The sequence below is a fragment of the Miscanthus floridulus genome, chromosome 17 (genome assembly GCF_019320115.1).
Source record: "Miscanthus floridulus cultivar M001 chromosome 17, ASM1932011v1, whole genome shotgun sequence".
Classification (NCBI taxonomy): Eukaryota; Viridiplantae; Streptophyta; class Magnoliopsida; order Poales; family Poaceae; genus Miscanthus; species Miscanthus floridulus.
In genome coordinates, this window is record NC_089596.1 from 24268544 (window position 1) to 24412722 (window position 144179).

Consider the following 144179-nt stretch of genomic DNA (forward strand, 5'->3'; position numbering starts at 1 on the left):
TTGTGAACTTAGATAGAGGGGTATAGTCTTGGCTAGACCGATAGTTTTAATTTCATATTTGTTTTAGTTAGCCAACATGATTAATTTTAGAAAGGACTATTCACCTCCTCAAGTCTGCCATCTCGACCCTACACTTGACCAGCCTTAGGCTAGTTGCTGAACACCCTTAAGCCTTGGTGGCTTATGTAGGTATGCTAGGATGCCCTCTAACTCACTTGTGCTTGCAAGAGTGTGATCCGATTACGAGTGAGTGTGATTCTAGTGCGTTGCATCATGAGGTTGCACCGCACAATCTACTCGCGTGCTTCAACGGAGTCACCTTCTTGCTTATGTAGCATAGAAGTAGCTCCCTTGCATGGCTAATTTTGTTTTAGTAACCTTGTTAGTCACATTGCTTAGTTTGTGTAGCTAGGTGATTTACAACAACAACAACAACAAAGCCTTTAAGTCTCAAACAAGTTGGGGTAGGCTAGAGTTGAAACCTGGTAGAAGCAATCAAGGTTCAGGCATATGAATAGCTATTTTCTAAGCACTCCTATTTAAGGCTAAGTCTTTGGGTATATTCTATCCTTTCAAGTATCCTTTTATTGACTCTACCTAAGTCAACTTCGGTCTTCCTCTGCCTCTCTTCATGTTACTATCCTGGCTTAGGATTCGACTACGCACCAATGCCTCTAGAGGTCTCTGTTGTACATGTCCAAACCATCTCAACTGGTGTTGGACAAGCTTTTATTTAATTGGTGCTACCCCTAATCTATCATGTATATCATCATTCTAAACTCGATACCTTCTTGTATGACCGCAAATCCAACGCAACATACGCATTTCCATGACACTTATCTGTTGAACATGTCATCTTTTCATAGGCCAATATTTTGCACCATACAACATAGGAGGTCTAATCGCCGTCCTATAAAACTTGCCTTTTAGCTTCTATGGTACCCTTATGTCACATAGGACACCAGATACTTGGCACCACTTCATCCACCATGCTTTGATTCTATGGCTAACATCTTCATCAATATCCCTAGTCTCTCTATAGCATTGATCCTAAATATCGAAAGGTATCCTTCCTAGGCACTACTTGACCTTCCAAACTAATATCTTCCTTCCTCCCGAGTAGTAGTGCCGAAGTCACAAATCATATACTCAGTTTTAGTTCTACTGAGTCTAAAACCTTTGGACTCCAAAGTCTCCCGCCATAACTCTAGTTTCTGATTCCACTCCTGTGCGGCTTTCATCAACTAGCACTACATCGTCCATGAAAAGCATACACCAAGGGATGTCCCCTTGTATGTCCCTTGTGACCTCATCCATCACTAAGGCAAACAGATAAGGGCTCAAAGCTGACCCTTGATGTAGTCCTATCCTAATCGAGAAGTCATCCGTATCTCCATCACTTGTTCGAACACTAGTCACAACATTGTTGTACATGTCCTTAATGAGCCTGACTGTACTTTATTGGGACTTTATGTTTGTCCAAAGCCCACCACATAGCATTCCTTGGTATTTTATCATAAGTCTTCTCTAAGTCAATAAAAACCATGTGTAGGTCCTTCTTCTCCCTATACTGCTCCATAACTTGTCTTATTAAGAAAATGGCTTCCATGGTTGACCTTCTGAGCATGAAACCAAATTAGTTCATAGAGACCCACGTTATTGCTCTCAAACGATGCTCGATAACTCTCTCCCATAGCTTCATAGTATGGCCCATCAACTTATTTTCCCGGTAATTAGTACAACTTTGAATATCCCCTTTATTTTTGTAGATCGGTACCAAAATACTTCTCCTCCACTCGTCAGGCATCTTGTTCGATCGAAAAATATGGTTGAATAGCTTGGTTAGCCATACTATAGCTATGTCCTCGAGGCATCTCCACACCTCGATTGGGATACCATCCGGTCCCATCACCTTACCTCCTTTCATCCTTTTCAACGCCTCTCTGACCTCATATTCTTGGATTCTCCGCACAAAGCACCTATTGGTGTCATTAAAAGAGTCATCCAACTGAAAGGTTATGTTTGTATTCTCACCATTGAACAATTTGTCAAAATACTCTTGCCATCGATGTTGGATCTCATCCTCCTTCACCAAGAGATGCTCCCTTTTATCCTTAATGCACTTAACTTGGTTGGAGTCCCTTGTCTTTCTCTCACAAACCCTAGCCATCCTATAAATGTCCTTCTCTCCTTCCTTTGCACTCAAATGTTGGTAAAGATCCTCGTACGCTCTACCCTTTGCCACACTTATAGCTCACTTTGCAGTCTTCTTTGCCACCTTGTACTTCTCTATGTTGTCCACACTCCTGTCATGGTACAAGTGTCTATAGCATTCTTTCTTATCCTTAATATCCCTTTGGACTTCCTCATTCAACCACCAAGTATCTTTAGCTTTGCCTCCACTTCCTTTGGTTACTCCACACACCTCTAAGGCCACCTTCCGAATGCTGGTTGCCATCTTCTCCCACATGTTGTTTATGTCCTCTTCTTCCTTCCAAGAGCCCTCTTTGATAACTCTTTCCCTAAATACATCTGACGTCTCCCCTTTCAGTTTCTACCACTTTGTTCTTTCAATCTTAGCTTGTTTATCCCTATGGGCACGCACCTGAAAACAAAAGTCTAACACCAAAAGCTTATGTTGAGAAATAACACACTCCCCTGGTATTACCTTGCAACCCAAGCATGCTTGTTTGTCCTTTCTTCTTGAGAGGACAAAGTCAATCTAGCTAGAGTGTTGTTCGCTACTGAAGGTCACTAGATGAGATTCTCTCTTTCTAAAGAAAGCGTTGGCTATCATTAGGTCAAAAGCTACCGTGAAGTTTAGAACTTTCTTCCCCTCCTGATTCCTACTACCATACCCAAAACCTCCATGAACTGCCTTGAAACCTACGCTTGTAGTACCTACATGCCCATTAAGATCTTCTCCTATAAAAAGCTTATCACTACTAGGTACAACTCTAATTAGTCTATCTAAGTCTTCCTAGAACTGTCTCTTAGCACTCTCATCGAGGCCTACTTGGGGGGCATACGCACTAATTACGTTCAAGACCATATCACCAACGATAAGCTTGACTAAGATAATCCTATCTCCTTGCCTTCTCACTTACACCACACCATTCTTAAGGCTCTTATCAATCAAAACTCCTACTCCATTTTTATTCGCGACTGTCCCTACGTACCAAAGCTTGAAACCTGTATTGTCCACCTCCTTCGCCTTCTGACCCTTCCATTTAGTCTCTTGAACACATAATATATTTACACGCCTCCTAGTCACGGTATCAACTAATTCTCTTAACTTACCTGTAAGCGACCCTACATTCCAACTACCTAAATAGATCCTAGTTGGTTCGACTAGCTTCCTTACCCTTCGCACCCGTCGACTCAGATGTGAAGACCCTTGCTCATTTTTCACTACACCCGGGCACCGATGTAGCGCGCCACTAAGGAAGCGACAACTTGATCCTTACTCACTTGACACCATACCCAGATCGCGACACGGCGTGTCACCAAGGGGGTGTCGACCTGGCCCTTGCCCATTTAACACCATACCTGGGTTCCGATATGGCGTGTCGCTAAGAGGGTTACGCCCCAATAGTTTTCTTTTGGGTTTCATCTCCATTAGAATGGCTAGATTTAATGTTGGCTCGCCACGCCTATCACAACCCTCCTCCTTTACCAGGGCTTGGGACTTGCTATGTTGATTTACGCTCGCTAATTTGGCTTGTGTAGCATTGTTATTGAGCATTGTTAGTGAGCTTAGGAGCTTTGTGCTTTTACTTACTAGATTGTGTAGGAGCTCCTCTGGTTGGCAAAGTACTAGTGCATAGGTTTGTGTGACCTTGCTCTACCGGTTGGCAAAGTACTAGTGCATAAGTTTGTGTGACCTTGCTCTAGAATTAATTAGGTGAGCACTAGCTAGCCCGACATCTTTGTTGCCTTATTAGGATCTTTATAAGGTGCTTGTGAACTTAGATAGAGGGGTGTAGTCTTGGCTAGACCGATAGCTTTAATTCCACATTTATTTCGGTTAGGCGGTGCAATTAAGTTTTAGAAAAGACTATTCACCCTCCCTCTAGTTCGCTATCTCGACCCTACACGCTCCTCTAGCCATATTAGGACCTTTCAGCAGGGCGAGGTGGGTAGAGCAGGAGCAGTGGGACGGGCAGCAGAGCAATGGCAGGTGTAGCGAGGCGGGCGCGCGGAGCAGTGATAGGAGCAGCGCGGAGCAGGAGCAGGTCGCCGCCACGCTGGAGAAGGCCACGGCGAGCGGACCCTGCGATGAAGGCTCCCGCGGCGGTCGCATGCGTGCGGCACGATGGAGGACCTCGTGGTGGTCACATGCGTGCTGTGGTGGGGAAGGATCGCATGCATGCGGCGATGGGGAAAGGAAATGTCACTGGTCTTTTTTCTTTTTGGAGAAACCGTGCTGAAGGTGGAGCATAGCAGGTTTATTGGCCCCGATCGCTGCACAGGCCTAGGACCAAAACGTCTTGGACGGATGTCCTCACTAGAGCATTATCGATAATAAACTGAAAGTTTACACAACAGTTTAGAGTAACCCCAACAGCTTGGCCATTCTTATTTTGGAGGCTATTTTAGAATTTTATAGCAAAAGGTAGGCTCTACAGTTGTGCTATCTAACTTTGTAAAATGTAAAGTTGGCTATCCCTTAATTTTTAGTGGTCATATAAAGCCAACCAAGGGCGCTCACTATCTTGACTTTATAAAATAGTAAGGCTGTTGTAGATCTCTTCTTTTTTAGGAGTTTTCTATTTTATAAAATAGCTAAACAATGAAATTTGACTACTAATTTTAGCCAAGCTACCGGGGGTTGCTCGGCTAATGCTAAAATCAGTCAAGAATGATGAGCAGCTTCAACTTTGTAAGTGACTAGGAGGGGGAGGAAAATAATAATAGTAATACAAGAATAGACTACATAATAAAATAAAGAAATGTAAAAGGAAAAAATTACGTTCATGCTTCAACATGGTGGGATATGCTTCAATCAAGATCTTTAAAAAAATAAAAAAAATTAAGATTATACATTTCTGAAATATAATTGGGGTAGTGTCCCGAAACCCAACATAGAAGAACACATTACATGATAGTAACTCCAAAACTACACTTCTCAAGCACTAGAATTCATCACCAATACATATTTCCATCGATTATCAAGTTCAACACGCTCTTAGTGTTTTGGACCACTACTAGTTTGCATTCTTAGAATTGTTGATTTGTGCAAGTATGTGTCATGCCGTTTTGATTACCATAATATTTTAGCATGGTTGTTTGGTTGTTTTGTCGACAAACTATATCAATTATAATCCTATCAATAACAAATTATATTAAGTATTGCTGTTTTGGTGTCAAATTATATCAGTTACGGTTGTTTCAGTACATATGTGAAAGGAGACACTTTGCATTGCTGAAAAATAAAAGAGCCCACACGTTGTTAGTGAACAAACATGCTCCCTCCATCTAAAAATAGAAGACGTTTTAGGTTTGGACACGGGATTAAAGAGATGTAAAAAGATGTTGTATTCAGAAAACAAGATGGAGAGAGATAGAGATATATTGAAAAAATGTATTGGGAGAAGAAAAATGTGCATTGGGAAGTGAAAGTGTAACACCTCGGGTGTTTAAATACTAAAAACTGGACATATCATCATATGCATTGCAAGGCATTGGTCATATTGCAAACTTTGATATGCATTCACTAAAACAAGTTTATATTTATGATATAAGTATTGCTTGGTATTGTTTGAATCAAGTTTGAAACCTTTGTATTGATTTGAAATTCCGAAAACCCTGATTTTTCAATATTTAAACCCTACCCTGAAAATCCATTTCAAAATCAAAGCACATTTTGGGGTTGAGCCTTAAAGCAAAAGTGTAGAGCTTGACAGGGTAGACAAAGTTTATTTTTGGAGTTTTTCAAGTTGTTTAGAAAAATTGGGGGTAATTCAAAAAGGCGTAATTCGTTAAATTTTCCCTATTCGAATTCAAAAGTTCATTTCAAAATATAGACCGAATTTGGGGGTAGTTATAAAAGCAAAGTTGGAGAACTTTTGATTTTGAACAACTTTTGTTTTTGGAGATTTTTGAGTTGTTATGAAAATTTGAGAGTAATTTGTGAATTTTGGTGAATGGCAATTTTGTAATTTATGTGAATAGTGTTCACCATCTAAGCTACATGGCCGGCGACCTTCTTCGGCGTTCCAGGCGCGTCGTGGCCATCCTTGGCATCGCGCTGGCGTAGAAACGGCTCCGTCGTGGCTTCCTTGAGCTTCTGAGCCGCGCTATAAGTACCGAAACGCCGTCGTCGTCGTTTTTCTTCTTCCTCTATTTTCACCGCCGCCGTCATTGTCATCGCTCCGGCGAGCTCGCATCGTCTCCCCAGCGCCGTTGCCGTCTCGGTAAAGGCTGTTCCAGTTCCGTCTTTCTCTTGCGCATCCACCCAGCCAACTATGGTCGACTGATTTCGTCGAGAATCCGCTGTCCACGTCCTTCTTCCTCGCGGTCGGCAACTTCACCGCCGCGGGCGTGTCGTCGTGGCCAGAGCCCTCCGGTGAGCCATTGCCCGTGATCAGTGTACCTACGGCTTCGTCTCGATGCTGTAGTACTTAATCTGTTGTTGTTTACTCGTTTTGATCACTGTAGTCGCTGGTTCTCCATCACCGACGACCTTTGCTCCGTCGTGATCACCGTGGTCATCGTCACGCCTCTCCGTTGCTCCTCCGGCCTTGTGCTCTACTCAGTCGTGTTTGGGTGAACGAAGGTGAACACGTGGTAGTTAATCAAGTTGTTGAGGAGGTTAATCCATCTGTTAAGGTCGGATCGAATACTTGTGAAACGTCACAGGAACCGGACTTTTCCGTCAACGAAGGCAAGCCCCGGATGCATACAACCCTACATTGTGTTTTACAAATTAATTTCGCTTTTGCTTTCCGTTACTGCATTAAGTGATTAGGAGTTAAGTAAGAGCCTAATTGGTGCATTACCACCCTTGTTATTACATATTTACCATATTACCAGTTTTAAATTCGTATATGCCTAGTTTTGCTTAGCTATGCTTAGAACGATAAAAGTCAGGTGATTACCTACCACCTGCAAGTTTTAAATGGAACCTTGTTTACTTATGTTATCATGTGATATGGGAATGTGGAGTAATAAATCTAGACCGGGCGGACTCGGTGTGTGTGAGCCACAAGACATGGAGGTCTTGTGAGCGGGTTCTTTCCATCTGTGTTGATTAAGGTCCGTACCGTTGTTGAATTGCATGAGGTGAGACTTTGTAGTACTAACCACATACCCCGGTAAACCTTTACTCGGCTATTCTATTATGAGAATGGCTACTCGCGCACTGGGAGTGGAGAGATGGCGGGAATAGCGTGTACCCACGTGGCAATGGGCTGGATTGGTGGAGTACTGTATTCTCGGGTGGCGCGGACCCGTTCTTGTTTAGAGGATCCGAGGGTAGGTTGATATATGTGAGTCAGGGACCTGCATATGTCGTGTGGTCTGGAATCCCCAGCTGGGTCTTAATCGATTCGAATCGTCGTTACTCCTCAGTTATGGAGACTCAACTCACTGTTCATCATCGTAGTATTAATAACTGGAACTTGAGGCTGGTTGAGAAAGTGTTGGATATGAAGTTCCATGATCTCCATACGGATCATGTCAGCTTTGTATATGATTTTATGAAGTTATAAATGTCAAATTAAAGAATTTTTATTAAAAAGCTTTTACGCAAAATAACTTTGATTATTGCTAAAGCCATACCTTGAATCTCTGAGCCTGCATTCCTGAGTTTATCAGTTAATATTTCGGTTAAGTCTTGTTGAGTACTTTTGTACTCTGGGTTCGTTGACCCTTGTTGCAGGTGAGCCTCATGAGTAGATTTGTTTTGGATCGTGCTGCATGACGATTGTCCCTTGTGATGACGATGAGAAGTAAATGTGTGGCCCTTGGACAGGGCAGTTTCATTGTATGTTTTGTATTATATTATAATGCTACCCCACTATTTTGTTTTGTAATAATCATCGAACTTAGTTGTGAGGTTTGAAACTACTGTTTTGTAAATTATGTATTGTAAGACTTTCGCTGTATTTACTCTGATGTAGATATTTGAATAAATGTTGTAATACTGCAATGACTCTGTAACGTGATCCTGCTCGGAAATCGTGGATGATTCGGGGTTCCCCGAGGACACCCGACAGTCTTCTTAAGTTACCGGAAACATATGCACAGAAGTCAAAAGTCGTCGGACAGTGACAGGTGCATGTGGGCCCTATAATTTAGGAGGTTCTGCCACAGAAAGTGTCAAGTATTTTGGGACAAAGTTTGAATTCTATAACGTGTTCTATTTCAGACCGAGGGAGTAAAGAGAGACATTATGTAAATTACATCAATGGAAAACATTTATTTATGAAAAAAATGAAACAACCAATATTTAATTGGGCCTCAATTAGACATTCATGTAGATGTGGTTCCTTTATGAGATTAGATATTTTAGTAGTTGCTTGGAAAATTTAGGAGATCAGATATTTTGGTATCTGCCTAGTCCAAAATAATGTTTAGATATAACTAGCAATGTTTGAACGAGGAAGCAGCTCATGGAGTTAACCCAAAGATGGCAGAAGTACTAGAAAGAAATGCTAGACTTCGTGATCGTTCTCCTCATAAGCAACTTCAATTAGACTTTGATTGAACATGTTTGGCACAAGTTTGGAAATTCCTACTATATGTAGTAATATACAAGTATTCATTTGTTTTTACTAAGCTCATTATTTAACTATTTTCATTGTAGATGATGTCTTTGAAGTTCTATGTATAGTCTATGGAGGTATTGTGCGTCTAAAGTACAAGCCTGACGAGAGATGGACTGATGATAGCTATTCTACCTAATTTTACATTTACTATGCATTCTCATTACCCAGCGAGAGAGAGATTCGATGATGGACACCTATCTAGTTTAATATTTATATATTATATGCTTATGAGTATGGATTATTTTGTTACCAGATATGGTACCTATTACTTATGAACTACTATTAATTTTTTTAATACGCAGGAGAGCTACGTATCTTTATATTTAGAGAGAAAAAAGGGCCCCATATACATTACCAACTCATGTCAGGACCATACATGAGAAGGTTGGAAAAACTTTACAACATGGTTACTCGAAAAACACTTTTTACGACCAAACAACAAAGCAAAGACTCATCCAAAAGCTTCCACCCTATCCGGTCCAAGAGCATGAAGTTTCTTAGCTCCGGCTAGGTACCAAAGCTTATACTCATCTCTAAACTATCGCAAAAGTTCACTAACAGAAGGGGAGTCTCCATAAAAAACACAAGCATTAAGGTGCTTCGCTTCCCAAACCCACGGAATATATTAGTCCACGTACCAATCAGCAAAACAAAGATCAATATGTGTAGGAGCTTCGCTTCCCAAACCCAAAGGTGACAAAATACTGAACCAAACTTTCATGCAAACACACAACCAGTAAGCAAATGTTGAATCGTCTCCTCCAATCACACGAAGAACACCTCTCCGGCTGTGAAAATCCTCGGCGTTGATATCAAATATGGTACCTATTACGTATGAATTGCTATTATTGATATATAGTTCGTTGTCAACGTGTTTGCATGAGATGTATTGTATGTGTGAGTTAAATGGACTAGATGTATATGTGCAGGCTACTTTGTTGCTACCACAGTCGATCCATCTTTTTTTTTGGTGTATTTAAGTTGTTCTCTATATAGAACTTGCTATAGAAACTGTGAGTCGTGAATGATAGTTTGTAAAGAACATTAATTGTGACATCTCTCTCTTGGAAAACTATCCATAGAAACCATGAGTTGAAGACGATGACATATAAATAAATAACCCAAAATTGTTTAAACAATGATGAGTATGAAACCAAGTAAAATTTCGGTAGTAAATAAGCGATCTTTCAATCCTTCCGGGCCTGTTTGGAATGGAGAAATGTAAAACAAATAAGAGGAGAAAAACATAGAAAAAAAAGAAAAGGAATGTAGGTAGAAAACAAATGATTGAAAAACACAGAAATTTTATAGGAACGAGTGTCTGGAACATACGAATAGAATAATATGTTTATTCCTCTATTCTAGTGAATAAGGGCTTGCTTCTCTCTGTAAAAAAAATTTCAAATGTTTGAAGTGGATGTTTTATTTCCTCCATTTTATTAAGGAAAGCAAGCCATTTAAGGCATGTTTGGAACGCGGGAAATTTTTCACGTTCCTGTGTTTTTCCTGTGAAATTGAACTGATTTCTATGAAATTCTTATGCGATTCCGATGAAATTCCTGCGTTTCAAACATGCCAGTAGGAAACAAAAACTTCATCATTCCTCTATTCCAAACACCATATAAGCAAAATATATGAATTCAATTCTTTTAAAACTCCTCCATTCCAAATAAGCCCTTAATTTTTTTTAAAGAGAAATTGCGTTCCTAAAGACCGGGAAGCCCACCGGATCTGGACAGCAAGGCAGAGAGCCCTTCTGGTCTGGAAATTGGGACCTGCTGACCTGCACTGCACCTATCAAAGCCGGGCAGCTCGCGCAGCCTTGGCAGTGGGAGCGGGCCCACACTCCTGTTCCCACACGGCGGCGGCCGCGCCCGCCATTTGCTCCGCTCCGACGTACTCCTCCCCCCACTCCTGAGCTGTCGCTGACAGCAACTCCCATTGACTCCCGACACCCACAGCCGCACTTACCCGCGTGCCCCCGACACTCCGGCCCCACCATATTAACCCTCTCCCACCGCCACCCGGGCCCCGCCGCGCTTCCCCACCTTACCCGCCTGTCCCCGCGGCCGTCGTCTCCCCCGTCCTATTCCCGAATTCCGAATTCCACTGCGCTGCGCTTCTGCTCCCCCCTTTTCTCTCTCCTTGCTCGCTCCCTCGGATCCCACGCGGCTGCGGCGGTGGCGGCGTCCGAGGCTTAGGGTTTAGCGCGGGGGAGGAAGGATCTTAGGGTTTTGGGAAGAGGAGGAGGAGCGGATGGGGACGGCGGGGAAGGGCGCGTGGGTGGTGCCAGCGCCGGCGTACAGGGAGGTGGACGGGTGGGAAGGCGCGGGGGAGGACGCGCCGGGCTTCAGGTGCGGCCACTCCCTCACCGCCGTCGCGCCCTCCAAGTGCCACGGCCCACGGCTCATCCTCTTCGGCGGCGCCACCGCCATCGAGGCTGGCGCGTCCTCGGGCCTCCCCGGCATTAGTTCGGTCCTCCCGTTCCTCGCTCGCGTCAGCTAAGCTTTAAGAGTCTCGCCCTTCCGGGGTTTTGCTCCTTGCGTGATCTAATGGCAGCGTCCTTTGGCTGTAACTGAAGGGCTCGCGGGGGTGACGAACTCGGTGCACTCATACGATGTGGAGAAGCGCAGGTGGACTAGGTACGCGTCGCTGCTGTCTTTTAGATTTTGTTCTTCTTGCTTCCTGGAATGCGGGCATTTAGCTCAATTTCGAGTCCTGCTGTTGCTTCGGAGCTCATTGGGGGTCAATTCTGTAGGTTCTTTAACTGTGCGATAATACTTTGTTTAGTGTGGTGAACTCTGTATGTAACTTTTAATCCTGATCGAAATTGCATAGAATTGTATGCTTTCCATCCATAATTCAGTGCTAGCTATCGCGCTTGCGTATTTGGAATGTGTCTCCGTGGTAGTGCGGGTGAGCCGGTGACTGCCAACTTTGCATAACATTGTTCTTTGTGAAATGGATTCATTAAATGCTTGGGGTTAAATTCTACGTTTCTGCAGGTTACATCCTGCTGGAGAGCCTCCATCTCCGAGGGCCGCGCACACTGCAGCTGCAGTGGGCACCATGGTTGTTTTCCAGGTACTAGGGCCCTGGGATCTTCAAATTCCATTTTCGCGCCAACTTGTTCAGTTGCAATTTACACAATGTCGATGTAGGGTGGGATTGGACCAGCAGGCCACTCCACAGACGATCTCTATGTCCTTGACCTCACAAACGACAAGTTTAAATGGCACAGGTTAGATTGACTCAAGATGCACCGTTTCTTTTTCCTATGTGCTTTCCTTTTTATCTTGTTTGTCATATTGCGATCTGACGTGTCCTCTCCCTGGCACTTGATGCAGGGTCGTTGTTCAAGGGGCAGGGCCTGGTCCTCGCTATGGTCACTGCATGGATTTGGTATTCCAGCGGTATCTTGTCACTGTTTCAGGAAATGACGGTTAGCTCCTACATGCACAGCTCCTCCTAAATGTATTTCTGCAATAATTACTATGACGTCACACTTATTTTTAGAAGGCCATTTCATTTGACCAGTAACACTCTTTTAACTTCTTTTTTTTCATAACGTGTGTCCTTGGATTCCACTAACAAGATAAGTAGATAACGGAACTGCAACATTGTCTGTTTTTTCATCAAAAATACTTTAATAAATCCAGGGCTTGTTTGCTTGGTGCCTGCCAGGCAGTTGGGAAGCCAGGCAAAGATCTAGACCCCAGGCCAATGAAATCCAACGCCTGGGATCTCTTGCCTGGGAGTCCTCTAAGCAAACAGCCCCCCAGTGTTTTAAACTGAGTCATCTAATCTGCACCAAGGAATGCTCTTTTACAACATTTCTGTGCAGTATGTGAGTACACAAATAATTTTTCCAATGTAACAGCAGTTTTGAAGTTTGAACAGAATAGCTTTAAAGAAGATACAGTTGGCATTATAAATTTCACAAGTACTTGAAGAGGTTCTACACACAAAAAAAAAAATCAAGTAATGTTTATTTAGAAGATAAGACAGTTTCTTCAAAAATAGATATGTCCTGTTTCAGTATTCTGGTTCTCAGTAGTAAACTACGGTGTACTTGTTAGTTTGTTACTCGTAACTCATGATTACAATTCAGCCAAGTGGTGTGATCTATTTTGTTTCTTTTAAGGGCTTGTGGTCAGTAGTTCTTTACTTAAGTTCCTGGGCTTATCCCCCATCTTTTGTTACAGGAAAGCGGGTATTGTCAGATGCTTGGGCTTTGGACACAGCTCAGAAACCATATAAGTGGCAGAAACTTAACCCTGAAGGTGATAAACCTTCAGCAAGAATGTAAGTTGTCCAATGACCTTCATGACCTCTATATTCTTTGTTCAGTATACTGACTTATTTTATATTCTTATCATACAATAATTGTCCTCCTTTTCTCCCTTCTTTCTAGTGTATCCTACAACACTATTAGTTGATCAACAAAATTGAGTTCCTACTAGAGGGTAGTTATTTCAGATTTTTGGCTTTAGTTTCTGCAAACTTCTCTACCTTCAAGTCCTACTACTTTGTTTGGATTTTGTTGAATCTTTGTTGGACTTCTAGCTGTATAGATGAACTCCATCTCCAAGAAATAGAGGAGGACCATCAATTTAATAGGTGGATTAGTTTAATATACTTTATTCGCTCTAAAAGAATTGTAAGGAAAGTCACATATTCTCTGAATGCATGCTGGGGAACATTTGCTCAATGCAATATTATTGCTATATGCTGTAAATGCAACATAAAGCTGGCGATTAAGGTCTATTAGGCATTGTGTCTGCATTGAATTTCAAATTCCTGTATAAGTATGCAATGTTTCTTTTAGCTGTTTTTAATTTAAATCACTACAGGTATGCTACTGCCAGTGCACGCTCTGATGGCATGCTTTTACTATGTGGTGGAAGGGATGCTTCTGGCACGGTAGACTCCTCTGCTTTTGTCACTGCTTGATAGATTTAAAAGACTGCCTATTTTGTTTGTTATCGTGTTGGCTGTCAATATTTAGCTCTGCTCTGCTAACCTAGAATCTTACATGTTATATATGGTAATAATGAAGATCACCAATCAAGGCCTATGTAATACTTTCTTATAATCCAAAGAGTCACCCCTTCATTAGTTTCGCTGCATATTTTCAGCTTACCTTATATGCCAAATCTTCTGTTGTAATGATCTATCTTCGCATTGACATTGCAAAGAATTGAAATTAGAGAAATACCATTGCAAGGCAGTTATATTGCTAACTGACTTTGCAGTTCCTATCTTTTTATGGAAAATAACATGTGGTTAAAGCCATGTTTTTACCCTTCTCGTGGAATTGGACCTGCAATGAGCCAATGAGTTTCATAGTACATGGTAGTGTAGCATGCATTTATCATGTGGGATACCTGCAGTGGATTCCATGCTAGGATCTGGAGGGATTTATCTTGTTAATCAATTTAGCTACTTCCTTCAAAATTCTGTTCAGTTTTTCATATTTCCCATTCTATCTGTTGAAATTTATTTGACGATAATTGCAATGCATTTGCAGCCACTTTCTGACGCCTATGGACTATTAATGCATACAAATGGCCAGTGGGAATGGACTCTAGCCCCAGGGGTATCTCCATCTCCAAGATATCAGCATGCAGCCGTAAGTCACCTATACCATATGTAAGCTGAATTACTCAATATGGTGCAATCACAACCAGCTGATTTGCATAACTGCTCCAAATTGAACCTTTTGACCTTAACAGTGTATTTATTTAGTTTTGAAAGTGATTCCTTCCTTATTGCTCTAGTTTGTTCACTTAAGTGTTAATGTTAATTTGCTTTGCCCTCTCCTGATGTTCTTGAACTCTAGGTTTTTGTTGGTGCTCGGTTGCATGTTACTGGAGGTGTCCTTAGAGGAGGTAGAGCTATTGAAGGAGAGGGCGCAATAGCAGGTAAGCTTATCCTTTTGCTCCTCCTACCTTCAGAAACATCTATTTGTCTCTTAAGCCTGACAAAACCACACATTGTGAAGTCCTGGACACTGCTGCTGGAGTTTGGTTGGATAGAAATGGCATTGTGCACCTCTCGTACTTTGAAGTCATCCAATGAGCATGATGCTGCTTCGGATCTACTTCGGCGCTGTCGTCATGCTGCTGCCTCAGTTGGTTCTCAGATTTACATTTATGGCGGACTCAGGGGAGGTAAATGATGATGGATATCATTTTTGGTGCTTCTCTGCCCTGTTTTGTTTTGGTTCATCTGAAAACCAAAACCCTTCTAATTAGGCATTATGGCAGTTTTTGAGGTTGTAGACTTGTAGTTTCCTTTTGTTATTAATAGATAGCACTACAATACCAATGGTTTGTTATTCACTTATTCTGATGTAGTGGCTTGTCACTTCAATGTGTTTAGTGTAGGCAGCCCATACATATTCGGATAACTAGACTCATAACGTGGTAGATTCTCACAGCATGCAGCATTATTGTAGCAAATTACTGAGTTTCTGATGTTAGGTAATGGTAGGACCACCAATGTTTAGCAAGCCACTTAACACTTATATTTTTCAGCAAATGTTTGAACAGATGGGCAACTGACCTGCTCATTATTTCAGTTAGTTTATGTTTTTTTATTCATTACTGAAATCTAGGCCACCCCTAGTGCAATTTTCGGTGTGATGATTAAGTTGCCATCAATTTGTGCCACAGAAATCTGACATTCTTTTCCAACAGATATCCTCCTCGATGATTTCCTGGTTGCTGAGAATGCACCTTTCCAATCAGAAATCACTTCATCTATGTACAATGTTGATAGAGTCCCTAGGGGGGAATCTCAAAATAAAAACAATAGTTTTCATTCAGATTCACCTGTCCATCAATCTACAAACAGGCAAGAGACAGCTTCTGGTTTCAGGTTCCTAGCTTGTCATCTTTGGTGCTAATAGAGTTTTTATGCTTTTGACTTCATGAAAGCTAAATGAGTTCACATCGTTTCCAGTGCGGACAAGAAGTCAATTGACATGTTGATAGAGGCCTCAACTGCGGAAGCTGAAGCTGTCAGCGCTGTATGGCGAGCTGCTAAGGAAGCATCTGCAGCATCTTCGGAAGACAGTCTTTCGGAGGGAATAGGATCTGAGTCCCCACTGAGTGAAACTTCACCAATGCCTGAAGATTTCGATGATGGGGGATCCCTAGAACCAGATGTGAAACTACATTCTAGAGCAGTATGTATTCTCATGCAAATTCATTCGATTTCCTTTTTAAAATTGGATACTGACAAAATCATCATTACAAAATAATTGGAATCAAGAAGAGTCTTTTCCTTAGCATTTGAAGGCAACTATCCAATGGTTGTGAAGCATAGAGCTGGGACTGGTTGGCTAACTGTTTTAGTACAAATTTTCTTCAATTAGAATAACCAATTACCTAAGTAGAAACCTATTCAATCTAATATAATAATGTGGCCTCTGCAATTAACTAGGCTTTAGCAATATCCTGAATGAGATTTCATGGCTGATTGTGTTATCCAAAGGTTTCTGGTATGATTTTCTTGCAAATGAAGCTGTTTTCTTCATCCAAGCTCTATGCTTTCTCAATTTTTGGTCAATGCAAATTATTGATCCTGAACTCCTGATCTTTGATTTTGAAGGTTGTGGTTGCTAAAGAAGCAGTAGGAGATTTAGGATGCTTGGTCAGACAACTCTCACTGGATCAATTTGAGAATGAAAGCAGACGGATGCATCCTTCAAACAATGACCAATCTTATCCAGGCAGGAGAACATTAAATAGACAACGATCACCACAAGGTTTGCATAAGAAGGTATGTCCAAAATTTACTTTCTCTTGATTTTGTGGCAGGAATTCTCTGTTCTTACTCTTTTCTTGCAGGTTATTTCGTTCTTACTTAAGCCAAGGAATTGGAGAGCTCCTGCTGATAGAACCTTTTTTCTGGATTCTTACGAAGTTGGCGAGCTGTGCTATGCTGCCGAGCAGATTTTTATGCAAGAACCAACTGTTTTACAATTAAAAGCACCAATTAAAGTATTTGGTGATCTTCATGGGCAGTTTGGGGACTTAATGCGCCTTTTTGATGAGTATGGTTTTCCGTCAACAGCAGGTGACATAACGTAAGTAGCCCCTGAACTTCATACCTCTTTTGAATGTACATTTGAAACTACTGAACCGAAAGTTTTGGAATGTGTGTTTTTTCTGTACACTATCTTTGTTTTTGTATTGTTTTGTGGTCATGTTCTGCCATGCACTCTAAACTTACCCTTTCTGTTAATTTAACACACTTGCTTTTTTAGGTATATTGATTATCTCTTCTTGGGAGACTATGTTGACCGAGGTCAGCACAGCTTGGAGACAATAACTTTGCTTCTTGCTCTTAAAGTGAGTACCAATACCTAAAATGCCTTTGTCGCTGCAACCATTTGTATAAAATTTACTTCTGATCTTTGAGAAACATTACAGATTGAGTACCCTGAAAATGTACACTTGATCAGAGGAAATCATGAAGCTGCTGACATCAATGCTCTTTTTGGCTTCCGTCTTGAATGCATTGAGAGAATGGTAGGCATGCAGTTCTGCATATATTTATTTGAATTGAAATATTGCATGCATTAGTTGAATGAACCCTTCAATGTAGGGTGAAAGTGATGGGATATGGGCTTGGACAAGATTCAATCAACTGTTCAATTATCTCCCACTTGCTGCCATGATAGAAAAGAAAATAATCTGCATGCATGGTGGCATAGGAAGGTCAATAAACACCGTGGAGCAAATTGAGAAACTTGAAAGGCCTATCACAATGGATGTTGGTTCCATTATCCTCATGGATCTCCTATGGTACTTGGTTGCCATTTCATCATCTTCACATTCATCTGTAGCATGATTGTAAATACTTTTTTCTTACATAAATACAGGTCTGATCCTACAGAAAATGATAGTGTGGAGGGTTTGAGACCTAATGCACGAGGGCCCGGCTTAGTGACATTTGGGGTACGTATGACCGTATGATGGTTCTGTTGCTATAGACTTCTTGATAGTTGTGTTTTCTTTTATTTTATCATGAGTTAGTCACTTCAGATTGAATATTGTGTTCTTTTTTAGAGAATCAATCTTGTCTATCTTGTTGTTGATCCTGCTGATTAAACTTGTTTCTTATTAAATTTTCAGCCTGATCGAGTAACAGAATTCTGTAAACGAAACAAATTGCAATTGATCATAAGAGCCCATGAGTGTGTTATGGATGGGTTTGAGCGTTTCGCTCATGGACAATTGATCACTTTATTTTCAGCAACAAATTACTGTGGTATGTATCTTGCACCTTCTAGCTCATTTTTAAACTATGTTTCCTTTTTGTTGTTTTCTCTTATACCTTTCCTGCACCAGGTACTGCGAACAACGCAGGGGCCATACTTGTTGTTGGCAGGGGCTTAGTTATCGTGCCAAAGTTAATTCATCCACTTCCACCACCTGTTAATTCACCTGAGTCCTCCCCTGAACGTGGGGATGCCACATGGATGCAGGTCAGAATTAATCTTTTTCTCCTTTTACTTATTTCTTCGTGGGGGGCTGAGGGAAAAATGAGGATTGATCAAGAATTGTAAGTTGTTGGAAACTACTGAATGCATATTAGTTAAAAATATATATTTCTGTGCCTATTTGATCACTGAATGCCTTGCCATGAGTTATTCTTCTGTCTTCTATTGTGGGATTAAAAATAGGCTAACTTACAATGGTCTTGGAATTCTAATTATCTGTAGGAGCTTAATATTCAGCGGCCACCTACTCCAACCAGAGGGCGGCCACAGGCTGCCGGTGATAGGAATTCTCTTGCTTACATATGATACTTGACTTGACAGAGCCACCTCAGACTTCTGGTTATGTTTGTTTGTAATCAGAAATTTCTTTACCAGTTTCAAGGTACATATGGTATAGCCAAGAAGAACAACCAACAGGATATCATGGATACACTTGTGATCAGTTCCCTGGTAATCCATTGTGATGCATCGGTTTTAACTGTAGTTGTGTGCTACCGTGACTTCAGCTCCTCACTGGGAAGCTGCATAACAGCATTTCAGATCTCAAGCAACATTATATGCTTCCCAGCCTGATTTGGCGCTCTACTCCATTGTTTGTTGGGAAAGTTGCGATACCGATGGACAATAATCAAGTCTGATGTAGTTGTAATAGCTAATCTGTAATTTTAGTGTACATGGATAGATTGTTCTTTCTTCAGAGTAAGAAGGTTTGCAAATGTTTGCATACCGTGTTGCAGCGTGGGACGCTGTTTAAACAGGACAGCCATACAAGTTACCAGATCTGAGTTAGACTGGGCAGAGAGATCTGAGCCATTTCATTTGCTCTCTGCGGAGCATGAATGTAATGGGTTGTGTTGTGAAATATTGAATTTGTTATAGGTGTTTGTGCAATAAATTAAGTTTTGCTTAATTCAGTGAATGCTTTGATTTTTAGTGACCCAAGTTGCAAATGAATATATTTTGGGAGATAAATTGTCGAAAAGAGCAAAAGCTACTCCCTCTAGTCGCAAATAAGTTTTTTGTTTTGGGTTATCATAGTAAACCATTTGAAATTTTGGTTATAAATTACCCTTTATATGTTTATTAGTTTAGAAATTTCAAAGTGATACAAGTAGATTTTGTCTCCAAATAGGGTTTAGTAAAAGTATACCTAGTTATGTTTCAGAAATATTGCTTTACATAACTAAGAATACTAGTCGAAGTCATTTTGGAGATTTGATTGCAGAACATCAGTGTCTATAAATGAAAGTCCGGCTAAACACAACTTTATATAGAAATTAAAACTATAATCTGTCACTTATATGATACCTACCTTTCAGGTACTTATAAGGAAGAAGCAAAAGAAACATGGTATTTATATGTAGAAAAAAAATATTAGCCATATCTTTTTTTTTTTTTGAGAAAACAGGAGGAGCAAGAAGCTCCTACTGAGATTAAATTAAAATAGAAAGAGTACAGGTATACAAATTACAAAAACGGTAAAAGAGGGAGGAGGTGAAGGTGAAGGTGAAGATGAGGGTGAGAAAGGGACTTAAGATACAAAGAAAGAGAGGAAGAAAATCATGAAAAGAAGACAGAAAAAATATGCAGGTGTTCTTAAATTGAGAAACAAAAAATAAAGCATAGGAAGAAAGGGTCCAAAACATTTTTTTTGAACGAACAATGCCTGATGTGTGTTTATATTGATATAGACCATAGCCAGACAACTGAAAATAAACTATAGAAAAACAACAATGAACCTCGTGCTGCAACAACTCACAAAGAAGACCAACACCACCTAGCTCTAAATGTGATTGACAGCCACTAAGCCACGAAGAAGCCACAAACGCTCCTGCCTATCCAACAATGCCCAATCGCATACCGTTAAGAGCATGAACTCCTGGGCGTCTGTATAATCGTATAAATCGGTGCAAAGGAAGCCACATTCTTTTATTTGTTGTGCAAGCAATGTCATATGCATCACACTCTTATATACTTGTTGTCAGACGCCTGTTTAGACACCCCACAAATTTCAAAATATAGGAAAGTTTTTCACCTTAATGTATGGAAATATAATGACTTGGTCAAGTTTTTTTTTAATTCAATTCAAATGCATATATTAAAGGGGAGATTCTTCTATATGTTGGGGTTCAAAAGCTTTAATTATATTTATCTTATGTGATTTTAAATTGAGTTGTCATCAATCATAAAAATAAGAGAGATTGTAAGTGCATTTAGCCCACCTATGCCGGTTTTGGTGTATTAATGACAAAGCAATTTATGAACTAATCAATTTGATGAGATTCAAATGTAGCTGAAAGCATCTAGGCCCCTAGTTAGGTTTCGGTGATTAATGGCGACACAAGATTACCGTGACTAACGTGTGTTTTGCGGAGACATCTAAGTTAGGTCATGGTAATGACGATTGTTTGGGTAATTATGGTTTTCATGCCCCTATCGATGGAAATCGTTTTGGTTTTCAAAGGATTGACGACAAGGTTAAGGACGGACTAGTTCTAAGTGTCGATAGGCGTTGGAGAGGCACTTAGAGTAGTTTAGGACTTTATTTTTCCTTTGGCCGTACTATTAAGGGGGTATGAACTAGTAGCTTGACCTAGGTGAGTGTAATATGTTAGGTGTGGTGCACACTTGTCAAACTTAGCACTAGGTAGCTCAGGGATAGCCCAAAGATCGATTGGAGCAAGCTTCGTTCACAAAGCTTTTCGACTTGGAAGTGAATGGAGAGTAAATTCACTTACCGGATGCTGGAAGTGCAGGGACTGGACTGTGGATGCCGAGTCCGGTCAGTTCATAGGGCGCACAAGCAAGGCTTTCACCAAACCGGACGTTGGGGCAAGGCAGAGACTGGAAGCGTAGGTGTCGAGATTTGTGTAGCAGCGGGGCTTCGGTCTTGTCTTGACCGGACGCAGCGTAGGAACTTGACCGAACGCCCGCGTACCTAGAGTCCGGTCAACAACAGAATGCATCCAGAGAAGGTTTTTGGGGACCTGACTCGGTAGGTCAGGGTGGACCAGACTCCGCAGTGAGTCCGGTCACTCTAAGGGTCGACTATTTGAGCTGGCAGAGTTGCAGCCATAGTGTACTGACCGAACGCGTTAGGTCACATCGACCGGCTGAAGGGTTGAGATGGTGGACTAGAGGGGGGGGTGAATAGTCCTTTCTAAAATTAATCGCGTTGGCTAACCGAAATAAGTGCGGAATTAAAACTATCGGTCTAGCCAAGACTACACCCCTAACCTATATTCTCTAGCACCTTCCAAAGATACTAATTAAGCAACCAAGGTGCCGGACTAGCAAGAGCTCGCCTAACCAATTTTAGAAGCACGGTCACACAAACCTATGCCACTAGTACTTTAAGCAACAAGGGAGCTCCTATACAAACTAGTAAGCAAAAGCACAAAGCTATCTAAGCTCACTAGCAATGCTCAATAACAAGGCAACCAATGCTAAATTAGAGAGCGCAATTACTTAGCTACACAAATTAAGCAAAATAACTAACAAGGTTACACAAACCAAATTAGCCACGCAAGGGAGCTACTTCTATGCCACACAAGCAAGAAGGTAACTAGTAAGCTACACAAGCTAACTAATTACAAGAGCAACTATACAAGCACAATGTATATAAAAGTAATTACAAGCTTGTGTAACGAGGATGCAAACCAACGGGAAGAACAAGGTTGACATGGTGATTTTTCTCCTGAGGTTCACGTGTTTGCCAACACGCTAGTCACCGTTGTGTCGACTGCTCACTTGGTGGTTCATCGGCTAATTGGCATCACCCGCCAAGCCCGCACGTCGGGCACCACAAGAACCTACCCTGAAAGTGAGGGTAGCTCAATGACACGCTCAACTAGAGTTGCTCTTCGCGGCTCCCGTGGGGCGAGCACAATGCCCCTCACAAAGCTCTTCTCCGGAGCACCGCATAAGCTTCTTGCGAGCTTCGACGGAGACCACCACCAAGCCGTCTAGAAGGTGGCAACCTCCAAGAGTAACAAGCACCACCGGCTTACAACTCGATCACCTAGTGCCACTCGATGCAACCTCATGATGCAATCGCACTAGAATCGCTCACTCACACAATCGGATGATCACTATCAAGCATATGTGAGATGGAGGGATCCTAAGCACTCACAAGCATGGACACAAAATCCCCTAAGGTGCTCAGCACTAGCCATGGCCAAGGCCACCTTCTATTTATAGCCCCATGGGCTAAGCTAGCCGTTACCCCTTTATTGGGCAAATGTCGGGACGACCGGACGCTGGACCTTAGCGTCCGGTCGTGCGATGCATGCCACGTGTCCCCTTCTTCAAACGTTGTTCGCCCGATCTCAATGGTCATCTGTTGACCAGACGCTGCAGCAAAACTAACCGAACGCTGAACCTCCAGCGTCCGGTCATTTCTAGTAAGGGTCTAGAAATGATCTTTGCCGACTGGACGCATCCGGTCGCCCTTGACCGGACTCAGCTAGCATCTGGTCAGACACCCTGACCACTGAGCTGCCATGTCAGCTAGACCGGACACAGATGTCAGCGTCCGGTCAGTCCGAGACCTAGCATCCGGTCAGTTGACCGACACCGGTGTCTTCGCTATTACAATTGACCGGACGCGTCGGTCTCTCTAAGACCAGCGTCCAGTCACCTTGTGACCAGCGTGACTAACTCCTTTTCACCTCTAACTTTTTCTCCTTTGCAAATATGCCAACACCACCATGTGTATGTGTGTTAGCATTTTCACAATCATTTTCCCAAGGATTAGCCACTCAACTTGCCACGCCACTCAATCCTAGCGACGATGCAAAGTTAGATCACTTGAGTGACACTAGATGACCGATATGCAAACAAGTTTGCCCCTCTTGATAGTAAGGCCATCTATCCTAAACCCGATCATCAATTTCTCTACACACCTATGACCGGTGAAATAAAATGCCCTACGTTATACCTTTGCCTTACGCATTTCATTCCATCTCCTCCAATGTCGATGCAACACATGCACCAACATGATTAACAATGATATGATCCACTTCATATCATCATGTAATCATATTGGTTCATCGATCTTGACTTCACTTTCTTTTCACCGTTGTCTTTGTCCATCGGCGCCAAGTCTTGCTCAAGCTTCACCGCCACGCGGTCCATTGCTCCAAAGCCTCTAACTTGCCCTTCATGCTTACAACCGGTCCATCAAGCCAAGTTATGTCTTGATCTTCTCCACCTTAATCACATGACTCAATGTCATGTCTCATGTGCAATAAGCTCCTTCATCATCTCATGTGTGAGCTTTGCAACATCTCCAAGCCATTTTCACCTTCATGGCATATGTTGCTCACACACATGTACCTATGGACTAATTACCTATGTATCTCACATAAACACAATTAGTCCATCTAGGTTGTCACTCAATTACCAAAACCACACAAGGACCTTTCAATCTCCCCCTTTTTGGTAATTGATGACAACTCTACAAAGATATGGAAATTATGCTCTTTTGGATTCATATTGCTTGCCCAAGCAATTTTACCATGTGAAAATGATTTTGGACAAGTACCATAAACCCAAGATAGTAGTATTAGCTCCCCCTATATATGTGCTAGAGTGTTTGATTTGAAGCTCGCACATATGCATAGATTAAAATTGTGGGAGAGTAATTACTACTAAATGATGCTAAGGTGTATAGAATAAACCTTTGAAGCGTATACCAATCAGAGTTGCACCTTTAAGTTCATCCTTAGCACCATGGTTAGCTAGACATCACTTGGAAATAAAAGTACTAGATACCTTGTGAGATTAACATTAAAAGCAAGGTACTAGCATTACTTGAAAAGCATACCAATTGTCTAGCTATCATCCTATGTATGCTAGTTATCAAGTCATCATTCAAGTTCTACAACTAGCATACACCACACAAGCATGCATATTAAATTTGAAAGATTATGCAATGCAAGCAAGCACATGAATATGCACATATCAAATGCAATCAATCAAAGTTCATGAGCTTGCTCCCCCTACTTGTGTACTTCTTTTGTCCAAGAATTTTGATCCATCTCTTTTCTTCAATGTTGCTCCCTCTTTGTCCATGTCCATTTCCAACCTCTACTTCTTTGAGCTTTTATATCTTATCTCTCCCCCTTGTATAATCTTAATCTCAAAGCTTTCATATCTTTGTACAATCTCTCCCCCTTTGTCATCAATTTCCGTAAAAGGTATGCTTCTCATTGATGCAAAGGTATGCATTTGGGGTAGATGGTTGAGGCTTGAATCTTACATTTTTTATGGACATCACTTGATTGTTGGAATGACACCACTTGTAGATACCACTTGTAACTTGTACCACTTGTATCTTGTGTAGGGCTTCTTGAGATACCACACATAAGATTTTTGATCTTGAGATCAATTTGTGGGACACCTCCCCCTATGTGATAGCATGTGTCATCCATTTGATACACTTGAGTTCTTGTAGGTGAAGGATGCATTCTTCATTTGATGATCACTTAAAGTTGAGGATCACTTATGGAACCATCATCTTGCATAATTGATGCCACGTGTAGATGTGATACCACTTGAAAGAATCTTCTAGTATGGAACCACTTGTTGGATTTATCAATAAAAACCATTTCTTGAACATTTGCTATCTTCATGAGTACCACTTATAGGATATTACTTGTGAGTTGATCTAGACATCACTTGTAGATTCTTGATGAAATACTTGAGTCTAAATACCACTTGTAATAAACAAACTAGATATCCATTTGTATTGTTGTCTTGTGCTTGTACTCTTATCACTATCATGAGCTTCTATGGTTGACTTGAACTAAACTAATTTGCCTAAGCTTTCAAGTCTGGTTTGAACCAATGACAAGCTTCTTCACACCTCTTGCAAGGGTTATCTTGCCAATGTTGTACTTGTCACTTGTTAGCAATTCAAATTAGATCAAGTACTTGGGTTCACTAGCTCATAAATAAATTCATATACTAACCACTAGATCAAGTAATCATTCAAGCAATAGTGGTAGGCTATAAATTTAAATATTTCATTTGTTATGCATGATCCTATGAAGCATGTACTATATGCACTAACCACATACTAGTAAGGGATGAAATGATCATGCACATTACAATGATACCTTTGCTATGTTGGAGTAGAGGATAGTCACATAGATTCTAATTCATTACTCCAATAGCAATGTGAAGTCCAATTATAAGCTTGGTGAAGATCAATAGATACTATTTTGAATTCCATTCTTCACCCATATGAAATGAATACCACTTATGATCAAGTGCACTTTCTTGTTGTGGTTGGCTTGCTTTATCTTTTGATCTTTGCTTGCATGAGAGCATCAATTTGAGAATACCACTTGAAATATCATGACTAGCTCTCTTTTGGGTGTTGCTTGCTTTTCTTGATCAACTATTTTGATTGCTTCAACTAAGCATCTTAAATGTTTCTCAGATCACCACTTCCATATTAGCCTTCCAAGTACCACACTTGGTTTACCTACTCATAGGCGGCAAGCCCCTACACTAGGGAGAAGTGACCTCTCTCCAAGAATCATTCTTGATACTCACTTGAAATGACTTGATTGATTGATCCAAGTGATGGACTTAACTTGGTGAGTAACCTTGATTCCTTCTTTAAGTCCTTTTCTTTCTTTTTGTTTAAGTCCTTTTCTTTCTACCAAATGATTTCCAATAGTCACTAGAACTTAAACTTCAACTTCATCTTGAGTTTGATCTTGATCTTTCAATTTGAGTACCGCATGTGTGCAAAGTACACTCCACAATCAAATGGCCTTGTACTCTTTTCTTGTCATGCTTCTAGATCATCTCAAAACCAAACTTAGGTGCCTCAATTACTTATAAATATGTTTCCAACTTGAGGACCTTTCAATCAAAGTGACTCTAGATCAATCCAACATTTGTCACTTTTCTGACAGATTTTGTACCCTTCAAAGGAATAAGCATATTTCCCAAAGTACAAATCGAAATACCACGAAATTTGGTGGAAGTGTGCATTACTAAGTTATCTAGTAGCTGTAAAAATTTGAGCTTCATTGGACTTCTAGATTGCTACCATATTTCAATTCTTCCTCCACTATTACATGCTGAAAACTGCTGCACTATAGCTGACAAGATCCACTCCAAAATTAAAGCATTTCCTATCCAATTCTCATGACAATTTTACAGCAACTTATACCATAAGTCTAGAGTATATACACCAATTTTTATGCTAATCCAATAAGTTTTGATTACTCAAACATGGCAAAGATCACAGCTCACTCAGATTTTGCAATATAGGACATATTTCAACAATTTGAGCTACTCTTCATCAAACATGAATTAAACTTGAAACTAACTTGTTTGAATACTTTCACAAGACATAAATTCATTAAATCCACTTACTAAATGTCATCTTATGAACTTATCCAACACAAATCAATCCAAACTTGACTACCAATCAATTACCCATTCAACCATCTCATAGCAAGCAACATTGCATATTTATTCAATTCAATCAACTTATATGCATCCAAATGAAATGATCAACAAGAGATATACCTTGGTTAGCTCATGATTATCCAACTAGCAAGCTTCAACTTAATTATTTGTAAGTCATCAAATATATCCAATGAATTACCAACAACTTGAATTATAACACTTGTATGTTGATAGCACTTGGACTTCATTCAATTTTCATTTGGCATTGGGTTTGGATGCGCACTAAGCTTCATAACTTGATTCAACATATGATGAACAATGTGAGATCAATTAAATCAAGTCTCTAATGCTGATGGTACCTACAAATAATCATCCACTTTTTGATGGTACCCAAACTAGTTTGGGTCCTCTCAAGTTAGGGGCAACATACTTAGGCATAGCCTTAGTATGAAAAGCGGGATATTTTGCAATAGCAACCATAGAGGTACCATTACCACCCTTACTAAGCATAGAATCATTATCAATTGAAATAGGGTTAGAAGTTTTACCTAGGGGACATGAATATGCCATGTGTCCCCTTTTCCGGCATGAGTAGCACTTTCTCTTTTATTGAGCCTTCTCTTCCTTGCTCATATGATGCTTCTCATTGCCTTGCCTCTCATGGATTGCTTGAGCCTTCTTCTCAAGCTTGGTAGGACACTTAGAGGCAAAGTGTCCCATACTTCCACACTTGAAGCACTTGACGTGAGCATAATCTTTCTTCTTATCTTCATTCTTGCTCATCATCTTGACATCTTGAGTTTGCATTGGATGCCTTGCCTTTCCACCCCTTCTTGTTTTTTTCTTCTTTATCATCAAATCACCACCATCTTCATGGTTGATCTTAATTTGCTCTTAGGGTGTCTTCTCTTGCTTAACTTGTGGCTTTGGTTGAGGCTTCACTTGTTGCTTCACCAATTGCTTGGTTGGGCACATTGAAGTAAGATGACCCCAAGTGCGGCACTTGAAGCACTTCACATGCCTTAGCCTCTCTTCTTCTTTCTTCAACTTGAGCTTTTCTTCATTGGGGCAACCATTTGCAAGATGTCCCACTTCATGGCACTTGAAGCACATGAAATAAGAGAGCTTCTCTTGTTCTTGCTTCTTCATCTCTCTTTCAAATCTTCTCTTGCCCCATCTTTTGCCCTTGATCTTGCTCTTGTTGAAGCCAATGCCACTTATGTCATTGTGGCTTTCTTGATGATTGACTTTGTTTAGTCTTGAAGCCAACTCCACTCTTGTCACCAAAGTTTCTTTGAGTCTTCAACATATGCTCAAAGGTGACTTGAGAGTTGTAGCACCTCTCTAACTTGTTGCTCAATTTCTTCACTTGTTCATTGAGCTCATTGTTCTCCTTCAAAAGGCTAGTCTCACAAGACATAGAAGTAGAACAAGCATCTATATGTGAAGAGCATGGCATATCTAATAAATCATCACAAGAGGTGGATGCATGCTTCTTGCCTACATCACAAGGGTTAGCAACAATTTGTGATTGATCAATTGATTCATGTGATGAGCTCTCACTAGTTTTAGTTTTTCCATTAGAAATCTCCATAGTGAGAAAAGCATGGTCTTGTACCAAGTTATCATGAGCAACACTATGTTCCTCATGAGCCAATTTTAGCTCCTCATGTGAACAAGTAGTAACATAAAGTAAATGCTTTTGTTGTTCACATGTGTTCTTTGGAAAAGAGTTTTCATTTTTCAATTTCAATGTTTTAGCTTTCTCATTTTCTAAAGACATGGTCATGCTAGCAAGTCTACTAACAAGCTCATCATATGAATCAACATGATCAACCACATTATCATTTGATACCTTGGTGTCACCTTGTGACATGAGACAATGTGGTGTAGTTGGAGAGCTTATAGTAGCATCATCATCATGGCTTGAGCATGAACCAATATCACCATCAAGTGTACATGGGGTAGCATCATCATTTGCAACACTTGTGGCATCATCAATCTTGCCAAGTGAACTTGTAGTGGATTGATCATCATCATCACTTGACCATGAGGTGGAACAATCTTCCACAATCACGGAGTTGTGGTGATGCTCAACATCCTCATGTGCCTCCTTCTTGGGCTCCTCCTTCTTGAACTTGCCATCATCCCATGTGGAGGAATCACCGAAGGTGTGCTTGATGGACTCTCATATCTCATGAGCGGTTCCCATGTAGTTTACTTGCTTCATCAAATCAAAACTCAATGCATCCATTAGAAAACAACAAGCATGTGCATCAAGTTTATAGAGAACTCTTTGAGCTTTGGTGAGATTTCTATGGTCCAAGACATGAGTGAGACCACTAGTGATAATCCACCAAAACTTAGGTCCCTTTGCACGAAAATGATCAAGCATGTGATTTTTCTGAAGTGCAAAGTTTATGCCATAAAAAATGTTTGTATCACAAATATCTAGCCCACTAGACGCCATCCTCTTGGGTCGGTGAAGACCATAAATGAGAGACCTAGCTCCGATACCACTTGAAGGGTCGAGAGAGGGGACTAGGAGGGGGGGGGGTGAATAGTTCTTCTAAAATTAATCACGTCGGCTAACCGAAACAAGTGCGGAATTAAAGCTATCGGTCTAGCCAAGACTACACCCCTCTATCTATGTTAGAAGCAAGGTCACAAAAACCTATGCCACTAGTACTTTAAGCAATAAGGGAGCTCCTATACAAACTAGTAAGCAAAAGCACAAAGTTATCTAAGCTCACTAGCAATACTCAATAACAAGGCAACCAATGCCAAATTAGAGAGCGCAGTTACTTAGCTACACAAACTAAGCAAAGTGACTAACAAGGTTACACAAACCAAATTAGCCACGTAAGGGAGCTACTTCTATGCCACACAAGCAAGAAGGTAACTAGTAAGCTACACAAGCTAACTAATTACAAGAGCAACTACACAAGAACAATGTATATAAAAGTAATTACAAGCTTATGTAATGAGGATGCAAACCAATGGGAAGAACAAGGTTGACACGGTGATTTTTCTCCTGAGGTTCACGTGTTTGCCAACACGCTAGTCCCTATTGTGTCGACCGCTCACTTGGTGGTTCGGCAGCTAATTGGTATCACCCACCAAGCCCACACGTCGGGCACCACAAGAACCTACCCCAAAAGTGAGGGTAGCTCAATGACATGCTCAACTAGAGTTGCTCTTCATGGCTCCCACGGGGCGAGCACAATGCCCCTCACAAAGCTCTTCTCCGGAGCACCGCACAAGCTTCTTGCGGGCTTCGACGGAGACCACCACCAAGCCATCTAGGAGGTGGCAACCTCCAAGAGTAACAAGCACCACCGGCTTGCAACTCGATCACCTAGTGCCACTCGATGCAACCTCACGATGCAATCGCACTAGAATCGCTCACTCACACAATCGGATGATCATATCAAGTATATGTGAGATGGAGGGCTCCTAAGCACTCACAAGCATGGACACAAAGTCCCCCGAGGTGCTCAGCACTAGCCATGGCCGAGGCCACCTTCTATTTATAGCCCCATGGGCTAAACTAACCGTTACCCCTTTACTAGGCAAATGTTGGGACGACCGGACGCTCTGGTCCGATCGACCAGATGCTAGACCTCAGTGTCCGGTCGTGCGATGCATGCCACATGTCCCCTTCTTCAAACACTGTTCACCTGATCTCAATGGTCATCTGTTGACCGGACACTACAGCAAACTAACTGGACGCTGAACCTCCAGTGTCCGATCGTTTCCAGTAAGGGTCTAGAAATGATCTTTGCTGACCAGACGCGTCCGGTCGCCCTTGACCGGACTCAGCTAACATCTAGTCAGACACCCTGACCACTGAGCTACCACATCAGCTAGACTGGATGTAGATGCCAGTGTCCGATCAGTCTGAGACCCAGCGTCCGATCAGTTGACCGACGCCAGCGTCTTCGCTGTTACAATTGACCGGATGCATCAGTCTCTCTGAGACCAGCGTCCAGTCACCTTGTGACCAGCGTGACTAACTCCTTTTCACCTCTAACTTCTCCTTTGCAAATGTGCCAACACCACCAAGTGTACACCACCATGTGTATGTGTGTTAGCATTTTCACAACCATTTTCCAAAGGATTAGCCACTCAACTCACCACACCACTCAATCCTAGCGATGATGCAAAGTTAGATCACTTGAGTGGCACTAGATGACCGATATGCAAATAAGTTTGCCCCTCTTAATAGTACAGCCATCTATCATAAACCCGATCATCAACTTCTCTACACACCTATGACCGGTGAAATGAAATGCCCTAGGTTATACCTTTGCCTTGCGCATTTCATTCCATCTCCTCCAATGTCGATGCAACACATGCACCAACATGATCAACAATGATATGATCCACTTCATATCATCATGTAATCATATTGGTTCATTGATCTTGACTTCACTTGCTTTTCACCATTGCCTTCGTCCATCGACGCCAAGTCTTGCTCAAGCTTCATTGCCACGCGATCCATTGCTCCAAAGCCTCTGACTTGCCCTTCACGCTTGCAACTGGTCCATCAAGCCAAGTTATGTCTTGATCTTCTCCACCTTGATCACATGACTCAATGTCATGTCTCATGTGCAATAAGCTCCTTCATCATCTCATGTGTGAGCTTTGCAACATCTCCAAGCCATTTTCACCTTCATGGCATATGTTGCTCACACACATGTACCTGTGGACTAATTACCTGTGTATCTCACATAAATACAATTAGTCCACCTAGGTTGTCACTCAATTACTAAAACCACACAAGGACCTTTCACCGGCGCATCCGGTCACCTCGAAATGTGCTGAGTTGGACCCTAATGGGTATGTTTTGAAGTGGGGAGTATAAATACTTCTCCTACTTATCCAACTTAGCACTCTTGCCTATTTGTTCAATTGAGAAACACCTTTGGAGTGCAAAGGGGAGCAAGAGCCTAGTGGGTGATTGAGATTTGAGAATCCAAGATTAAGGACCTCATTAGTGCTTAGGGAGTAGCAAGTGTGCATCCACCATTTTCATTAGACTTGCCTTGGTCAAGTGAGAGTTTGTGCTTGTTACTCTTGGTGATCGCCATCACCTAGATGGCTCAGTGGTGATTGGACGCTTGGTGATCATCCGGCAAAACTTGTGGATGACCCAAGTCATGGTGTGAGCAGTTATGGATGATTCACCGCAATGGAGTGTCGAAGAATCAGCCCGTAGAGAGCACTTGATCCTTGCACGGATCAAGGGGGAGCTACACCCTTGCACGGGTGCTCCAATGAGGACTAGTGGGTTGTGGCGACTCTCCGATACCAATATCTCGAAAAATATCACCGCATTCCTCTCCCTCTCTTTACTTTGAGTATTTACATTTGAGCAATTCAATTCATGTTTTTACATTCTTAGAATTGCCATGCTAGAGTAGGATTAGAACCTAGGGTGCAAAACTTTTGTGCGGTAGATCATAGCGAACACTTTTAGGCACAAGGGAGTGAAATGGGCTAAGTGTAGGGTTTAATTATTGCAAGAAATTTAGAATTAGCCCAATTCACCCCCCCTCTTGGGCATCTTGATCCTTTCAATAAGCTTGTGTTGTCCCTTGCATTGCATTGCAATATAAAACATGTTTAATTTTCAATAATACACTTAGGGCTTATCTAACATGGTTAAGATAACCGCTAAAAAGCGTGTAAAAAAGCTTAACCTTGGATCAAACTTGACAAGCAACTAGATTTACCTTTCTTGTATTGCATTGCATATGCATGTGTGTTGCTTTGTCGTTTCTTTTCGGTTAAGTTTTGAGCACCTGCTGTGTTTGTCCACAAATAGAAAGAGCATTTGAAACTCCTAATGGTTGAAATCCCTATTGTGTGGCCACATGGTACTCCTCACCCCTTTTATCGCTTATTTTCATAAAAATATACATAGCCTAAGGCAAAATATTTTGAAAATTTTGAGGGTTTGAGAGAGGTCTCTCATATCTGTTCCAATTGGTGGTTATTTGTATTTGAATTGGAACTTGATTGGGAGAAAGTGTCGTGAAGGAAGAAGGAGGATCTATTGCTAGAAGAGGACTAGACGCAGCACCTGACTCAGGACTAGACTCTCCATCTGCAGTGTGTGATCAGTGCTCTATGGATCTGATGCATGAACAGTGACCACGCCACATCTGGTGTTAAGTCTATGCGGTGTCCGATCATTACGTGGTGTTTCGGAGAAGAAGACCGGACTCTAGGCCACGTTCGATCATCGTAAAACGGACGCATCAGGTCATGTCGAGAGCCTTTCTGGTGCTCTCTATATGTGACCTAACTCTGAGAATGCAGCGTCAGGTCATCTCCACATGTGCATCCGGTCGCAACAGTAGAAGCACGTTTGTTTTCAAAATCCGGCTGACACATAGGGCCAGCACTTCCCTTTTTGGCAACCTCCTATGCTCACTCTCTTACTATCAAGTGGGGCCGCTCTATCTCCCTTCCCAAAATCAGAACTTCCACACTCTCTCTCTCATGCATGCTACCTCCCATACCGCTCGCGCAACCCTAGCCACCACGCTTGCCACTCTGGCCACCGCGCACCGTCACTGGCTTTGGCTGCCTCATCCACGCGCCCACGCGTAGCACCACCACTATGGCCACCCGTTCACCCCACGCTCGCACCACCCTCATGCCCGTGTTCTGCCACGTCCTTGCTCACCATGACAAGGGTAGTCGCCACCGCCACCGGGATCCACTACCACCACCGGTCACGCCATCTCCTTACTTGACCATGGTAACTCAGTGCTCATGTTCCCGACATCTAGAGCTCCGTGTCTGGTGTTTCCTTGGTCCGCTGCTGATTCCTCTAGGGTGAGCACTCTGCCTGCCCCCTAAGTGGTCTATAGAATGCTTCTACCAGTCTAGCACATGTTCTTGATTCTTTCCTCGGCTACTTTCGCTTGCAGATCCCTTGCCATGATTATGTGGTGCCCTGACGTGCTCAGTTCTCACCTTTTCACAAGTCCCAGCTATGATCTAAGGTAGCAAGGCATCTCCTCTTTTCTTAACTAATTGCTTGCTTCTTCTAAGGACCATTGCTCCTCTAGAATATAATGTTACTTATGTATACTTCCTATTCTATCTTGTGTAGTGAGTTTGGGGCAGCAAGTCAGTGCTTGTTAGTTATCAGTGGTAGATAAACTCAGGGCCAAGCCCACAAGTATGGATTGAGACCAAGGCTCACAAGTGTCAGTGGGCAGCGATGGCATAGTCAGTGGTAGTGGTTCTTGTAGTTGATCTTGTCAGTGATTGTCAGTTACAGGGGAGCAGTGTTTTGTCAGTCTTTTCTCTATGTGGTAGTTTATCTCTCTATGGTAGTTGATCTCTTGTAGTGGCAGTTTGGCTTAGTGCAAGAACATTAGGGGTGGTCCCAGCAATGATGAGAGGCGTCCACCTCGTCTAACAGCAAAGGAAAAGGATAAGGGGCCCAAGAAGGTGATGACAAAGAAGCGCAAGCATGGTGACATAGAGGCAGAGAGAGTAGCGGCAGTAGCAGCTGCTGAGCGCGCTGAGAGAGGTGACAGAGGCAGTGGTATTCATATTGGAGATCACCTGACAACAACTTAGAGGAGTGCAGTGGAGAGGTATTAGACAACGAGTGGTAGTCCATGTGGGACTATCATGCTTGGTGGTTCACATGTCTCTCTTACTGATCCTATTGAGGATACTATCTAGGGTGAGACCAAGCAATCATAGGTAGAGCAGCAGTAGGAGTAGCCACTATGACACTCAGGTCATGCTCGTGCTCAGGTGACACCTAGGTTAGAGAGGCAGAGGCATGGTTCTTGGCCATCTCCTAGACCACGAGGCTCACCACCAGTAGAGCACTTGGACTTGAGGGCAGCCACAGCTCGGTAGGTGCAGCAGCTTCTCTTTATGGAGGTTGAGTAGTGGTTCCCACCTCAGCGGGATGAGAGGGCTTTAGAGGGTTTCTACATAGTGTTGTAGGAGGATTTCTATAATGCATATCTGAACAATGGTGTAGCTTTCAAATCTTAGAGAGTGTGTCCTTTGGAGGCTATAGTGGCAACTGGAGGAGAGCAGGTTCATCCCCACCTCACTTTCCTGCCTAGCTTGGCAGACCTCTTGGGGCAGACCGGCAGGTACATTGCTAGTTGGGTCAAAGAGTTCTATGCCTCCTTATGGATCGACCTTGGTTATAGGTACATTCACTTTGATTTTAGAGGACGTGACCGCAGGTTGTACAGCAATAGGATTAGAGCGATACTGAGGATTCCAGAGTTAGCCACTAGGATTCACCAGATCTGCTATGGATAGACTCAGCCACCAAGATGTCGTCATGGTAGAGAAGTGCCACCCACAGACTTAGTCAGAGCCTGCTTTTGAGAGCCATTTGGAGAGGGTTTGAGGCACACTCCAGGTGCCCTTACACCTATAGCTCGCCTCCTAGATTCAGTTATGAGGAGGACCCTGCTCCCGAGGGGTGGCTAGCGCGAGGGTTTGACTCATATTTAGCTTTGGTTTGTTCACCACCTAATCTCTTAGACACCATTTGATATTTGGGACATGATACTTTCAGAGATGGAGGACACTATTGTAGAGGGCTTCAAGGGCCACTGTCAGCTGCCGTATGCCCATTGGATCTACTTTCTCATACTACAGGCCTGTTCACATATACCTCCTGAGGTAGTGGTTGAGTTGATTGGTACTACTACTGAGTTCCCCTAGTATGACATGCGGCAGCTAATGGGTTCTAGTACTAGGAGTAGGACACCAAGATAGAGACATCTCTAGAGGCCAGAGGTGCCAGAGACAGAGGATGAGCAGGACGAGGCCATTAGGGCCCTTATAGAGTCAGAGCTTGTAGACTTGGAGGCACAGCAGGACGACGAGGATGAGGACAACCTATCTGACAGCTCCAACAAGGACTACCAGCCTATTCCATGGATGGCCCCATGGGCTCACGATAGAGAGGCTAGTGGTTCCAGCTCAGCTCCACCTCAGCCACCATAGACAGACCCTGCTCTGATAGCGATACTTGATAGGATGTAGCAGGAGCAGACATGTTAGGCATAGGCCACAGCTATAGCTCTCGCTCAAATGCAGACCTGATAGGACCAGTTCTAGCAGCAGTAGTAGGCCATTCCGCAGCAACAGCTAGAGACTAAGCAACAACTTCTTGGTTTCATGCAGCATGTCCTTACAACTTTAGGGATTACTTCTTATTGGCCCACATTGCAGCTTGGTTCAACTGTTACTAGTACCCTAGTGACTCCAGCTATATAGCCTAGTGGGCTTCAGAGTTAGGGACACATAGCTACATGTTTGCCTCACCTACCGAGCAGGTTTTGTAGTGGTTTGCTACACTAGGGACACAGACTCAGGGTTTCACTCCAATTGTCACCAGATTCACCCCTACTCAGTTCAAGTCATTGTTGGTGATAGATACACTGGTCTATAGGAGCATGGCTGCCACTTTTAGCGAGATCATAGGTCTCCCCACACCTCTAGAGCTTCAGGTGCCTATTACTACTATAGCAGCTCTAGTCATAGGGACTATCGAGACTCTCTCATCTTCTGTTGCTTCGTTAGAGCCGCCTCGGATAGTCACTCCTACACTTGAGGCTTCAGCAATAGAGACAGAGATAGTTGTGGCTCCACTTCCTATAGAGACAGCTTCAGAGCCACAAGGTCAGGCAATAGCTTTAGCTTCTACTTCTTAGCTAGCCGACCTAGTTACTGAGACCGCATAGCAAACTCAAACCGCTTCACTTCCTGCTTCAGAGTTAGAGGGTCAGCCACCGATTGCTCTAGCTGGTCCGATAGTTTCGAGTCCAGAGTCAAATGATGATGCTACTCAGTTTCAGATCTCTCACCGTACCTCAGTGCCTGACTCATCTGCTCCTACCCCACCATCCGACCCTTAGGTTTTGGTGCTTGATGCCAAAGGGGGAGAGGGAGTGAGTATGTTAGATTTAGGGGGAGCATGTGAGATGGACTCGTTCTTTTGTGTGTGATACTTCATGCACTCATGTTTGCTTTCATGCATTGTGATATATGTGTGATTGTGAGACTTATGTGACATGTATGCTCTCTACTTTGATATATATATGTCATGTCACTTGGTTATGCTTATTTGCTTTGCTTCTGCATTTTACTCTGATACAAATGAGCTTTAGTTTGTGTACTTGTGCTTATTTCATATCTTGTGAGTACATTGTGTTGGCTTGGGTCATATAAGCATGTCTAACCCTTTTGTTCTTACTGTCAATTGCTTATATGAACTAAGCATGTTGAAAACCTCACCCATCTCTTATACACATACTCGAGGTTGTGTTGTCATCAATCACCAAAAAGGGGGAGATTGAAAGCATCTAGGCCCCTAGTTGAGTTTTGGTGATTAATGATGACACATGATTACTGTGACTAACATGTGTTTTGTAGAGGATCTAAGTTAGGTCATGGTAATGATGATTGTTTGGGCAATTATGGTTTTCATGCCCATATCGATGGAAATCATTTTGGTTTTCAAAGGATGGACGACAAGGTTAAGGACGGACTAGTTCTAAATATCGATAGGCGTTGGAGAGACACTTAGAGTAGTTTAGGACTTTGTTTTTCCTTTGGCCATACTATTAAGGGGGGGTATGAACTAGTAGCTTGACCTAGGTGAGTGTAATGCGTTAGGTGTGGTGCACACTTGTCAAACTTAGCACTAGGTAGCTCAGGGATAGCCCAAAGATCAATTGGAGCAAACTTTGTTCATAAAGCTTTTCGACTTGGAAGTGAATGGAGGGTAAATTTACTGACCGAATGATGGAAGTGTTGGGACCGGACTCTAGATGCCGAGTCCGGTCAGTTCACAGGGCACGCAGCCAAGGCTTTCACTAGAACGGACGCTGGCGCAAGGCAGAGACCGGATGCGTAGGTGTCGAGATCTGTAGCAGCGGGGCTTCGGTTTTGGCTTGACCGGACGCAACGTAGGAACTTGATCGGACGCACGCGTACCTAGAGTCCGGTCAACAACAAAATACATCTAGAGAAGGTTTTCGGAGACCTAACGCATTAGGTTAGGGTGGACCTAACTCTGTAGTGAGTCCGGTCACTCTAACGGTTGACTATTTGAGCTGGCAGAGTTGCAGCCACAGTCTACTGACCGAACACATCCGATCACATCGACCGGCGCGTCCGGTCACCCTAAAATGTGCTGAGTTGGACCCCAATGGATATGTTTTGTAGTGGGGAGTATAAATACTTCTCCTACTCATCCAACTTAGCACTCTTGTCTAGTTGTTCAGGTGAGAAACACCTGTGGAGTGCAAGGGAGAGCAAGAGCCTAGTGGGGTGATTGAGATTTGAGAATCCAAGATTAAGGACCTCATTAGTGCATAGGGAGTAGCAAGTGTGCATTCACCCTTTTTATTAGACTTGTCTTGGTCAAGTGAGAGTTTAGGCTTATTACTCTTAGTGATCGCCATCACCTAGATGGCTCGGTGGTGATTGGAAGCTTGGTGATCATTCGGCGGAGCTTGTAGATGTATCAAGTCATGGTGTGAGCGGTTGTAGGCGATTTACCATGATGGAGCATTGAAGAATCAACCCATAGAGAGCACTTGATCCTTGCGTGGATCAATAGGGAGCTACACCCTTACGCGGGTGGTGCAACGAGGACTAGTGGGGAGTGGCGACTCTCCGATACCTTGGAAAAACCTTGCCGCGTTCCTCTCCCTCTCTTTACTTTGAGCATTTACATTTGAGCAATTCAATTCATGTCTTTATATTCTTAGAATTGCCATGCAAGAGTAGGATTGGAACCTAGGGTGCAAAACTTTTGTGCGGTAGATCATAGCGAACACTTTTAGGCACAAGGGAGTGAAAATGGTCTAAGTGTAGGGTTTAATTATTGCAAGAAATTTAGAATTAACCCAAATCACCCCCCTCTTGGGCATGTTGATCCTTTCAATAGCCATTAATCCCTTTGGGGATTGAATTAAGCTTGTGACCCCGCAATTTTAATGAAGAAGTGGTGTTCAGTTCAATAGAGGCTTTATTAGTTTTATATTTTGATATTGAGTATAGAATACGCCATACTATAAAAGGGATACAAATCTCATATACTTGAGGAAGACAGAGTGCTCAAGTTGAGTTGGTCAAGAGGATGTCACTCGGTTTAGGTGGATTAACTTGGCGTGTACTTGGACTCTTGTAACATCAAAATTGGTGTTGGGTGTTTTAATAGCACTTCATCAAATTTGTCCATGTTATTAGTCTCTACTAGGGATGAGTTGAAGTCATGAAGCCTGGAAGGGGGGGGGGGGTGAGGTATTTCATTCCTATTGGCCATGACACCTAAAACGATTTAGGTCTTGCTGGTCTTGGGTCCTCGTGTTTCTTGTTGCAATTGCAATCTTGTTTTTTCTATGTGCCTATGCGTATGGGTGTGTGTGTCTTGTGTTCAATGTGTGTTGAAGTGTGGCTTGTGGAGGTTTTCCCGCTTTTAATATAATGATAATACGTGTTATGTTTTTTTATAAAAATACGCTATTTATATATTATTGTCAAAGTCGTATTTTGAAGACTATGCCAATATACAAATGTGTCACTTATTTATGTGTAAATGGAAATGCGGTTAAACACAAGTTTATTTGGGGGAAAACTATATTGCCATATTATACTTATCAGGTGTACCGCTGAGAGATGGCACAAAAAGGGAAAAGAGTCTAATACATGTAGAGGAGACATTTAAAATCCAAAACTGTACTAAGAAATCACACAAAAAATGAGGGCAAAGAATCCAAAACAAAACATGTACACAAGACATTTAAAATATGAAGACAGGAGCAAAAAAAATCCAAAAATATTGGGACTACATTAAAATATGAAAAGAGGGCAAAGAGTCCAAACATGTGCACCAAACATTTAGTATCCAAAAAGAGATGACACATAAAAGAGGGGAAAGAGTCCAAAACATGTGCACGAGACATTTAAAATCCAAAATATTGGCAAGAAATCACAAAAAATGTACAAAATACAAAACAAAAACATGTACAAGAGACATTTAAATCTAAAATATTGCTAAAAAATCACAAAAAATGATGTAGAAAATACAAAACAAAACATGTACATGAGACATTTAAAATAAAAAGTAAAAAGGAGCAAAAATGAGGAGAGTCCAAATATGTGCACGAGACATTTAAAATCCAAAAATAGCACGTGGATGAGACAAAAGAGATAACACAAAAAAGTTCCGAAACATGTGTGCGAGACAATTAAATCCAAAACATTGCTAAGAATCACACCCAAAAAGTGATGGCAGAGAATGCAAAAAGTAGAGGTGGCATTTAACTTTTTTTAAAAAAATAAATAAAGCCAAAAAATGAGATAAGTCCAAACTTGTGCATGAGACATTTAAAATCCAAAAAAATATCTGAACAAGACATTTAAAATTAAAAACATTATAAAAAATGATGGTAGATAATGCAGAACAAAACAGGTACAAGAGACATTTTTTAAAACAATAATAGAGAAAAGTAAAAAAAAAAATCGCTAGAAGGAGGGCTTGAACCTCCGACCTTGTGGTTAACAGCCACACGCTCTAACCAACTGAGCTATTCCAGCTTTTGATATATATATGTTGACTTTTTGATTATCTATCATGTGTTCATTACACATCAGAACAACTTGCCGACATGATGTCATGTCCGGTGCCGCCAGAATACGAACCGGAACGAACGGAGATGCACAAATGGATAGCATTCGTGCTAGAATGCGGCGATCAGAACAGGAACTATCAAAGACGCTTCCAGCTGCGTTTCTGAGTTTCTCAATGATATTTTAGGCAGTGTTTGGCACCGACTCCGGCGGCTCCGGCTTCCTGCATTGCTGCACTGTGCAGCCCTGTAGCAAGGAGCTGGATGGCTCCGTCTCCCACGGAAATCAACACCCACAGGGAAGGAGCTGAAGAAGCCACGGATTTGGGACTCCGGTGGCTCCTCTATAGTACCCGGAGCCAGAGCCGCCCCTTAGTTGCTTCTATGGATCCAGGAGGTGAGTCTACTTTAATTGTTTGGGTGAAAGACAATGAAAAACTGCTTAGTTTCTCCTACGATTGGTCACATTTTGATAATAAAAAACTACCTAATTCTTTCTAGATTGGTCGACTTTTACTACGCCTGTTCGTAAAAAAGTCTGGAGTAGTTTATATTCATATGGATTCACCTACGTTTCAGTCTCCACAGACTTTTACTAACAGGCGTGAAGCACATGGAAACTTGGGTTATGATATTCATGCACTACCAGATAAATGCGTCGCAAAGGGTTCTTGTCCAACAAAGTTAACCGGCACAACAACAACAGCAGCAACAACGTAGTCTTTCAGTCCCAAGCAAGTTGGAATAGGCTAAAACCCAACAAAAAAAAACCCAAGAGATGAATCCCAGCCATGTAATGAGGCAGCACCTGCCCATTGATGCACTGGACTAAGTGTTGAATTTTTCTTTGTTTGGAAACATGATCTATGATTTCTCCCGGTTATGTTTGGATATGATCAAATCCGTGTAAACACGAGTAATATTAATTGGCATGCGTCATGTGGTTTGAACCGATGCTTCAAACAAGTTTATCTACCACCATAACATGGCTACAAAAATTTTTGTACAACAGTACCCAACAAAATCCTCTTAAAGACTCTCATCTCATCCCTGATTTTACATCTCCATGCCGTCCTGCGCCATATTCTGCAGATCCTCCTCAGTCAACAGCGTCTTCTTGCCACCGCTTCCCGTCTTGTCAAATGGCTGTGCCATCCTCCGGAGAAACTGTTGCAGAGCAAGTGTTAGAGCATCACTATGACAAGCAAAAGAGCAGGTTTGGTCGATGCTAGTGATAAAGAGAGACGAAAATGCTAACACTATGATACAAAGTTAAATATACAGTGCTATTCAAGCTGTTTTAGTATTCTTATACGTAGGGGGGGAAGGAACCTTGTAAGCTGTGAACACCGAACCTGGTACTATAACTTCTGGATGATAATAAAATTGGCAGCAAATTGCTTTGCAAATCACAATAGCCGAAAGCAACAAAAGCTTCAAGGAACCAGTCAAGGAAATAGATTTGTAAATCATACCTCACGAGCTATATGTAGAGCCATATCAGTGCTCAGATTTAGGTGCGCATCATGCAAATGCGAGAGTATCCACCCAGGCAACTTAGACCGTTTATCATGCCGACTGTATCTGTAAGCAAGAAAGGAATTTACCAAAGGTGAAACTTCACATAAAACATTAACACAGCAAGGAAATGAACACAACAAACAGCATTATGTGTCATGGAAGTATGGATGCAATTTTGCTGGAATTCAGATCTAAAAATAACTAAAACTAAGCTGTCTGCTTATGGTCCATAAGACCCAAAATAAAAGGAGTATGATATGCATAAAGGTCCATAACACGCAAGTATCAAACCAAGCAATGGTTATTAAGAGAGTTGTTGGTGAAAAGAAACACAGTGACCAAATGCACATTTTTTAGTTGGAAAGTTCACGTTCATGCATAATTTTAATACTTCATAAGCATGTCACCTTTGCTGATATTGTAATAGAGGTTTAAACTAAAGCAGCTTGTTTCCAGATACGTATATTGGAGTAATAAGATGGCACAAGATTGGAGCTGGTTCGTTAGCATACAACTATACATGCGGGGTTCTTGATGCTCAGCTATGCTAGAACTCAGTGCATCAAGGCAGTAATTATAACAGAACCGTCCAATTTATAAGAGCACACGTACAATAGTAATCACCGAAGCGATCAAACCGTCATACTTGAACACATATAAACCCGGTAGTCTGATGAAATCACGAAGGATCTCAAACAAACCAACGTACAAACCAAGATCGTACATGATTCAACATAACCAGTCACATGTTACAACAGGTTCACAAATGGTTCTCATACATCGAAGTTTCAACAAAGTTAGTACAACTCAAATTTAGAAGTAGCGGAAGCAACATAGTTTTGAAACAACATCATGATAGTTCAAATACATAGCCAGTTTAGGATCATCTCCAACAAAAGCACATAGAGGAGATGATATAGAATGACCATGCCCTTGGTCTTACTCTCCATCAACGGTAGGAGTTATGCAGTGCTTGCAATAACCATGGTACATCACGTCATCTGCAACAAATGGAAATAAACCCTGAGTATGAGAATATACTCAGCTAGACTTACCCGTCACAAACCAAAATAATAAGACACCAAGGAGTATGCATGGCTTTAAGAGGTGGAGTTAGCTTGACAATATTTTGCATAAAAGCTTAAGTAATATAACTTGGAGATTTAGTACCTCTAACATCAATTTGAATACCTATTCAATTAAGCATCTCTAGATTAGCACCTGTACTAGAGCAACCACTTGATTAAGCTAACAAGCATTAGTAACCATATCCGGTATAAGAATAATTTAAGCATCATCATGACCATCAAGTTTCCATTAGTGCTTCTACGTTGCTGCTGCTCAGTCAAGTTCTCACTATCCGAAAGAGACGGCGATTCGAATCAATTTCTACCTAGCAGGGGAATTTATTCCTAACACAAACCGAGGCACACCTCGCAAAGGTAGCCTCATGTCACCTTTGGTACAATTCAAGACTAACTCGTGGGTCCGATCAGCGCCGCGCCCTCAGAGATTCTACCAATCTGTTAGGAAGATCGGGACTCGGTCCCGCCCTTGGACTGATGCCATTGGCTCTCCGCACATCCTTACTGCCTCCAGCGTGCGTACTTTCACTTATCGGGGCCGGCCTGAATTGAGCTACTCGGCTTTGCGGTCGTATCATTGGATCCGGCCAACTAAGTGCTAGGCATGCATTCAACATGACATGAGCACGTACAACGAATCGGTCCTTAACCGACATAGACGAGGATAAATAGACACCCAAGACCTCCATGTCTTGTTGCTTCTTTATCATGATCCCACTCGGTCTCCATTATTCATTAACACATGGTTATATTCCACGCTAGCACCGTGATTAGTTATCCGCCTATATCATGCAGGTGACAGGTAATCATCCAGCTTCTACCGACTAAGCATGACTAAGCACATATTCGATCCTGAACCTACATAGGATATATGTGTGTGTGTGTGTGTGTGGACAAGGAAGATATATGCAACAAGTGGTTCCAATCAATTTCTAGTACTTAATGCGTCAACATAAAAGGACTCAAGTTGATAGTTCGAAAACATAGGAGGTTTAAAATGCTCTGAGACTTGTCTTTCACAAAGATTGAGGGCTGGTGATCTGGGCACTCGGGCAATAGTTCACCGTCGGGTTCGCCTTCTCCTGGGACCTCCTGTTGTTGCACTTTCTGATGATCTTCTTGGGGATCGGCTTCGTATGATGAGGACATGACACCCATGCATATGACCATGTTTGGCACATGGTATGGAGGGGTAGGAGGCCAGCAAGGGTGTCCAACTCAAGAAGAAGGTCCAAGGCTAATTCGGTTCGAGTCCCCGAGGTGGAGGCCCAAAGCAACTCAAGTTCGAGTCTATCTTGGCCTCTAGGATCAGTCTGCCTTAAACTGGCCACCCAGGATGCATCTGGACTCCGTTTTTTATGATCCACATATGGATAGAAAGCTAATTGGATAAGGAAGCCAACCCAATTAGTTTCACCTCAAAAGCCCTTCGGAATCAACAGTAATCGTCAAAACAAGTCAGCGCCCAGAATCTGTCAGGGTGCTGCGACACCGTCTTTTGGTCCGTTGGACCGTGTATCGTGTTTGGGCCCATTAGGGGGCGCGTCTAGGGGGGTGATGCCCAAGACTCTATAAATACTAGCCGTCGTTCTCCTTAGGGTTTGGGGTTTTGTTTAGTTCTTGATTTCCTCGTGAAACAGATGTCGTTTTGCTGCAACTGTCGCTGCCAAGGCCGCTTGCTATGAACCAAGGCCCTAGTTCTTGATCTTGTTCGCCTATGGCGATTAGTCCTTTTGAATAAAGACTTGAACTCCTTCTCGTTATCATAAGCCTCATATTTATTTGCAATTTTAGATTGCGTTCATCTCGTTCTTGCTTGTGTTCTCGATTCGCTTGTAGGAAAGCCTTCTCGGCGAGGTCAATCGTGTTCGCGTGGTTGATAACCAACGGAACAATGGTGTAACAGTTGCGGGGGTCCAAATCAGTCTTGGTTCGAAGCCTAGATCATGAACGTCGAGTCTCCACCAATCAATGCTATTATACCTTTTGAAAGATCAGGCCTAGTCTACATCAAGTGGTATCAGAGACCTTGTTGCCCGTTAGGTATAACTTTGTTTTCCCCTTTAGATTGCTACTGTTTTTGTTTTACCTATAGTCCACAAAAAGCCAAAAAATATACACTATCACATATCTCTAGTCCTATAGCCCCGCTGTGCCTTTGCAATTTTTTAATTTTAGTTTGCTTTATTGAACTGTCGTCCCTTGCCGCGTCTTAGTGTTCGTTGTGTTCTGATCTTGTTCTTGGTCTAGTGTCAAGTCTTGTTTCCTAGTGTGGCTTGCATCAAATTGATCTCTAGTTTTTCTTTGGATCTGAAATAGTCATGGAGTGGGTTGTGTGATTGAGTTTGTTTTGTCTAGCAATTCCTTCTATGGCTTCTTCGGTTAAGTATTTTTCTTCCACGGTGGAAATATCTAAAGTCTAATCTCTTATGTGCGGCACTTTTGTGAGATAAAAAACATAAAACAAAGAAAAAGGCAAAGAGGTGCAAAAACCAAAAGAAGGAAAAAAGCCGCACCTAAAAAAAGAGAAAAAATAAAGAAGGAAAGAAAAAGAAAGTGAAAAAAAAGTTTAGAAGTGATTGCATCCTTTTGAGTCCTTGTGCTGAGTTGTATTGTATTGCTTGCTTGAACTAGGTTCAGGACGAGTTTCAGCTAGCGACATAGACTAGCTTAGGACTACTTTTCAATCTTGCAATTTCTGAATTAAATTATTGCTATTCCTTGCTACTATATTGTGCCTGTCCAAGCTCCACTTTCTTCTAATCAAGTACAGGTTCGCCTTGCAACTATTACACTCAAGCTACAACGGTATCATAGTCACCGACCGATTGCATTGCCTATTGCTTTGGTAAGAACACTTGTAAGACCGTGGTAAGACGCTTGAGAGTTGAGTGCCTTGTTTTTCCTTGTCCACATCCTATAGTAGTTCATAGGAAAATACATACTTGTGTGTTTTCTTGTTTGATTCTAACAATGATAGGTTGTTCATATCCACCGACTTATAATGGTATAGGTGCTGATGAGTACAAGGAGTGGGAAATTGCCATAGATAACATTTTTACTACTCACTTTATGTGTCCAAGGAGGAAGGTAAAAAATGCATCTAGTGTTTTGCGACATTCTGCTTTATCTTGGTGGGAGTCTTTAGATCCTTCTGATAAACCTCAAACTTGGAATGATATGAAAGATCTTATGAGAAAAAATTTTGTTAATCCATCTCTTGTAATTAATTCAAATGATGAGGTGCATCAACTAGATCAATCTCTTATTATTCCTCCTGCTATGCCTAACCTTTTGCAGGACAATGTATAATAGAGCAAGAATGACATGACAGAAAATGAGGAGCTCACAACCTCATATGCAAATTTAGAACCATCACTTCACAATGCACCTATTACTCCTGCTGAAAACACAGGTAATGCCCATGGTGCTACACTCACAGAAGGTGAGAATTGTTTTAATGTACTAAATTCTTCCACACACCATGCTATCATAGAGCAATTGTTAGTGGAACCCTCTCTTGATTTATCTTTGTCCCATGATAATTTGCCTTGTGATAAAGATGAATTGGTTGATGATGCTTCAGTTTTACATGTTTTGGAACCAACCACTTGCGCTAAAAATAAACATGTTATTCATATTGCTACTAAAACTGATGAGTTCAAACTGTTGTCTTCTTCACATACTTTGGGTTACATTGAATTTGATATTTTGTGTAACCTAGATTGTTTGGAGGAGAGCCTATTTAAATATGTTGATTTGCCTTGGTTTTCTAAACATACATATCATGTTATTGGCAAATATAACAACAAGGGACAATATATGATACATCGAGTATACATTTGCAGTAATATGAATTCTCCTTTTGTTGTACAAGATTATGATCGTTTAGAGGTCAGCCATAATCATACAAACATTTTCTCATGTTCCTCAAAAAAACAAGTTCACTTCCAAGAAGGGGAGCATTGTTGGTTGCTACCTATGTTTGCTAGATCATCTATTCCTGCATTGTTTTTGGTTAGTTCTAATCTTTTGTAGGATAGTGTTGACATACATCGTGTGCATTCGAATCATGGAGTCTACATGCCTGCTGAAATTTTTATGCGAGATGACATGCTACAAACTTGGAAACATGGTCATGTTCCTTCTCACAATTATTTTAGTTCCCTTTGTTTTTGTAACCCTGTTCTCCTTTATGTTGTGCAGGATCAGTTTCAAGCACAATCGATGCCGAGGACGGCTTTTCGTCAAGAAGGGGAGGATGATGAGGACATGACACCCATGCATATGACCATGTTTGACACATGGTATGGAGGGGTAAGAGGCCAACAAGGGTGTCCAAGTCAAGAAGGAGGTCCGAGGCTAATTCGGTTCGAGTCCTCGAGGTGGAGGCCCAAAGCAACTCAAGTTTGAGTCTGTCTCGGCCTCCAGGACCAGTCTGTCTTAAACTAGCCACCTAGGATGCATCCGGACTCCGTTTTTAATGATCCACATATGGATGGAAAGCTAATTGGATAAGGAAGCCAACCCAATTGATTTCACCTCAAAAGCCCTTCGGAATCAACAGTAATCATCAAAACAAGTCAGCATCCAGAATCTGTCAGAGTGCTGCGACACCGTCTTTTGGTCCGTTGGACCGTGTATCATGTTTGGGCCCATTAGGGGGCGCGTCCAGGGGGATGACGCCCAAGACTCTATAAATACTAGCCATCGCTCTCCTTAGGGTTTGGGGTTTTGTTTAGTTCTTGATTTCCTCATGAAACAGACGTCGTTTTGCTGCAACTGTCGCTGCCAAGGCCGCTTGCTGTGAACCAAGGCCCTAGTTCTTGATCTTGTTCGCCTATGGCGATTAGTCCTTTTAAATAAAGACTTGAACTCCTTCTCATTATCATAAGCCTCATATTTATTTGCAATTTCAGATTGCGTTCATCTCGTTCTTGCTTGTGTTCTCGATTCGCTTGTAGGAAAGCCTTCTTGGCGAGGTCAATCACGTTCGCGTAGTTGATAACCAATGGAGCAGTAGTGTAACGGTTGCGGGGGTCCAAATCAGTCTTGGTTTAAAGCCTAGATTGTGAACATCGAGTCTCCACCAATCGATGCTTTCATACCTTTTAGAAGATCAGGCCTAGTCTACATCATCGTACTCCAACACGATGATGTCTTCCGTCACACCTATTGCATGCATATGCAAAAAGTGAGAATCATGAATGCATAAGAAGGGTCATGGATGACATATCATGATAACATGCATGGTTAAATAATAACTATCATATTAGGTCATTAGGATGATAACAAGGTTAACTTCTTAATTACTGAGTAGGTGCATATCTCTTCTCTAGAAATTTCAAGAATCCACACTAAGTCCATTTCTAGACCACAACACAATAGCTACAAGTTTAGATCATAACTAGAGTTTTCCTCAACCAAATGCTATGACCCTAGACTTTCTGGAAAGCTTATAAAATTTCCTATAACTTTTATTTAATCACTAAAAGCTAATTCAACAACTAACCTAGGCAAAATGGGTAAACTTCCCAGGTCTATCTAGAAATTTTAGAGATTAAGCATTTCGAAAGACCAACTTCTAACAGAATATAACTCTCAAACCATTTGGCCTATTGCCCTAAAATTTTTGACACAAGCTAGATAAAGAAGTTCCCTACAATTTTTTTGTTAACCATTTTTACAGAAAACTCCATTTTACCTATGCAAAACACCTAGCAACATAATCTATCCAAAACAACTTCTATAATTGAATTTTAGAGCCATAATATTTATTGCATACAAGAAATCAAAATTGGGCACAACCAAAGGTACCAATAGTTCATAGGCATCATACACACTCTAGAAAATATGATGGTCAAGCCCAAATAAATTATTTAAATGCCTTTATTAATCTATTTTGACACTAAGGTGAAATAATAAAAATATATCAAAAGTGCACAATAAATTCTAAGAAAATTACAGTGATTCATATATGATCCCCACAGTCTACTATACAAATTTCATACCATTTGGATAAGTACAGCAGCCTTCACATAAATGACAAGTTATAAGGGCTGAGTTTAGTGAAAATAGTTATCTCTATTAAAAAGTATCAAACAACAGATTTCATATTTTTCTTAGCTTGCCTAAAACCCATTAACACTGTACAAAAATGTGCATGGCAATATGTTACTTATTTTTATCCTTATGAATTTCCTCAGAAAACACCATTTATTAAAAAATAAATAGCAAGACCCTACTCCAATCAAGTTTACTACAAGTTCAACATTTTTCCTAACTAGAGCAAGTTAACATAAGATCAGCAAAATTGGAATCACAATTTTATCGCTTTCCTAGCTCAAGTTATGCATTTTATAAGATTCCAAACAATTTAAAAGCACTTATCTAGCTCCATTTAATTCTCCCAGAAAACATCCTAAATAGTAAGTTTCATATTTTTATCAAATACTACACTTCATGATGAATCCAACAAAATTTGGTTCACTCTATTTGGACACTCCTAGCTCTAGATATGAATTTTTGAAGTTGGTATTTAAATATGTGAAAATAAGAAAATCAAAAGAAACATAACGACTGACAAATGGGGCTCGCTGGTCAGTTGGACCCACGCGTCAACGAACTAGAACAGAGGCGACGTTCGATCGGCGATAGCTCACCGACGGTGAGATCTCCGGCGGTAGCATCACCATGGTTGCACTCCCCATACTCGCCCGCACTTGGTGGTGCCCTTCGTTGGACCGGCGGTGCACTAGAGCACCCTTGCTGACGTCAATGGCAGATGGCCGAGGTGACATGGTGGTATGCTGGCATTCTCTGGCTATGGTGTGCTCAGACAAGGTGTGTCATGGCTTCATAGTAACCTAACAAAGCTATCTAGGATGGTAGGGATTCCAGTGAGGCAGCGGTGAGCTCCGACCGCGTGCATGCCGTGGTGGTGGCGCATAGAGCACGATGGTGCTCTCGCCGTTCTGGCTAAACAGCGGTGAAAGGTGGGTCTCCATCATGCCATCCACTAGGTCTAGGCTTACTCATCCTAATGCGCATGAAAGAGACGGGAGGCGATACGCTAGCTCGACAACGGCGAGCTAAAACACCTCGGTGGCCATGGCGGCCACGGCAGGAGCAGCGGCGTGTTCCCGCATGACCAAGCAGTAGCGTCAAGCCAGGCTCCTACCTAAGAGTAAGGACCACAAGGTGACTATAGATCAGAGAAAAGGAGGACAGGAGGTGTGGTGGATTGGTGTGGCCACGGTAAGCCGAGCGCGCGGCGGCCCTCTGACGAGAACGTGGCGACAACGATGCAAAATATGCCCTTACCAAGGCTTGGCAAGTGGGACTAGCGGGTCAGGGTGCAAGAGGTGACAATAGCGGAGCTGCTGGCGAATTGAATTGGATAGTGGTGCAGCAACGACGGCGCTACGTGGTGGCAGAGCTAGCGGCGACAATGGCGAGCGTGGCGCTCTGCTGGCGGGTGCGAGAGCGAGTGAGGGAGAGGAAGTGAGCGAGAGAGACGCAGACGGGCGTGTTATGCTGATAATGAGGCTCTCCCTGGCTAGACTGGTGGGGCCCATGCTGGCATATGGCCACCAGATGGTAGGCATGGCCTGATGGCGGTCGGACACCACCGGCCTGCCCAAACATGACATGAGCCTGTTTTAGACGACTGAAACTATCCCCTTCCTCACTCAATATCTCTTAAACCAGCGTGATTCAGCAAAAACCATAAGAATCAAAGTTGTAGAGCTACATGAGTACTCCAACTTTGCCTAAATGAGTTTGGTCTAGATGAGCCTAGTTTACAAGCTACAACACGACAAACATCGGTACATTGAAACTGTAAATCGATTCTGGACTAGAAAAAAAAAATTCAAGTGCTAGATCAGTATTTTGTTGCTAATTGTGAGCTATTTTTGAACATGCTAGACATCAAATTAGGTCTTGACCCAAAAATAAAAGTTGTTACTCTAGTCAAGTACTATAACTTTGCTTAAGGGTGCACTACCATGCAAACACTCTATGCTATAGTTCAACTTAGGTCAAACATACAACTTGAAAATAGTAAGTTACACTATAACCATGACTTAGAGGCCAAATTGGTCCAAGTCATGAATACCAAAGTTGATTCATATGACATTCTAAACATGTTTAGGGTACCCCTAAGGTCCCATAAGCATTTTATACATTGGTCACATGTAAACCCTAGCATATGCAAAACATTTAGTGACAACACATGTAATATAAGCAATCATAGAGATACAATTTGAGATGCTCATGCTTATGAATGATCAATGATGCTTGTGCTCGTGTAATGACAATGCCAAATGCATGCTTAACACTAGGGTGTTATAGCCCCTCCCCCTTTAAAGAAATCTCGTGCTGAGATTGGAAAGACCTACCAATCCTTGTAGAAAGTGCGGTAGGCGTCACGCAGAAAATCATCCCGTTCCCACGTTGCATCTTGCTCACTATGGTTGTTGTACACCACCTTATCGAACTTAACCACCTTACTTTGAGTTACCCTCACCATTTCTTCTATCACTCGGATAGGTTTTTCTTCATACGTTAAATCATATTGGATCTTGACATTAGTGGGTTCAATGGCTTCTTCGGGCACACGAAGACATTTTTTCAATTGAGATACGTGGAAAACATTGAAGATGGTGCTCATCTCTAGTGGTAGTTGAAGTCTATAAGCTACTGGTCCACATTGCTCAATAATTTTGTATGGGCTCACATACCGGGGTGCCAACTTTCGCTTCACACCAAATCGTTGTACCTTTTTCATCGGTGATACTTTCAAGTACACGTAATCACCAACTTTAAATACAAGAGGACTTCTTCTCTTATCCACATAACTTTTCTGTCTTGATTGAGTAGCTTCTATATGTTGTTGAATGATCCGAACTTGCTCTTCAGCTTCTTTGACAAAGTCAATACCATAATACCTTCTTTCGCCTGGCTCAACCCAATTTAGAGGAGTTCTACACTTACGGCCATATAAAGCTTCAAAAGGGGCCATCTTGATGCTTTTTTGATAGCTAATGTTATAGGAGAACTCAGCCAAAGGTAGCCATTTCTCCCACAAACCCTTTGAAGATATTACACAGGCCCTTAACATGTCTTCAAGAATCTGATTTACTCATTCTATTTGCCCAGTAGTTTGGGGTGATAAGTAGAACTTTGGATCAATTTGGTACCCAATTGATTATGTAAATGCTCCCAAAAACAATTTACAAACTGTGAACCTCTATCAGACACAATGGTTCTTGGTATCCCATGCAATCACACTATGTGGGTGATATACAGCTCTGCATATTGCTGTGGGCTGTAAACTATCTGAACTAGAATGAAATGTGTAGACTTCGTCAGACAGTCCACAATTACCCAGATGGAATCGTTACCCCTCTGAGTGGTTGGAAGACCAGCATGAAATCCATGCAGATTTCTTCCCATTTCCAACCTAGAATAGGCAGTGGTTGGAGTAGCCCTGCTGGCTTCAAATGATCGGCTTTGACTCGGCAGCAAGTATCACATTTAGCCACATATGCAGCAATCTCTTTCTTCATCTTTGTCCACCAAAACTAGATCTTCAAATCTAGATACATCTTGCTACTACTAGGATGGATGGACAATTTAGAAGAGTGTGCTTCATCTAAGATTTGGTTTCTAAGTTCTCTATCTTTAGGTACAACAAGTCTATCTTTAAACCAGAGTACACCTCTCTCATCTAATCTAAAATGATTAGTCTCTTTTTCTTCCATCTTTCTCTTGATATGAAATATACCCACGTCGGTCTTCTGGAGTTCCATGACCTTAGCTTCAAGAGAGCAACTGATAGTGAGATTATGTAAAACTACATGATGCAGTAGGTTGAAGCCATCTTCCAGTAATGGTTTGCTATGATACTTCTGACTCAAAGCATCTGCAACTATATTTGCCTTGCCCAGATGATAATGCACCTCTAGGTTGTAATATTTGATTAGCTCTAACCATCTTCTTTGTCTCATGTTCAACTTAGATTACGTAAAGATATACTTGAGGCTCTTGTGATCAGTGTAAATGTGACACATTGCCAAGCAAATAGTGCCTCCAAATCTTCAAAGCATGAACAACCGCGGCTAGCTCTAAATCATGAGTTGGATAATTAACATCATGTTTCCTCAGTTGACACGAGGCATAGGCAATGACTTAGCCTTCTTGCATAAGCACACACCCCAAACCAGTACCAGATGCATCACAAAACACATCAAATGGTTTTTCTATGTCGGGTTGTGCTAAAACTAGGGCGGTGGTCAACAAAGTTCGTAAAGTGTGAAAAGCAGCTTCACACTCCAAAGTCCACACAAATTTCTCATCTTTCTGAAGTAATCTGGTCATGGGCTTGACTATATTAGAGAAGTCTAGAATAAAATGGCGGTAATAACCTGCTAATCCAAGGAAACTCCAAACTTCATGAACCGAAGTTGAGGCCTTCCAATCCATAACTTCTTGCACATTGCTTGGATCTACTGAGATTCCATCTTTAGATAACACAAGACCAAGGAATGATACTTTCTTTAACCAAAATTTGCATTTGCTAAACTTAGCATACAACTTATGTTCTCACAATCTTGTTAAGACAACTCTTAGGTGTTCTTCATGATCTTCCGCATTCTCAGAATAAACTAAGATGTCATCAATAAACACCACTATGAATTTATCAAGTTTAGGCATAAACACCGAATTCATGAGATACATGAAATGAATAGGAGCATTGGTCAGCCCAAAAGACATGACAAGATACTCATATATACCATACCTAGTAGAGAAAGCAGTCTTAGATATGTCTTCTGGCTTGATCTTAATCCGGTGGTATCCCGATCTCAAATTAATCTTGGAGAACACTTTAGCCTTTGATAGCTGATCGAATAAGATATCAATTCGAGGCAATAGATACTTGTTCTTGATCGTTACCGCATTAAGGGGTCGGTAGTCCACACACATCCGCAAAGATTTATCCTTCTTTTTCATGAATATGGTAGGACAACCCCACAGCGAGGAGCTGTGTCGAATGATATCTTTTTTCAAGAATCTCCTGCAATTGCACTTTGAGCTCAGCTAATTCATTAGGTGGCATCCTATAAGGCCTTCGTGAGATAGGGACCGTTCCTGGTAATAATTCAATCTTGAACTCTACATCTCTATTAGGCGGTAACCTAGGCAACTTATCTAGAAACACATCTGGGAATTCACACACCACCAGAATGTCAGCAATAGTCACAGGCCAGATAGCATTAGCTACATTTCAGAGGTCAAAATCTCTAGGAACTAGTGTTAAGAAAGCATTCTTACTGTCTGCTTCTCTTAACATAACCACCCAAGTGGAAGTATCAATAAGAACTCCATGGCCACTCATCCATCTCAATCCTAGGATTACATCTATCCCCAACCTGAGCAATACTACAAGATCTACGGTATACTCCTGGTTTCTTATGGAGATGTGCACATCTCTAACTATTTGGTTGGTGGAGATTTGATTTCTGGCTACACCTATGCACTAACTACCCTTATCTATAGTAACTACCCTCTGATTATGCTTGGATACAAATGTTTGACTCATAAATGAATGCGATGCTCTAGAATCAAACAAAACAATTGTGGGATGTTGGTTCACAAGAAACATACCCGCAGTAACAACTTTGTAACAGAACCGACCAATTATACGAAATTAAGTAAGAAAATCACCTGCCAGAGCAGATGATTTAGCAAACTTAAGCCCGTATAACCCGGTAGTCCGTGAAATCACGAAGGATTTCAAATCAACTCACATACCAGCCAAGATCGTAATAAGTTTAGCGGTCACCATCACATATTACATAAAAGTTCGCATCACAGGTACATCAGAGTTTAAACATAGTTATTACAAAATGAGTTCAATTAGAAGTAGCGGAAGCCATTTGTTCAAACCACACACACTCACATGGAGTTCAAATACAGTGCCAGCTAATGATCATCTCCAACAAAAGCATTAGACGAGACATAAGGAATGACCATGCCTATGGTCCTAAGCATCACCCATCGTAGGATAAAGGCAGTTGATACAGTAGCCGTAATACATCTGCCCATCTGCAACAAGTGGGAATAAAACCCTGAGTATGAGAAGGTACTCAGCTAGACTTACCCGACATAACCAAAAATAAAGTGACACCAAGGATTATGAAGGGCTTTATAATAGGGTAGCTGACTCATTTGCAAAAAGAGGCATTTTTTGTATTCCAAGAATCTTTCCAAAAGCATTAGTGTCAAGTTAATTATTATTAACCTGTCGACTACATTTGCACCTATACTATAGCAAGCATGTGATTAAGCAAATAATGATAACCAATGATCATTAACAACTTTCATAATGTCATATTCATTATAACTGTCCAAGTGTTCCATCAACATTACTACGATGAAGTCACTCAAGTCAAGTGCTCACTATCCAGGAGCGATGGCGATTCGAATCGATTCCTAACCAGCTAGTGATTTATTCCTTACACAAACCTCACTCACCCGCTAAAGTGAGGTATCGGTCATCGAGTCAACTATCCAGGAAAAATCTCGAGTTTGCTAGGAACCACATGTACCTAGGGGCCGACCGACTGCCTTTCGGTCTTATCATCGCGCCCCCGTGTCCTACCACACCTGCTCTGGTATAGTGCGCTGCGGGCAATCTACTCGGCCCGAATAATCTCCTAGCTTCGCGGTCGAAAGGTACTTTATTCGACCAACTAAATGTAAGGCATGCGTTCAACATGACTCGAGGCCCAACAACGGTCGGTCCTTAATCGACACAGACGGAAAGCACTACAGTCAAAAACCTTGTAAGTCTTCGTCCGGTCTCAACTTCAAATTAACACTTAATTATACCATGACTACATAGTTATCTAAGCAGATCCAGGTAACCACCTATAGCTTGCAGGTGACAGGAAATCACCCGACTTCTACTGGTCTAAGCCAGCTAAGCATTGACTCGACTACGGATACCAGGGTAATAAGGATATAGTATAACAAAGGTAGACAAGGTATAATGCAGCAACGGTGGCAAACAACTCCTGAACGTAATGCATCAATTAAAGTAAAGCATTTAATTAATAATTGCAAACCAGGGAGAAAAATGCTCCGGGGCTTGCCTCTCTCGAAGGAGCTCGGGCGGTGATCGGGGCACTCTAGAAGTTCCTCAACGTCCTCCTCGTCTGCTTCGGTCACTTCCTATGGCTGCACCTCGAGCTGCTCCTCTAGCTCCTCGGGTATGATGACCGAGCTCTTGGTTTGTGATCCTATATGATGTAGGTGCGTAAGTGCTTATGCAAAAGGTGCATCAGATGAAATGAACACAACGAATATGCTTGCATGCAAGGTAGTCAACATCATCCAAGAACATGTACTACAAGCACATGTCATCTACTGCATTCTCTTCTACTACTAATATGCTAAGTCAACACATCTCATTAAATGCTTCAAAGATACACCAAAGCTTTACTAATTTCTTAATCATGCATAAAGCAACATTTGATTAAACCCTAATTAATAATAGGTTTGAATAGCAACATCTATTTTTATAGCATAGAAAAATCTTAGAAAATTACCATAGCACAGTACTACCCTAAGTAGTCTACCATCAGATTTTTATGGCATTTGGATAAGTAGAATAGCCTACACAAAAATGACAAGCTATGGCATAATTATGATCATGAAAATACTTTGTACTGTGAAAAGTGTCAAACAATAGATGTAATATTTTTCCTATGTTCTACACAGTAAATAATCACTGCACAAAAATTATCACATGCATGTTTTATACAAATTTTGCTCTCCAGCAAAAATAACAAAAATCAGCCATTAAAGCACTTGAACTACACCTCATACTTTTTCTACAGGACATGCATGGAATATATTTTTCATAGAAAGTACATTACACAAGGAGAGTAACAAACTTGGAATCATATTTTTCTGATCTTTCTATGATTTATTATGCCTTTCTCAAGAAAACAGCAATTTTAATGATTAAATAAAACTCCACAGAAAAGTATCTCAAAAATGACATGCAATATTTTTATCATGTAGATCTGGTGACAAGAAGCATAACAAAATTTGTTTCACCATTTTTGGAGCAATATAACTGGAGATATACATTTTACAAGCTTTTTAAATCAATTTTTGAATTCATTTTCTTTAACACTGAAATTCCACCAACCCAAAACCGCTAGGTGCACCCGGTGTAGTGCACCCAGAGGGGCTTCCAGGCGGGACCCTTGGTCAAACTGGGCCCACACGTCAGCCAAAGCCGAGCAGGGCCATCACTGACCAACCGACGTTCGCCGTCGGTGAGCTCGCTGGCGGTGAGGTCACCACCAGGGGCTCTCCACAACGAGGTGGACCCGATGCGCCAAGAACGGGCACTAGAGGAGCTTGGAAGGAAGCTCTACGGCACGCATGGCGGAGCGGAGGCGGGCTGTCTGCGTGGAGCCAAGCTCCGGCGAGGAAGAGCTTACTCCGGCGAGGAATTACCGGTCGGAGAAGACTTACCCCAGTGAACTAATGTGAGCACCGGTTGTGAAAAGTGGAGGCGATGCTGCTGGCAAGATGGAGATGGCTCCGGTGCACTGGAGCAGCCGGAACGGCTAACTACGTCGAGCGGCTGGTGTGGGCGGTGGTGGATGTGAGCGCTGTGGCTGCTGCTAGCGCTGGCGGAGGCGAGAGAGCGAAGTGGAGGAGCGAGGAGGAGCGCAGCGTGGTCGGGTAGGTGAAGGCACAACAGGAGGGGCGCAGGGCAGATTGGGGCTGCCGCGCGGTGTGCTTGTCGACGCAAGGTGGCCACGCGGCGCGCGCGCTCTGACGTGGTCGGGTGCGTGCACGGCGGACAGGCGCGGCGCACGAGAGCAGGGATGCAGCGCGGAGCAGGCCGGGCCGGCCTATGCGGCTGGGCCGAAAGCGAGGCACGCGACCCATTTAATGAAAAATGTTCTTTTTCAAATTCTTTTCAAATCCTTTTTCATTCAAATGAAATTTTGAACTATTTCAAAGCAGTTTCAAAAGTTAGTGTAAAAATGAAAGTTGTTCTATTTTTCAAGATCTACAACTTTGCTTTTATGACCAAAGTCAAATTCCAAATAGATTTTGAATTACAAAATAAAATCAATATTAATTCAAAACCCTAATTTTGGAGAATTATTTTTAAAGGCAAAATTTGGTAAAAATTTAAATATGAACTTGGCTCCAATTTGTATCCTAAATATTTATAAGCTATCTTAGTGATCAAAACAAGAATCATGGCATCCAAACATGAGCATGGCATTTCAGATGGTTTTAAACATAATGAATTTCAATCAATTTGAGCACCACATGAAATGATACTTCATTTCTTTCGAAATGAAATGCATGAATGATGCTTATGCATGAGGTGATGATGATTATGCTCATGGGATGAAATGGTAATGCATGCTTAACACCGAGGTGTTATAGCCCTCCCCCTTATAAAAATCTCGTCCCGAGATTTGGGTTACGAACCAATTGTTATAAAAATCTTCATAAGCTTTTTGTAGATATTCTCCCGTTTCCCAAGTTGCATCTCCCTCATCACGATGATTCCACTGTATCTTGTATGTTTTCACCACACTATTCTGAGTAGCACATTCTTTAGTGTCTAACACACGGACCGGTTGCTCACGATACACCAAATCTGATTTGAGTTTGATGCCCCGAGGTTCTATTCTTTCCTCCAGAACACGCAAACACTTCTTGAGTTGCGATACATGGAAAACTGGAAAGACAATACTTATTGTCTCAGGTAACTCTATCTTATACGCTACTGGACCTCTTCTTTCTAAGATCTTGTATGGTCCTACGAATCTAGCGGCAAGCTTTTTTCTGACTCCAAACTATTTCTTCTTCATTGGCGTGACCTTCAGATAAACATAGTCACCAACTTCAAACACAAGGGGTCTCCTTCTTCTATCTGCATAACTTTTCTGACGTGATTGGGCCACCTTCATATTTGTTGAATAATATGAACTTTCTTCTCGGCCTCTTCTACAAAGTCAATGCCATAATACCTTCTTTCTCCTGGCTCGACCCAATTTAGTGGTGTTCTACATTTTCTGCCATACAAAGCTTCGAATGGAGCCATCTTGATGCTTTCTTGATAACTATTGTTGTAAGCAAACTTAGCTAATGGTAACCATAACTCCCATGATCCCCTAGAAGACAACACATAGGCTCTTAACATATCCTTTAGAGCAGCATTCACTTGTTCAGTCTGACCATCTGTCTGAGGATGATAAGCGGTACTACGAATCAAACTAGTTCCCAAGCCTTTGTGTAAATGTTCCCAAAAGTGAGCCGTGAACTGTGCCCCCCTATTAGATACTATAGTCTTTGGTATACCATGCAACCTCACAATTTCTACAATATACTTCTTGGCATATTGAGGTGGTCGATAAGTTGTCTTGACAGGTAAGAAATGAGTGGTCTTGGTAAGACAATCCACAATCACCCAAATCGAATCATATCCCTTTTGAGTAGTGGGCAAACCCGAGATAAAATCCATACTTATATCATCCCACTTCCAACTAGGTACGGACAAAGGTTGCAACAAACTGGTAGGTTTCATATGAATAGCTTTCACTCTACAACACGTGTCACATCTGGCAACATAGGTTGTAACTTCTTTCTTCATCTTGGTCCACCAATAACAAGGTCTCAGTTCTTGATACATCTTACTACTTCCTAGATGGATAGATAGCTTAGAAAGGTGAGCCTCATTCATGAGTTTATTCCTAAGCTCTCAATCCTTGGGAACCACAAGACGGTCGTCAATCCACAACACGCCCTGTTCATCCACTCTAAAGTGCTTAGACGGCTTTTCTTTTATTTTCTCTTTGATGTGGAATATTTCCTTGTCTGTTTTCTGGCCTTCTATTATCTTACTCTCCAAAGAGCAACTAATCTAAATACTATGTAACATAGCAGGATGCATCAGATCGAACCCATCTTCAAGTAATGGCTGCACATTCAAGCAATGTGACTTTCTACTCAAAGCATCTGCCACTACATTGGCCTTTCTAGGATGATACTGCACATTCAAGTTGTAATCTTTGATCAATTCTAACCACCTTCACTATCTCATGTTCAGCTCTAGTTGGGTAAAGATGTACTTGAGACTCTTGTGATCTGTAAAAATATTGCACACATTACCAAGTAGATAATGTCTCCAAATTTTTAGGGCATGCACAACTGCAGCAAGTTCAAGATCATGTGTTGGATAGTTGACCTCATGCTTTCTCAATTAACATGAGGCATAAGCAATGACTCTTCCTTCTTGCATAAGAACACAGCCCAAACTAGTTTTCGATGCGTCGCAAAACACATCAAATGGTTTCTTGATGTCCGGTTGTGCTAGAACAGGAGCAGTGGTCAACAGTTTCCGCAAGGTGTGGAAAGCTGCTTCACACTCCTCTGTCCACATGAACTTGTGATCTTTCTATAGTAGACTTGTCATTGGCTTGGCAATCTTCGAGAAGTCCAGTATAAAATGATGATAGTAACCGGCTAATCCTAAGAAACTTCTAACCTCAGGAACTATGGTCGGTGCCTTCCAATCCATAACCTCTTGCACCTTACTTGGATTGACTGAAACTCCATTTTCTAACAGAATGTGACCAAGGAAAGGAACTTTCTTTAACCAGAATTCACACTTGCTAAACTTAGCATATAGCTTATGATCTCTAAGTCTGGTCAAGACAATTCTCAGATGCTCTTTATGATCCTTCTTGTTCTCGAAGTACACCAGAATGTCATCAATGAACACAACCATGAACTTATCCAATTCTAGCATGAAAACTGTATTCATCAAAAACATAAAGTATGCAGGAGCATTTATCAAGCCAAAGGACATGACAAGATACTCATACAACCTATATCTGGTGGAAAATGCGGTTTTCGGTATATCTTGGGGCCTAATGTTGATTTGATGGTAACCGGATCTCAAATCTATCTTAGAGAACACCTTAGCCTTGGCTAACTGGTCAAACAGAACATCAATATGAGGCAAGGGATACTTATTCTTGATGGTTACAGCGTTAAGTGGCCTGTAATCCACGCACATTCTTAACGTGCCCTCTTTCTTCTTCTTCACAAACAAGGCAGGACATCCTCATTCAGACTTGCTTGGCCAGATAAACCCCTTTTTTGATAACTCTTCTAGTTGTTTCTTCAGCTCAACTAATTCATTCGGAGACATCCGATAGGGTCTCCTTGAAATTAGAGCTGTTTCAGGGATTAACTCAATTCCAAACTCAATATCCCTATCTGGCGGAAGACTAGGTAACTCGTCTAGGAATACATTCGGAAACTCACATACTACCAGAATCTGATGAATAGGAATAACTTCAGTAGCACATGTCACACTTATAAGGTCTGTTCTCTGAGGCAATGGTACTTGGAAAGTACCCTCACCCAGGGGATCCTTAAGGGTAAGCACCCGACTTCTTGTATCTATAACTGCTCCCCAATCCTTCATCCAATTCATCCCTATAATGACATCCAGAACTAGTCCAGGCATAACTATCAAGTTCACTCAAAACTTTCTGCTACCTAATTCAAGGGTCGCCCCTCAAACCATCCAATTGGTCAAAACATCAGCCCCTGCTGAACTTATACAGTAACCATAACCCAATTCTATGCATAGTTGTTCATGTTTCTGTGCAAATGCTTGACTCATAAAAGAATGTGATGATCTAGAATCAAATAGAACAACTGTAGGGTTTTGGTTGACAGGAAACTTACCAGCGGTTACGGGCTCTCCCTCAGGAATCTCATCCACAGTCGTACTATGCACCCAAGCAGTATAGGTCTGCTGCTTCTTCTTTGGCGGATAAGGATAGAACCTTGAGAAGTGGACAGGTTGATCACAATTGTAGCAGGGTCCCCTTACTGTACCAGCAGATCCCACAACTCCCTTGGAACTGCCCTGTACTACTGTTGTGGCTGCCTTGTTGGACTGCACTGCCATCTTGTAAGGCTTTTGTGGTCCTCTGAAATTCTGACCTCTCTGCTATGGTGGCCTGAACCTAGCGCCAGGTGCAGATGGACGATAGGGAGGACGCCCTCCTACAGGTGCTCTTGCTTGGGATGGACCACCTTCTAGTGCTCTCTTGTGAGTCTTGGCTGCGGTACTGGCGTTGTTGTTCTTTTCCTGCATTAGACAATCACTGATAAATTCATTGAATCTGGCATGGGTGTTGGTACCCACATGCTTCATCATCTTTGGATTGAGTCCTCTCTTAAAACTAGCAATTCTCTTAGCATCGGGGTCAACCATGTTGGGAGCATAACGACACAAGTTGTTGAAAGCATGCAAATATTGCGTCACAGTTTTGGTGCCCTGATTCAACGCCAAGAACTCTCCCAACTTCATCTCGGTCAACCCGAGTGGAATATAAACTCCACGGAAGGCCTAAGCAAACTCTCTCCACGTAATCTGAGCACTTGGAGGGAAGGTTGTGTGATGGTATACAGAAAATCCTCCATGTTCTTCTGAGATTGTTCCGTGTTGCGCTGACTCCCGAGCAACTGTGTGAAGAACACCTCTGGGGTGAGCGGGGGAGGAGGTGGCAAATGCAGTTCATGGGGGGCTCATTGTTGTTGACGTGGTTTCCACCACCACCACCTGTCCTAGCACCATTAGCACCGGTCTTAGCGGCCTCATAAGTGGTACGGCGAGTATTTGTCATCTGCATATTTCAGCAACAAGTAATGATTGAGTGAAGCTATAATAATTGTGAGTGAAGGAAAAATTATGCCGTACTGAATTTACTGTAGAGAATAAATTCATACAATAAAACAGAGGCACAATAATCGCATCCCAATTAAAACAACATCACTAATTAAATTACTTCAAAAGCAAACATCGTGTCCATACAACCAAATTGCCAGCATACATACACTGGACTTTTATGCGTTCAGATACCGCATTACTAGCCAAGTTCCAAACACATGCCAAGTCTCATAAGTTCGAAGCAAGATACATTAGGTTACATGCCAACAAAAGAAAGGTCATCGCGACAGGACCTAAACACTAGCGCAAGGCAACTAGCCTACTCCTTGGGGTAGTCATTGGGGTCGGAGACATCACCATCACCCCCAGGTGAAACTACAGGCTCGTCATCGTCGTCGTCGTCGATGTCCATGCCAGCGGCGTCTAGAGGAGCATATGGGCCAACCCCATTGTAGAGCACGTGAAACTCCTTGTGCAGGTTGACATTGTACTCCTCTAGCTCATCGACCCTCTGCAACAGAAGGTCCCTCTCGTTCCAGGCTTCATTCCTTTCATGCACCAATTGTCTAATCATGCGATCTGCATTGTTGTTGGCCTGAGTCAACATATGCACCCGCTGCATAGCTCTATCACCTCTCTCTACCACCTAGTCCTGCTGTAAGCTCATATCAGCCAACTGCTCCTGCAAACTAGCTATAGCACATGCCTGCTTCTTCTTCTGCTTTCTTACCTTGAGCTTATCATGACTACGTAAGCCAGTCAAAGTCCAGTAGGTACACTCAAGACCCTGATATGCTCTGATAGCGGCAAACATAGCACTCATAGCATGGTTGTCGCTAGCCTATCCCTCAGCTGGACCTCTGACCAAGGCACTTCCTTGAGGCTAAACCCAAATAGCATCACGAGGATCATCCCTAGGAAAGGTGCCAGCTAGAGCTACTGCAAGCTCACTGGGAAATCTGCTCATGATGTCTCTGATGACACGGAAAGCTGCTCCCTCTGCACCCTCAATAGGAGTGCGACCCTCAACTCCACGTGCCAACCATCCCACTCTGGAGCATCACCAAGAGCAGGAACTATGATCTCTACCACTACAAGTCCATCCTCTGCTAACTAGCTCTCATTCCAAGAGTACACCGGCTCTTGACCCTCTGGGTACCCCACATCATAGAGCACTCTCCAAAGCAAGGTTGGCATGCCAAACTCACTCAAGAAGGTGTCCGTGGTGCGGTGCTCCCTTAGGGCCAACTGACGTCAAGGTGCCCTTCCTCCGGTGGACTTACGGACGGTCTGCTTTGTGCGGGTCATCTGTAGCAAAATTTCTTTTATTACCCCGTGGGAACATACTTTGGCGATACAACTTTTCTCAAAAGGAGATAATCAATTTATAAGGGGAGGAATGCATGACATGAATGAAATGCACAAGTAATATGATGTATGTACGTGCCGTACGTTCTCACAAACTTATGAAATAAATAATTTCTAGCGACAAATTCGGTGGCATACAAACGATCTCTCAAATACGTATCTAATACGTTCTACATGATAACGTTGTTATGTACCTATAGAAGATTCATTTCAGCCCAATTCCCAATGAATACATAAAAGCAATAAATTTTTATCTACACGCTCTACATGAATCCCCAGATACGTGTACAATGGTAGTAACTACCCGAACCATCGTCCTATTGATGGCATTGCCTCAACAGACGGAATACCCACACATGAGATACCTTTGTAAAACATGCGTAGAACATGTAATTACTCTAGCATCATATAAGCATTCACCCTAGATCGGTGGTGTATCCGATCATGCTCTCACAACTCACACTTACCGAGGCGTAGAGGCAAATGATCCATACACTACCACTCAAACAAGTGGCACTCATACAATAGCACACCGTATGAGTAATGAAAGAGAAATATGATGCAAGAACCCTAAGTCAGTACTTAATTAAGCCACCTAGAGTTCTTAACTAGGCATAAAGGATATGACCACTGGCATACTTTTTAGTTTGGAAATCACGTTTTTCAAACGCATTTTTGTTTTAAATACACTTGTGAACAGTAACACACTAAACCATGATCTAATGCTAGCTGTAGCAGAACTGACCAATTATACGAAATTAAGTAAGAAAATCACCCGCTAGAGCAGATGATTTAGTAAACTTAAGCCCGTATAACCCGGTAGTCCGTGAAATCACGAAGGATTTCAAACCAACTCACATACCAGCCAAGATCGTAATAAGTTTAGTGGTCACCATCACATATTACATAAAAGTTCACATCATAGGTACATCAGAGTTTAAACATAGTTATTACAAAATGAGTTCAATTAGAAGTAGCGGAAGCCATTTGTTCAAACCACACACACTCACACGGAGTTCAAATACAGTGCCAGCTAATGATCATCGCCAATAAAAGCATTAGATGAGACGTAAGGAATGACCATGCCCATGGTCCTAAGCATCACCCATCATAGGATAAAGGCAGTTGATACAGTAGCCATAATATATCTGCCCATCTGCAACAAGTGGGAATAAAACCCTAAGTATGAGAAGGTACTCAGCTAGACTTACCCGACATAACCAAAAATAAAGTGACACCAAGGATTATGAAGGGCTTTATAGTAGGGTAGCTGACTCATTTGCAAAAAGAGGCATTTTTAGTATTCCAAGAATCTTTCCAAAAGCATTAGTGTCAAGTTAATTATTATTAACCTGTCGACTACATTTGCACCTATACTAGAGCAAGCATGTGATTAAGCAAATAATGATAACCAATGATCATTAACAACTTCCATAATGTCATATTCATTATAACTGTCCAAGTGTTTCATCAACATTACTACGATGAAGTCACTCAAGTCAAGTGCTCACTATCCAGGAGCGATGGCGATTCGAATCGATTCCTAACCAGCTGGTGATTTATTCCCCACACAAACCTCACTCACCCCCTAAAGTGAGGTATTAGTCATCGAGTCAACTATCCAGGAAAAATCTCGAGTTTGCTAGGAACCATATGTACCCAGGGGCCGACCGACTGCCTTTTGGTCTTATCATCGCGCCCCCATGTCCTACCACACCTGCTCCGGTACAGTGCGCTGTGGGCAATCTACTCGGCCCGAATAATCTCCTAGCTTCACGGTCGAAAGGTACTTTATTTGGCCAGCTAAATGTAAGGCATGCGTTCAACATGACTCGAGGCCCAACAACGGTCGGTCCTTAATCGACACAGACGGAAAGCACTATAGTCCAAAACCTTGTAAGTCTTCATCCGGTCTCAACTTCAAATTAACACTTAATTATACCATGACTACATAGTTATCCAAGTAGATCTAGGTAACCACCTATAGCTCATAGGTGACAGGAAATCACCTGACTTCTACCGGTCTAAGCCAGCTAAGCATTGACTCAACTGCAGATACCAGGGTAACAAGGATATAGTATAACAAAGGTAGACAAGGTATAATGCAGCAACGGTTGCAAACAACTCCTGAACGTAATGCATCAATTAAAGTAAAGCATTTAATTAATAATTGCAAACCGGGGAGAAAAATGCTCCGGGGCTTGCCCCTCTCGAAGGAGCTCGGGCGGTGATCGGGGCACTCCAGAAGTTTCTCAACATCCTCCTCATCTGCTGCGGTCACTTCCTGCGGCTGCACCTCGAGCTGCTCCTCTGGCTCCTCAGGTATGACGACCGGGCTCTCGGTTTGCGATCCTATATGATATAGGTGCGTAAGTGCTTATGCAAAAGGTGCATCGAATGAAATGAACATAATGAATATACATGCATGCAAGGTAGTCAACATCATCCAAGAACATGTACTACAAGCACATGTCATCTACTGCATTCTCTTCTACTACTAATATGCTAAGTCAACACATCTCATTAAATGCTTCAAAGATACACCAAAGCTTTACTTATTTCTTAATCATGCATAAAGCAACATTTGATTAAACCCTAATTAATAATAGGTTTGAATAGCAACATCTATTTTTATAGCAAAGAAAAATCTTAGAAAATTACCATAGCACAGTACTACCCTAAGTAGTCTACCATCAGATTTTTATGGCATTTGGATAAGTAGAATAGCCTACACAAAAATGACAAGCTATGGCGTAATTATGATCATGAAAATACTTTGTACTATGAAAAATGTCAAACAATAGATGTAATATTTTTCCTATGTTCTACACAGTAAATAATCACTGCACAAAAATTATCACATGCATGTTTTATACAAATTTTGCTCTCCAGCAAAAATAACAAAAATCAGCCATTAAAGGCACTTGAACTACACCTCATACTTTTTCTATAGGACATGCATGGAATATATTTTTCATAGAAAGTACATTACACAAGGAGAGTAACAAACTTGGAATCATATTTTTATGATCTTTCTATGATTTATTATGCCTTTCTCAAGAAAATAGCAATTTCAATGATTAAATAAAACTCCACAGAAAAGTATCTCAAAAATGACATGCAATATTTTTATCATATAGATCTGGTGACAAGAAGCACATCAAAATTTGTTTCACCATTTTTGGAGCAATATAACTAGAGATATACATTTTACAAGCTTTTTAAATCAATTTTTGAATTCATTTTCTTTAACACTGAAATTCCACCAACCCAAAACCGCTAGGTGCACCTGGTGCAGTGCACCCAGAGGGGTTGCCAGGTGGGACCCTTGGTCAAACTGGGCCCACGTGTCAGCCGGAGCCGAGCAGGGCCGCCGGTGAGCTCGCTGGTGGTGAGGTCACCACTAGGGGCTCTCCGCAATGAGGCGGACCCGATGCGCCAAGAACAGGCACTAGAGGAGCTCGGAAGGAAGCTCTGCGGTGCACATGGCGGAGCAGAGGCGGGCTATCCGCATGGAGCCAAGCTCCGATGAGGAAGAGCTTACTCCGACGAGGAATTACCGGCTGGAGAAGACTTACCCCAGCGAACTGACATGAGCACCGGTTGCGAAAAGTGGAGGCAATGCTGCTAGCGAGATGGAGATGGCTCCAGCGCACTGGAGCGGCCGAAACGACCAACTCCATCGAGTGGCTGGTGCGGGCGGTGGTGGATGCGAGCGCTGCGGCTGCTGCTGGCGCTGGCGGAGGCAAGAGAGCGAAGTGGAGGAGCAAGGAGGAGCGCAGCATGGTCGGGCAGGTGAAGGCACGACAGGAGGGGTGTAGGGTAGGCTAGGGCTACCGCGCGGCGTGCTCGCCAGCGCATGGTGGCCATGCGGCACACACGCTCTGACACGGCCGGGCGCGGCGCGTGGAAGCAGGGGCGTAGCGTAGAGCAGGCCGGGCCAGCCTGTGCGGCTGGGCCGAAAGCAAGGCGCACGGCCCATTTAATGAAAAATGTTCTTTTTCAAATTCTTTTCAAATCCTTTTTCATTCAAATGAAATTTTGAACTATTTCAAAGCAGTTTCAAAAGTTGGTGTAAAAATGAAAGTTGTTCCATTTTTCAAGATCTACAACTTTGCTTTTATGACCAAAGTCAAATTCCAAATAGATTTTGAATTACAAAATAAAATCAATATTAATTCAAAACCCTAATTTTGGAGAATTATTTTTAAAGGCAAAATTTGGTAAAAATTTAAATATGAACTTGGCTCCAATTTGTATCCTAAATATTTATAAGCTATCTTAGTGATCAAAATAAGAATCATGGCATCCAAACATGAGCATGGCATTTCACATGGTTTTAAACATAATGAATTTCAATCAATTTAAGCACCACATGAAATGATACTTCATTTCTTTCGAAATGAAATGCATGAATGATGCTTATGCATGAGGTGATGATGATTATGCTCATGGGATGAAATGGTAATGCATGCTTAACACCGAGGTGTTACAAACTTCATCGGTAGGAATTTCTTTAATAGTGGTATAGTGCACATGTCCTTGACGCACATTAGAATTATCCTGCTCCTGGTTGTTCTTCTTAGGATAGGGGCAATTTCTTACCCAATGGCCGGGCTTGTTGCAGTTCCAACATGACAGGTTGCTGGGTGGAACATTGGAACTTCCTTGTCCTAAGCCGCCCTTTGGTAGAGCAACAGAATAGGCCTTGTGAAACACCTTCTAATTCTGAACAGTTTGCACCTTTTTCTAAGGTGGCCTAAATGTAGGAGCAGGTGGGCGAAACTGAGGTCTCACAGCAACTGGAGCTTTTGACTTAGAAATGTCTGCTTCAAAGGCTCTCTTTTGATTCTTGGATGCAGCATAAATGTTGTTTTGATTGTCTTAAGTTAAGGCATCACTAACAAATTCATTAAAAGTGGTAGACTTGTTGTTAGCAAGAGTCTTCTTCAGCTTGGGACCAAGCCCCCACTTGAAACTAGCAATTTTCTTCGCATCAGTATCAACAAATTCTATGTCATATCTTGATAGGTTGTTGAAAGCATGTAGATATTCAGTCAAGCTCTCGGTACCCTGGGTCAACTTCATAAACTCGGTATGCTTGATACACATAAGACCTAGAGGAATATAGTGTCCCCGGAAAGCAGCCTTAAACTGGTTCCAAGTAATGTGAGCATTCTTAGGTAGGGTGGCTCGGTGATGACTCCACCAAATGCCTACAGGCCCTTGCAACTAGTGGGATACATACTCAGTTTTCAATGGCTCAGTCAGCCTCAGCAAACGAAACTTTTGTTCAAGTGTGTTCAGCCATTCCTCTGCTTGGAGTGGCTCTTCAGCCTCTTTGAAAATAGGTAGCTTGGTATCTAGAAATTCCTTGAAATCACTATATTGATTTGGCTCTGCACCCTGGCGCTAATGTCTGCCCTGGGCGACTTGTTGCGCCATGGTGCACATAGCCTCACCCATAGCACATTGCCCTTCAGCGAGCATAGCCACTAACTCTGCTAGAGTGGGTGGTGGCGGTGGTGGCAAATCTTCATTGTCATGACCATTCAAGCCACTACGCCCAGCATCATCGTTTCCATTATTCCCACCGGCTCTAGAACAGGTGCGAGGCATCTACAGAATTGCAACAATAAGCAATTATTGATTATGTTGAAAATTTGTAGAAGAATTGTATAATTATGCCAAACTAAATTTACTGGAGAGAATATAAATTCATACAATAAAACAGAGGCACAATAATTCAATTCCACAACCATAACATCACCAAATATATTACTTAACGTCATTCGCAAATGCATTCCGTATATGCCAAATTGCTTGCCAACACAACGGGCATTCATTCAAAGTGCAACCATGATATGGATTACATGCAAAGTTTCTAGAGTACATCAAAGGGTACACCATGAGATCGAACTAAATTATGAGTTCCTTACATAATGATTCAAGATTGGGAGCTAATGCATCTAGTTAGATACTAAAGCTAAGCTACTCCTCGGGGTGGTCGCTATCGATGTTGGACACACCATCACCATGGTCATCCTCAAAAGGCTCAATCTCCTCCTCTTTAGGCTCATCCTCGACGTCCACCTCCATACCATCATCCTAAGCAATCAACACATTGGGATCTTCTTCCACCGCTGGAGCATCTGGAGGAAGAATTGGATTCACCATGTTGTTGAGACAATGAACATATAGCTGAAGCTCCTCAACCTAGCGTATAAGTTCCTGCTCTCTGTGATCAAACTCTGTTGCCTGCCTAGCAGCTTGAAACACCATCTGGATTCTAGCTGCCTCCCTAGTCTTAGCAAGACAAATAGCCTCGTCTCTCTCCACATAGATCCCCTGAACCTCTGCTATGGCTGCATCCCTCTCAGCAACAGCACGGACAAATAACCCCCAACAAGTTTCCAAAGCTATCATATAATTACCTACCTCATTCTGAGCAGCTCTAACTACCCTTTTGTGCCTACGCACACGTACTCGCATCCTATGTTGTGCAGCCTGTGCTCTTTGGAGCTCTTGCATACAGCTAATGTAGCTATCCTGGCGAGAGTAAAACATCTTCATAACAGCATACATGACACTTGTGGCAGCAGTACTACTTCCTGCTCTTTCATCCCGGTCTCTGACCAAACAATTACCGCATGGTTGGGTCCAAACGGTTTGCGAGGGGTCCTAGCTCAAGTTATGCATTTTACAAGATTGCAAACAATTTAAATGCACTTATCTAGCTCCATTTAATTCTCCTAGAAAAAGCATTCTAAACAGTAAGTTTCATATTTTTATCAAATACTACACTTCATGATGAATCCAACAAAATTTGGTTCACTCCATTTGGACACTCCTAGCTCTAGATATGAATTTTTGAAGTTGGTATTCAAATCTGTGAAAAAAAAGAAAATCAAAACAAACATAGTGACTGACAGATGGGGCCTGCTGGTCAGTAGGACCCACGCGTCAGCGAACCAAAATAGAGGCAGCGTTCGACCGATGATAGCTCGCCGATGGCAAGATCTCCGACGGTAGCGTCACCACGGTTGCACTCCCCACACTCCCCCGCTCCCAATGGTGCCCTTCGTTGGACCGGCGGTGCACTGGAGCACCCTCGCCGGTGGCAATGGTAGACGATGGAGGTGGCGCAGCGGTACGCTAGCGTTCTTCAGCCACGGTGTGCTCAGACGAGGTGTGTCATGGCTTCACGATAACCTAACAAAGCTATCTAGGGTGGTAGGGATTCCGGTGAGGCGGTGGTGGCGGCGCACAGAGCACGGTGGTCCTCTCGCCGTTCCGGCTAAACGGTGGTGAAAGGCGAGTCTCCATCATGCCATTCGCTAGGTCTAGGCTTACTCATCCTAATGCGCGCGAATGAGATGGGAGGCGATAGGCCAGCTCGACAACAGTGAGCTCGAACGCCTCGGCAGCCATGGCGACCACGGTGGGAGCAGCGGCGTGTTCCCTCATGACCAAGCAGTAGCATCAAGCCAAGCTCCTACCTAAGCGTAAGGACCACAAGGCGACTACAAATCGGAGAAAAGGAGGACAGGAGGTGCGGTGGCGCTCTGACAAGATCGTGGCGACGACAATACAAAATACACCCTTACCAAGGCTTGGCAAGTGGGACTAGCGGGTCGGGGTGGAAGAGGTGACGGTGGCAAAGCTATTGGTGAACTAAATTGGACAGTGGTGCAGCGACGACGGCGCTACGCGGTGGTGGAGCTGGCGGCGACAATGGCGAGTGCAGCGCTCCGCTGGCGGGTGCGAGAGTGAGCGAGGGAGAGGAAGTGAGTGAGAGAGACACAGACGGGCGCGTTGTGGCGATAATGAGGCTCTCCCCAGCCAAACTGGTGGGGCCCGCATCGGCGTACAGCCACTAGATGGCAGGCGTGGCCTGATGGCGGTTGGCCTGCCCAAACACGGCATGAGCCTGTTTCAGATGACTGAAATTGTCCCCTTCCTCACTCTATATCTCTTAAACCAACGCGATTTAGCAAAAACCGTAAGAATCAAAGTTGTAGAGCTACATGAGTACTCCAACTTTGCTTAAATGAGTTTGGTCTAGATCAGCCTAGTTTATGAGCTACAGCACGACAAACATCGGTACATTGAAACTGTAAATCAATTCCGGACTTAGAAAAATTTTCAAGTGCTAGAACAGTATTTTGTCGCTACTTGTGAGCTGTTTTTGAGCATGCTAGACACCGAATTGGGTCTTGACCCAAAAATAAAAGTTGTTACTCTAGTCAAGTACTACAACTTTGCTTAAGGGTGCACTGCCATGCAAACACTCTATGCTATAGTTCAACTTAGGTCAAACATACAGCTTGAAAATAGTAAGTTACACTATAACCATGACTTAGAGGCCGAATTGGTCCAAGTCATGAATACCAAAGTTGTTCCATATGATATTCTAAACATGTTTAGGGTACCCCTAAGGTCCCACAAATATTTTATACATTGGTCACATGTAAACCCTAGCATATGCAAAACATTTAGTGACAACACATGTAATATAAGCAATTATAGAGATACAATTTGAGATGCTCATGCTTATGAATGATCAATGATGCTTGTGCTCGTGTAATGCCAATGCCAAATGCATGCTTAACACCAGGGTGTTACAGTAATCAAGTAGCTCTTGTCAGCAAATATCATCATCCCATAATCAGCTTTGGAGCGAATTACACGGCCAACACATTGGGCTGCTTGCCTGTGACATTAATGAGATTTCAAATTTAAGGGCGTACCCAGTGCAGAGAGCTCCCGCTCTGTGCAGGGTCTGGGGAAGGATGTCAGTGGCAAGCCTTACCCTCGCCTGTGCAATGCGAGGAGATTTCAAATTGATTTCAAGAAATTTTGTTAGAAATATCTTGACAACATAAGAGGTGACAATGAAAAGGAGTTGTTTTTCCTTAAAGTAATAATGTTATTACCAAAGCATCAAATGTTAGGAAGTCACCCTCCTTTATCTGGAAAGTTTCCCGGAGGTACTCCAACCTAGAAGCAATATCCTGCAAATCGTATAGAGACAAACAAAGGCAACTATTATGAAATCATTAAGCCACCACAAATTGCAACTGTGTACATGCATCAAACTACTTATACATACGAAGTAACTATAACTTGGCACCAAAATCAAGGGGTAGATAGGATTGAAGCTAAATGTGAACAGAACTCTCCGGCTCAGTGTGTACTGGAAAGGAACACCAAACATGATAACTAATCTGCCATAGTGCCGATCAAAATCAATACCTTCAGCAACTTTGCCCCTGCATTAAGTGTTAGCAAAAGTGAAACTATAGCTTCCAATGGTGACAACATTTTTTTATCTATGTTACATAGTCAGTCACATCACTGAATATTTAACATAACCAAAAATAAAATTTGGAAGGTTGCTTTCAGATCGCAAATAATAAGGTGGACCAACCTGGCAACAGAGAAGAAAATGGCACCTCTTCCACAATCACATGCCTTTCTGTAGTTATCGATAGCCAATGTTGTCTCATTGACATCTGGTGTTTCGATTAACACTAATTTATGTTGCATGATGTCCTGCAAAACAGTAAGACCAGGTTTTCGTTATTGGAACTAATGTATATGTATCTTATCTGGGCTATAGAAAATTTACAGGTATTTCATTTTCATAACACACACTAGTAGAGAAACGACTTTTAATCCGCTTCGAAATTTGGCTTTTGTCCCGGTATTTTTTGCGTCCGGGACTAGAGAAACCTTTAGTCCCGGTTGGTAGCTCCAACCAGGACTAAAGGTCTCTGCCCAATGGCTACTGCGGCAGGCTTTTGCTGCAGGAGATATTTAGTCCCGGTTGGAGCTATCAACCGAGACTAAATGTTAACTTTTACTCCCGGTTGGTCCCTTCAACCGGGAGTAAAAGTCTACTCCCGGCTGGAGGCTCCGTGTGGGACTAGAAAGAGACCTTTAGTCCCGGTTACTATCTCCAACCAAAAAAAAAGACTAGCTTGGCCGGACGGCCTGCAATAGTGGGTGCGTGTCCGAAGCATAGCTGACACCACTGGCGCGAGCTGTGAAGACCAGAAGGGCGGTGCTTGGTGCCAGCGACAAGGTATGGCGGAGGACTAGATGCGAACCCCATGCTCTTTGCTGCAAATTAAATGCATGCATCGAGACAAGGATGGATCAGCGATATGTATCTGACGATGTAGCTCAAGTACTAGCTAGTATAGTTACCGCTACCGAGGTAGTCAGCGATGTTGTAGCCATTGTTGAATCGTCCCGTACCGAGGTACATCTGCACCAAGTACCTTTAGTCCCGACTGTTATTACGAAGCCGAGACTAAAGGTACAATATCCAGCTGTTATTTGCGGTAGACTTTTGCTGCAGGGGACCTTTAGTCCCGGTTGAAGCTACCAACCGGGACTAATGCAGCCTCGATGGGCCGGCTCGACCTGAAGCCCACACATACGAGCATATACCAGAATGGAGCGGCCTAGTACGCAATATGCTAGAATTGCTGGCCAGTCCCCACCTATTAGCACCACCTCGCTTGCTCAGAAGAGTGAAAGCTAACTTAAAAGCTCAGCTCTCGAGCCATCCAGCATGACCTTACTTGAACAGAACAGATCGTACCGTTGCATCCTTGACTAAAGGTCCTTCATACTTTAGTTTATACAAAATGTTTGAACATTATAAACATGTAGAATACATATATTCTAGCAGCGTAGAATGCGTATTCGAAAACCAAAATGAATCATCAATTGAAAAAAGAAAAAGAAAATAGAAAAAAGAAAACCTTTAGTCCGGTAGCAGCGTAGAATGCGTATTCAAAAACCAAAACGAATTGAATTGAAAATAGAAACAAAAAAAAGAAAAAGAAAATAGAACAAAAAAAAAGAAAAGAAATAGAAATAGAAACAAAAAAAAAAGAAAAAAAAACCTTTAGTCCCGGTTGGTAATACCAACCGGGACTAAAGGGTCGGCCCACGTGGATAGGCCAAGAGGCTTCTTTAGCTCCGGTTGGTATTATCAACCGGGACTAAAGGTGTACCTTTAGTTCCGGGCGAGAAACCGGGACTAAAGGAGGGGCCCTTTAGTCCCGGATTCGTGCTCCCAGTTGGAAAACCGGGACTGAAGGAGTTTCCCAACCGGGAGTACAGCTTGTTTCTGTACTAGTGACAAATGACTAGCATATATTTGTGGATAACAAAAATTTAGCACCAATACCTGGCATATCTGTTTAGATAGCAAAACTGCAGATATGATAGATGTAATTCTTCGTCCAAAGACTAGATAGTATCTATTTAGTACCAAAGGTAAGACATATACCAACCTATGCTGTGCATGTTGCTGATGTAATAAATAATTCGGCAGTGTCTATACGAGTGCGATAGTACTGGTAGATACTTTTAAGTCTTAATGCAACTTGAGACTCTTATTATCAATATAGATAGGTGGATGGAAAATCCAGAACATGCAATGAAAATATGGCATTAGATGCTTAGACACCATTTCATATACTTACTATAAACCGATGGTGTTCCAGAGGACCTGCCCCGTTATCTAACAGTTATGGACGATTTATGAACTTGGCTGAGGTGCATAGGTGTTACACGATTAGACCCATTCCTATTTGCCATATCTATATTTTATCTGAACTGTAGGGTTTATATGAGAGAAAAATATACAAGTGAAAGAAATAACCTGCGGAATTCCCATTTCGTGCCAGCTGTTGACAATGCCATCCATATAGGAATAACTGACAAAAAAGCAAACTATGCCATCTGGAACAGCAGAAGCCATTTCTAGCAAGAGGCGGCCATAATTCCTCACAACACAAGGATCACTACGCATATCAAACTTTGTACTCACAGGTAGGTCACTGAAAATGATGGAATGATTGATGTTTACACAAAAGTGTTCTCCCTCCATACTAGTAAAGAAAGTCATTTAGGACATGATTTAGCATACCAAGAAGTGATTAATTAAGGAGTATTTTTCCCTATTTACCCTTATTAAATAGGGTTGCAGGTATCATCTATCAAACAAACTTTCATAGCTGGACTGGTAAGCGCACTACAGCCCGAGGCAGGAGGTCCCTGGTTTGATCCCTCACAGGCGTGTTATTCTCTTTGGAAGAGCTCGTGGATTTGCATGGCGCTGTGGCGAGTTGCATGGCGCTGTGCGGCTGTATGGGTGGGTTTTTGTTGTTGTTTCGCCGCATATTTTTGCCGGTTGCTCACGTTTGGGCGCGTATTTTTGCCAGTCGCTCACTGGCACGGCGCGTATTTTACCGTTCGCTCGTGTTGGCGTCCGACGTTTGGGTTGCTAGCTTCTTCTATTTAAGCGCCACAACACTAACTCACTAAGCCACCACTTCTCTTGTTCATCTACAGTGCAACAAATTTTTCCACATGGCCGATTTATTTGCTGGGATCGATCTCAACGTGCGTCCATTGGAACATGGCAACGGCAATGCTGGGTTCGATCTCAACGAGCCTCCGCTGGAGCATGGCAACGGTATTACGTCTCTTATTAGTTTTTTTTATATTTAGTCATCTCTCATATCATCGTTTTCTTGTCGATAGGATTTGATTTGAACCTGCTACTAGACGAATATGGTGCGATTAATTTCGATTTTGAAGAAAACCTCGCTGGTAAGATAAATTTCTTTTGATATGACTCGATGCTGGTAATCAAAATCGTTGGTTTGAATTTGCTTGTTTTTTTTTTTTTGCAACTAGAAGATGCTAATGAGACTCCCATTGAAGCCAATGGACGAAGGAAGGCCCAAGACATGACAGAAGAGCTCAGAAAACAAGTGCATCAAGCTTTGTTGGCTAGAAGCAAGAATGGGAAACTAGGCAAGTGTGATACAAGAGTTGTTGCTGAACAATTTGGACTTCACATTTGAGTTGTTCAGCGCTTATGGCAGCCAGGTAAAATCCCCCTTGCTCAATCCATTCCGGTTAATGTTGCTAGTCAAAAGAAGGGTAGAGTAGGCCGCAAGGCAATCCCTGATGATTTGGAACCATTGCACAACATTCCTCTCAAAGAAAGAATGACTATAGAAGATGTCAGTACGAAACTAAACATTAGCAAATGGAAGCTACAAAGATACTTGAAAAAAGGTCTTCTTAGGCGCCACTCAAATAGCATCAAGCCACACCTGACAGATCCTAACAAGAAGTCTCGGTTACAGTGGTGTGTTGACACGATTGATCAGGGTAGCTTGCATGATGAACCAAAATTTAAGGGATTTTTTAACCATGTGTTCATCGATGAAAAATGGTTTTTCCTCCCTCAAAAATTAGAGAAGTACTACTTGCTACCCGAGGAAGATGATCCCATCGCACTTGTAAGAGCAAGAATTACATTCCTAGACTCATGTTTTTGTGTGATTGTGCTCAGCCAAGGTTTAGAAATTGTCGGCGTTTCGGACCGGGGGGGTCCTTAACCAACGAGTGAATTTGTGCTGCGTGCCCCTAATCCCCGATGGTGATGCAAAGAGACACAAGGTTTATACTGGTTCAGGCAATCGACGCCCTACGTCCAGTCTGAGAGATCGATCTTGTATTCCTTGCACCGGAGTGCTCGTAGTAGGGGGTTACAAGCTAGGTGAGAGAGGGAGCTAGCCCCAGGTCTCGGCGGGGGTGGTGCGGGCTACTTGAGGCGTTGTTCTCAAGCAGCGTAGAAGTGTGTGGTTCTATTGGTGAGTTCCTCTTTCTGCTCGTTGTTCTCCTGTCCCTAGAAATGGCCCCGGTCCCTCCCTTTTATACTCTAAGGGAGAACCAGGAACGTACATATGTTGCTACATAGCGTTCTATAAGTGGGGATGGCGTGTCCGAGCCCTGCAGCCGGCCACTGTTGTGGTATGGTCGATGGAGTGGCCCCGTCCTTGATGTGCAGAAGTGACGCGCCGGTCATACTTGATCTTGTGCGTCGTAGGGCTCCAGTACAGCCTGAGGCAGGACATGGCGGGTGACGTGCCGGTCATCGTGCGATGACGTCATAGGGAGTCGAGGCTCTGCAGATGTCGAGGCCGAGCCATCGTGGGGGGCTCGGCGGACATGGATCCTCAGGCTGCCGAGCCCCTGAAGCAAACTGCCGAGGCTTTGGAGGGAATTATTGGTCCTGGGTACTGATTCCGAGGCCACAGTATCCCGAACGTGGCTCCCCACGCCGCGTTGTTCTCGGAGCAGGAGTTGGCAGCACAGTGAGGCATGGGCGTCAACCATGTGCATAGCGGTGGGCACAGTGGCGGGTAACCCCTGCCTAGTCCTGCCTCCTGTCCCGTCGGCCATTCCACTGTACTGTGCCGAGCATGCGGCCGATGTCAGTGGCAGCAGTTGGCTGAAGTTAATGCGACGCGACGTTTTGTCAGAGGGACAGGTAAAGGAAGAGGCAGCGGAGTGTTGTCGAGCCCGCCTCGTGTGAGGCGGAGGGTCGGCGACCCGGCCGAGGCCTGCAACGAGAGGGGGTCGGCCGAGGCCTTCGGTGGGGGATCGCCCGAGGCCAGCGGTGAGGGGGCCTTGAGCGATACGGAGAATTGGCCAAGGCCTTTGGTGAGAGGTCACCCGAGGCCAGCGATGAGGGGGCCTCGGGCGAGTCGGAGAATCGGCCGAGGCCAGCAGTTGTTAGCTGTTTTTGATTCTTACGAAGTCTAAGCAGTCGTTTTTTGGTTCTTGCTTAGGGTACCCCTTCTTACGGTATCCGACAGTAGCCCCCGAGCCTTGGGGGGAGTGGAGGCACTCCCCCTGAGGTTCTGACGAGAATTGGCTCTTGATAGTTCCTGTCGGGATGGTGTTTCGTACTCAAGGTTTCGATGGGTGCGCGCGAGCGCACCTGCCGGGTGTAGCCCCCGAGGCCTTGGAGGAGTGATTTCACTTCTTCAGGGGCCTTTTTCTCTTTCGAGTGAGGGGTTTTCATTGTGTTTGCCGAGCCCGTGGGTGCGAGTTCGGATCGCTGGGCCTCGACGATGCTGCGAGAAGAGCCCCTTAGCCTCTGCCTGGAGCGAGACGGCCGCCAGGGGTTCCCCTGGCTTTTTGTACGACCCTCGCGCTTCCTTTTCGCTCAGAAGGAGGGGTGGAAGATGCCATGCTACCCTCGGTGGGCGCGAGCGATGACATCTCCGGTGAGCTATTATCGGGTAAGTCCGAGTGGAGGCCCGTACCCCGTTCGCTGGGGGTAGGCTAGCGGTCCAGGGACGCTCTCCATGAGTACCAGAGGGTTTCTCTAGTGGGTGCCGAGGCCGTTCGCTGGGCCTCGGTGGCTCGGTGCCTCCCTATGGTGGGATCCCATTCGGAGACATCTCTGCCGGTCTCAGACACGACTCAGGGCGTCCCAAGCATTTCGCTTGCTTGGACCTCAGCCTCGTACAGGCTCGCCCATAGTCGTCCCTGACTCTGTTGCCCTGGGGTAGCTGTCGAAACCCCTGGGGGCCCAGCCTTCAAACCCCTGGACCGTAACGAGCTTGGGTCACTTGTCTTTATCTTGGGTGCAGGAAGAGCCCCTGAGCCTCCGCACGGAGCGAGAGGGCGGTCAGGGGTCCTCCTGACTTTTTTGTCCGTCCCCCGCACGTCCTTTTCGCTCGGACGGGGGGGGGGGGTTGTTTGTCGAGCCCACTCGTGTGCAAGCCTGAGCCGCTGGGTCTCAGCAAAGTTGTAGGAGGAGCCCCTGAGTCTCTCGCACGGAGCGAGAGAGCGGTCAGAGGTCCCCCTAGCTTTTGGTTCGCCCCTCGCGCGTGAGGGTCTGTCTGCCGAGCCCCCCTCGGGTGCGAGCCTAGGTCGCGGGGTCTCGGTGTCTTTACAGAAGGAGCTCCCTAGCCTCTGCACGGAGCAAGAGGGCCGTCAGGAGTTCTTCTGGCTTTTTGAACGACCCTCACGCTTCCTTTTCGCTTGGAAGGAGGGTTTGTTTTGCCGAGCCCCCTCGTGTGCGAGCCTAAGTCGCTGGGCCTCGGCAATGTTTTGTAGGAAGAGTCCCGTAGCCTCTACGCGGAGCAAGAGGGCCGTCAGGGGTTCTCCTGACTTTTTGTTCGACCCTCGCGCTTCCTTTTCACTTGGAAGGAGGGGTGGAATGTGCCATGCTACCCTCGGTGGGCGCGAGCGATGGCATTTCCGGTGAGCTGTTATCAGGTAAGTCCGAGTGGAGGCCCATACCCCGTTCGCTGGGGGTCAGCTAGCGGTCCGGAGACGCGCTCCAAGAGTACCGGAGGGTTTCTCTAGTGGGTGCCGAGGCCGTTCGCTGGGCCTCGGTGGCTCGGTGCCTCCCTACGGTGGGATCCCATTCGGAGACCTCCCTACCGGTCTCGGACACGACACAGGGCGTCCCAAGCGTTTCGCTTGCTTGGGCCTCAGCCTCGTACAGGCTCGCCCGTAGTCGCCCCTGACTCTGTTGCCCTAGGGCGGCTGTCGAAACCCCTAAGGGCCCAGCCTTCGAGCCCCTAGACCGTAGTGGGCTCGGTGCCTAGTTCCTTTGCCTAAAAGGAATCGGGTGGGGGTTATTTCTCTCCCTACGGCTAACAACGGCAGGCGCGTCTTTTGAGGCGGCTTTTTTGGGGAGGCGAAACGGCGCCTGCTGCTGCTGTGGTTGGACGCGACGTGGTGTCAGCCGATGGGACATAACCGTACACGCAATTAATGAGGGAGTGGGCGCGTGGGCGGTAAGACCGGATCTGGATAACCACAGCGGATTTTTGGGGGAAACTTCCCCGATTTTATCGCCCACGATTTGCTCCCTTCCTTGCATAAATACGAAACGAGCCTCACCCCTTCTCCCCTTACCTTGCCTGTGTCTGCCTTTGCTGCCTTCTAGCTGTTGCTAAAGAAAAACAGAGAGCACCGGGAAGAAGGGAGAGAGGGGGGAGTGAGAGGCAGAAAGCGAGCCTTACCGCCATAGTCGCGACCTCCACCGTGCGCATGGCCAACGTCGTGGTCCTCCCGGTGGACCCATGGGATCGGTCTGATGTGACCGTGGGAGTGCTGCAGTCGCTTATCGACGACGGTCTCCTCTGCCCGATCACCGATCCCAGCAGGTAAGAGTGGATGGCTCCGGGAGGTGAACCAGAGCCGAGGCCTCGCGACGGCTACATCGTGAGCTTCGTGTCCTTCCACGAGCGTGGTTTCGGCCTTCCGGCGGATCGGTTCATGCGGGCGCTCCTGCATTACTATGGCGTGGAGCTCCACAACTTCAACCCTAACTCCATTACGTAGGCGGCCACCTTCGTCGCCGTCTGCGAGGGGTACCTGGGAATCCCTCCCCATTAGGAGCTGTGGCTTCACCTGTTTCGGGCGACGCATACCACCAGGCCAACGGGTATGACGGGCACGAGGAAGGCGACGAGGACTGGCGGCTACACTCTCCAAGTGCACCAGGACCGGCTAAACCTCTACATCCTAGCCCAACTCACGTCGTCCAATCGTCGCTGGTACTCCAGCTGGTTCTACCTCCGCAACGACGACAGCGGGCTTCCTCCTTATACTGGGAGGGTAGTGGAGGTTCAGCCGGAGCACTGGCGGTATGGCGTCCCGAGCGAGGAGCAACATAGGCTGTGGCCACTGCTGAAGGCGCTGGAGAGGCTGTGCGATCGTGGCCTTACGGCGGCAGTGGCGATGGCGGCCTTCCATCGCCGAAGGGTGCTGCTGCTGATGGCGCGGCGGCAACGTTTGTTCGAGATGACGCCGGACGAGTCGATTGACGGCATCCGGATGTCCACCGCGCCCCTCTCTGACGAGGAGGTTCTGCGCCGGGTGAACAAGGCGATCGAGGGGCGGCAGAAGATCGGCGGCCTATCCCCGTTCCCGATGCGCCCGACGTTAGGGTATCTTTCCCTGGTGAGTCGTGTGCGGCTGCAGCCTCCGAGGCCTCCTTGTTCCTCTCCTTGGCCTAAGCCCTTATTCGTATTCGCCATTTTTTGCAGCGGATGAGGGACATACGAGCCTCCCCACCGCCCATCCCTGAAGACGCACAACGGCGGGCGGCGAACCGGGCGTACGCGGAGGCCCAGAAGAAGAAGAAGGACGCTAAGACGGCAAAGCGTAAGAAGAAGATCGTTGAGCGCGACGCTCTGGAAAAGCGTCGCCGGAAGCAGAAGCTCGAGGGTCTCCCAGTGGAGGCGTCTCCATCGACATCGGTGGAGGGTTTGAGCGGCGACGATGGTGGTGAGGTGGGCTGGGGTCCCCTCGACCGCCTCCCTGACGTCAGGGAGATGGTTCTTGGGGCGTCGGCGGGCGGTCCGGCGTCCCAAGGAGGAGGAGGAGACGGCAACTCGGGGCAGATGAGCGCCCGCCCCGCGGCCAAGGCCGATACGCCCAAGACGAGGGCGTTGGGAAAGCGCGCCGTCAGCCCGTTGGGCTCGACGGCAGAGGTGGAGCAGGCGGCTATGGGGCCGGCTCCACCGGGGGTTGAGCGAGCACCGGAGTCTGGCGAAGGTCGGCCGGCCTCGACGGATACGGGGGCCGTGTCACCGCCGCCGTTGCAGAGGAGGGATGCGGTGAAGAAGCGGTTGAGCATCCGCTCGAGGTGAGTATTTTGCTAGTGAAGTTTTTTAACATCTCCTGCTTTTGTTTTGGTTGCGGGTTTGACCGTGTTTTGCCCTCAGCCGGAAGCGTCAGGCGGAAGTGCCTGCCTTGGCGCCACGCAAGGCGCTCAAGGTGGGCACGGGTTCCATTGCCCCAGGGGCGGTGGAGGTACAGGAGTTGGTCGCCTAGGTAGGGGCTACCCAGGCGGCCGTGGGGCGAGAGGAGGAGGAGGAGCCTACACTCCGCGAGGCCATAGCACCTACAGCTGTCGAGGCCACTGTGGGTGCGGCCGAGACCCCGTCGGCCGTGGAGGTCACCGAGGGCGAGGTCGAGGTCGAGGCCCCCACGGTTGTCGAGGCCACCGAAGGTGAGGTCGAGGTCGAGGCCCCCACGGTTGTCGAGGCCACCGAGGGCGAGGTCGAGGTCGAGGCCCCCACGGTTGTCGAGGCCACCGAGGGCGAGGTCGGGGCCCCCACGGTTGCCGAGGCCCTCCGGACCTCAGGGGCCGAGGTGGTGGAGATCGCGGCGCCCGGGAACTTTGGGGCCGAAGTAGTGGAGGCCGAAGTGAGCGTGGCGAGGGCGGCGGCCCTGGAGGTGGAGACAGAGGCGAGGCAAGCCTCAACCCTGCCGCCAATTCAGAGCGCACTTCCGGTACAGGGGAGCACCCGGGAGGCGGAGGTCCACCTGATCCCTACCGACAATGCTTCTCGGGGGAAGGGGGTGGCCGATGTCAGGGCGGCCAGTGCCGTGGAACAGCCGGCTTTGGCTTCGGGCGAGGGAAGTACGGCCCTCGTGCGAGTGCGGCCTGAGCCGTACGGGTGGGATCACCCACGCGTCTGGTGGCGGAGCTGGGACGACCCCGAGGGGGAGCCCATCTTTGCACTTGAGGACGTGGCCGAGGGGGGTCGCTGGGACACCCTCGAGCAGTACCGCAGCCTGGCAGAACGGTCGCTACGGACAGCGCTGTCCGTCGTGGCCAATGACCTGCCCGGGGTCTCGTAGGTACGTATCCCCCTTTTCTCGTGTGACGTCGTCTTTCTCTGGGTTTATTCATAGTGCTCAACTTGTGTTCTGCCTATCCAGGAGCTCGAGGCCCGGTCCTTCGGGAAGTCGCTGTTCCTTCGACGGGAGAGGGGCGTCTGGGACGAGCTCTGTCGGTAGAGGGAGCTGCTCGCCCACGCCAACGAGCTTCTGTCAGCGCGGAGCGTGGAGGCGGAGGATCTCCATCTTCGCTGTGACAACCGGGAGGCTGAGGCGACCATGGCTCAGGGGCAGGTCGCCCCTTTGGTGGCACGGGTCAAGGAGCTGGAGGAGGAACTGACCCGTGTGGCCGACGAGCGAGACGCCTCCCACTCCCGGGTGGAAGAATTGAGGGCCACCGCCATAGCCACCGCCGGGCAGCTGGGTGCAGAGCAGCGGGCGCACGAGCTGACGAAAGGTGCCTTGGCAGAGGCTACCAAGGTGGCCGAGGCTTCCCAAGGCAAGGCCCTAAAATGGAGGGAAAAGGCCGAGGGTGAGTCCTGTTCCCTTTATTTTGTTCGTTTTTTCATGCGTTTGACACCTGACTTCTTGTCGCGACGCAGAACTGGAGAAGGAGGCTTCTAGGGCAGCCGAGGCCTCTCGTGTCGAGGTCCAGCGCTAGAAGGAGAAAGCCAAGGGTGAGTCCCGCAGGCCTCACGCCCCTGTTTGGCTTGTTTTCTTTGATGCTTAATCCCATTCTACTTGTTTTGGCGCAGGGTTGGACGATAAGGTCTCGTGGTTGACCGAGGCCTCCGTCACGCTACAGACAATGCTCGATCACGAGATCGAGGAGCACGACGTGCTGTAGAGCGCCGCCCGCGCCATCTGTGAGGCCCTGGAGATGGAGGGGGTTCAATCGGGCAGCTCCCTTAGGAGCCGCCTAACTGCGTTGATTGGCCAAGCGCGTCAGCGACTGCGAGAGGCGCTACACACAGGCGTCAAACGCGCCCTGGCCGTCGTCTCCTCGCACTACGCTGGCGTCGATGTCGAAGGTGTCAGTGACGGCTATGTCCTATCCGAGGATGCCGTCGAGGCCGAGGAGGAGCTGACGAGGCTAGAAGCGGTGGTCGAGGGCCCCGGCACGGCGTTGGCGAAGCTGTTCGAAGAGGAGGTGGTCCCTCCTTCGCTGTCTGTCGACGCGAGAGACCCTGCGCCTTGACTTGGGCCGAGGGGGCCGTGTAATAAGTTAGATTTATTACTGTGTCGTGACGTTTGTGGCCGTCGAGGCCTTTGTGAGGTGCTTGTATATATACGTTTTTTCTAATCATTTTATTGTATTTCCGAGCCTCTGTCCTCTGTCTCACCTCCGAACGTATCATCTGTAAAAACTCCCTTGGAGCCTAAGTTGTCCCTCGGGTAAAAGGTGGTGAGGGAGTTGCCGTAGCCCGGAGGCGTAGGTCGTTCTCACAGCTCGGCCGGCCTTTTAGCCTTGAGACATACTTTTGGTCCTTAGGTTCTTTACAAATGGTCTGTTAGAGCGCGCTAGAGAGAGTTTGGCGTAGGAATTTAACTAAAAATCGATTAAGAAATGGTGTCCGGGACTTAGGGGGGTCCCCCCCCTTCTAGCCCCCGAGGGAGGCTCGGCCCTGCGGAGGCATGGCCGAGTCTCCCTTGAAGCGTTATCGTAAAGCGTTTTACCTTCTGTTCCGATTTCTAGACAAGTCCTTTGAAAAAACCCCCTCAGAGCCTGGGCTGCCTCTCGAGTGAAAGGTGGTGAGGGAGTTGCCGTAGCCCGAAGGCGTAGGCTTATCTCTCGGCTCGGGCAGCCTTTTGCTCTTGAGGCGAACCTCCGGTCCTTAGGTTTTTTTTGTAATTGACTTGTCCTAGTATAGGACAGGTTCCCCTTGATGGGGGTTTCTCGAAAAATTAGAACAACTAAAGACGCTTCTTTAATGTATTTCGAGAAACAAAATATACAATGCTTGGAAATTTAAGGGTAGAAACGACGTAGCTGTTCTATGTTCCAAGCGTTGGTGAGGACTTCGCCCTTCTCGTTGGCTAACTTGTAGGTCCCGGGCTTCAGCACTTGAGCGATGATGTACGGCCCTTCCCAGGGTGGGGTCAGCTTGTGGCGGCCCTTGTTGCTCTACCTCAGTCTCAGCACTAGGTCGCCCACCTTCAGGTCTCGGCTTTGGACGCGCCGAGCTTGGTAGCGTCGTAGGGCTTGCTGGTACCTGGCTGAGTGTAGCAGCGCGACGTCTCGGGCTTCGTCCAGTTGGTTGAGGGCGTCTTCATGGGCAGTGCGGTTGCTTTGCTTGTTGTACGCCTGTAGCCTCAGGGAACCGTATTCTAAGTCAGTGGGGAGGATGGCCTCGGCTCCATAGACCAGGAAGAACGGTGTGAATCTCGTGGCTCGGCTCGGGGTGTTTCTTAGGCTCCAGATGACTGACAGGAGTTCGACAAGCCATTTCTTGCCAAACTTCTTCAACCGGTTGAATATTCTTGGCTTAAGGCCTTGAAGGATCATGCCGTTGGCACGCTCTACTTGGCCATTCGTCCTAGGGTGTCCTATGGCCGACCAGGCCACCCAGATGTGGTGGTCATCGCAGAAGGTCAGGAACTTGTGACCGGTGAATTGTGTCCCATTGTCAGTGACGATGGTGTTAGGAACCCCGAACCTGTGGATGATGTCAGTGAAGAATAGAACCGCTTGCTCGGATTTGATTTGCGTGATCGAGCGAGCCTCGATCCACTTGGAGAACTTGTCGGTGGCTACCAGCAGGTGGGTGTAGCCCTCGGGGGCCTTCTACAGAGGCCCAACCATGTCCAGGCCCCACACGGCGAATGGCCATGTGACAGGGATGGTTTGGAGGGCTTGGGCCGAGAGGTGCGTCTGCCGCGCATAGTACTGACATCCCTCGCAGGAGCGTACTAGCTTGGTGGCGTTGGCAACCGCCGTCGGCCAGTAGAAACCTTGACGAAAGGCGTTTCCGACGAGTGTCCGAGGCGCTGCATGGTGCCTGCAGGCTCCCACGTGCAAGTCCCAAAGCAAGGCCTGGCCTGCCTCGGTAGTGATGCATCGTTGGAGGACGCCTGACGGGCTTTGCCTGTACAACTCGCGGTCGCAGAGGACGTAAGTTTTGGCTCGCCGTGCAAGCCGTCGGGCTTTGGTCCTGTCTGCAAGGAGCTCTTCCCGGATAAGGTAATCAAGGAACGGGACTCGCCAGTCTGTACCCTGGTCGGCCTCAGGAGGCTCTGCTTCGATTTCCATGACTTCAGGCTCGACTGCGGAGGTCTCGGCGGCAGAGGGGGCCTTGGGCCCTTCGATGGGCTTGACCGGTGAGCCATCTTCTGCCGCCGAGGTGCAGTTGATGGAAGGTTTGCGGAGGTCTCTGGCGAAGAAGTTCGGGGGGACCGGGGCCCACGCCGACGCCATCTTTGCTAGTTCGTCCGCAGCCTTGTTGTACTTTCGCGCAATGTGGTTGAGTTCGAGACCGTCGAACTTGTTCTCTAGGCGACGTACTATCGTGCAGTACGCCTTCATTTTGGGGTCATGGCAGCTTGACTCCTTCATCACCTAATCGACGACGAGCTGCGAATCACCCCGTACGTCGAGACGTCGCACTCCCAGTTCGATGGCAATTTGCAGGCCGTTGACGAGGGCCTCGTATTCGGCCACATTGTTGGAGGCGGCGAAGTGAAGCCGGATCATGTAGCGCATGTGTAATGTGAGGGGCGAGACCAGGAGCAGGCCCACGCCAGCCCCAGTCTTCATCAGAGACCCGTCGAAGTACATGGTCCAGCATTCTGATTGGATCTAGGCAGGTGGCAGCTGTGTGTCGGTCCACTCGGCTACAAAGTCGGCCAGTACCTATGATTTGATCGCTTTTCGAGGCGCGAAAGACAAGGTTTCCCCCATAAGTTTGACAGCCCACTTGGCTATTCTACCCGAGGCCTCCCGGTTTTGGATTATCTCTTCCAGAGGAAAAGACGACACCACAGTCACCGGGTGGGACTCGAAGTAGTGACGCAGCTTGCGTCGAGCCAAGACTACGGTGTAAACCAGCTTCTGGATGTGGGGGTAACACGTCTTAGTCTCAGAGAGCACTTCGCTGATGAAGTAGACAGGTCGTTGGACGGGTAGAGCATGTCCCTTCTCCTGCCTCTCGACTACTACGGCCGCGCTGACCACTTGGGTTGTTGCGGTGACGTAGAGTAAGAGGTGCTCGCCCTCGGTGGGCGGAACCAGGACGGGGGGTTGGTGAGCAGTGCTTTGAGCCTGGCGAGGGCTTCCTCGGCCTCGGTGGTCTAAGAAAAGCGCTCGGACTTTCTCAAGAGGCGGTATAGGGGCAGGCCTTTTTCGCCGAGGCGCAAGATGAAGCGGCTTAGGGCTGCAAGGCATCCCATGACCCTCTGCACCCCTTTGAGGTCTCGGATCGGGCCCATGTTGGTCATGGCCAAGACCTTCTCCGGGTTGGCCTCGATACCACGTTCTGAGACTATGAATCCCAAGAGCATGCCTCGGGGAACCCCGAAGACACACTTCTCGGGGTTGAGCTTGATGCCCTTCTCTCTGAGACATGTGAAGGCAACCTCCAAGTCGCTGACGAGATCACCAGCCTTCCTAGACTTGACTACGATGTCATCCACGTAGGCCTCGACGGTTTGCCCGATGTGTTCGCCAAAGACTTGGATCATGCACCATTGGTAAGTAGCCCCTGCGTTTCTAAGGCCAAACGGCATGGTTACGTAGCAGTACATGCCGAATGGAGTGATGAAAGAAGTCGCGAGCTGGTCAGACTCTTTCATCTTGATTTGGTGGTAACCGGAATACGCATCAAGGAAGGAGAGGGTTTCGCATCCTGCAGTGGAGTCGACAATTTGGTCAATTCGTGGTAGTGGGAATGGGACCTTCGGGCATGCTTTATTTAGACTAGTGTAGTCCACGCACATCCTCCACTTGCCGCTTTTCTTCCTGACTAATACAGGGTTAGCCAACCACTCTGGATGGAATACTTCCTTGATGAACCCGGCTGCCATGAGCTTTCACACTTCTTCACCGATGGCCCTGCGCTTCTCCTCGTCGAACCGGCACAGGCGCTGCTTTGCCAGCCTAGAGCCCGCCCGGATATCTAAGGCGTGCTCGGCGACCTCCCTTGGTATGCCCAGCATGTCCGAGGGACTCCACGCAAACATATCGACGTTCGCACGAAGAAAGTCGATGAGCACGGCCTCCTATTTGCTGTCGAGGGTGGCACTGATCTTCAGTCCTCGGTCGTTGGGGACGGTGGGATCGACAGGGATGAGCTTGACGGCCTCCGCGGGCTCGAAGGTCCCAATGTGCCGCTTGGCATTGGGAACCTCGCTACCAAGCTGGTCGAGATTGGCAATGAGGGTCTCGGCCTCCACGATGGCCTCGGCGTACTCGATGCACTCAACATCGCAGTCGTATGCATGTTCGTACGTGGACTTGACGGTGATGATGCCGTTGGGGCCTGGCATCTTGAGCTTGAGGTAGGTGTAGTTGGGGACCGCCATGAACTTGGCGTAGCACGGGCGCCCCAAGATGGCGTGGTAAGCCCCCTTGAATCCAACCACCTCGAAGGTGAGGACCTCCTTGCGGTAGTTGGAGGGAGTGCCAAAGCAGACGGGTAAGTCGATGCACCCGAGGGGTCGTGTGCGCTTTCCTGGCACGACGCCGTGGAAGGGCGTGGAACCGCCTCGGAGCCGTGACTGGTCGAGCTCTAGGAGCTCCAGAGTGTTGACGTAGAGGATGTTGAGGCCGCTGCCTCCGTCCATGAGCACTTTGGTAAGCCAGGTGTTGTCGATGATCGGGTCGACGACAAGCGGGTACTGCCCGGGGTTTGGAACATAATCGGGGTGGTCATCCCGATTAAAGGTGATTGCCTCCCAGGACCAATCGAGGTACCGGGGGGTGGCCACCTTGACCGAGAAGACCTCCCGGCGTTCCCTCTTTCGCTGGCGCGCCGTGAGGCATGCCGAGGGTCCGCCAAAGATCATGAAGGCGTTGCGTACCTCGGGGAACCCATCATCTTTATCGCCGTCCCTCTCGCCGGTGCCCCTTTTCCTGGCGTCATCGTCGTCGGGGAGCCCAAGCCTGGCGTAGTAACGCCGGAGCATGGTGCACTCCTCGAGGGCATGCTTCACCGGACCTTGATGGTAAGGATAGGGCTTCTTAAGCATGTCGTCAAATAGCCCGGGGCCCCGGGGGCCTCGGGGATTCCTGCGATCTACTGTGGCGACATGGCCGGCCTTGAGGACCTCCTGCTTCCCTGGGCGACCCTTCTTCTTTCTCTTGGGGACGTGGGTGGGCGAGGCCTCGGGGGCCTCGTCCTTCTGCTTCCCCTTGGCGTCGTTGTTGGGGAAGATGGCCCCAACCGCCTCTTCGCTCGAGGCGAAGTTGGTGGCGATGTCGAGGAGTGCGGCCGCTATGGTTGGTACGTTCCGGCCCAATTCTCGGACCAGGTCTCGGCAGGAGGTGCCAGAGAGGAATGCTTGGATGATTTCTGAGTCACCGACGTGGGGCAACTCGGTGCATTTCTTGGAGAAGCACCGGATGAAATCTCGAAGAGATTCGTCCAGCTTCTGGCGGCAACCTTTGAGGTCCCAGGAGTTCCTAGGGCGCACGTAGGTGCCCTGGAAATTCCCGACGAAGACCCTCACCAAGTCGTGTCAGTCGTGGATCTATGCGGGGGGAAGGTGTTCGAGCCAGGCTCGTGCTGAGTCTAACAAAAACAAAGGGAGGTTGTGGATGATGAGAAGGTCATCGTCCGCACCACCTAGCTGACAAGCCAGGCGATAATCGGCTAGCCATAGCTCGGGGTTCGTCTCGCCGCTATACTTTGTGAGGTTGGCAGGTTGCCGGAACCGGGCTAGGAAGTGAGCGTTGCGGATGGCTCTACTAAAGACCCAAGGGCTAGGTGGCTCGGGAGAAGGACTACAGCCCTCTTCGCTGTCGTAGCGACCGCCTCGGAGTGGGTGGTAGCCCCGGGCAGCTCCGTCGTCGTGGCACCGTCGCCTGCCAACTACTTCGTGGTCGCCTTGTGCCTCGCGTTGGTCTCCAGGTCGATCGCGCACCGAGGGGGCCCTGTTGGCCGTCGGCGCCCGAGCAGGCTCGAGACGGACCGAGGCATCCTGGCCCCAGCGAGGTTGCACCGTGGGTTGCTCCGAAGTGCCTCCACGCCGGCGGGAGGCGGAACTTTCGGCCTGCTGCACCGCAGCGGTCTCGAGGAGGTCATGGAGCTCTCCGCGGACCCGTCGCCCCTCGGTGGTGGAGGGCTCGGGCATTGCTCGGACCAGCATCGCAGCCGCTGCGACATTCTGGCTAGCGTGATTAAAGATTGGGGGTGGCTCACCCCCTCGTTGTCGTTGATGCGGTGATGGACGTCGCGGGCCCTCCGTCGGGCTCCTCCGCCCTCACCGCGCCCTTGCTGCTCCTGCTCGAGAGTGTCCCGAAGCTGTTGTAGAAGGAGTCGGTCTTGTTCGACCTTGGCTTGAAGCTCGCGGAGCTGCTCCAGGTCTGGGCGTCGATGCTCCCCGCGGACGGGATTCTCGTTCCGTGCTGCCGAGGCTTCGAGACACGGAGGTGTGGCATCGCCCGCCCTTGCCCGGGGTGGGGAATGGTTGCCTGTCCTCTCGTCCTCTTCGCCCGCCCTTGGCATCCCAAGCCCGACGTGGAAGCACTCACGAGACGGATCGTAAGTCCCTTCGTCGTCGGAGTCAGAGTAGCCAAAGCAGTAGTCGCTTGCAGTCATGAAGCGACGCATGGCTTCGGGGTCACAAAGACTAGAGAAGTCTGCTCCAGCCCACGCCTTGTATTCTTTCGAGGAGTCGGCGTGGGCGTGCGCCGATGTTGCGGGGGAGAAGTCGAGGGCGAAACGTTGGTGGAGTCCTGAGGGCTCTGCGTGCTTGGAAGCGTAGGCGGAAGCGAAGGCGGCGGCGGCGTTTATCAACCCGAAGGGGTACGGGGATGGTGCCACTGCCGGGCGCCGCTCCGCCGGGGCTGGCCCCTCAGGAGGTGGCGGGACAAAGCTCGATGACGAGGCGTCGCCGTGCGTCGCCGGAATCTTTTCCTTGCCCAAGCTCAGGTTAGATATGTCCCCGACCAGGGACTCTGTACCAATAGCTAGGCAAGGGATACCGGCGGAGCGCGGCGCGTTGCCCCAACCTTGCGTGGTGTCGGGGCGGTCCCGCTCGCGTCGCGCCTGGCGAGTGCTACGGGAGCCGTGGCCCGGACGCTGCCTGTGCCTGGGCTGCGGGTCTGTGGTAACGTCGTCGGGCAGTGGAGCTCGGGGTGTGAGGAGTACCATATCGTATCCACATCCTAGAGACATGAACTCTAGGCTCCCGAACCATACCACCGTGCCAAGATGCAACGGTCGTACGGGGTATGCCATCCGGAACTTGCTGGGACGATGAAGCTAACACGCAGTGAGCCCCTACCTGGCGCACCAACTATCGGCGTTTCGGACCGGGGGGGTCCTTAACCAACGAGTGAATTTGTGCAGCATGCCCCTAATCCCCGATGGTGATGCAAAGAGACACAAGGTTTATAGTGGTTCAGGCAATCGACACCCTACGTCCAGTCTGAGAGATCGATCTTGTATTCCTTGCACCGGAGTGCTCGTAGTAGGGGGTTACAAGCTAGGTGAGAGAGGGAGCTAGCCCCAGGTCTCGGCGGGGGTGGTGCGGGCTGCTTGAGGCGTTGTTCTCAAGCAGCGTAGAAGTGTGTGGTTCTATTGGTGAGTTCCTCTTTCTGCTCGTTGTTCTCCTGTCCCTAGAAATGGCCCCGGTCCCTCCCTTTTATACTCTAAGGGAGAAACAGGAACGTACATATGTTGCTACATAGCGTTCTATAAGTGGGGATGGCGTGTCCGAGCCCTGCAGCCGGCCACTGTTGTGGTATGGTCGATGGAGTGGCCCCATCCTTGACGTGCAGAAGTGACGCACCGGTCATACTTGATCTTGTGCGTCATAGGGCTCCAGTATAGCTTGAGGCAGGACATGGCGGGTGACGTGCCGGTCATCGTGCGATGACGTCGTAGGGAGTCGAGGCTCTGCAGATGCCGAGGCCGAGCCATCGTGGGGGGCTCGGCGGACATGGATCCTCAGGCTGCCGAGCCCCTGAAGCAAACTGCCGAGGCTTTGGAGGGAATTATTGGTCCTGGGTACTGATTCCGAGGCCACAGTATCCCGGACGTGGCTCCCCACGCCGCGTTGTTCTCGGAGCAGGAGTCGGCAGCACAGTGAGGCATGGGCGTCAACCATGTGCATAGCGGTGGGCACAGTGGCGGGTAACCCCTGCCTAGTCCTGCCTCCTGTCCCGTCGGCCATTCCGCTGTACTGTGCCGAGCATGCGGCCGATGTCAGTGGCAGCAGTTGGCTGAAGTTAATGCGACGCGACGTTTTGTCAGAGGGACAGGTGAAGGAAGAGGCAGCGGAGTGTTGTCGAGCCCGCCTCGTGTGAGGCGGAGGGTCGGCGACCCGGCCGAGGCCTGCGACGAGAGGGGGTCGGCCGAGGCCTTCGGTGGGGGATCGCCCGAGGCCAGCGGTGAGGGGGCCTCAAGCGATACGGAGAATTGGCCGAGGCCTTTGGTGAGAGGTCGCCCGAGGCCAGCGATGAGGGGGCCTCGGGCGAGTCAGAGAATCGGCCGAGGCCAGCGGTTGTTAGCTGTTTTTGATTCTTACGAAGTCTAAGCAGTCGTTTTTTGGTTCTTGCTTAGGGTACCCCTTCTCACGGTATCCGACAGAAATGGAGTGTGCATTTTTTATGGGAAAATTAGTTGTTTTCAACTTGTTACTTATGAAAATGCTGAAAGAGAAAGTAGGAATCGTCTAGCTGGTACCCAAGTTGTCAAGCTCATAACTTCAATCACAAGAGATGTGATTTGAGACTTCATGGTTCACAAAGTGTTGCCTGCCATTCGAGCCAAATGGCCACGTGAAGATGTGAACCAACCAATTTACATACAGCAGGATAATGCACCTTCTCATTTAGAAGTGAATGATCCGGTTTTTTGTGAGGCTGCTAAGCAAGAAGTATTTGACATTCGCCTAATTTGTCAACCACCTAATTCTCCGGATTTCAACATTTTGGACATGAGTTTTTTCGAGCTATTCAATCTATTCAATACAATAAGCAAGCAAAAACTGCGGAAGGTCTAATTCTAGCAGTGCAAGAGGTAAATTGATCACTTGTTCACTTGTTTAATTTCATTGTTTCTTCAACAACAGATTTATTCATTTTTTGAATTTTTTCAACATATGTAGGCATTCCAAGAGCATTGTCCACACAAAGCAAACATGAAACAAGTTCAAAATTCCTCACATGAAAAATGGAACACTAGAGAAAGAAGGTCGGCTGCCATTGCAAATTTCTTGTGAGGCGTCGTTGTTAGCTGATGCCATTGCCAGTCTTCCTGTAGCAAACAATTAGACGTGTAAGCTTAGGCAGCAATTTAGGAGTCGTGTTTGCTTGAATGAATGAGACATGTAACCTTGCCGATTACCTCGCTATTATTTCTTTGCATCTTACTTCTTCTTGAGCTCGTCCAGCTTCTTCAAAACGTACTCAGGCACAAGTATAGTGTCGCCATCCATTTGAAGTTTTTCGACATCAGGAATATAGGTTTCACAATTGAATTTGTCTAGGTCGTCCATTATCCTTGCAAAGAGGTCGTAGTCACTATGAACAAGACCACAACGGGCACACCTGTTAGCGAGACGGCTAGGCGACAGGCTTCAACGTCGTTGCAGTCGTGGGTCGTGCCGCAGCGAACACAAGGAGGCGGCTGGGACTCCGGCAGCAAGGAATCTGGCACAAAGTCTTGCTAGGCGCTGGAGTCCAGCTCGAGTTCCTGCAGCGTCGTCGATTCCTGCTCGAGGTCCTGGGGCGCCATCTCCATGGCAAGAGGGAGCTTCATGACGGAGTCCGGCGCCATCTCCTCCGACTCGACGGAGTCCAGCGCCGCCGCCTCCGACTCGACAGAGTCCAGCACCGCCGCCTCCGACTCGACGGAGTCCGGCATCACCTCCATGGCCCAAGCGAACAAGCCTGTACTCCATCAGACGACAACATCGTGAAGCGGTGCGACTTTACTGCTCCTCGTGAAGCGGTGCGACGGAACCAAACAGACGACGCGGGGGCATTCACGTCCAAAACAAGGTTAAGAGATCTAAAACGTCTTCATTTGTGCAAACGGCACCACACGCTAAAACAACATCCTTTACCGATACGGAGGTAGTACAATATTACCAGTAATATGAAATTTTGGAACCAACTAAAGATGTCATAAAAGCTTAACATAAGTGTCATATGATTCTTAGTCCTTAGGAATAAAAAGGTAGCCTGTATATGCAATGCAGTGTTAGCATTTCCAAATCTAAGAGTACGTTGGCAATGCTAACACTTAAAGACTTGGGCATACTACATTATTAAATTTTGAAATATGAAGTTCATGTGGGACCAGAACCACTCATACCTTCCTCGAGTCAAGACCATGGGACAAATACAATCTCTTGTTAAGGACATTGTGAAGCTTCTGCTTATGACAGGATTAAAATTCAAGAGACAAGGATAAAGACCTATTGGGCTGAGAGTTCCAGAAGTGATCACAACCGTTTCGAAACGATCAAAAACAGGTCTTATTGTGAGTGAAGCATCATGGCAACTCAGCTGCAAAACAGATGAGTTCATTAGTAGCACATTAAAGAAGCAGTAAGATCATCAAGAGTAATCTGGGTACCTGAATAACAGGATCACGAATATCAGGCATTCTCTCATCATATGGCTCTATTATAATAGAAAAGCCGCGTGTATAAGTTCCAATCAGTGTGGCAAAGTCACATATAGTCTGTATGTGCATGAACTCATCTGTATCAGTTATCTCTAATGTCATCATTAGGGTGTAGCCGGTCATAACAAAACCTTAGCATTTTTTGGTTGATTCCAGCCTGGGAATGGATTGAAGGAAACAGGCATTTCATTCTCAACGTTTTCTGTATCAAGCCGGCCATCAAGGAATCTCACAAGCCTCCGCAAGACAGCAAGAAAGTGTTCAGCCCTCCTTATGTTTCCAGGAACAGCTTCCTTCAGAATATCATCAGGCAAAGCCGGATTCGCGAGCCAGGCATCCGATACTTCATCACAAGAAGCACAATACTGTTAGGTATCTGTAGAAGGCCATAGTTGACAGCGGGAAATGCAGTAATAGTGACAAAAGGCAGTGCTTACTTGGTAGATTTCCTCTCTGCGCCAGTCCATCCACCAGTCTGTTGTATTCAGCACGAAGCCTATTGGCATCGGTGGCCTTGAACCTTCCTACCAGATAAAGCAGTTAGCAAGCAAGCAAGCTTAATTACCCATCACAAAGTTGGACAGTAGTTTTAAAGAAACAGAACCTATCGTTCAGTGACTATTAGTGGCTGAACATAAGTATGTCCAACAATTGAGAATAGTAACTGTCGATCTCTTGGGAGATGCGCCGCAGATTTCGCTCAGCACCTTCCAGCGTCTGTTTGCGGATGCTGACACTCAGCGCCTTTATGCAGACATTGTCGATGTTGTGAGCCTCATCGAAGACGACCACACACTCCTTCTGCATCTCCCTGGACACAATGGTGGCCACCTTGGGGTCGAGCAGGTACTGGTAGCTGTACACCACAACATTGGCGTACTTGACCATCTGCCTGGCGAGGAAGTAGGGGCAGACCCGGCGCTCCCTCCTGAGCGCGCGGAGGTCGGCCAGGGTGTATACCCCGGGCGGCATGAAAGAGGCGAGGTCGCCGGCGGCAGCGGCCCGATCAATCGTCTCGTAGAACTCGCAGAGCGGGGTGGATTCCGGGTCGGAGGCGGCCTTCTCGCGGACCCAGGAGGCCGTGAGGCGGCGGCAGGCGGTGTCGACGGAGTCCCGGGCGGCGGCGGCGGACGCCTGCGGGTGGACGCAGAGGTTCTTGCGGGAGGAGAGGCCGAGCGCGAGGAGGGAGCGGGAGGCGGGCGGCGGGAGGTGGGCGAAGAGGAGGCGGAGCTCGGCGAGGGTCTTCTCCATCTCGTGCACGGTGCGGGTGCAGTAGATGAGGCGGAGCGGGCGGGCCGGGTTGGCGAGGGCGTAGGAGGTGATGAGGGAGATGAGCGCCGCCGTCTTGCCCGTGCCCGTGGGCATCTCGAGCAGCGCGTGCCCGCGCGCGTCCAGGGCGCGCTTCAGCTCCCCCATGTACGCGTGCTGCTCCGGGTAGATCGCCGCGTACGGGAAGTGCACCGGCAGGCCATCCAGGTCGAACCGCATCGTGGCGGAGGGGAAGGGCAGCCAAGGGGCGGGTGCGCCGGAGTGGGAGGGTTTGATTCGCCGGAGCCGGTGCCCGCGCCGCCGCCGCCGCGGGGAGGACGTGAGGTGATGGCCCCGTGCGAGGAGATGCTGGTGGGCTCGTGACGAGTATAGGCTTCTGGGTTGGGCCGCAACAGGCTACAGAGGAGTCGCCTGCGGGCCTCGAATGAAAGAGGAAAAAAACGTCACTGGTAGAATTTAAAATTTTAGATTTTATTTTGTTTGATTATTGCCTAAATTTAAATGGAATGCTGCTATAGATTGCAATAGGCTGCTGGAATAATTGGAGTGACTTGATCGCATATCTCGTGGTGACACTCAGAACTCTTTTTTATGGAGCAAACCCTCTTTTCCCTGATGGACATGTTTCTTTAAAAGGAGGTGCTAGCGTCCGGACGTCTGATCCGCGTGCTAAAGCCCGGCATGTGCCTGCTTCACATGGGGCCCGTGCCACTCTGTTTTCCGTGCATGCGTGCGCCACCTCGGGGGCCGTGTCTCGATCTACGCCCGATCTGTTTCCTACGCATGCCGCTCGCCCCCTGCGCGCTCCCACACGCATGCACGGGGCCGAGCAGCTGCAAAGCAGGTGGCTGCGTCAAGTGGGTCCCACTACAAGATGTACAACACCATATCTACTTTTGTAACATACGTCTAAAATAGATAAAATATTTAGGAGATACACTTGAAACATCATTGCAACATGTTCAACATCCCGATCTACTTTTAAAACATCCAAATACAACACTTGCAACATACAAAGAAGACAGATAAAACACTTGAAATATACGTGTCGGGTATCAGTATTAGGGATACCTAACAGAAGCAATCTAATGGCCGCGAACGCTAACTCACCCGAATGGTCAAGAGCGTATTTTGGTCTCGCCCGACTGAAAGTGCATTTGCCCTCTATGTGTGTTTTTGATGTATTGATGACATCCAAATTAGGGACTAATAAGATCTTAATGAGATATATTACAACTTTAGTCACTTAAAAGTTTCAAAGAGTTGATTTAAGATGAAATGGTATCCCTCAATTCTTCAAGTGCAAAAGGTGAACAAACCCAAAGCGCGCTTCAAGCATTTTTTATTTTGTTTTGGGTTTAGGTATGTTGTACTATAAAGAAGGATGCAAGTTTAACTGGTCTGAGAAAGATAAAGTGCTCAAACATAAAAATAAAATCAAAAGAGAGACACAAAATCACCTCACGAACACTAGGATATAGTTCTTGGACTTTTGGTAGTAAGAAGTTTTGGCATGTCGGGTATCAGCATTAGGGATACCCGGTAGAAGGGGGCTAATGATTGCGAACGCTAACTCCCTCGGATAGTCAAGAGCGTATCTTGGTCTTGGCCGACCCTGAGGGCGCGGACTCTGCCTCGCCTGATCCAGAGAGCACGGACTCTGTCTCGCTCGACCCCTTGGGCGAGGGGTCCGCCTCACCCGACCCCGAGGGCACAGGCTTTGCCTTGCTTGACCCCGAGGGCGCGGGCTTTGACTCACCCGACCCCGAGGGTGAGGGCTCCGCCTTGCCCGACGGAGGTACCATCTCCAACCACTACGGGTCTAAAAGTACGAGTCTAGGGTCAAACTTTTGACACCAAAAGGAGAGCATGTGCGTCTTGACGTGACCCATGGCCATGATGGGCCATGTCTAAGGACGCACGTCACCAATAGCATCGGGCGTGCCGACGCTGTGCTACCTACTTCCCGTACAGCCTCTAGTGGAGGCTTCTGCTAGCCATACCATCCGCTGGGACGGAATGGAGCGCCATGACCAGCTGACGATGCCCGCGTACGGTGCTACAGGGCCGGCTAGACCCGCATAAAGGAGATGGAAGACGTCGCAATCTCGAAAGCCTTCCTCTCCTCGTCTCTATCTCTCTGATGTAACCTGCATCTTCCCCTTCATCTATAAAAGGAGAAGCAGGGTGCCCCATGGAGAGGGGGAGGGGTGAAAGGTCCTAATGGCTAGAGAGGGGTGAATAGCATATTAAAAATTTCTACAACAACACTTAGCAAACCGGTTAGACAAATATGAGGCGAAGCGAGTGTTGCGCTAGCCTATTAAAATGCAAGCCACCTACCACAATTCTAGTTTATATAATATCTATCCATACAATGGCTATATCACTATACTAAGTTAGTGTGTTCTCAAAGGCTAACTAAAGAGCCACACTAACCAAACTAACAAGCTCTCACGACTAGCTATACTAAAGAGCTTGACAACTAATTTGCGGCAATGTAAAGAGAGAGCAAGATGGTTATGCCACCGAGTCGAGGAATGAACCAATCAATTACAAGAATGAATACCAATGAAGATCAATCACCTCGGAATCAAATGATGACACAATGACTTTTTACCAAGGTTCATTTGCTTGTCGGTAAGCTAGTTCTCGTTGTGGCGATTCACTCACTTGGAGGTTCACGCGCTAATTGGCATTACACGCCAAACCCTCGATAGGGTGCCGCACAATCAACACAAGATGAGGATCACATAAGCCACGAGCAATCTACTAGAGTACCTTTTGGCTCTCCATCGGGAAAAGGTCAAGAACCCCTCACAATCACCACGATTGGAGCCAGAGACAATCACCAACCTCCGTTCAACAATCCTTGCTGCTCCAAGTTGTCTAGGTGGCGGAAACCACTAAGAGTAACAAGCGAATCCTGCAGCGAAACACAAACACCAAGTGTCTCTAGATACAAACACTTAAGCAATGCACTTAGATTCACTCTCAATCTCACAAAGATAATGAATCAATGATGGAGATGAGTGGAAGGGCTTTGGCTAAGCTCACAAGGTTGCTATATCAATGCAAATGGCCAAGAAAGTGAGCTAGAGCCGACCACATGCTTTAAATAAAACCCCCAATGAAATAGAGCCATTGGCTCCTCTATCCAGCAAAACATTGGCTGACCGAACGTTGGACCCCTGCATCCGGTCGCCCAATGCTCGCCACATGTCATCAGCCTCAAATGTTGATTGCCCGATCTCAATGGCTAGTCTGCTTCACGCCACGTGTTAAGTCATGACTGGACGCGCTGCCCAAAGTGACCGGACGCTCCATCACTAGAGTCCGGTCATTTCTAGTAAGGTTCTAGAGGAGGTTTTTTCATGACCGGACGTGTCCGGTGGCTCATGACCGAACCTAGGCCTGCGTCAGGTAAACTCAGCCTCTCTCTGTTGCTTACATCAATGTACATCACTAGGTGACCGAACACACCCCCTGCGCGTCCGGTCCTTGTTTCTCTTTAGCGTTCGGTCAAGGGACCTAGGGCGGCCTTCACTGCGCGCCACTAACCGGACGCGGGGTCAGAGTCCGGTCACTGCCCAAGGCAGAGTCCGGTCAATACAAAATTTCTCCTTTTGACCCTGAACTTCACCACCCTTGATTAAATGTGCCAACCACCAAGTGTATCACCTTGTGCACATGTGTTAGCATATTTTCACAAACATTTTCAAGGATGTTAGCTTTCCACTAGATCCTAAATGCATATGTAATGAGTTAGAGCCTCTAGTGGCACTATGATAAACCGTATTTTGATATGAGTTTCACCCCTCTTAATAGTACGACTATCGATCCTAAATGTGATCACACTCGCTATGTATCTCGATCACTAAACCGAAAAGCTCCTATCAATTTTACCTTTGCCTTGAGCTTTTTGTTTTTCTCTTTCTTATTTTCCAAGTCTAAGCACTTGATCATCACCATGGCATCACCATCATCAAGTCATGATCTTCATTTGCTTCACCACTTAGAATGTGCCACCTATCTCATAATCACTTTGATAAACAAGGTTAGCACATAGGGTTTCATCAATTCAACAAAACCAAACTAGAGCTTTCAAGGGGGCATTTCGACACATCTAACACGTCTGAGCGGCTGAAGGCTTAGTCGCTTGATAGTAGATAGAGAGCTCAACCAGACTCGCTCTTTTCACTAGAGACTTGGGACCTTCTCCCTCTCTTGCCTGTTTGTAACCCCTACTACAAACCAAGTGCCGGTAACACGAGTAGCAGCAGACTACACGTAGGAACATTCTGCCTGAACCAGTATAAATTCTTGTGTCCTTCGAGCACAGCCATCCAGGTCAGACACGTAAACTAGAAGTTTACTAGCCGGTGATTCAAAATACTGACAGTTGGCGCACCATATAGGGCCCTTTTGCACGTCTCGTCGTCCACAATAGGCCATGGATGGCTAGCCATGGCGTTAGCTAGGTCCTAGGCATGGACATGCGCTTTGGGAGTCTAGACTTCATCGTCACCATGGAGGGAGAGCTAGCACGGGCTCCTGCCCCCCCTGTCCAACTTCTTTGCTCCACTAGCCTTGACGCAACCGTTGAAGCCTTCGAGAAGCTATAGCTACGCACACCGGAGGCCCATGTCCCTAGGAGCGACTAGCTCATCGGCTCTGACTATAGGAGGCTAGAGCACCAGCTCGACACCTTCCTAGGACCCGATTGTCCTAGGAGGATGTGCACTACCTCACCTTCTCCTTCGCCAACATCATGGTGTAGCTTGATAGAGGGGAGCCGCTCTCCCTAGAATATCTCACCCGGGAGGCCCCAACATCATTCCCATTCGGTCTGCGCAATGCCACGAGGACCATTGGTCACCTCGTGGTACAACGCATGTACCCGCCTCCCACAGATGATGAATTCATGGGAATGGTCAATTACATCGCGGAGTCTTTCCATGACCTTCTCGTGGGAGATTTAGAGTCGATCTCTGACTCCAATAGGGGGAGCCATCACCCCTCGCAAGAATATTTTATGGTAGGAACCCCCAAGGGACGCTTTGAAAGCGTCCATGAGGGAGGAGCTACCCCCACCGAATGACTTCGATGATAAAGTCAAAGAAGATACGGGGGGCCTTCCCTGCATTTAGGTGGAATAGCTAAGGGCGTGACATCAGGAGCTCAAGGTTGCACAACTCTAGCTGAAGCACGAGAGCATGGAGCTCAAATGTGAGATCGAGCATCGCAGGGGTGGTGACTGTGTATGCGCCATCGCCCGCGACGTAAACTGGAGGATCATCAAGGACGACAAAGGCCTCCCGCACTTCGCTCAGGCAAGTTAGAACATATCTAATGTGGCGGTCCTACTCCGAAGGCTCTCGGAGCCCACGACACCTGAAGACCGTTGGGCCCATAGCAAGATCCGCATGCTACTCGAGCGAGCAGTGGTGCAACAGGCGAAAAGCTCGTTGTCTCAGTGATGTTAGCTCAATGCTAGTCAGTGCATGTCTTTAGGATGACATGGCTAGGACACATCTGTCCACCAGGCGCCACGCGATAGTGGGAGACTTGCCATGGTCTTGGTGCATGAGCGTCTCGGCCCCAACCGTGACGCACGCAACACCCTAGACGCCCACAGGCGTGGATGGGTTGATAAGAGAGAGGAGGCCGGCCACAGCTAACATCCTTGTCGCGGTGGACGCTACGACAATAGTGAAGACTAGAGCCCGAGCCCTAACCTACTGGGATCCTAGGCTTTCGGCTGACACATCCTCAATGTAGCTTTCCCATCATGGTATCGACCGCCAACCAATATCCCAAAGTACTCTAAGGAGATGAACCCTGGCTTGTGGCTCGAGGACTACTGGCTTGCTTATCAAGCTGATGGCACGGATAGTGATTACTTCATTATCCACAACCTCCCCTTGTTCCTGGCCGATTCGGCGTGAATATGGTTGGAGCACCTTTCGCCCAACCGGATTCAAAGTTGGGCGGACTTGAAGGAGATCTTTGTGGGAAACTTCTAGGGCACCTACACGTGCCCTAGGAACCCCTAGGATCTAAAAATTGCCAACAAAAGTCTAGAGAGACTCTCCTTGAGTACATCTGATGCTTCTCCTGGCAATGCAATGAGTTGTTTGAGGTCACCGATGTCGACATCATCGGAGTATTCCTGTCCGGGACCACCTGCGAGTCCCTGGTCCACAAGCTGGGATATAAGGGCCCTTGGATCACCAAGGAGCTCCTTGACATCACAACCAGCCATGCCTCAGGCGAGGAGGCGGTTGGAGTGATTTTTTATCGCTCCAAAGTCAAAGCAAGGTGGGACGAGGACGCTGGTGAGGGCCCCTCTAACTGCCCAAATAAGAAGAAGAACAAGCAGCAGCACGGGGGCTCTCTCATGGCCACTACTGAGCAGAAAGGTGGCCGAGCACCTATGAAGAATGCTCCCAATCACTTCGAGAAGCTGCTCGAGGGGCCATGCCCAAACCACACCTTCCCCGTCAAGCATCTGTACAAGGACTATGCCCTCATGAAGTGATTCATGTCTGATATCTCTGATAAGGGGAACCAAAGAAAGAAGCTTGAGCTAGTGGCAGACAATGCCAAGGGGAAGGATGGCGGCTTTCTGACCTAGACGGTTGTCTCATGATCTTCGATGGGATGGTGGCCAATGACTCTAAGTGCCACCAAAAGATTGCACGTCGTGAGGTCTACACGGCCGAGCCAGCCACAGCGTCTTTCCTCTGATGGTCGAAGTCTGCCATCACCTTCGATAGATCCGACCACCCAGATAGCATCCCATAGCTAGGGAGGTATCTGCTCATGGTCGACCCGATCATCGGCACAAAGCGCCTCACCAAGGTGCTGATGGATGGAGACAACAGCCTCAACATCATGTATGCCGAGACACTTGATGCCGTGGGCATCGACTGGTCATGCGTTCGACTGATCGGGGCACCTTTCCATGGCATCGTGCTAGCAAAGCAAGCCATACCGCTTGGGCAGATCGACCTACCCATCACTTTTGGGGATCCAACCAACTATAGGATGGAGACCCACACCTTTGAGGTGGTTGGATTCCATGGGACCTACCATGTCATCCCCAACTACACCACCTAAAGCTTAAGATGCTAGGCCCATGTGGGGTCATCACCGTCGGCACCTCCTTACAGCGCGCTTACAAGTGTGACGTTGAGTGCTGTGAGCATGCCTCAGCAATCATCGCATCTGAGGAGCTCACGGTCATCAAGGAAGGGACTACCGAGGAGGCACCGACTCCAAGCAGTTAGCTGGATCCATTGAGCCCATGGAGGGCATCAAGGAGGTCCTCATAGACCATAGTAGCTTTGAGGGCAAAGTGGTGTGCATCGACACCATGCTTTCCTCCAAATAGGAAAGCGCACTCTTCGACTTTTTCCACGCCAATAGAGATATCTTCATGTGAAAACCCTCGAACATGCCAGGCATATCGAGGGAAGTCATCGAGCACGTCTTGAAGATCTGGCTGGTCTCCAAGCTAGTGAAGCAACGCCTACGCCGCTTCGACGAGGAGAAGCGTAGGGCCATCGGTGAAGAGATCACAAAACTTTTGGCAGCCAGATTCATCAAGGAAGTGTATCATCCCGAGTGGTTAGCCAATCCCATCCTTGTACAAAAAAAAGAATGAGAAATGGAGAATGTGTGTTGACTACACGAGTCTCAATAAGGCATGTCCAAAAGATTTGATTCCTTTGCCACATATAGATCAAGTAGTCGACTCGACCTCGAGGTGCGAAACCCTCTACTTCCTTGATGCGTACTCTAGGTACCATTAGATTGTCATGAAAGAGTCTGACCATGTCATGACTTTTTTCATCACCCCATTCGGGTCATTCTGCTATGTCACGATGCCTTTTGGTCTAAAAAATATGGGAGCTACATACCAGTGATGTATGCTCAAGTGTTTCGGAGGCCTTGTCGGGTGAACCATTGAGGCTTACATATATGACATCATGGTCAAGTCCAAACAGACTGACTAGCTCATAGATGACCTAGAGCAGACCTTCGCAAAACTACAAGCAAACGACAACAAACTCAACCCTAAAAAATGCATCTTCGGGGTCCTGAGGGACATGCTGCTTAGGTTTGTCGTCTCTAAGCATGGCATCAAAGCCAACCTAGAGAAGATCACAGCCAACATAAGGATGGGCCCAATCTAGAACCTAAAGGGGGTGTAGTGAGTCATGGGGTGCCTCACCGTGCTTAGCCATTTCATCTCACACCTCAATGAATGAGGCCTCCTGCTGTACCAACTTCTAAAGAAGATTGATCAGTTTGCGTGGACTCCCGAGGCTCAGGACGCACTTGACAAAGTCAAGGAAATCCTAACAAAAGCCCTGATCCTAGTCCCCGTGACCGATGGAAAGCCACTCCTGCTCTACATCGTGGACACTACACAAGTGGTCAGCGCCACCCTAGTGGTAGAGCAGGAGGAAGAGGGACACGCCCTCAAGGTGTAGTGCCCCGTATACTTTGTTAGCGAGGTCTTGTCTGACTCCAAGACTCGCTACCCGCTAATCCAGAAGCTCTTGTATGCTATCCTAATCGCTAAGAGGAAGCTGTGTCACTACTTTGAGTCACACCTAGTGATGGTCGTGACGTCGTTCCCTCTTGGCGAGGTCGTCCAAAACTGGGATGCCATAGGGAGAATCACCATGTGGGCACTCGAGCTGATGGGTCAGGGCATTTCGTATGCCCCTCGAATAGCCATCAAGTCCCAAGCACTGGATGATTTCATTGTAGAATGGACTGAGGTCTAGATGTCGCTAGTAGCCATCGACCAAGAGTACTGGACGATGTACTTTGATGGGTCGCTGATGAACAGAGGCACCGACATAGGGTTGGTCTTCGTTTCACCCCTTAGGATACGCATGAAGTACATGGTCTGCCTCCATTTTCTTGCCTCCAACAATGTGGCCGAATATGAGGCACTCATCAATGGCCTATGGATTGCCATTGAGTTGGGCATCCGACGGCTTGATGTCCGAGGTGACTCACAGCTGGTCATCGGTCAAATCATGAAGGAGTCAAGCTACCATGACACCATGATGGCTACTTACTATAGAGAAGTCCGCTAGCTGGAGGACAAGTTCGATGGTCTTAAACTCAATCACATCCTGAGATGGCTCAATGAGGCAGCCGACACGCTGGCAAAGATGGTGTCTAGCCGAGAGCTAGTGCTGATGGGCATCTTCGCTAGTGATCAGCACAAGCCTTTGGCCCACTATGAGGAATGGGGATAGATTGAGGATGAGCTGGTTGCCCTGGGCTTGGGGGCTGACTGACCACCCACTCCCTCTGACCCTGAAGTCATGGAGCTTGACAAAGATCTAGTGGTAGAGCCTAACCCTCTAGCTAACTGGAGGACCCCCTACCTCAATTGGCTTCTGCACAAAGTGCTCCCGACGGACAAGATAGAGGCCCGGTGGATCACATGCTAAGCCAAGTCTTTCGTCATTACTGAGGAGGAGATCTACAAGCGAAGCCACTATGATCCTATAGTGTTGCATTCCCATCGAACAAGGGAGGCAACTATTGAAGGACATTCATGGTGGGGTCTACGAGCATCATGCCTTACCCAGAACCAAGGTTAGAAATGTGTTCCAATAGGGCTTCTACTAGCCAACCATGGTTGCTGAGCAGATTGTGTGCACCTGCAAAGGGTGTTAATACTATGCCCGACAGACTCATCTGCTGGCCCAAGCACTCTAAATGATCCCCATCACGTGGTCGTTCATGGTCTGGGGGCTCGATATGGTCAGACCTCTCAAAAGAGCACTCAAGGGCTACATGCACTTGCTTGTCACCGTAGACAAGTTTACAAAGTGGATAGAGGCATGGCTGATCTCCATGATCAAGTCTGAGTAGGCCGTGTTATTCTTCATCGACATCATCCATCGCTTTGGAGTCCTGAACTCCATTATCATGAACAACAACACATAGTTTACTAGGAAGAACTTCCTCTGATTCTACTATGAATACCACATCCGCATCGATTGGGCCACCGTGGCGCACCCTCGCATGAACAGGCAGGTCGAGCGCATGAACGGCATGGTCCTACAAGGTCTCAAGCCTAGGATTTTCAACTAATTGAACAAGTTTCATGGGCGATGGGTCACGGAGCTTCCCACGGTGCTCTAGAGCTTGAGGACGACCCCTAGCCGGGCCATCGGCTACACACCCTTCTCATGTTCTATGGTTCTGAGGCTATCCTTTGGACCAACCTTGACTATCGGGCATCGAGGATCAGGGCGTACAACGAGCAAGGAGCTGAGGCATCCCTCAAGGATGCCATGGATTAGCTCGACAAGGTGTGCGATGTTGCCCTCCTCCACTCAACAAGTACCAGCAGGCATTGTGCCAGTACCACAGCCATCAGGTGTGGGGTTAGGCCTTCAATGATGAGGACCTGGTACTCTGCCTTGTCTAGAGCAAAAAAAACTATTACAAGCTCTCTCTGCCATGGGAGGGACCGTATGCCATTGCGGAGGTGCTCTGACCAGGCACCTACAAGCTCAAGACCATCGACAGCAAGGTCTTCATCAAGGCATGGAACATTGAGCAGCTATGTCGCTTTTATCCCTAGCCTATGCATATACTTAAGAATGATATTTCTGAAATGCAAAAATGTTTTCTCTTATCGGTTTTGCTATCGTTCCCTCTATCTTTAGTGTCACCCAACCTTGGCAACAGTAGGGGGTCAGGCATCACTCAGGGGCTGATAAGAGTATATCTACTTAGAGACATTCTCTGTGCCTGACCCTCCCTTGCGTTAAGATCTCAAAGTAAGGGCTGTAGAAACAAACCCTGAGTAAAACTGGTTGAACTACAAGAAACCTACGCCCTAGCGGCTACGACATTTTTGCTCACCAGCGTGATCAGAGTCATTTCGCCCGCATCTCGAGCTTTACAGCAATAACCATGAAAAGAGTCAGAACACATTAATCTTTTTATAAAAAAGGACGAAGAACCAAAAGATTGTTAAAAAATAGCAGAAATTACAATCTGTCCATTGATTACAAGGTCACTATTTGGCCTAACTAACTAATTTTTTAGGGGGATGATCTCATCCTCTATCTTGGCAGATAAGTCCTATGCCAGAGGGGCCATCTCCTTCTTGATGTCCTCTAGCTCAGTGTCAGAGTAACCGAGCGTGAAGCCCTAGCTCATCATCTCTAGATCGATGTTCTCATAGTGAGAAGGGGCGATCGTGAATGACTGATGAATGCCAAAGTGGAGTGCGTCCCTCGCCATCGCATGCACTCGATCCTTGATTTGGATGGTGCGGACCATGAGTGAGCTTGTCTCCTACACCGGGGCTAGCCTAAGGTCTTCGTAGACCAGCTAGATGGCGACACGTAGGGCGTCGCGCTCATCGCTCTCCTTTAGGAGGGTGGCCCTCACCTCGCCGAGCTCCCTCTCTAGGCTATGGCTCTTTGTCACCTCCACCCCGAGCCTGTGATCAAGACCTACCTAAAACACACACCAGCCATGTTGAAAATCCTATCATGGATCCTAGGGAGAAGGACAACAAAGGAAGACCATGGGCTTCTCGTCCACATCTGCCTAGACCTTGCGCACCTCATCACGCCATTGGGCCACCTTGGCCTCCAAGTTCCGGGCTTGCTCCTAGAGCTGGCTGATCTCCACGAGGAGTCTAGCAGTCACTGCCTCTACCACGGCCTTTAGATCCTTCTCTCCCTAGAGCTCACCCTCTAGGAGGTTGATCTACTGCTGGGCGTCGGCGCACTCCTGACGAGCCAGGTCGCGCTCTGTGCGGAACATCTCTATGGCTTGGAGCAAGTCATCACGCTCCTTCCATAGCCACTTGATCTCCGCGGCGTCTGTGCGTGTACTCTTGACCAGGTCTAGAAGCTTCTCCCCAGCTTCACGGGCGTCATCATGAGCCTCCGCGTACTTGATGCAAAGGACGTGCCTTAATCGACACAGGCGGAAAGAACCCGCTCATAAGACCTCCATGTCTTGTGGCTCACACACACCGAGTCCGCCCGGTCTAGATTTATTACTCCACATTCCCATATCACATGCTAACAAAGTTAACCAATATTCCGTTTAAAACTTGCAGGTGGCAGGTAGTCACCTGACTTTCATCGTTCTACGCATAGCTAAGCAAAACTAGACATATACGAATTTAAAACTGGTAATATGGTAAACATGGAATAACAAGGGTGGTAATGCAACAATTAGGCTTTTACTTAACTCCTAATTACTTAATGCAGTAATGGAAAGCAAAAGCGAAATTTATTTATAAAACACAAGGTAGGGTTGTATGCATCTGGGGCTTGCCTTCATTGACGGAAAAGTCCGGCTCCTGCGACGTTACACAAGGATTCGATCCGACCTCAACAGACGGATTAACCTCCTCTATAGCTTGATTAACTACCACGTTTTCACCTTCGTTCACTACACGTAATAACAATGCCATGTTCAACATGATACGGAATACTAAATATGATGCTCGATGATGGATACAAAATTAACAATTTGAATACAACTTTCCTTCGCGGTATAGTTGCAAGTCAACAACTAAATCTTTTTCATAACACATACATCAATTGCCAAGGATCATCATCACTAATGACCCAAGGTCATCACTCAATCCAAAAGTCCAAACAAAAACCTAAATCATTAAAGGTTACTATTCGCTTTTATGAATTAATTATTTAATTCAAAATTATGAAATAAATCAACTTATTCTAATTGAGCTCAAAATTTTAGTACATGTTCATTACATGTTAACTAAGTGGCAAAACAAATTTCATAATTTGTGGATAAATAGATAAGCCTGGAAAAATCATGGAAATCCATTTATTAATAAATTGAGCAATTTTTATCACATTCAAAAATTACTGAAAAACATTATTTCATATTTTTCTTAAATACTATATATCACAGAGAGGTCACACAAAAATTTTCATAATTTTTGGAGCTCTAAATAAATCTACACAAAATTAACAAAAACAGACACTATTCATTCAAATCTGAAAATAGAAAAATCATTTGAATGCTGAGTCACTGACAACGGGTCCCACATGTCATCTTCAACCTCCGACGTTGACCACGGCAGCGACGGCTCTGACCAGCGATTTCTCGCCGACGGTGAGATCAACGGCGACGGCCAACGTACCAAAATGATCACCAAGCCTAGGCGCATCGATTGACGTCCCTATCAGCACTGATTACGGCCTTACACTAGCTCGTCGGCCATGGCGGACGCGGTGACACGGCAGCGCTACGCCGGCGACTATAGACCGATAGCGGTTAAACAAAAGGTCGAGGAAGCACCAGTAGCTCACCCCGAACACGTTGAAGCAAGGAGCAAGGTCGGAGAAGCAATGGAGAGGCGTGACGACGATCTCGGTGATCACGACGGAGCAACACGTCATCGGCGATGGTGTACCGGCAACTGTAGTGATCAAAATGAGCAACCAGCTATGGATTAAGTACTACAGCATCGAGATGAAACAGAATCAGCCAAAACCAGGGACGAAGATGCACCGTATAGCTCTGGCCACGGCGAATCACGCTCGGCGGAGGAGTTGCCGGCCGCGAGGAAGAAGACGATGCAACTCGAGTTCCTGACCAAGACTAGCCGAATTGGTGGGTTGGCTGGATGTGCAAAGATACGGCGAAGCTGGAGCATGCTTTGCCGAGATGGCAACGGCGCTAGGTCGATGGCAAAAGCTCGACGGAGCTGTGGCGGTGATGACTGGAAAAACAGAGAAGAAAGAAGAACGACGACGACGACGTTTTGGTTCTTATAACGCGACTCAGAAGCTCAAGGAAGCCACGTAGGAGACGTCTCCATGCCAGCACGAAGCCGAGGACGTCCACGCGCGCGCCTAGAACACCGAAGAAAGTCACCGGCGGTGTAGCCTCGGCGGTGGACACTGTTCACAGTAATTACAAGTTTGCCATTCGCCAAAATTCTCAAATTACTCTCAAATTTTCATAACAACTCAAAAATCTCCAAAAATAAAAGTTGTTCAAAATCAAAAGCTCTACAACTTTTCTTTTATAACCATCTCCTAATTCGGTCTAGATTTTGAAATGAACTTTTGAATTTGAATAGGGAAATTTAACGAATTACGCCTTTTTGAATTACTCAAAATTTTTCTAAACAACTTGAAAAACTCCAAAAACAAACTTTGTATAACTTGCCAAGCTCTATACTTTTGCTTTTGGGCCCAACCCAAAAATATGCTTAGATTTTGAAATGGATTTTTAGGGTAGGGTTTAAATGTCGAAAAGCGGGGTTTTCTCGAAAAATTCAAAACCCAGACAAACTTTGAACTTGAGTCAAATAATACAATTCAACACTCATTACACAAATGTAAACTTGTTTTAATAAATGCACATCAAAGTTTTCACCAAATGCCAAATGCTTTGCAATGCATATGATGACATGTCAGATTTTAATATTTAGACACCCGAGGTGTTACAATCCTTCCCCCTAAAAGAAATCTCGCCCCGAGATTCAAAGCCATAGGGTAAGTAATGGAAAAGGAAATGTGTCACGAGAACACATACAAACTCTATCCATAAAACAGCTGAGGTCCCTTTACAAAACACAATTTGTACTACCAAACTCAAATAACATTACTCTATTCTATATTGACGCTAGAAATTCTAGAAACTTTTCTAATAAGTAATCTTCTGATTCCCAAGTAGCTTCCTCTTCTGAATGTTGATTCCATTGTATTTTGTAGAACTTGATTGTTCTTCTTCGAGTAACACGATCTTTCTGATCTAACACTCGGATAGGATATTCAGAATAAGTTAAATCCGGTTCTAGTTCCACTCCTTCAACTTCAACATTCTATTCAGGCACTCGGAGACACTTCTTTAATTGAGAAACATAGAACACATCATGCACAGCTGCGAGATGTTCAGGTAATTGCAAACGATATGCCACTTTTCCATACCTCTCCAAAATTTGATATGGTCCAATATATCGAGGCGCCAACTTTCCTTTAACACCAAAACGGTTAACTCCCTTTATTGGTGATACTTTCAGATATACAAAATCTCCTTTGGTAAATACCAATGGTCTCCATCTTCTATCCGCATAACTCTTTTGTTGGGATTGAGCTATCTTCAAATTACTCTGTATTTGCCTAACCTTGTCTTCTGTTTCTTTCACAAGGTCAACTCTAAAGAATCTTCTTTCTCCAGGCTCAGACCAACTCAATGATGTCCTGCATCTACGACCATAGAGTGCTTCAAATGGAGCCATTCTAATGCTTTCCTGATAACTATTGTTGTATGAGAACTCGGCCAAAGGTAAGCATTCATCCCACTTATTGGAATAGTTAAGGACACAACACCTTAACATATCTTCAAGCACTTGATTAACTCTTTCAGTCTGTCCATCAGTCTGCGGATGATAAGCTGTACTATACAGAAGTTTGGTACCCAATGAAGAATGCAATTGTTTCCAAAAGTTGGAGACAAACTGTGTACCTCTATCTGACACAATAGTCTTGGGTACTCCATGGAGACTCATGATTCTTGCTAAATACATCTTGGCATATTGGATCGTGGGATATATTGTCTTGACTGGAAGAAAATGTGCTGACTTAGTGAGTCGATCTACAATAGCCCATACTGAGTCAAATCCCTTTGATGTCTTGGGTAGACCAACAATAAAGTCCATACTTATGTCCTCCCACTTTCAAGATGGAATAGGTAATGGTTCTAATTCACCAGCAGATCTCAAATGTATAGCTTTCACCTTTTGACAAGTGTCACACTTTGCTATGTATCTAGCAATCACTATTTTCATTTTAGTCCACTAGAATCTTTGCTTCAAGTCATGGTACATCTTGTTACTTCCCGGATGGATTGATAACCTAGTAGCATGTGCCTCATCTAGAATTAACTGCCGCAACTCAGGAACTTTTGGTACCACCAGGCGATCCTTGAACCATAACACATCTTCATTGTCAATACTAAAGCATTCCGCTTTTCCATTCTTGATTCTTCCCTTGATACGGGCTATACCCTTATTTTCCTTCTGAGCAGCAATAACATGATCTCGAATAGTGGCTTCAACAATTATGTTGGTCAAACTTCCTTGTTGAATTACTTCTACATTCAGCTTTTCCATTTCTTGACATAAATTCAAACCCATTGTTCTCACTGTCAGACAATTGCAATAACCTTTACGGCTGAGGGCATCTGCAACTACATTTGCTTTACCAGGGTGATAATGTACTTCCAAATCATAATCCTTAATCAGTTCTAACCATCTTCTTTGTCGCATGTTTAACTCTGACTGAGTGAAGATATACTTTAAGCTTTTGTGGTCTGTATACATATGACACGTATTACCAAACAGGTAATGCCGCCAAATCTTCAGAGCATGAACCACAGCTGCTAACTCCAAGTCATGAGTCGGATAGTGTTCTTCATGTTGCTTAAGTTGCCTAGATGCATAGGCAATGACTCGGCCTTCTTGCATCAACACACATCCAATACCAATACCTGAAGCATCACAATAAACATCAAATGGCTTCTCGATGTTAGGTTGGGCTAATACTTAACAGTCTCTTCAAAGTCTGGAAAGCCTTCTCACAATCTGATGACCAGACAAACTTAACTTGGTTCTTCAACAATTCAGTTATGGACTTTGATATCTTTGAGAAATCTAGAATAAACCGACGGTAATACCCCGCCAATCCTAGAAAACTCTGAACTTGATGAACTGTGGCTGGCGGTTTCCAATCAAGCACATCCTTCACTTTGCTAGGATCAACTGTAACTCCTTCGGCTGATAAGACATGTCCAAGAAATTGCACTTCCTTAAGCCAAAAATCACACTTGCTGAACTTGGCATATAGTTGATGTTCTCTCAAGTGGGTCAGAACAATTCTAAGATGTTCCGCATGTTCTTTCTTATTCTTGGAATAGACTAAAATGTCATCAATAAACACCACTACAAACTTGTCTAGCTCAGGCATGAATACTGAGTTCATTAGATACATGAAATGAGCTGGAGCATTTGTCAAACCAAAAGACATTACCAAGTATTCATATAATCCATATCTTGTGGTAAATGCCATTTTGGGAATATCTTCGGGCTTTATCTTGATTTGGTGATATCCTGATCTCAAATCTATCTTGGAGAAAACTTTGGCTCCAGCCAATTGATCAAAAAGTAGATCTATCCAAGGTAATAGATACTTATTCTTGATGGTCACTTCATTCAATGGACGATAGTCGACATATAACCTCAAAGTCTCATCTTTCTTTTTCACAAAAATTGCCGGACATCCCCAAGGTGAAGAACTAGGTTGGATAAACCCTTTCTCAATCAATTCTTGTAACTGAGTTTTCAACTCGGCCAATTCCTTAGGTGGCATCCTATAAGCTCTCCAAGAAATCGGAGCTGTTCTAGGTTGTAACTCTATATTGAACTGTACATCCCTATCAGGTGGTAGACCGGGTAAATCTTTAGGAAACACATCCGGAAATTCACACACTACCAGAATATCTCTAATCTCTTTGACAGTAGTTGCACAAATCTTGCCCACTGATTTTCTTAGGGTTGGAAGTTGGATAAGAAGTTGAGAATTATTATCAGGCAAACTCACTCTTAAGGTCCTATTCAAAGCATCTATAACAGCCTTATGCTGGTACATCCAATTCATTCCCAAGATTACATCTATATCCTGATCCTTAAGGATAACCATGGTAGTGGTAAAAATATGCCCACCCAGGTTTACGGGTACCTGGTATACCATTTCCTTAGTACACAGACGTCCCCCGGGCGACTATATAAAGAAACTTTCCTTTGTTGCCCCAATTGAAATTTCATGCTTCACGACAAATGTTCTATTGATGAATGAATGCGATGCGCCAGAATCAAAAAGTATAACTGCAGGGTGATTGGCAACAGGAAACATACCCATCATCACTGGCTCCCCTTCCAGAATTTCTCCAGCTTGAATATAGAACACCCATCCTGTCTTCCTCTCATCTTTGTCCTTCTAAGCATTCTGATTGTGGTTCTTGTTTGGTGCTTGACCCTGTTGTTCATTGGCAGGAGCCTTCTGATAATTTTGATTAGCCTGCCTAGGATATGGACATTCCTTGGAGAAATGACCAGTCCTTCCACAATTGTAGCACGGATAGTTGTGACCCTGGAATGTTGGAGCATTGCCACCAGGAGCATTGGTTGACTGTGAACTCGGATATGTTATAGCAGGACGAACATTTGACTATTGCCCAGCTTGGAACTGTGGCGGACGATAAGGAGGACGATTATGCTGTACTGGATGATAAATCACCCTCTGCCTCTTCTGATTTCCCCCAAAAGATCTAGACGGCACACTCTTTTTCTTTTTGAGCTCCTTATGCTGCTGATACTTTGACTCTGAAGCAATTGCAATATTTACTACCTCATGGTAAGTAACATTGGTGCAAGTGGTCATCATAGTCTGCAACTTGGTATTCAGGCCTCTCATAAACCACCTCTTCTTCTTGGCATCAGTATTGACATGTTCGGATACATATTGGGACAGATGATTAAATCTTCCCACATACTGCATCACGGTTTGATCTCCTTGTTTCAAAGCAAGGAATTCATCTAGCTTCATAGCCATAACTCCTTCGGGAATATAATGGGCTCTGAAGACTGTACGGAACTCAGCCCAAGTTATTGGAATGCCAGCTGGTTGCATAGCCACTAAGTTTGCCCACCAAGCACTTGCTGCTCCTCTAAGTTGTTGGGTGGCAAATGTAGGTTTCTGATACTCCGTACATGGGATAAGGTCAAATTTCTGTTCCATGGTTTGAAGCCAGTCATCAGCCTCCAATGGTTCATCTGCCTTGGTGAACACTGGGGGTCTCGTGTCTGTAAAATCAATATATGTAGCCTCCTGTCGGTTATGGTGGCATCCATGGTTTCCATACATCTGATTTTGATTACTCTGAGCCATCTCATGAAGCAAACGAGAATTTTCAGCCGTCACATTGACAAGTGCAGTTATAGCATCAGCTAAATTGGTTGGAACTGGTGGCGGATCTGGAATACCGTCCTCATCTTGTGAAGTTCCCAGAATAAACGAACCTCGTGTACGACGCATCTGCTCATAACAAACCAAACTTTATTCACATGTCTTTATTGAATTATACCAAAGCTTACTCTAGACACCTTACATAGAGTTTACTAATGTACAAACAAACCCACGAGTACGAGAACAAAACTACATAACTTAGCTAGAGCTACTATTATACAACTCTACTCTTTTCCTCAATTTCTTCAAACTTTAGGCTCGGTATCCATTCCGGAATTATTACCGCCTTCATCATCGCTTTTATCGATCATTACTAATTCTTCAGGATCTTCTTCTTCTTCCTCTCCCGATTCATCATCATCGACAAGGATGACACCGGGGTCCATGGCATCAGCTTGAGGCTCATGATTCGGATTTAGTAGATTGCTAAGCCTATGAACTTCCTCATGTAGATATGTATTATGTTCTTCTAAATCGTCTACATAGAATTCTAGCTCATGAGTTCTAGCTCTAGCTACATTTTCCCTGTGCCAAGCTTCATTTCTTCCTTCCACCGTACGAACTAACATATTTTTGTAGTTCCTATGTGCGGTGGTGAGCTGCCTCAATTGACCCTGTAATTCTCCTATTTGTATAACATCCAAAGCCCTATCTCTCGTAGATTGTGCTAACTCCATAGAAACCCTCAATATCTCTGCCTGGGGATCAGGCCTAGTACTGCTACTGCTAGCACCATCATTTCTAGGGGCAAGTTGGTGACGAGGAACTCCTTTGGGTCCAGTGGACTTACGGAGCGTCATCTTGGCACGAGCCATACTGTAGGAAGCCAATTTAATCCAAGTAAGACTATTTGATCAAAATCCAAAAAGTAGCCAAGATGGATTATATTCCTCCAACCAAACTCACTACTTAATTCCAGACTAAGAGGTGAAGGAAGTAACAAGTGAATTATTCATGATGCATGCATCGTTCTTACGAACAAAAACATCAAAGTTTATAATGCGCATAAACAACATTTATTTTTATATAGGGCATAGTATAATTACTACTCTACCACACAAAAACCTTTTAATCAAATAGGGAATGGTGAGAAAGAAATAAGATAAGTCAGAAGCAATTTGGACCAAATTTTCAAGTTAAATTTAGTCATCCCAATTCATTTTGAAGTTTTTATAAAACAATACAACAAAAACCTTGTAACGATCGCTCTGATACCATTCTGTGGCAGAACCTCCTAAGTTATAGGGCCCACATGCACCTGTCACTGTCCGATGACCTTTGACATTTATGCATATGTTTCCAATAACTTAAAAAGACTGTCGGGTGTCCTCGGGGAACCCCGAATCATCCACGATTTCCGAGCAGGATCATGTTATAGAGTCATTGCAGTATTACAACATTTATTCAAATATATACATCAGAGTAAAATAGCGGAAGTCTTACGATAACTTAGTTTACAAACTAGTTGTTTCAAACCTTACAACTAAGTTCGATAATTATTACAAACTATAGTAGTAGTAGAGTGGCATAATTAACATAAACTTATCACACAAAATAAACATCCTGCCCAAGGATCACACATTTACTTCTCATCGTCAGAACGAACGATAGTCATGCAGCACGATCCAAAATAGATCTGCTCATGAGGCTCACCTACAACAAGGGGTCAACGAATCCTGAGTACAAAAGTACTCAACAAGACTTATCCAAAATATTAACTGATAAACTCAGTAATGCAGGCTCAGGGATTCAAGGTATAGCTTTAACAATGATCAAAGTTCTTTTGCATAAAAGCTCTTTTAACAACATTCTTTATATAGAAAACTTCTTAAGAATTATATACAAAGCTGACACGATCCACACTAAGATCATGAAACTTTATATCCAGCACCTTCACAAGCCTTATTCAAGTTTCGGTTATTAATTCTACGATGATGAACAGTGAGTTGAGTCTCCTTAACCGAGGAGCAACGACGATTCGAACCGATTATAAACCCAGCTGGGAATTCCAGACCACACGACATATGCAGATTCCCGACCTACATATACCAACCTACCCTCAGATCCTCTAAAATAAGAATGGGTCCACGCCATCCGAGAACACAGTACTCCACCATTCCAGCCCATGGCCACGTGGGTACACGCTATTCCCGCCATCTCTCCACTCCCAGTGCGCGAGTAGCCATTCTCGTAATAGAATTGCCAAGTTCAGGCTTACCAGAGTATGTGGTTAGTACTACAAATTCTCAACTCATACAATTCAACAACGGACGTGCCTTAATCGACACAGGCGGAAAGAACCTGTTCACAAGACCTCCATGTCTTGTGGCTCACACACACCGAGTCCACCCGGTCTAGATTTATTACTCCACATTCCCATATCACATGCTAACAAAGTTAACCAATGTTCCGTTTAAAACTTGCAGGTGGCAGGTAGTCACCTGACTTTCATCGTTCTACGCATAGCTAAGCAAAACTAGACATATACGAATTTAAAACTGGTAATATGGTAAACATGGAATAACAAGGGTGGTAATGCAACAATTAGGCTTTTACTTAACTCCTAATTACTTAATGCAGTAACGGAAAGCAAAAGCAAAATTTATTTATAAAACACAAGGTAGGGTTGTATGCATCCGGGGCTTGCCTTTGTTGACGGAAAAGTCCGGCTCCTACGACGTTACACAAGGATTCGATCTGACCTCAACAGATGGATTAACCTCCTCTATAGCTTGATTAACTACCACGTTTTCACCTTCATTCACTACACGTAATAACAATGCCATGTTCAACATGATGCGGAATACTAAATATGATGCTCGATGATGGATACAAAATTAACAATTTGAATATAACTTTCCTTCGCGGTACAGTTGCAAGTCAACAACTAAATCTTTTTCATAACACATACATCAATTGCCAAGGATCATCATCACTAATGACCCAAGGTCATCACTCAATCCAAAAGTCCAAACAAAAACCTAAATCATTAAAGGTTACTATTCGCTTTTATGAATTAATTATTTAATTCAAAATTATGAAATAAATCAACTTATTCTAATTGAGCTCAAAATTTTAGTACATGTTCATTACATGTTAACTAAGTGGCAAAACAAATTTCATAATTTTTGGATAAATAGATAAGCCTGGAAAAATCATGGAAATCCATTTATTAATAAATTGAGCAATTTTTATCACATTCAAAATATACTGAAAAACATTATTTCATATTTTTCTTAAATACTATACATCACAGAGAGGTCACACAAAAATTTTCATAATTTTTGGAGCTCTAAATAAATCTACACAAAATTAACAAAAATAGACACTATTCATTCAAATCTGAAAATAGAAAAATCATTTGAACGCTGAGTCACTGACAACGGGTCCCACATGTCATCTTCAACCTCCGACGTTGACCACGGCAGCGATGGCTCTGACCAGCGATTTCTCGCCGACGATGAGATCAACGGCGACGGCCAACGTACCAAAATGATCACCAAGCCTAGGCGCATCGATTGACGTCCCTATCAGCACTGATTACAGCCTTACACTAGCTCGTCGTCGGCCATGGCGGACACGGTGACACGGCAGTGCTACGCCGGCGACTACAGACTGGTAGCGGTCAAAGAAAAGGTTGAGGAAGCACCAGTAGCTCACCCCGAACACGTTGAAGCAAGGAGTAAGGTCGGAGAAGCAACGGAGAGGCGTGACGACGATCTCGGTGATCACGGCGGAGCAACACGTCGTCGGCGATGGTGTACCGGCAACTGCAGTGATCAAAATGAGCAACCAGCTATGGATTAAGTACTACAGCATCGAGACGAAACAGAATCAGCCAAAACCAGGGACGAAGATGCACCGTATAGCTCTGGCCACGGCGAATCGCGCTCGGCGGAGGAATTGCCGGCCACGAGGAAGAAGACGATGCAACTCGAGTTCCCGACCAAGACTAGCTGAATTGGTGGGTTGGCTAGATGCGTAAAGATACGGCGAAGCTAGAGCACGCTTTGCCGAGACGGCAACGGCGCTAGGTCGATGGCAAAAGCTCGACGGAGCTGCGGCAGTGATGACTGGAAAAACAGAGAAGAAAGAAGAACGACGACGACGGCGTTTTGGTTCTTATAACGCGACTCAGAAGCTCAAGGAAGCCACGCAGGAGACGTCTCCATGCCAGCGTGAAGCTGAGGACGTCCACGCGCGCGCCTGGAACACCGAAGAAGGTCGCCGGCGGTGTAGCCTCGGCGGTGGACACTGTTCACAGTAATTACAAGTTTGCCATTCGCCAAAATTCTCAAATTACTCTCAAATTTTCATAACAACTCAAAAATCTCCAAAAATAAAAGTTGTTCAAAATCAAAAGCTCTACAACTTTGCTTTTATAACCATCTCCTAATTCGGTCTAGATTTTGAAATGAACTTTTGAATTTGAATAGGGAAATTTAACGAATTACGCCTTTTTGAATTACTCAAAATTTTTCTAAACAACTTGAAAAACTCCAAAAACAAACTTTGTATAACTTGCCAATCTCTACACTTTTTCTTTTGGGCCCAACCCCAAAATATGCTTAGATTTTGAAATGGATTTTCAAGGTAGGGTTTAAATGTCGAAAAGCGGGGTTTTCTCGAAAAATTCAAAACCCAGACAAACTTTGAACTTGAGTCAAATAATACAATTCAACACTCATTACATAAATGTAAACTTGTTTTAATAAATGCACATCAAAGTTTTCACCAAATGCCAAATGCTTTGCAATGCATATGATGACATGTCAGATTTTAATATTTAGACACCCGAGATGTTACAGCCCGCTGAGGAGACCTCAGGGACGACCTCTAATGCATGAGGAGGGTCCCATGACCTCCAATGCTGCGGAAGGCACGACAGTTAGTTCATGGCAAAAAAATTCATCAAAAAACAAAAGAACAAAAAAACTCTCAGTTTACCTTGATGTCGTCGGGCGCTGACATTTCGAGGCCAGCCTGCGTGACCCCAGCTACAACTCCTCGTCGCGCTACCATTTTGAGCCCTCCCTTTGCTCAGGAGGCTCAAATGAGGTGGAGCCATCGGCTCCCCTCGGCTTTGGGGACGTCATGGAAGTCCCAAGCAGAGTGGGGCAACTCGCTCACCATCTCCGGGGGTGAGTCCTCCCCGTCTTGCTCTAGGAGATGCCACGGGAAGAGCCCCGCTAGTGGCGAAGGTGGGTCCTTGTCCCCACCGTCTAGATCATCCCATGGGATGGGTGACCCAGAGCCATCGCACCCCTCCTCCTCCTCTTCTTTGTTCTCATCTTCCTCCTCCGATGAGCCTTGGCACCGCTTCCCTTGTTGCAGCTTTGCCCACCATTTCTTCTCCTTGTCATCCTTTTTCTTCCCTCTACTCATTTGTGGCATGGTTCGCTGCCCTCATGACTGCATGCTCTGGTAGTGGCGTGATAGATGCCCAAAAGCCCAAACCCACTGGTAGCTCGATGAAGCCCGGCTCTGGGCATACCACAGGATGTCCTGGGATCAGGAAACACGGTGTCGGACTCGTCCATCACCTCCTTGATGTGCTATGCAACCTCGCTGTCATGGAGAGGCCCCTAGGTGAGCGTAGTCTCATCGAGCTATGCATCAAGCATCATCCCACATAGTGGGAGGACACGCGTCATCAGCGGCGCCATCCTCCTCACGTGGTATGCCTAGATGACGCTAACCCCACAAATGCCATGGTCCTTGAGGAATGTGATGGCATCAAGAAGGTCATGCATCCTTCTCTTCTCCTTCTTGGGAGGTACCCACGACCACACCAATGACGCTTCTCTAATGAGGCGCCCAGTGAACTCCGGCAAAGGGGTGGTAGCATAGTTCTCCACGTAGAACCAAAACACATGCCACCCCTTGTTGGATCTAGAGAGCTAGCAAGGCATGTACTCCATTGATCGGTGCCCCCAAAGGTGGATGCTCACGCATCCCATTAGCACCGACGCGTCCCTCTTCTTGTTCTTTTGCAGGGAGACAGAGAAGAAGTATCTCCACAACTCGAAGTGGGGCTTGATTCCCAAGTACCCCTCGCAGAGCGCAATGAAGGTTGCAATGTGCTAGATCCCATTCAGGTTTAGGTGTTGTAGCTTGATTTGGTAATGGTGCAGTAGCCTCTGAAAGAATGGGTAACAGGGGATCACGAATCCATGCTCATGGAAGGGCGCAAAAAGACATGAAGTAGCCATCGGGTGGTGCTGGCACCTCCTCATGACTAGGCATGAGCCACTCTACCACATTGGTTCTCCCATGGAGGATTCCATGCTTGACAAGGCCCTCCATGCGCACGTGGGTGACATCAGAACGATGTCATGACTCCATGGGAAGCAAAGGCAAAGGAATGAGAGCTTTGCTAGCGGTGGGAGAGTGAGGGCAAGAAATCCAAGCGCTGGTGGTGGAGGAGCAGAGATAGCAAGGTTATGGTCAGATGTATCAGGGACAAAGGGAAAGGCCCCTTTTTATAGAAGGAGGGAGCGAGAGGTGAAGTATTTGCCTCAATCCACGCGCCTACCATGTCCTGTCACATCACCTCTCTAAAAATCACGCACACACCACCTCTGGTCGCTCCCTCGAAGGACACGCCAGATGACGGTTCGCCCCATTTGATGGGCCAAGAACTACCATAGGTAAGAAGGGATATAGAGCTGAAAACGCTCCCACGGTCCATTAAAGCCTAGGGGTTCGAAGGCTGGCCCATCGATGGTTCACAGTGGCTCCAGGGCACCTTCAGAGTGAGGGGTGGAAAGGGATGGGCCCACTAACATCTAGTACCCGGGTGCACGAGCGCTACGGGCATCCTGACCCATGTTCAAGTCTTGGTAAGTGCACAGTCCATGGCTTTTCCTTGAAGAAAGGCAATAAGCCCTTGGGATCGGTCGAACGGACCTGAGAACTATATGGACTAGCCGCTAGGAATCTAGAGTCGGTTACCAGCTGACCCATGCCAGACCCTATGAATGGGAAGCCAGAGCCCCACTCGGACTAGCCCATTAACAGCTCATCGAGCACCATGATTCGTCCATCGAGGAAAACATGGCATGGCTCAGCCCCTCCGTTTTATCAAAAAATGCATGAGGGAGGATGATTATAAGATGAGCTGACCCCTTGACTGGACCCTTGCTATGTGTAGGGGCTCAAGAGTTGGAGTCGCAATGAGACCGAATACACGGTCGCATACCAATAGTGGATCGGTCGAATCCTAGGGAGGAATCAGAATCAAGAGAGATCTTTTTTGATTCCTCGAATCCCATAGGTACATGCTCCCAAGGAGTCCAAACATGATGGAAAGGAATATCAACCGTACCAAGACATCCCATGGCCCGCAAAGGGAGATCAAGATCCTCAGAATCCTTCCATCCAAAAAAGCCTTCGAAGGAGTATCCTACTCCTCCGCAAGCAGGGGGGGCTACTATTGGGTATCAATATTAGGGATACCTAAAAGAAGGAAGCTAATGGCCATGAACACTAACTCCCTCGAATGGTCAAGAGCATATCTAGGTCTTGCCCGACCCCAAGGGCATGGGCTCCATCTCGCCCGACCCTGAGGGCGAGAGCCCCGACCCCAAGGGCATGGACTCCGCCTCACCCAATCCCAAGAGCGAGGTCTCCGCCTCGCCCAACCCTGAGGGCATGGGCTTCACCTCACTCAACCCCGAGGGCTAGGGGTCCACCACACTTGACCTCAAGGGCATGGGCTTCGCCTTGCTCGACCCCTTGAGCATGGGCTTTGCCTCGCCCGAGCCCGAGGACGCAGGCTCTGCCTCACCCGATGGAGGTCTGTACCACCCCCAACCACTTTGGGTCTCAAAGTACAAGTCTAGGGTCAAACTTTTGATGCCAGAAGGGGAGCAGGCTTGTTTTGACATGACCCATGGCCATGATGGGCCATGTTTGAGGACACACGTCGCCAATAGCATCGGGTATGCTGGCGCTGTGCTACCTACTTCTCGTATGGCCTCTAGCAGAGGCTTTAGCTTGGCATACCGTCTGATAGGATGGAATGGAGTGCCATGACTAGCTGACGATGCCCACGTATGGCGCCAGTGATAAATAGGGCCACGATGTGGAGCCGTCCCCGGTGTCATCTTTAGGGACGACGGGACTTGCATAAAGGAGATGGAAGATGTCACGATCTCGGAAGCCTTCCTCTCTTTGTCTCTCTATCTCTCTCTGATGTAACCTACATCTTCCCCGTCATCTATAAAAGGGGAAGTAGGGCACCCCACGGAGAGGGGGGAGGGGGCATTCCAACACATCTAACATGTCTGAGCGGCCAAAGCCTGAGGTGCTTGATAGTAGATAGAGAGCTCAACCAAACTCACTCTTTTCACTAGAGACTTGGGACCTTCTCCCTCTCTCGCCTATTTGTAACCCCTACTACAAGCCAAGTGCCAATAACATGAGCAGCAGTAGACTAGACATAGGGATGTTCCACCCAAACCAGTATAAATCCTTGTGTCCTCCCAGCATAGCCATCCGAGTTAGACTCGCAAACTAGAAATTTACTAGCCGATGATTCAAAACATCGACATGGCATTTTATGCCAAAAGTTTTGGCACTTGAGACCATAGCCGTCAGCCCGTCTGCACTCGCTCGACCATTGGAAGTCTCGATGGGAGTCGGGAGTTCTGGGTGCTGGAAGTTCTTGCTCCCACCGGAAGCCCTAGCGCTTTGGGACTTAGCCCCCTGGCTTGGCTCATGGTTGGGAGTTCTGACATGAGTTGGAAGTCCCAACTGCGAGAAGTTTTGGCATTCCGCTAGAAGTTCTGGCTCTAGCTGTGTTGACCACCTTTGACTGTGCCTTGAACAGTGTTTTGTAGAAGGGCCAGAAGTTCCGACGATCTGTGTCGGAACTTTCGACTCATATCTGAATGGTTGGATTTCACTATGAGTATAATTAGATCTCTCCTCTCTTCTAACCGTGAACCACTCATTCATTGCTCACCAACATTTGTCCAAAATAGCTCCCAAGCATTCAAGGCACCCCTCTCCTCTCCCTTTTGCTCCAATCTTTGATTCTCCTTGGGTTTTGAGTGAAAGGGGAGTGGATTGAGTGAGAGAATCACTTTGGCAAGCTTGAGCACTTAATTTCTTCATCAAGCCAATTGGATTTGCATCTATTACTCTTGAGTTCTTAGAACCCTAACTGGCTAGACGTCGCCCAAGAGCTTTCATCTTGTGGAAGAGCCTTGGAAAGTTTGTATTACCCTTGATTTCTTAGTGAAAAGTTCAAGTAACCTTTGTGGTTGCTTTGAGAGAGGCAAGGAGGTGGAAGAGGCTCCGACCTTGGTGGTCACCTCAACAACAAGGACGTAGGAGCTCCTTTGTGGGGTTGCTGAACTTCAGAATAAATCCTTGTGTTCCGTGTGCTTATTGTTGTTGTGATTTGTTTTATCACATTTGTCCTTGTTGCTTTGTCTTCCTCTCTAACTCTCCTCTTAGGGTTTGGACTCGATCTATGGATTATGACCTTTTGACATCAAAGGAGCAACCCCAACACTTCACCTTACCACTAGGGAGTGGGGTTGTAAGATATCTTTCACTCAAAGTTCATTTTAGCACTTGTAGTGAATTTCACATAGGTACTGGAACTCCCGGCTGTTTGCGTCGAAACTTTCGGCTGTCATAAGTTCCGGCCCAAACAGTCGAAACTTTCGACTATCACTGATATTTGACTTTGAGTTTATGTAGAAATTTTTAGATACACCTATTCACCCCCCCCCCTCTAGGCATTGTTTAGATCCATTCACTGACCCCGAAGGTATGGGCTCCATCTCGCCCGACCCCGAGGGTACGGGCTCTGTCTCACCTAACCCTGAGGGTGTGGGCCTATGTCACCCGACCCCAGGGGCGCGGGCTCTGTCTCACTCGATCTCGAGGGCGCGTGCTCCATCCCGCTAGACCCCTCGAGCGTAGGGTCTATCATGTCTGACCCCAAGGGCATGGCCTCCATCACACCTGACCTCGAGGGTGTGGGCTCTGTCTTGCCCGACCCCTCGGGCACGGACCTCGCCTCGCTAGACCCCTCCAAGGGAGATTCTGCCTCGCTCGACGGGGGTCCGTACCGCCTCCAACCACTACGGGTCTGAGAGTACGAACCTAGGGTCAAACTTCTGACACCAGAAAGGGAGTAGGTGCATCTTGATGTGACCCATGGCCACGACGGGCCATACCTGAGGACTCACATCACCGATAGTGTTAGGCATGCCGGCACTATGCTACCTAATTCCTGTATGACTTCCGTCAGGGGTACCTGTTGACCATGCTGCCCACCAGGATGGAATGGGGTGCCACGATCGGCTGATGATGCTCACTTGTAGCGCTAGTGGCGAATAGGGTCACGGTGTGGAGCCATCCCTGTCATCATCTATAGGACCGAGGGGACCCGCGTCAAGGAGACGAAGGGCGTCGTGACCCCGGAGGCTTTCTTCCTCCTGGCTTTTCTCTCCCCCCCTCTCTCTCGTATAACCCATGCCTTCCCCTTCATCTATAAAAGGGGATGTAGGATGCCCGACGAAGGGCAAGCAACGCCTGAACGCCTCAAGCAACGGCTCAAGGGCTCAACGAGTTTGTCTAGACTCAACTCCATTCGATCCTTCCATCAAAGACTTGGGACATTTTCCCTCTCTCGCCTGTTTGTAACCCCTACTACAAACAAGTGCCGGTAACACGAGCAGCCTCAAACTGAACGTAGGGACGTTCCACCCGAACCAGTATAAACCCTTGTGTCCTCTGAGCACACCATCCGGGCTAGACGCGCAAACACAAATTTACTAGTTGACAGTTCGAAACACCGACAATATGCCTGAAACACTTGAAAACACTTGAAAAGCCATTGCAAACATATGTAACATCTAAATAAAACACTTGTAACAAATTGTGCAACATACACAACATCCAGATAAACACACTTGCAACATATGTCTGAAAAAATACATAAAACATTAGGGAGAGACGCTTGCAACATACGTGTACAACCATTGCAACATGTACAACATTCCTATCTACTTTTTGCAATATCCGTATGAAACACTTGCAACAACCTCTAAAACATCTGAAACATTTGAACTGTACACTTGCAACATGCATCGTATCCCGGTGCGGCCTCCTCCGCCGTCTGCATTGGGGAGCCAACGCGCCGTAGCCGTAGTAGGAGGCGAGGCCAGAGGGCTTCCGTGCCAAGGACCGATGCTTCTCCTTGCGCTAGCGGCGCCTGTCGGCGTCGTTGAGCAGGGCAGGCAGCGGAGCAAGAGCAGCGAGGTGGGCGTGCGGAACAGGAGCAAGAGTAGCAACAGGAGCAGGAGCAGCGCCCGGAGCAACGGTAGGAGCAGCGGGGCGGGAACGTGGAATAGGAGTAGGAGCGGGGGCGGCCATGGTGTGGGGGTGGGAAACGCCGCTGCAGAGGAGCAGACTTGTGGGTCGGTCCGTAGGTCCAGCTAGGAGCGTCTGAATGGACGGAGCCTATGGTGGAGCATTCGGTTCTTCCAAACTGGAGTATTGTTTTCCCTTCTTATCGTGGAGATGTTCCATTAATTTTTTTTGTCACGGGTCTCACCTTGAGATATGCAGCCAAATTTTACTTCTAACACTCTACACGATGACGTCCACAAAATTGACGTAGTTAGGGAGGCTTAGATCGAAATTTATTTATACTTTCATCATACATATTAGTATATGTAGTACTCCATCTGTTCTGTTTTAAATTGTAAGCTGTTCCCTTTTCTTTTTTGTGTATATATATATTTTTTACTATGCATCCAAATCTAAGATATGTCTGCATACATAGTAAAAATTATTTGAATATAAAAAAGCCGTTAAGAACCCTCACAAAGTCACAAATTTATCCCCAGTTATATATGCCAATGTATTTGAAGTGCCTGTGCAACTAGCTTGGAACCTTGCCGATGACAGGTAACCCTTTTTTTGTGAATATGTATTAGGCATGATATTGAGTTCATTTTTTTCTCAAAAGAAGAAAAAAAAAACACTTCATTCTGCTACGTATGCTGTCACTCATTCTGTGGAGACAGGGGGAAGTGATGGCATTACCGTCATGGTGTACTGATAATAAGTGATAATGATACAGCTGCTTCACATTCTGTGATAGCAAGTGTGCTCTGCATTCTTATACCTTGGTTGGCTACTATGCGTTATTTTTTTTTTCTTGTGCTGCGGCAACAATTTGTGTGGAACATCCATTCCTGAATCCTTCATACTGACAACCAATGCCACATCCTTTCTTGCAACAGTGAAATTGTTCCGATGTTGTCAACTTGTCATTCTTGGGCCACCCCAAGACCGCAGCCGACGGACCACCCCAAGACCTTCAGGGCAAGCATCAACCGCCTCCCTCAACATTCTTGGGCCGAACACCTGGGCCGACCGGCAAGGGCCCAAGTAGGCAGTTCTGCTTCCGCACCGGGGTAGACACCCCTGGGTCCAGTCCATCGGGTCGACACGGTTAGGGTCGCAGGGGATGGCGCCTGCTGCGCCATGACAGCGGTCGTGGGAAGCCATCATCATCCGAAGAGCTCAACGATGCGTCCCAATCTTGGTACTCAGACCACGCGCATCCGGGCAAGCTCCGCCTGGGCACAGGACGACCCAAGGAGCTGCGGGGCCACCTCGGCGCTCAGAGCATGGGCAGGCACCCCCTTGATGCCGACTAGAACCCTGTACGTGAACGCTGCCGCAGTCGCCCGAGAAAGCCTCGTCCAACGTCGCCACGTCAACAGGAACGGCGACGGACCCTCCGGCGGCGGTGCATGGAGCACCCTCTCCAGGTCATCCCGACGCCTGAAACGAACGGTGAAATCTTCCGGGGCGTGCCGCAGCACCGACGTCTCCTCGTCCTCAATCTGGAAACGAGCTAGTCTCTTGTCTGCTTCATTCTACAGCCTATTACACAGTCCGTTGCACTGTTCACGAGGCAGGCACTTCAGTTCATTCAGCTCTTCACGAGGCAGGCACCTTTCAGCTTGCGCACAACTCTAACTAGTACGAAGTCGGTCATATTGGAACCGGAGTACTGGACGATGCCAAGCCAAGTTGAAGGATTCTGCAGCAGCTGGACGAGGACGACGACGCCATATTGAATGGCAGTGGTGGGCCAAGGGCCCAAGACGTCTGCAGAGCTGGTTGAGGCTGCCCCGTTCGTCTGAACTTATCAGCTATGGTACAATGCTTTTCTCTCGTAGCAAAATAGTATCAACCGACTTATCAACCGTAAAAATCATTAGCCGAACCATGAAGGTAGCTCCATGCATTCCTGCGCGTGCTTTTTTTTTTCTCCACTAAAATCAACCCAACCATGACCATCTCGCTGTGGTTTCAGACTTTCAGTTCTTGTGCCATGCATATTTTTTCGTCTTTCATCTCATCAGGTGTCGTCCTCACGTACCCCTAGTAGGTACTACTCCTACCTAGGATTAGGAAGGGTCTCGCTTGTAACAATCCAAAAATCTACACATCAAAAATCGTAACTATAAAATTTTTGTGTTAGCTCTATGTGATGTTGAGTGACACGTATAGAAGCCCAACCCTAGTTTTGGATTGGATGTGACCCAACTAGGTTAAAATCATAGGTATAGTTTGGTTTTATGCCACATGTGTAATTAAATTCCTAAATAAATAAATCATGCATGCATCCTTAGACCCACTTGTGATTTGGATTCTTTTGCCTTATGTGACGTTTAACTAACTTACTTAATATTTATGATAAACCCTAACCAAATTGGCAACAAATAAAAGAGAAAGGAAAGAAGAGGGAGCAGTAGCAGCCCAGGCCTGCTCGGCCTTGCGAGCCAGCCCGACCGAGCCCGCCTGCCCCCCCCACCCACCCACCCACTCGTGCGCGCGGCCCATGAAGCCGGCCCAGCATCGCCGCCTGCACGCGCACAGCCACTGATAAGCCGACCCCGCTTGTCAGCTATCACGCGCCGCACGCAGCCACATCGCGCCAAGCGCCTGATGACCCAACTCCGCTTGTCAGCACAGTAGTGTCTTCTTCCCCTCGCCCACGCATTCTCCCCGCGCGACCGGAGGCCGACCAGCGTGGCAGGCGCGGGCCCAGGGTCACGCAAATCGCATGACCTTGTTCCCCCTTGCGCCGCGCTTATGCTATCGCACAAGAGCCATCGGATGCGCCGCACATATCACCACCGCCCGATCGCCGTCCGCCATTGGAGCCCTTGGAGTTCGGCTATAAAAGCCAACGTCCGTGAGTCTAACCCTCAGCCCGTTCGCCGCCGCCACTGGTGGCACAGCACCACACAGCGTCAAGCCGAGAGAGAGAGAGGAGGGAGAAGCAAGGTGGAGAAGGAAGCCGCTGCGGGGAGGACCTCATCGGAGCCAGGAGCGCCGCCCCGATCAGCTACAACGACGTAAGCTGCTCGGCACGACACAACATCGCCTCATCATGGCCTCGCCTCGCCACCGCACCGCCATCCTACCGCCACGAACCCTGCGGTGAGCCATCTTGCTGAGACCACCTCCCTAGCCAAATGGAACGTGCACCGCCATGATCGAAACCTTGCTGAAGCTTCGAGCTCCGGCCTAGCCCAACTGGTTAGCTAGGGAGACCACCATGGCCACGCTTGCCGAGACCCAGGACACGCCGTGCGCGCTGCCATCAGCCAAAAGGAGGACCTCAGCCATGACGTTGTACATCGGAGCATGAGCGCACATGCACGGACACACTCACCATGGCCGAGAGCACAACCATGGCGAGACCACCGCGTCTTCTACATTGCGGTAAAGGCAACGTTGACACCCGATAGGTTCCGCCATGACGAGAGACACACCGCGCTCACCTTAGCCGAGGAAGAAGCCCACCGGAGCCCTGCGTTGCCGCACCGCACCTTGTCGGAGCGCCACCGCCTCTGTTTTGCCCCCACCACCGTGGCCGGAACCACTGGGAGCACTAGGAGCTCCTTCAACATGCCCACCATGGCCGTAGAAGCACCGTGGAGCTCACACACTCCTCCAACTGGGTCCTCGCTACCATTGCAGCCCTGTCCATGCATGCCGACGAACCCACACCGCCGTTCACCGTGGCCAGAACCCTAGGAAGCCCTAGCCGTCGCCCCGACCCCACCGTCGCAATCACCATGACATGGGGAAGCTATTGCCTACCCTAATCGGACGCTAGCGCCGCCGCGGGAGCTCACCGGTGACCTCACCGCTAGCGGGAGCACGTTGGGGAAGAACCAGGGGATTTTCCCCTCGCTGGCCACGACCACGTCGACCACGTCCCGAGCAGCTCCACCGAGCTCCGACCACGACCACGTCGACCATGTCCTGAGCAGCTCCACCAAGCTCCAACCACGTCCCGAGCAGCTCTGCCGAGCTCTGACCACGAGCGCGTCGACCACGTCCCGTGCAGCTCCGCTGAGCTCCGACCACGACCACGTCCCGAGCAGCTCCGCTGAGCTCCGACCATGACCACGTCGTGCACGTGAACCAAACCCTGGGAAGGAATAAGTGGACCAAGTCCATCATAGACCGGCTCTACGGTCTATGGACCAACGCAGGCGGGTTCACCATGAACCGCGCCTCACCTGCGCCCGTAGATCACGGTCCGTTAGTGGCCTAGTAAGACGATGTGGCCGCACCAGCGCGCGCCACGTGGCGGGCCAAGCCTGGCCCAAATCCAGGCCCAACCAGCCCAGTCGAGGCCCGGCCTGTATTGGCCATTGACCGGTCAACGTTGACCGTTGACCGAGGCCACATGTCAGTAACACCGCCATGCGGGACCCACTTGTCGGAGGATGAAACAGCCGAGATGACGTCATCCTAACATCATGCTAACGTCATCATGCCACGTGGACCAACAGGAGCGTGACACGTGTCAGCACGATATTAACCTAGCCTTTTCCCATTTTTAGAAATGATTGAAACTTCGGAAATTCATAACTAATTCATACGAACTCAGAAAAATACAAGACCAAGACTAAAATTCATCTAAAATCGAGCTCTACGCAATAAACCTATGTTTGAGTGCATTTGGCTCTTTTGAATTTCCATTGCTTTTGTGCTATTCTATAGGCGTCGCTAACACGACTATAATGCGATCGTTTGCAGACTTGGAGGAGAACCAGATAGACGAGGACCGAGAGTACCGTGAGGAGTACGGAGACGACTTCACTGAAGGTGCCACATCCCACCCAACCTCGTGGCACCTATTATGCATAGCTAAAATAGAACTGCTATTGCTTTACTTTATTGCTATAACCACACTATAATAGGACTTGCATGGTAGTATGCTTCCTTGATGGCCTTTACCTTGACGCAACCTTACCTCTGCTTACCCTGCTATTAGGCTAGATACACGCTTGCTGCTATATTTCATTGCTTATTACTTCTACTACGCTTGTACTACACTGATGCGTGGTAGAAACTAGAGTTATCTGGACTATGGGGAGAGTGTTGTGTGTGTAACTTGGGTGCATGGAGGGTGAGGGTTGTGTCGACCAAGTTAGAGTATACGACGAGCCTGGGGCAAGTCTTGCCGTGTGGTGCTACCTAGGCACCCTGGATTGGATACCTGTGGTAGGTAAATGGTATATGAGGTGGCCTTGGGTGTGAACCTGTGATGAGAGGAGCCCGGGGTGGAGGTGTTGTGGTGGCACGGTAAATAGAAACCCTAATGAAGACATTCTCGCTTGGTCATCCCTAAGGACTTACTAGTACTCAGATTTACCGGGAAGCCTTACGTACCACTCGCCCTATATGGTGCTGGACGGCCGGACTACTTGGTAGGATATTGCCACTACTGCTAGGTTGATAGCGGACAGTGTAAGGAGGTATGGGGCACGGAGGATTTCCCCCACACCCTTCCAAGACTTCATGGAGGCCTTGTGGACCCAGCTCATGACTCATAGTTTTAGCCACCCTAGACTAGACTTGGGGTGTACCAGGGCTGAATGGTAGAGTGGCACTATCCTAGGCTAGCAAGCGACCGGAATCAACCCAGTTGACGACGGTCAGCGAAGAAGGCAGATCTTGTGGTTATATAAAACCTCTGCAGAGTGTATGGTTGATCGATCGATACATATGCCGACTTGTTGGCTATGGACCTTTCCTGGATTTCGCTTAAACTAGATAGCGAGATGAGTCCTTCTCTTCTTCCCCCGTGAGAGAGTGTCGATCGTAGCCAAGGGCTACGGGCCATGAGACAGTGCTGAGAGGGAGTTGGCCTGTCGACTGAGCGATGGTATGGTGATGATATGGAGATGGTGGTATATCGATCCCAGGATCAAAACCTGGCTCCGGACGAAAAGGGGGTCGAATGTGTGTGAGAATGGTGTTAAAACTTGACCAACTACTATTACATACTTGATGTGCTAAAACATAGGAAACCCCAGCCTTATAGGTTCCTTTTGATTATATCCAACTTGCATCCAATACAAATCGTAGGGTGGGAGTGGCCAATACAAATCGTACTGATAAATTTTGGCACACAGGTTCCGCTGATGAGTCTAGCTCTGAGGAGTTTGACGGTTGAGGGGTTCGTTCCTACGCTCGAGTTTGGCGATCTCATCTTCAAGCTATTCTGAATGAATGCTACTTTTGATTCCGCCAATGCGGCGATGTAATAATTTATGTAATTCCGCACTATTTGTACTATGATATTAGCGTTATATAGATGTGGTATTCGACTGGAATTTGGGTAATATGATCTACAATGGTCATATTACATTTCGACTCTATGGATTTCCCTTCGTGGAAATCAGGTCGCTTCATCGCTCGCATCTCCCGCCCCAGCTCCACGTCGACGAGTCACTATTTCATCCAAGCATCAAGTAGATGTTATGTTTGAAAGCGTATGTTGCAACTATTTGTTTCAAGTGTTTTACATATTTTTAAAGGTATGTTGCAAATGTTTCATATGGATGTTGCAAAAGTAGATCGGGATATTGCATATGTTGCAATGGTTGTACACGTATGTTGCAAGGTTCCGTTCCCAATGTTTCATCTGTTTTTCCAGACGTACGTAGCAAGCGTGCTTTATTTAGATGTTGCATATGTTTTCACACATAATTTGCAAGTGTTTTATCTAAATTCTAAATGTTGTGTATGTTTGCAATATTTCTCAAGTGTTTTTGCAAGTGTTTCAATCGCATGTTTCAAGTGTTTCATCTTTCTTGTTTTTGTATGTTGTAAGTGTTGCATCTGAATGTTTCAAAAATAAATCGGGTGTAGCACATGGGATCCGTGTGGGAAGGGGAGGGGCACGAGCAGTCCTTGCATGGGCGACGTTCAGCGGCGCGGCCCCTACGTGGCCGCGAGACGCAGGCGTGGGCAAGCAACGTCTGACCGACGTGGGCCCATGCGTGGATGCAGGAAAACGTACTGCAGCTACGAGCGTCCGTCCGGACGTCCGGTCGCTAGCAGTGCCGTTCTCACCTTGAGATGTGCTGCCGAATCTATTCTAGCAGCTTACACACGATGACGTCCACAAAAATTTACGTAGTTAATAAGAAGGTTAAGTTCGAAATTTATTTATGCTTTTATGGATACATATTATTTTAGTTTTAGTGTATGTATGTAGTACTTTATCTGTTTTATTAAATTATATAAGCCGTTTTACTTTTTTATGTATATATAGTTTTTCTGTGCATCTATATATGTCTATATACATAACGAAATTATGTATAAAAAAAATCAAAATAATTTACAATTTAGAATCAAGGGGGTATTTGCAAGGACAATTCATGTCAAGACAGTCTCCACTAATTCAGTAATAAGGAGAGGCATAGTCGTGCCAATCACCCTCTTTCGTTAAAAAAACAATCTTAAGTTCCCTTATGAAATTGCTGGTCAATCAGTGACCATTTTCAAGTTTTTCTATCACACAACCATTACAAAAAGTGAAAAGGCATGACATAAACCACCAGAGCTAGTACATCAACCCAGGATCTCTATTTAAACGGGAGAATAAATGTATAAATCCTAACTGTGTTGAGAGCAACTAGTTTCAAAATTTCCTTAGAAAAAACTATTGCACTTGGCGGTTCTTTTTGTTTATTTTTTGGGCAGTACAAACGTACCTATGTTAATTTCTTCAATAAAACTAGCACCTGTTTATAAACTCTTGGAAGGGGAGTCCGTAGTCCGGAGTGAATCAGATCACCAGCTGACCCGCGTGTTCCACGGGACGGACGGAATGCACGGAGGTCATCCCGGTGCACCCCGTTATCAGCTTGGCTTATCAGCCGCTCTCATAACAAATCAGTCTCAGCCAGCTTATCAGCCATTGTACTGCATATAACTGTCAGTTTTCCGATGCTAGATTGGGGGAAACTGCTTGTCCTTACATTGCAGAACAACGGTTTGCCAATGCATTCAACGGCAGTTCTGTGCTTTCACACAAAAAGAAAGGTTTACCAATGCTTGCTGATAGTACTAATAACCATTCAGCGTTCGCTGGAGGGAGATTTGGTAAAAGATGTCGTAGGGATGGAGACATGTGTCTTGAAGGAAATGGGGTTTATTGTTTGCCACGTTAAGAACCCTCACAAAGTCACAAATTTATCCCCAGTTACAGGCACGGAGCCAGCGGTGGGGCTAGGGGGGCTCCAGCCCCCCTATCGCTCGCGAGCAAGCGAAGCCTCATAGAGCTGCCGTCTGAAATTTCAGCCATAGATGTAGAGGTAGGAGGGACTACGATTTGTTAAACCTCTTTTCTTGCTAATTACCATTGTTTAGCCTCTCCTAAATTTTTCCAGTTATATATAGCCCTACAGGCGCGCTACCGCCGCGCGGGCTCTGTAAATGCGTGAATAGTGGAAGAAAAAGTTAGTGAAAAGCTGTGCTGAGTCGGATGAGCAGCGCCATACACGGGGACGTCTGTATGATTGAACAGTGCTCGAAACAGTAGCAGAGGCGCTGAGGAGGCTGGAAGCGTTACTGTCATGGTGTATTTATAAGTGATAATGTTATAATTGCTTCACATTCTGTGATAGCATTGTCACAGTGTGCTCTGCATTCTTATACCTTGGTTGGCTACTATGCATTATTTTACTTTTCTCGTGCTGCGGCAACAATTTTTGTGGAACATCGATTCCCTGAATTACTCATACTGACATCCAATGCCGTATCCTTTCTTGCAACAGTGAAATGGTTCCAATGTTGTCAACGTGACGTCAAGCTAGTCTCTTGTCTGCTTCATGCTACAACCAACTTCCTCCGTTCTAAATTATAAGTCGATTTAATATTTTTGGTACATCCATTTTCTTATGTATTTACATATAATAATATGTCAACATATCAAAATGGATGAACAAAAAAAATTCAAAGTGACTTATAATTTAGAACAGAGGAAGTATTACACATTCAGTTGCACTGTTTAAAAGGCAGATCGGCTCAATGTAATAATCTTTTTTTTGGGTGGGGTGGGGGGGGGGGGACTTTGGATACCCAATGGATCTTGCGATCTGATTTTTAAAAGCTACTCCCTTCGGCTCAAAATGCATGACACTTTTGATTTTTAGATATCATGTTTGATCATCTGTCTTATTCAAATTTATTTTACAAATAATAATAAAATAAATAAGTCACTATTAAAGTATTTGTAATGATAGAATAAGTCATAACAAAATAAATAATATTTATAGTAAAAATTTAGATAAGACGAACGGTCAAACAAAATGTAAAGTAAAAAATGTCATCTATTTTGGGACAGAGGAAGTAGATAATAGAAGTTAAGTTGTGAGGCCATTTGGATCCATGGATCTAAGTTGTGGGGCTATTTAGATCCAACGATCATGGATTATAAAAGCTAGGGACACTTTTTAGAGTAGCATTACCATAATGGCTTAACTCTTTGATTTTTATGTTGTAGCTATGAAGAAACAGAGGGACAGAATAGTCTTTCGTGTTTAGAAGCTAGGTTCCCCAAGCTTACCAGATTAGGGGATTTTGGGGTCTTTCCGAAAGCTAGCTAGAAGCTACGGTTGCTCAGACCTCTACTTAGATTCTAGAAGCCAACTTCTACAATCCTCCAAGAAACAGCTTTTGTCAGTCCCTTTCTCACTTATCAAGGAGTCAACCAATTTAAACTTTGACTGAAGTTATATTAAAAATATTAATATTTTTTTGTACAAAATAAGTATCATTAGATTAATTATAGAATGTATTTTCATCATGAATTTATTTGAAGACATGAATGCTAATAATATTTACTATAAACTTGATCAAAGTTGACTGGCATGGATTTTATAATTGCATTCTTTTTGTGGACGGAGGGAGTACGAATAGATGGAGCCAATGTTTCAATTTTCTATGCACTGTATCACAAATCGGATCGGCTCAATGTAAGTGTCCTAGAGCGTGTTTGGATATTGGCCACAGCCGACAGCTGGCCATGCCCAAACTGCGGCAAGTCGGTGCTATTTTTTACCGCAACACTTCATGGCGGGATTTGCTCTTTGAGATTGTATGGCCGTCTTGTTTCGGTCGTCAACCAAATAGGGACTTCGATTTTTGTGGCTCGACACAACCTGCTGTGTAATGGACTGTGGCCACAAACCAAATAGCCCCCTTTTTAGAACTTTGGATACCCATGGATCGTGAAATCCGAATTTTGAAAGATAAACCATAGAAGCTGAGCTGCGAGGCTGTTTGGATCCATCGATCATGGATTATAAAAGTCAAGGATAACTTTTTAGAGTAACATTACCCTAATGTCTCAACTCTTTGAGTTTAGAGCTCTCAAGTTTAAAGGAGGGATCAAACAGGCCCATAGTATATTGATAAATAAAGGAGTTTTTTCAATCAGAATTTTTGCAAATTAGACGGCCCTGACAAGGGAAAAAATTGTACATAGAGCACTTTACACACTGTAGCCACCCCATGCGGCCAAAATTTTGTGCAACTAGTTCCCAACCTGTTGACTCTTCTTTGATCTTTTTACGGACCTATCTCCAAATTAAAGCAGATATTTCTGTTTGTTAGTTAGAAGGTGGGCGCATTTGTTTTCTTTCCAGATTTCCCAGTTGACCAGTAACAGAGCAGCGAACTGAGACCCTTCTTCGTAGGTAGGGTAGGAGTAGTACCTACTAGTCGGAGTGAGGACGACACGTGAAAGACGAAAAAAATATGCATGGCACAAGAACTGAAAGTCTTGAAACCATGGCGAGATGGTTGGGCTGATTAAGCCCTTGTTTAGTTGGACCCCAAAATCCAAAAAGTTGCTATAGTACCTGTCACATCGAATGTTTGCGGCCCGTGCATGGAGCATTAAATGTAGACGAAAAGAAAAACTAATTACACAGTTTGGTGGGAAATTGCGAGACGAACGTTTTAAGCCTAATTAGTCAATGTTTAGACACTATTTGCCAAATAAAAACGAAGGTGCTACAGTAGCCCAAAATCAAAATTTCACGAACTAAACAAGGGCTAAGCAGGCTAAAGGTCGATCATTGACGTCTTGGGCCCTTGGCCCACCAGTTCCAAACTCCAATATGGCGTCGTCCGGTTCCAATATGACTTCATAAAGTTTTGCGCAAGCTGAGAGGGAAAAAAAAAGAACAAAGTTGGTCCTCTTTAGAAACTTCAGAGTTGTTACTAGCTGGAGATCTCGGACATGCTGCACCTAGAAAACTGAAACAGTGGCTGCATCGGCTCGTGCCTCTTTCCTATTGGAAAAAGAAATGACTTGGTTGTAGACGACAAAAGCTGTTTCTTGGAAGCTTCGTTCTTTCATTGCTGTTTCAGATTGGCAGCGATTAGTACTCATCAGCAGCACGAGCGGCGTCCCGATGTGACTTGTCTGAATTGACCCTCCGAGGCATCCTGGATCTTGCCTGAAACACCAGCATGCGGCCACGCGCTGCTGTGGCCAGGCCACAGTCTCAATCTTGCACCCAGCCAATGATGAGTGGGTCCCGGTAGAGCTTTTGTGAGGTGGACGTCAAGTCAAGTGGTACCGTGGCATTTGCATGCGCAAGGTTTTAGGACGTCACGTTATTAAGCCTAATTAATTCATCATTAGCACATGTGCTACTTCAGCATCACATCGTCAAAACATAGATTAATTAGGCTAATTCATCATTAGCACATGTGCTACTTCAGCATCACATCGTCAAAACATAGATTAATTAGGCTTGAAAGATGTGTCTCGCAAATTAGTGACAAAATATGCAATTAGTTATTTTTTAGTCTATATTTAATACTCTATGCATGTGTTCAAATATTTAATAGAATAGGGATTAAATTTTAGAGTTGGAACTAAACAAGGCCTCAGTCTTGCACAACCAGCCAATGATGAGTGGGTCCCAGTAGTTTTGTGAGGTCGACGTAAGTCCAAGTGGTAGCATGACATATGCATGTGAGTACTACAGTTCATATACTCATGGAAAGGGCGTGGAAACTGCGGCGACACGCATCTTGTCTTGTTTCTCCAGGCTCGATTGTGACTTGTGACCCAACGATTCGTCAATTTCAATTTCCAACGGATAAACATGCTGGACAGTTTTATACAAGGGCCCGTTGGATAAGCTGGAATTAGTTATTAGCTAAGCTAAAAATTAGTCTAAAAGTTAGTTAAGTTTTGCTAGTTGCCTAATAACTAATTAGTGGCCGATTAATAAATAAACTTGCCTAGCCTCTGTTTGATAGGCTAGGGCTAATTTTACACAATAATTTTTAGCTGGATAGTGATTAGCCATTGGTATCCAAACTGGAATAACATACACATTGCGCGATCTCGCCTGCGCCCGTGAATCTGGCCCTTACGCCCGCCCAGATTCAGCCGCGCGCCGCCGCCGTCGCTGCCCCACGGTTCCTTCTCACGGTTGCATTTGTTTGCCCTGCACAAAGCCAAAGCTTGGGCCTCGTTTAGATTGCAAGTTTTTTCACTCTCTCTCCATCACATTGAATCTTTGGACACATGCATGGAGTATTAAATGTAAATAAAAAAATAACTAATTACACAGTTTGATTGTAAATTACGAGACGAATCTTTTGAGCCTAGTTAGGCCATGATTGGACAATAATTGTCAAATACAAACGAAAATGTTACAGTGCCAAATACTGATTCCTAACCTCAATCTAAACAAGGCCTTGCACAGCCATTAGATGGCGATCTTGCTGTTTAGTAGCATCTCACATGGGGTGGTGGTGGTGTTCCTTATCATGGTAAAAAATTAAATGTCCCTGGTGGTATAGGTTTGTGGGTGAGGGTGGGGATAGTTGCTTAGCAGCCGGAAACGTGAAACATGGCCACGTTCCTTGTTCTGCGAACGTCGTTCAAGTTACATTCACGTTTCCATTCTGACAACATTTACGTTGCCATAGTACAAAAACATTATAAAAGTATCACTCTACGTTCTCGTTACCGTTCCACGTTCCCGTTCCCTTCCGTAAACATGGCTGCTATGGATAGGATAGATGCATAGAGCTTCCTATGTACTCCACATATACATACTCCGCAGTCAGCAATGCTTATCTCCTCGCCTTCCTTATCATCAGTAGCTAGGACAGTAGCTTGTGTGGATGGTTGGCCCTGGCTGTCAAAAGCAAATGATGGTACAGACGTAGTTGCTTCTAACGAAGTATATATAAGGTGGGAGGAGATAGATACTACCTGTCCATGAAACCATCCTTTACTTCCTCTTTTTGCCCCCACAAAGCAAGACTTTATCAGTTGTTGACCAAATGGCAGCTGAAAAATAAGGAGCACATTGTTGTGTTGTGTTTGCCGTGTTTGTTCAGGAAAGTGTACAGTCAAAATCACTTCTTCTTCTTCTTGATCTTTTACAGCTGAGTTGTGCCAGTCTGCCAGATGGATAGGCTCGACGGTTCTGCCCGCCTCGTGCTCGTTTCCGATCTTGACCAGACGATGGTGCGTGTTTCAGTTCAGACCTTGGTTTAATTTTCCAGATTCAGTATGAGCTGAGTCATACTTTTCAGTTGTGCACCTGATCATCAGTTCTCAAACTTACAGATTATTTATTTACTCACAGGTTGATCATCAGGATCGAGAGAACCTGTCCTTGCTTAGGTTCGAGGCGCTGTGGGAGGCCGAGTTCTCCCAGGATTCTCTGCTGGTCTTCTCGACTGGAAGAACGCCAATCAGTTACAAGGGCTTGCGTAAAGATAAGCCTCTGATCACACCGGACATCACTATCATGTCTGTGGGAACCGTGATAGCATACGGTGAAGAGATGATCCGTGATGTTGGCTGGGAGGAGTATCTGAACAACAATTGGGACAGGACTATTGTCGTTGAGGAGGCAGCTAGGTTCTCTCAGCTAAAGCCTCAGGCATGTCCAGTTGCTTTGCTACAACGATTTCTTTTTGCTGGTTAGTCCCATTTTGATGGCTGAACTAGAGCTGTGTTTACTTTTTTATCGTTTGGATGCAGCCAGAGAGGAATCAGGGTCCCCATAAGGTTAGCTTCTTCGTTGACAAGCAAGGTGCTCAAGAAGTAATGGATTATCTCCCACAGAAGTTGGAGAAACGTGGGGTAAGGAACGTGCATGCCTTCTAGATTTCTCATTCAGTTTTCCACATTCTTTAATGCTGGAGCAACACTTATTGGCATATTTTGTTCTGACTTTCTGCTTCCTTAACCGTGATTAGCTAGATGTGAAAATAGTCTACAGCAATGGTGAGGCGCTTGATGTTTTACCACGAGGTGCAGGCAAGGGCCAGGCCCTTATGTACTTGTTAAATAAGCTCAATTCATATGAGAAACCACCAAAGAATACTCTTGTTTGTGGTGACTCTGGAAACGACGCAGAACTATTCAGTGTCCCATCTGTATATGGAGTCATGGTCAGTGATTCAGTGCACAAGGAGTCCCTTGAAACTGTCAACTAAAGTTCGTTGGTGACAGTAGCTACTCTGTTAAGCTTACCAAAGGGTTTTCATATCATGTTCAGGTCTGCAATGCCCAAGAGGAGCTGCTTCAGTGGTATGAAGAAAATGCAAAGGATAATCCTAAGATAATTCATGCAACTGAGAGATGTGCTGCCGGTATCATGCAAGCTATTGGACACTTCAAACTAGGACCCAATGTTTCTGCAAGAGATCTTGAGTTCCCTTATCTAAAGGCAGACACCGCTAAGCCTGCAGATGTGGTGGTGAAGTTCTATGTTCTCTATGAGAAGTGGCGGAGGGGTGACCTTCCAAATTCTTCATCAGTTATGCAGTACTTGAAAAGCATTACTGTAAGTACTTCCTCTTTTCAGTTCTCAGAGTAACATGGTTTTTGTTTGTAACTGTCCACTATTTTTTATCATGATCACTTTCATACAGTGGACAATGCAGAAAGTAATTACACATTTCAAAGCTCCATTTGTCTTTTTCTCTTCAGAAGTTATTCGAGATCAAATCATACAAACTAGTCTTTTGTCTGAGAAAATACACATCTTGCAGCCTTAAATAGTTAAATTTGATTCATTGAAGTTTCTTTAACATTTTTTTTATTTTGTAGCATTTGAATGGTACAATTATTCATCCTTCTGGATCTGAACGTTCTCTTCCCGCTTATATTGATGCTCTAAGTTCTTGCTATGCGGACAAACAAGACAAAAAGTTCCGGGTATGGGTGGACAGACTAGTTACATCGCCAATTGGTACAAGTAACTGGTTGATGAGATTTGACAACTGGGAAATGGAAGGTCTTCTCTCAGCCCTTCACATGATAAACTGATTGTGGCTCTTAATCCATGCCAGTAGTTGTCACTTCTTTCATGTAGCTTCATGACATGTTTTATATTTCATACCATGTCTCTATTTTCCTTATTGTTTCTTTGATCCTTGGATAGTCTGCACTTCAGTATTTCGTTTGGTTTTATTCGAGCCTCACTTATGTTTCAAAAAAAAAAAAATCGAGCCTCACTGTTAATGCCCCTGCTATTCTCAGGTGGTGTTCGGTATTGCTGCCGCACTACTCTTCTGCTGAATATTAAGGTAAATTCTCCCGTTCTGCTAGAATCATTGGTTGTCCTGCTGTTGCTTAGTTTTGTGCACCTGTATATATAGTGCATGTTTTAATTATTTCTATCTGCTTCAACTCAGCCTGAGACTCCAGAGGGCTTGGAGCTGATACACATCCACAATACCTGGGTGAAGGGACACTCTGGAGGGAGCGAGCACACGTTCATCTTGTAGGTTAATTAGTCACTTGCGAAGCGCAGATAGTCATAACACATATTTTGTTCAAGTCCAGATAGAATCAAAATGTACTTCCACACAGGTTCAATGCTCGGTAATTCCATGTACAAGAAAAGATGTTCCATGTTTCCTTCTCATGAATTTCATGATATCCATAAATTAGATGAAGCTCTTGCCTCAAAATTGTCTGTGGATTTTCACATGATTCAGTTATATGACCTCTTGAGCCTTTCCTCTCTGTTGCTGAGTCCTTATCGACAACTAAGTAGTAAGTATGATACCTGGAAAAAAAGAAGAAGAGTTGTGTGCAAATTTGCCTAACCTGGTCCATGGTCATTCCCAGAAGTTGCTGCTTCATTTTGTCTGCAATTCTTATCAGCCTGATCCATGACCATGACCATGTGCCCAAAGTACTACATCGCGCAATCGCTGACGATGGTGGTCTGAATTCCTCCAGGCACAAGCCATATTCACCTCTCTTCTTCATTTTTAACATGAAACAAGACCTGGCCACTGGTTGACCAAAGGGTAGGTGAAGAATACACGAGGAGCACATTTCTGTTGTTTGCCATGTTCATTCAGGGAACCCAACTGCAGAAACACCCAACATTCCCTGCCAGCAATCTTGGCAAGAGCTTCAATGGAGAAGCTCGACGCTTCAGCCCGTCTTATGATTGTCTCGGATCTTGATCAGACCATGGTGCGCAAACCTTCCATTTCTGATGAATCCAGACGATGCTGTGTTCTTCAATGTTTTGGATCATTTGCATACATGCAGGTTGATCACGATGATCCAGAAGACCTGTCCTTGCTGAGGTTCGAGGCGCTCTGGGAGGCCGAGTTCGCCCATGATTCTCTTCTCATCTTCTCGACTGGGAGATCGCCAATCAGCTACAGCGATTTGAGGAAAAACAAGCCTCTGATCACTCCGGACATCACCATCATGTCTGTGGGAACTGTGATAGCTTATGGCGTTGACATGGTTCGCGATGTTGACTGGGAGGAGCATTTGAGCAGCAACTGGGACCGAGATATCGTCGTCGAGGAGGCGACAAAGTTTCCTCAGCTCAAGCGTGAGGCAGGTTTCCATCTAGTTGCATTGCATGCACGATCACCTTCGCCTTTTGTTTTGTGCTTGATGCTGAGCTGAATCCTCTGTACGGATACAGCCAGAGAAGGATCAGGGTCCCCATAAGGTTACCTTTGTGGTTGAAAAGCAAGGTGCTCAGGAAGTAATGCATGCTCTCCCTCACAAGTTGAAG

General features: G+C 45.7%; 1 non-coding gene and 4 pseudogenes across 1 annotated transcript; 3 read left to right on the plus strand and 2 right to left on the minus strand.

The window, feature by feature from the left end:
- Positions 1-10652: 10652 nt before the first annotated feature.
- Positions 10653-19218, plus strand: LOC136517071 (serine/threonine-protein phosphatase BSL1 homolog; annotated as a pseudogene).
- Positions 19219-40261: 21043 nt separating this feature from the next.
- TRNAN-GUU (transfer RNA asparagine (anticodon GUU)) lies at positions 40262-40335 on the minus strand. The gene has a single exon. It is a non-coding gene; the product is annotated as a tRNA-Asn (tRNA).
- A 1088-nt stretch (positions 40336-41423) lies between these two features.
- On the minus strand, positions 41424-97067 carry LOC136517383 (general transcription and DNA repair factor IIH helicase subunit XPD-like; annotated as a pseudogene).
- A 43314-nt stretch (positions 97068-140381) lies between these two features.
- LOC136518168 (sucrose-phosphatase 2-like) lies at positions 140382-142955 on the plus strand (annotated as a pseudogene).
- A 531-nt stretch (positions 142956-143486) lies between these two features.
- The window catches only part of LOC136518167 (probable sucrose-phosphatase 3), a 2592-nt pseudogene continuing 1899 nt past the window's right edge, over positions 143487-144179 (plus strand).